A 144,179-nucleotide genomic window follows, 5' to 3' on the forward strand; every position below is an offset into this window, starting at 1 on the left:
ATGTTGGGCTATAAAGGAACTACAGCACGGTCACATGACTTCACGTCACCACCGCTAAGCTAAAGGAGGCTAATGTTGGGCTATAAAGGAACTACAGCACGGTCACATGACTTCACCACCGCTAACCTAAAGGCGGCTAATGCTGGGCTATAAAGGAACTACAGCACGGGCACATGACTTCACGTCACCACCGCTAAGCTAAAGGAGGCTAATGTTGGGCTATAAAGGAACTACAGCACGGTCACATGACTTCACCACCGCTAACCTAAAGGCGGCTAAAGTTGGGCTATAAAGGAACTACAGCACGGTCACATGACTTCACGTCACCACCGCTAAGCTAAAGGAGGCTAATGTTGGGCTATAAAGGAACTACAGCACAGTCACATGACTTCACGTCACCACCGTTAACCTAAAGGCGGCTAATGCTGGGCTATAAAGGAACTACAGCACGGGCACATGACTTCACGTCACCACCGCTAAGCTAAAGGAGGCTAATGTTGGGCTATAAAGGAACTACAGCACGGTCACATGACTTCACGTCACCACCGCTAAGCTAAAGGAGGCTAATGTTGGGCTATAAAGGAACTACAGCACGGTCACATGACTTCACCACCGCTAACCTAAAGGCGGCTAATGCTGGGCTATAAAGGAACTACAGCACGGGCACATGACTTCACGTCACCACCGCTAAGCTAAAGGAGGCTAATGTTGGGCTATAAAGGAACTACAGCACGGTCACATGACTTCACCACCGCTAACCTAAAGGCGGCTAATGCTGGGCTATAAAGGAACTACAGCATGGTCACATGACTTCACGTCACCACCGCTAAGCTAAAGGAGGCTAATGTTGGGCTATAAAGGAACTACAGCACGGTCACATGACTTCACGTCACCACCGCTAAGCTAAAGGCGGCTAAAGTTGGGCTATAAAGGAACTACAGCACGGTCACATGACTTCACGTCACCACCGCTAAGCTAAAGGCGGCTAATGTTGGGCTATAAAGGAACTACAGCACGGTCACATGACTTCACGTCACGTTGGGCTAATGTTGGGTTTGATGACGTTTAGTTGTTAGTAGTAGTTAATTTAGACACTTGTTAGCAACCGCCGCTTTTAAATTCACCAGTGGGGTATTTACTGACGTTCTTTATGTCGTAGAACAAAACTTTAAAATCTCATCCCCTTGTGTTAACCACAGACCTTATTTCAGGATAACAACCAAAAAACTTTGAGAGGAGGGAACCATACATTTTAAATGGCTTACTAACTTCCGGGGCTAAGGACTCATTCCTGCAAAGCCACTCCCTGGAAATCATCAAGAATATAAAAAGGCGAACATGGCTATTATTAGTCCATCTCGATTATAATTTTTTGAGGAGCAGACTGAAGATCATTTACTTGCTCACTTGTTTTAATCTAGTTAATGGCTTCTGTTTTCCGAGTGCTTCTGCCAACTCCTCATAAAGTACTTTCTGTTCTTTAGGAAGTAAATGAGTTTGCAAAGTAATGTGACGAAGCAGAAATGAAGATCTGCCATGCCGCATCGCAAAAATACACGTATTATGTGCTGAGAGCTGAAAACTGTTTTACTGCACCGCCTGCAGTGTGTGTGTGTGTGTGTGTGTGTGTGTGTGTGTGTGTGTGGTGTGTGTGTGTGTGTGTGTGTGTGTGTGTGTGTGTGTGTGTGTGTGTGTCTGTGCTGCTTAGCCCCGATATATTTGATTCCCTGTCTAATGTAATATAATTTGTGGAACCAAATAAAGTATTCAAATGTGTGTGTGTGTGTGTGTGTGTGTGTGTGTGTGTGTGTGTGTGTGTGTGTGTGTGTGTGTGTGTGTGGTGTGTGTGTGTGTGTGTGTGTGTGTGTGTGTGTGTGTGTGTGTGTGTGTGTGTGTGTGTGTGTGTGTGTGTGTGTGTGTGTGTGTGTGTGTCTGATGCCAGTACACTGTGTCCACGTCACCAAAATGTCTGCAGCTGCTGCTTTTGTTTCAATCCAGAGTTTCATCCTCTGTTTGAAACCCAAAATACGTTATCTTAATTTTCAATGTGTGGCAATCAGTTTTTATTCTCCGTCAGCTTCTTCCAGCTTTTATTAAACATTAATTATGTTTTCTCCGGGCGGGAAATACAAACCAAAAGACCTCTGTTTTGAATGGATGAACATATTCATAAGACACCTTGTGCATTAAGCACATTTACCCAAAATTCAACATGACATGATATCTTTGGAAATGTTGGGACCAAAAGGGCTCCATTCAAGTCATGATAGTCCACATTTTCCACATCTCTCACATCATACATTACATTCCAGTTTAGTTGTATGAAAACGTGATTTAGCAAGAGACAGAATTGGCCATTTTGAGAATAAAAACATACTTTTCAGTTCCCATTTGACTCACATCTGTATGGTCTAGGACTAAATCCATTTCTCCCAGGCTGTACACATTTTCTAACATCGCTATCCCTGAAAAACTGTCTATTTGCTGTTTAGTAACTAAAATGTGCCTTCATCTGTTTGCATCTGTGGATAACCAACCACATGCAACAACAACACAGATCTTGCCTTTCTGGATAATCATGTCATCCACTGAGGTTTGTTTTGGACACGTATTGTGGGCGACAGCTTGTCCTTTACAAATCCCTACAAACCTGTCCAGAAGAGAGGCAGTGAGCTCATCTGCTGTCCTGTGTGTTGCAGTAATTACAGCCTGTAACCCTCCATCAGGGTTAGTTTCTGTGAGGAGACTCAGACCGACTGTTTTTGAGGAATGACCAAATCTTCCCTAAAACGCATAAACAGTCTCGCTCTCACACGTTTGAGACTTTCAACGTTGATGATATTTACACATTTTGTTCAGCAGGTTAATCTCCACATATTAACACCACTTTATGAGTTTTTTATTGAAACGTTGGGCTATAAAGGAACTACAGCACGGTCACATGACTTCACGTCTCCACCGCTAAGCTAAAGGAGGCTAATGTTGGACTATAAAGGAACTACAGCACGGTCACATGACTTCACGTCACCACCGCTAAGCTAAAGGAGGCTACAGTTGGGCTATAAAGGAACTACAGCACGGTCACATGACTTCACGTCACCACCGCTAAGCTAAAGGAGGCTAATGATGTGCTATAAAGGAACTACAGCACGGTCACATGACTTCACGTCACCACCGCTAAGCTAAAGGAGGCTAATGTTGGACTATAAAGGAACTACAGCACGGTCACATGACTTCACGTCTCCACCGCTAAGCTAAAGGAGGCTAATGTTGGACTATAAAGGAACTACAGCACGGTCACATGACTTCACGTCTCCACCGCTAAGCTAAAGGAGGCTAATGTTGGACTATAAAGGAACTACAGCACGGTCACATGACTTCACGTCACCACCGCTAAGCTAAAGGAGGCTACAGTTGGGCTATAAAGGAACTACAGCACGGTCACATGACTTCACGTCACCACCGCTAAGCTAAAGGAGGCTAATGATGTGCTATAAAGGAACTACAGCACGGTCACATGACTTCACGTCACCACCGCTAAGCTAAAGGAGGCTAATGATGTGCTATAAAGGAACTACAGCACGGTCACATGACTTCACGTCACCACCGCTAAGCTAAAGGAGGCTAATGTTGGGCTATAAAGGAACTACAGCACGGTCACATGACTTCACATCACCACCGCTAAGCTAAAGGAGGCTAATGTTGGACTATAAAGGAACTACAGCACGGTCACATGACTTCACGTCACCACCGCTAAGCTAAAGGAGGCTACAGTTGGGCTATAAAGGAACTACAGCACGGTCACATGACTTCACGTCACCTCCGCTAAGCTAAAGGAGGCTACAGTTGGGCTATAAAGGAACTAGAGCACGGTCACATGACTTCACGTCACCACCGCTAAGCTAAAGGCGGCTAATGATGTGCTATAAAGGAACTAGAGCACGGTCACATGACTTCACGTCACCACCGCTAAGCTAAAGGAGGCTAATGTTGGGCTCTAAAGGAACTACTTTGAGCGATAGAACTATTAACAGAGCACTTATATACTAATAAAGGACTGGCTTATCTAAAGCCAGTTGAGTAGCACTTTAAATGTTTTAGCTCTATGAAACCTGATGTACTTATATGATTCTGTTTTCTTCAAGTTTGTATTTTATCGGTCCAACGCACTTATTGTAAGTCGCTTTGGATAAAAGCGTCAGCTAAATGCAATGTAATGTAATGTAACTACAGCATGGTCATATGACTTCATGTCACCACCGCTAAGCTAAAGGAGGCTAATGATGTGCTATAAAGGAACTACAGCACGGTCACATGACTTCACGTCACCACCGCTAAGCTAAAGGAGGCTAATGTTGGGCTATAAAGGAACTACAGCACGGTCACATGACTTCACGTCACCACCGCTAAGCTAAAGGAGGCTAATGTTGGACTATAAAGGAACTACAGCACGGTCACATGACTTCACGTCTCCACCGCTAAGCTAAAGGAGGCTAATGTTGGACTATAAAGGAACTACAGCACGGTCACATGACTTCACGTCTCCACCGCTAAGCTAAAGGAGGCTAATGTTGGACTATAAAGGAACTACAGCACGGTCACATGACTTCACGTCACCACCGCTAAGCTAAAGGAGGCTACAGTTGGGCTATAAAGGAACTACAGCACGGTCACATGACTTCACATCACCACCGCTAAGCTAAAGGAGGCTAATGATGTGCTATAAAGGAACTACAGCACGGTCACATGACTTCACGTCACCACCGCTAAGCTAAAGGAGGCTAATGATGTGCTATAAAGGAACTACAGCACGGTCACATGACTTCACGTCACCACCGCTAAGCTAAAGGAGGCTAATGTTGGGCTATAAAGGAACTACAGCACGGTCACATGACTTCACATCACCACCGCTAAGCTAAAGGAGGCTAATGTTGGACTATAAAGGAACTACAGCACGGTCACATGACTTCACGTCACCACCGCTAAGCTAAAGGAGGCTACAGTTGGGCTATAAAGGAACTACAGCACGGTCACATGACTTCACGTCACCTCCGCTAAGCTAAAGGAGGCTACAGTTGGGCTATAAAGGAACTAGAGCACGGTCACATGACTTCACGTCACCACCGCTAAGCTAAAGGCGGCTAATGATGTGCTATAAAGGAACTAGAGCACGGTCACATGACTTCACGTCACCACCGCTAAGCTAAAGGAGGCTAATGTTGGGCTCTAAAGGAACTACTTTGAGCGATAGAACTATTAACAGAGCACTTATATACTAATAAAGGACTGGCTTATCTAAAGCCAGTTGAGTAGCACTTTAAATGTTTTAGCTCTATGAAACCTGATGTACTTATATGATTCTGTTTTCTTCAAGTTTGTATTTTATCGGTCCAACGCACTTATTGTAAGTCGCTTTGGATAAAAGCGTCAGCTAAATGCAATGTAATGTAATGTAACTACAGCATGGTCACATGACTTCACGCCACCACCGCTAAGCTAAAGGAGGCTAATGTTGGGCTATAAAGTAACTACAGCACGGTCACATGACTTCACGTCACCACCGCTAAGCTAAAGGAGGCTAATGTTGGGCTATAAAGGAACTACAGCACGGTCACATGACTTCACGTCACCACCGCTAAGCTAAAGGTGGCTAATGTTGGGCTATAAAGGAACTACAGCACGGTCACATGACTTCACGTCTCCACCGCTAAGCTAAAGGAGGCTAATGTTGGACTATAAAGGAACTACAGCACGGTCACATGACTTCACATCACCACCGCTAAGCTAAAGGAGGCTAATGTTGGGCTATAAAGGAACTACAGCACGGTCACATGACTTCACATCACCACCGCTAAGCTAAAGGAGGCTAATGTTGGGCTATAAAGGAACTACAGCACGGTCACATGACTTCACGTCACCACCGCTAAGCTAAAGGAGGCTAATGATGTGCTATAAAGGAACTAGAGCACGGTCACATGACTTCACGTCACCACCGCTAAGCTAAAGGCGGTTAATGTTGGGCTATAAAGGAACTAGAGCACGGTCACATGACTTCACGTCACCACCGCTAAGCTAAAGGAGGCTAATGTTGGGCTATAAAGGAACTACAGCACGGTCACATGACTTCACGTCACCACCGCTAAGCTAAAGGTGGCTAATGTTGGGCTATAAAGGAACTACAGCACGGTCACATGACTTCACGTCACCACCGCTAAGCTAAAGGAGGCTAATGTTGGGCTATAAAGTAACTACAGCACGGTCACATGACTTCACGTCACCACCGCTAAGCTAAAGGAGGCTAATGTTGGGCTATAAAGGAACTACAGCACGGTCACATGACTTCACGTCACCACCGCTAAGCTAAAGGAGGCTAATGTTGGGCTATAAAGGAACTACAGCACGGTCACATGACTTCACGTCACCACCGCTAAGCTAAAGATGGCTAATGTTGGGCTATAAAGGAACTACAGCACGGTCACATGACTTCACCCCACCACCGCTAAGCTAAAGATGGCTAATGTTGGGCTATAAAGGAACTACAGCACGGTCACATGACTTCACCCCACCACCGCTAAGCTAAAGATGGCTAATGTTGGGCTATAAAGGAACTACAGAATACAGAATTCCCCTTAATTAATGTTTTACTGTATGTGTCTGTTGCTATAGCAGCAAACTGTCTGCAGCTCTGTTTAAAATGTCTGGCTGGATAAACGTCAGCCATTAACATGTTGGCAGATTAGCTCTGCAGTGTTAGCTGAACTAATGAATGTTGGAGACCTGACCTTTGTCTTGCAGGTCAATGCACTCCTTGAAGAATGTCTGGCATTAAATTGAACGTGAAGAAACATAACTGTGTCCAAGAAACTAAATCATGCTACCAATTATGTATTTTATTTGGATCTTATTTAGTTGCACTCTTATGGCCGTTATGAAGTTTTCTATTTCAAATGTAACCATACTTTGTCTGAGAGGCAATGCACAACAAACATGTCATTAAGACCTTGAAAAATGTTCATGTGAACAAAACAAAAAAGCCTGTAAAAGCCCTATAAGGTAAATTGGGTGCGTGTTTATATTTTACGCAGGAGGAGGAGGCCCAGTTTAACTGAAGGCAAAACATCCATCAAAGTGAAAAGCCTCCCTGTCCCTCGGCGTACAGTAGTAATCATTTTAAGAGACGCTGTGACTTTATAGGGGAAATAGCACTTAGAAAAAGAAGCTTTGATGTGTATTATTGGTTACACACATTGGTACACACACACACACACACGCACACACACACACACACACACACACACACACACACACACACACACACACACACACACACACACACACACACACACACACACACACACACACACACAAATGAGTCAGCATTCAACCACTCCCTGTTCCGTTGGCTGGAAGTCAATGATTTTCTGAACGTGTTTTTAGTTGTTAGCCTGAAATATGGTCTTTGGTGAACGCAAGCTGAAGAGATTTTTACGTTTTGTTCTATGAGATAAAACAACTTAGCTTAGCGGTGGGGACGTGAAGTCATGTGACCGTACTGTAGTTCCTTGATAGCCCAACGTTAACTTTTTACTTTAGAAATCATAAAGTGGTGTTAATATGTGGAGATTATCCTGCTGAAAAATTCATTACAAATTAATTATTTGACACCCAAACAATTGAATCCCATTGGATTGGAACTTCTGGGTCGGCCTATAAAAACAGTTTATCACTGCACCTCTGTATACCCAAACCAAGTAATGTTTTTGAGTGTATAACGTGGCACAGAGAAGGACATAAAACCACAATGGTATTCGTATAAAATGATAATGTTCTTCCTTAACTTTAAGTGCACATAAGTGATTAATGGTCATTCAGATCTCAACCAAGCAGCAATTGAGAAGAAAAAAACACAATTGTAGCTCCTTGTGAAACTCAAATATACAGAGAGACTACTGCCACGTTTACAGAGAAAGAGAGAGAGGAGGGGTGAGGGGAAGCAGACAGAAAAGGGTGTGAGAGGAGAGAGGGGGAGAATAAAAGTAAATAAACAGGGAGGAAGAGAGAGGATGTGTTGTGGTGGTGAAGTGATGTGGGAGGAGGGAAATGTCTCACCTCCTATTCTGGTGGGAAGTAGTGGAATACAAATACTTTGTTACTATACTTAAGTACATTTGTCTGGTATCAGTACTTTACTGCGCTACTTATTTTTCTGGCTACTTTTTACTTTGACTTCTTACATGTTGAACACAAATACCTGTACTTTCTATTTCTTACATGTTGAACACAAATACCTGTACTTTCTACTTCTTACATGTTGAACACAAATACCTGTACTTTCTACTTCTTACATGTTGAACACAAATACCTGTACTTTCTACTTCTTACATATTGAACTCAAATACCTGTACTTTCTACTTCTCACATTTTGAACACAAATACCTGAACTTTCTACTTCTTACATGTTGAACTCAAATACCTGTACTTTCTACTTCTCACATGTTGAACACAAATACCTGTACTTTCTACTTCTCTCATTTTCCAAACAGGCTGGTTCCTTTAGTCTGAATGTGTGTTTGGTGGCGTGATCATTATTATTTAGAGTCATTGCGTGCCTATTGATTTGAACACGATCCGTGTATCCATCATTTCCTGGTCTTCTCTAAAGAAGAGGGACCAATGAAAACGTTGTCATGTTGCCGTTGGTCACCATGGAAACATTCATTAGCTAACAATGACATTATTGTTCTATTAATATAAAGGGAGGTCAGGTACTCTTTAAAACAGCTGCTAGTTATGGGTGCTTTTTACTGAAGTACATTTCAAAGCCTCTTTACTTTGACTTGAGTAAAGAAGTTTAGTCAGTACTTATTTTTAAGCACGAGTATCTGTACTTCTACTTGAGTAAAGGATGTGTGTACTGTTGCCATCTTGTTCTTCCTCCTTTTCTCTCCATCATCGGCTGGATTTGCAGACAGAATGGAAAATGCCACGTTGCCACTTATTTTTTTCATTTCTCCCCTCCTTCCCTCCCTCCTCTCATCCAGTTGTTGTTTTCATCAGCTCTGCACTGTGGGAACAGACAGAAGCAATCGAATTGTGCATGAAAGTGCATTAAAAAGAAGAGTGAGTGATGGACCTGGAGCTCGATTGCTTCTGTCTGTCAGCAGGTGTTGAATCTTGACTCCTGGATGTGATGATGAAGATGTTCCACAGGGCAACGATTTGGACTTGATATTGAATATTCCTGTACATTGTGTAATCGAAAAGAATAAACTATTGGCCATTTATTTTATGAATGCTTGTATTGTAGAATATTGTGGTATGATGTAGAATGTTTTATTAGAAGAAAGACTGGACAAAAGGCTCAACTCCAGGATAGAGACATTCTTATGTACTTCAGGGATGATAGTATGGAAGCAGATTTTGTCTTTTTTATGCAGTTAATTTTATTTTTAGGCGAAATGTCATATCCATAGAAAGAAATGGGCTGACTCCAAACCAAACTGTGTACATTTCTATCAAGAATTTAAACAATATATTAGCACTATTAAAAGCATTAGGAACAAGAAGGCCATCGAAACTAATTTGATGTTTAAAAAACATTGAATCTGAATTATCAACATGTATTTTTCTTTCCTTTTTTCTTTATTTACTGTCTTTTTACTTTGTATGTCTGCCCCTGGACTTTGTTGTATGTAGAATGTATGATGTTCATGTCTCTTCTTTAAAGAGTCCTCTCCTGCTGATGTTCAGGTGTATATCAGTATGTAGTGTCTCTACTTTAAAGAGTCCTCTCCTGCTGATGTTCAGGTGTATATCAGTATGTAGTGTCTCTACTTTAAAGAGTCCTCTCCTGCTGATGTTCAGGTGTATATCAGTATGTAGTGACTCTACTTTAAAGAGTTCTCTCCATCTGATGTTCAGGTGTATATCAGTATGTAGTGACTCTACTTTAAAGAGTTCTCTCCATCTGATGTTCAGGTGTATATCAGTATGTAGTGTCTCTACTTTAAAGAGTCCTCTCCTGCTGATGTTCAGGTGTATATCAGTATGTAGTGTCTCTACTTTAAAGAGTCCTCTCCTGCTGATGTTCAGGTGTATATCAGTATGTAGTGTCTCTACTTTAAAGAGTCCTCTCCTGCTGATGTTCAGGTGTATATCAGTATGTAGTGTCTCTACTTTAAAGAGTCCTCTCCTGCTGATGTTCAGGTGTATATCAGTATGTAGTGACTCTACTTTAAAGAGTTCTCTCCTGCTGATGTTCAGGTGTATATCAGTATGTAGTGTCTCTACTTTAAAGAGTCCTCTCCTGCTGATGTTCAGGTGTATATCAGTATGTAGTGTCTCTACTTTAAAGAGTCCTCTCCTGCTGATGTTCAGGTGTATATCAGTATGTAGTGTCTCTACTTTAAAGAGTCCTCTCCTGCTGATGTTCAGGTGTGTATCAGTATGTAGTGTCTCTACTTTAAAGAGTCCTCTCCTGCTGATGTTCAGGTGTATATCAGTATGTAGTGTCTCTACTTTAAAGAGTCCTCTCCTGCTTCATTCCACCGGATGGAGAGTTACTGTGAGCTCCCCTGAGGACTGAAGCTATTCCCTGGGTTCAGTCTTACAGGAACTCAGGCAAATGGATATGAGTGATGGAGTAAAAATGCAAGACTCAGAGTCTAGTCATCATAAGACTTCCACTGACACATACTGAATACATGAAGCCTTTACATTTATTTAATCACATTTTCATTTATTTGTATTTATTTACAATATCTTTATTTATTTTTATTATTTTGTATCCCCCTGCGTTGTCCAACAAGTATCAAGTTAGCTTAACGAAATCGTGGTTTAGGTTAAAATAAAGAAGGAATTTCCTCCAACCACAAAACTGATTCCCCTCCAGCTCCATGACTGCTGTCCGGTCTCAGCTTGACCTCTGACCTTTGACCTCTAAAAGTAGGAATATAGAAGTGAAACAGAGGGTCTCGGGGTCAGAGAGGCGAACATCAAAGACTTTCTCCTTAAATTAGAGACCCAGGAACTGCTCTCTCCTGCAGGGTATGTTTCTTTTCAACGTAAAACCTCTACTTCCTATTCTGGAAGTTGTTTGACGTCTTTAAGGCCGCAATAATGTAAATGTGTGGAAGACAGGTGTTGAAAAGTGTTGCTTCAATACTGCTGTCTGTGATCCAGTCTAATGCCCTAAATCAGTGTGTATGGATTCAGGATTTAACATCCCAAAATACAGTAGACGTGTGTAATTTGGCACGAGTGGTATAGTTATTGTAATAAATATGAAGTCAAACCTAACTTTGTGATTGATAAAAACACCTAAACCCAAAACACAGGACTGAATAAAACAAGAATCAATTAAATACATCAAAATAACAACTTAAATACATTTTTAAATAGGTGAGTCTCTCTGCCACTATATCATACTGTAACGTCATGCACTTTATCTCCCCTTGACACTTTCTGGTTGGATGCAAACTGCAATAATCTCCCAATTTACGATACGATACGATACGATAATACTTTAATGGTCAGATCAAGTCTGAGATGTGACTGCATCACAGCAGCTCCATGTTTAACATCAATAGACAAATATCAAGACACAATACATGAAAAACAAACATTTAACATAACAGCAGGATCACTGAGAGACAACCTGCTCAAAGAGCCTTCAGGGTGCATCTGATCTGGGATTCGAACATTTCGTTGTACTTTAAAGGTCACCTGCACAATCCACTTTAGATTTTGGCGTCAGTGAAGTGTTCCTGATCCACGCAGCTGCTCAGAGAGATGATCTGATCTGTGAGATTTGCCGTTTTCAACACTACACAAAGAAGCTTTAGTGGTTTGCTTACGTGACGGTCTTGTGTAACCATTAGCCAATCAGCAACCAAGGTAACCTCCCCCCCCCCCCCCACCACCCCCCCCCCCCCCCCTTATCACCTGAATCTCCTCCTAGAGCACCATTGAGTTCTTTTTAACCAAATGTCTCTCATGCCCCTTTCACACCAATGCGTTTTCAGCTTTTGGAGCCTGAAAAGTACCGTTCTTTCCTGTTCACACCGCAGCGGTGCCGCCTCTTAGCTCCGGAATCCGGTTCACTTCCAGCTCCAAAACATTGTCGGTTTAGAAGCAAGAGCTTCGGAGCTAAGAGGCGGCGTCGCTTACGTCTCTCTTATGTCGAGGCGTGCAGGAAACTAAACCCACCTCCCCTGAACATGGGTCGACTGAAGAGTCTCGTCATGCCTGCCTACAAGCAGTAGTGCTTATAAACACACTTTATAAAGTCAGACAGTGAATACTTTAGAGCGGCCGCTGCAGTGTGAGCTAACCGGGAGCTAACGGGAGAATAAACTCCAGTGGACGAGCAGCCAGCACTGCAGCGTTTGCCGCTGAAACACATTAATAAACAATGAACCACGGCACTCTGGAGAAAAGCATAAGGTTGGAGAAGTCGTTATTTAATTGAATCTGACTTCGTGTGATTAAAAGCAACACGATCATCGCCCCGACGCAGTCCCCCATTGTTGTTGTTGTGAACGCCGTTGGGGAGCAAATCAGCGATGTAAACGATGACATCATGACGCAGCAGCGGCAGCACCAGTCGGGCTCTGGGCGGTGTGAACAGAGCTGGAGCAGAAAAGGGAAACCGGAGCTGAACCAGAAAAGCTCTAGCTCGGAGCTAGAAAGGGAAAAGCGCTGGTGTGAAAGCCGCATCAGAGGGGCGTGGGGAGGGGCTCCTTATTTTCATCTAAAGTAACAGACAGAGAATCAGCACTTTGGAAACAGGGCTGAAACAGAGGGGATTATGGGTAATGCTGCAATGATCTGTTTGGAGTTTCAGCCAATCAGAGACAGGCTCTGGATATATCTGAAACCTGTGATAAAAACAGTAACAGTATGATAGGGGACCTTTAAACAATAACCATAAAGTTGAATCTGATCTATTTAAAAATCGGCTATAACATGCTTATCTTTTCCTAACACAACGACATGCTGACTGCAGTGGGGTTTGAACCTGATCCTAACACCAACGCTCTATCCACTGCGCCACACGTCTCTTATATCATACAGCCAGTGAAAAAACGTATTGGAAAACTTTCTACTGCAGTTTCCAGTGCATTCTCTGAGACATTAGACCACTCCCACCAGAGTAGAGAGAGAGAGAGAGAGAGAGTGGGAGTAATGGGAGGGGGGGAGTAATGGAGGGGAATGTGTCTGAAACTGGGACGTCCCACTGGTAATGTCTTCTGAGTGAACAGTTGAAGCTTTTAGATCGCCCTGAACTCTGAACACTGCTGACTTCTTCTCTGCAAAGCTAACGGTAAGAGCGCTCACTCTGCAACACATCTACAGACACTTTCATCACACTGTGGAAACACTTTAGAAAGTGCTGTACAGGGAACAAAAACAATATAGAATAATACAATAGGATAACAACAAGATAACAATCACAATAACTACAAACATATAAAAACACAATAACATTACGTAGATAACATATAGAACTGCAAGATTAACCCTGACCCTGACCCTAGGTTTACTTTTTGTGGGATTTCTCTTCTGGAAAACAACCTTTTTTATATATTCTTTTGAGGTATGTGTTGCCCTTAAATTACATTTATTTGTCAGTTGCAATCAAGAAAACAATCACATGTCTTGGTCACTTGCATGAAATCAAGTAAAAGTCTGACCAAAGCAAATCCAATCTCTTCTTGCTGCAAACTCAACGCTGAATGCAACGGATTATCCAGCGTTTCTCTCCGTGGTAATTTCCCAATCGTCCACCTGGTTTAATTTATTCTCAAATGACTGACATCTGGTTTAAGGAGCACCTCAGAGAGCGACCCGCCTCTGTCATTACGGCCAAAACAGCTGCGAGGGAAATCACGCCCTGCAGGTAAACAAGCTGCCATTAGGTATTGTGTGCCACATCGACAAATAGAGGAGGGGGAGGAGGGTGATTTGACATGTTTGAGTTGATCATCAGCTGGGTTTACCTCCATGAGCGAGAAGAATATTAAAGAAAAACAAAAATACAAGTGGAAAGAAGATTGGGTTGATGTGTTGCTGTATTTATTTTTGCTTTGAGTTGATTATCTGCTGTTAAACAATGAAGAAACTGCGGCTGTTTCTCAGTGTTTTTAGCATTTGCCTGTTTTTGTTCACCCTTTCTAGACGGTTAACTTCAATGAAAGTGAAATAACTGAAGAAAAAATAAGAAATAAATACATAAACACAAGTGGAAAGACGATTGGGTTGATGTAGCGCTTTATTTATCTTGCTTTGAGTTGATTATAGCGGTCAAAAAAAGACGGTTTTTGAGCATTTCCTAATTTTTCTAAATGCATTCTGCAGGGTTTTAAAGTAACTGATGGAGACATAGTAAAGAAAGACATACAATAAGAGAGAGAAGAAGATTGCGCGTGCATGGGATTCCAACAACGAGCAATAGGAGGGTTTTTTCTCCCACAAATATCTCCCTCCCGGTGACTCCCCCCTCTCTCTCTGATTACTCCCGTGTTCAGGAATGTGTGTTTCCATGGGAATCGGTTACCAGCTGTTTCACGCTCGCTGCTCGTTAGTTCAGATGCCTTCAAGTGTCGGGACGTCACGTTTAAGCTCAGCCACGGGGGAAAGGGATTTGCTGACAAGAACGAGGAGAACAATTCCTGCTTTGGGGCCTTTTCTCTGAACGCTTGTGCCTTTTAGTTTGAAGAAAAATGTTAATCTGACAGCAGACGAAGTGTCAAGAGTTTGTGTTTGGGCCTTTTTCCTGTTTCAACGTGACAACACCAAGCACGAGCTGCATAGAGCAATGGATGTTACAGTTTCTTTCTAGCTTCAATCCCATCCAGCACTTCTAGGAGCCAGAGCTAATCAGTTTTGCGACCCAAAAGCTCAAATAGTGGCTGAACTTGAGCAAATATCTGCAAATGTGTATTCATAAGTGAATTAAGGGTAGGGTGTGTCAATGAGTAAAAAACACAACTTTCCGAACCTGCTTTGGAAGGTTCTCCACCCCAAAAACCTAATTAATGATAAGTTAAAAGACAAAATGCTAAGTTTTAAGTCCTTATCCTTAAAATCTGATTATATTCAACCTTATTGTAATTGCCCGTCCAACCGGACACTGCAATGAGTCGACATTTGGGTGTTTGAGCTTCTTTGATTTGCAGAATCATGCCGCAAGAAGTCTTTTGTTTTATATTCATCTGCCGAGGGACGTTTCTCTGACCTCCAATTGAAGAGTTTCCACACTTTGTGAAATTAGACCTAGCTTGGAAACAAATCCCAGTTAAAGCGTCCGGAGAAAGGACTTTAAAGTCAAGGGTCCATGTTGGCATCTTTTCCTGAGTTGTTGTGCATTAAGTCTTCTTGTTCCAACCCTTTATTATCAGTGCCATATGATGCTTGAATTGCGTAACATATTTAAATCCGAGACACTTTGTTTACTCAAGTTTGAAAAGATGGAAATACTCGATCTTTGGAAACGGGCGTTTTAAGTAATTATGTCACTGCTAGTAATTAAGTGTCTTGAATCCAAACTGAGGCGCCTCATAAAACTCCTTAGACCTTTTATTTTCCACGCTTCACGCTGAATGATATGTTTGAAAGACTGCTTCAGAAATAAAAGTGGTGTTATCTCCGTCTTTTGATTCTAGATCAGATTGGTTTTTTTGTCCCGCCTTTCAAGGAAGACTGGAGGACAAAACGTGTCTGCTTCGGTTTGATTGAGGTAGAGAAAAGGCTGCCTAATTGTTGAGGTGGCAGGTCTGGACCAAGGAGGAGGAGGAGGAGGAGGGAGGAAGGGGAGGGGGAGCTGAGGATTCTGGGAAATACCGTGCCAGCTTGGCAATCTCCAGAAAAACTCTAATCCCCCGACAGGAAGTTAGGATTGCGCTGCCGTCCGAACTTGATGTGGAGAAGAAGAATGTGGAGTGTGAAGAGAAAGAGGACATGACATTGAAAACACTTTATAACAGAGAGGAAGAGAGGAAGTTGTGAGCCAAAAGTGAAGAAGGTGGAAACACTGACCAAATGAGAGGGAAGCTAAAGGTGACTCAGTCCAGTTCAGTTGGAAAACTCTCAGTGGCTTCAAGGCTTTTCCTTCAGGAACACCTTTGTTTGTGTTAGACATCACAACTTCACAGTTCGTCTATATATTTCGAGCCAGAGCTTTGAAAACACATCACTTCCTGTGTGGAAGTTGGAAGTGAACACAGAGCTAAAGTCAAATCATTCTGAAGTCATGTTATTAGGAAGCAAAAGCTGCATTCATATATCTAGTTTATGGTTGCATTTCTTTACACACTGACTTGCTGCCATACTGACTTCATAAAGATGATGACGTTAAGCCTCTCACTGTTTACATCCAACAAGAAGACAGACACAGGTCGCTGGAGAGGACAAAATAAAGGCAAACCACAGATTTGAGACTCTGAATGATAACATTGAGGCAGAAAAATGCGCGTTGAATCATTTAACCATAGCATAGAGGCAGGGGACGTGTGATAGCAGGAGCATCAAGGTGTACAAATAGTTGTTTCATACTTTTAGCAGTTATAACAACAAGGTTAAGACACGATAAAACTAGAAATACACATGGAGAGCGCCGGCTTACGCCAATGCTGTTTCCATTGGTGGACAACAACGTGATTTTCTGCCTTGCTGTTGGGATCCGCTCCAACATTAAATACTTGGTTTGGGTTGATACACCCTTCCACCAAGTTGAATGTAAATCAGTCAGGACCTAATCCTGCTGACAAACCAACCAAAACAATCAAAACAAACTCCTAAGAAATAGCTGGCTTTTATTTTTAAGCAACAAAACCATATTTCCAACCTTAAGCCCCACTAGAGAACTCAGAGAAAGGATAGAAAAGACTAATATCTTCGAGGTAAACTGGCTCGGAGCGTTTTCCACCCTAAAGTGTGAGATTCTTTGAAAGAAAGCAATGAGAAAGGAAAGGGGGAAGGGAGTCCACTCAGGTTACATATATCCTGACTTCTTGTTCCCTTTAAAACCCTCTTCAACTGTCCTCTTCTGGCTTGGCTCTTTGTGCTCAGTTTCCTACATGATAGGGATGGCCGGTGGTCTCTGAGACTGCCCTTTGTCCAGGAGATGTAAGGGGTTTCCCTCTGAACTCTGCAGGGACAGACTGAACATGGCAGGTGTCTTGTTGCCAGTTGAGGCAGGCTTCATTCATTGTTCATCCGTACGCCTTTGAAAGGTAAATGCATTATTATGTGAGTATAATCCAGACAGGCAGGTGTGCCTCTAAGGAACAGGTGGCCCTCAATTTGAGAAGATACCTGCAAATGTTGGTGTTTGAACTGAATTCAGAAGAGAATTAAGGGTGGGGTGTGTCAATGAGTAAAAAAACATGACTTTCCGAACCTGCTTTGGAAGTTTCTCCACCCCAAAAACTCAATTAATGATAGGTTAAAAAACTAAATGCTCATCCATCAGATTAGATTCAGCTTCGTTGTCATTGCACATACTACGAGGAAATGCAATTTGCATCCAACCAGAAACTGCATATAGATATAACGAGATAAGGAAGTAGAATAAAGAGCAACAAAGTCCATGTAGGAAAACGGTCTGAATAGAGCAAACAAACACAGGACTTTCACCCAGAACACCTCCATTGAACATCGAGTTATTTAGCTATTACGCCATATAAGCAAGTTACGAAACAAACGTACTTCTTTAATCCAAACCAAGATCGTCTCCTGAAGCTAACCAAGAAGTTTTGTAGTCATCTCACGTTCTGAACATTGATGGAAATGTGTAGAAGTACTCAAGAAACACTCCAACATAACTTTCCGTTATATATCGTACAAATTCTGTGAGTGGGCTTTTGAAGGATGCAGCTTGAATTGAAGGATGTTCAAGTAACACAATAGTTGCTGCAGGTTGTTAAAATAATCCTAAAATTAAATTGGGCAATAACTTTTTACTGGTTTACATTTTCTGACCCCATTTTAAGAAAGTCTTTACGGCCAAACTAAGATCTATTGACATTGTTTCTAGCACCTGTTCGGCCTCTTACATTCCTGTTAGGTCCCAAAAAGATCACTCGCCCATTAAAAAAACAAATGGTCTAGAAGAGTTTCCTTTCCCAACTGTTGTTTGGTCAAACCACCGTAATAGACGTGCTTTGACAGAAAGACCTAAAAAAAAAATGGTTTTCTCAAGTTCTTGGAAAATCAACCCAAACACAGTAAAATACTTAAAAACGATTCTCTGATAATAACTTCACATTTTGTGTGAGTTTCAGTCCTTCTTTGGGTTAGAAAAACAGAGGAGTCTATGGTGCCTTAAGAAGGAATTTCATAAGCTACAAGAAAAAACCGTCCGTCTACAGAGCTCAACACAGACAGAGGAAATCACTGTCTCCTCTCAGAGCCTTTACTTATACATTGGCCTCTCCACAGCCCTTAGCATGCCAGTGTTGTTTGTCTGCACTGTTTGCTGGCACACAGACTGCTACAGGTCGTTTTTCCAGGCCTTCATACCCGCCTGTTATGTCACCTAGACGAGGAAGAAAGAATTCCTCTAAATCTGCTGCCTTTAAAGAGCATGAGAAGCAGGGAAAAGAGGTGGAGAAAGTGAGGGAGATATCTGTGTGAGCGGCACTGCAGGTTGCTTTCCTCCGTAGAGAGTTTACGCTTGCTTACCTAAATAATCTAATTAAATATATTTGAGGGAAAAAAGGCCCCCTTTATGAGCCTGAAGTTTCCCTCTTAGCCTCGGACCTGTTGATTATGAGAGCAGCTTTCCAAATCAAATAATTTGTTTTGCTGTTACGTCAGTCCGTCCTTCCTCTTCTTCCTGCATTTCGGACATCAAGTCCCTCTTAGTTTTTTGCAGGTGACCTCCTCTCTTTGCGATCTGCTTTCAGTCAGACACGCTATTTTTTATTTTTGTGTGTCAGAAATCCCTTTAACGAAACTTCCCGTCAGCAGAACGCCTTTTTCTTTTTTAGTACAGAGATGTTTCCTTGTGTGCAGGTTATTTGGAGACGTCACGATGTTCGTCCTCTGCCAGGGTTTCTGTATTTTTCCACGTCTAAACCGTAACCCATGACTTCTAGTCCCTGCAAATCCACGAAACAGTGGTCACCGTTGTCTTACCTTGAATCTGAATTTACAACCGATGGATTTGTAATTTCCTTTGATAGATGCTTCAATAATCGTGTTGGTTTTTATCACCATCTTGCTGAGACCTAAGAAGCAGCTCTTGTTCTGTTTAAGCCACCTTTCTCTCAATGATCTTGGTTTCTTCCAACATCTCAGGCACCAACACCCACACCCACATCTCTACATCAAAACATCAGCGCAGATCCTTGATGAACCGCGGGAATTAAAGAAAAAAGGACATAGAAAAGCAAGACTTCAAAATAAAACCTTAAATCTCCTAGAATCTTCAAGACATTGGTTTTCTAATTGATCCGGACAAAAAATTGTGATTTCTAACAAATCATTTCAGACTCTGATTTTTGGTCTTATCGTCCAACACATGCTTGCTTTACATCAAAACTCAAATTTGACCTTAAGTTAGCAGTACCTTATAAGCCAAAATGTGCATCTGCAGTCGTGTTGTGATGATAACACTTGCACAAACTTGCTCTCAAGAAAGAATGCTACATCTTATATAACTGGAGAACACATCTGAACATGCTCTTTGGCTGTTTTGAAAGTGTCAACATCAGAAAAAAATGTACCTTGAGGCAAATATTTTTCCTCGTTGTCCAAATGATGGAACAATCTTTTGTCACTGCAGGGTTTGTGAAGCGTGTCGACACGTCATGTGCAAACGTTACCCTTTTCACTTACTCTGTCCAAACACGTTGCTCCATTCAGACGTGCGAGGAGGCCCTCAAATGTCACGTTTAGTTTTCCTCAAGGCGATGTCTTAAGAGCGTTGGCATTCACCGTCTGCTGCACATGTTGAAGCAAAAAGAAGACATTTTTTCTAAAGTTTAATGTAACGTGGCCAACAGGTGCAAACGGCACAAAACACTTCCATTAGGAGAAAATGAAATGAATGAAACGCTGCAAGAAGCCACCAGGGGACACTAAAGAGTGACGCACACAGCTGGGAGACCAGTGGACACTAAAGAGTGACGCACACAGCTGGGAGACCAGGGGACACTAAAGAGTGACGCACAAAGCTGGGAGACCAGGGGACACCAAAGAGTGACGCACACAGCTGGGAGACCGGGGGACACTTAAGAGTGACGCACACAGCTGGGAGACCAGGGGACACTAAAGAGTGATGCACACAGCTGGGAGACCAGGGGATACTAAAGAGTGACACACACAGCTGGGAGACTAGGGGACTCTAAAGAGTGACGCACACAGCTGGGAGACCAGGGGACACTATAGAGTGACGCACATAGCTGGGAGACCAGGGGACACTAAAGAGTGACGCACACAGCTGGGAGACCGGGGGACACTTAAGAGTGACACACACAGCTGGGAGACCATGGGACACTAAAGAGTGACGCACACAGCTGGGAGACTAGGGGACTCTAAAGAGTGACGCACACAGCTGGGAGACCAGGGGACACTTAAGAGTGACGCACACAGCTGGGAGACTAGGGGACTCTAAAGAGTGACGCACACAGCTGGGAGACCAGGGGACACTTAAGAGTGACGCACACAGCTGGGAGACTAGGGGACTCTAAAGAGTGTCGCACACAGCTGGGAGACCAGGGGACTCTAAAGAGTGACGCACACAGCTGGGAGACAAGGGGACACTAAAGAGTGACGCACACAGCTGGGAGACCAGGGGACACTAAAGAGTGACACACACAGCTGGGAGACCAGGGGACACTAAAGAGTGACGCACACAGCTGGGAGACCAGGGGACACTAAAGAGTGACGCACACAGCTGGGAGACCAGGGGACACTAAAGAGTGACGCACACAGCTGGTATGGAGCGCTTGGTGACGTTCAGAGTTAGTCGTCTCATAACTGTCAGTGTTTGTCAGTAGATCTGAGATGACTAGGTTAGCTACGTTAGCTAGCTAGCTTACAGCAGATCTGCAGTCACATCAGAAGGAGTCATGTGATCACATTGTTCAAATAAGACCATAAAACATTTCAGGTAAGTTTCCAACAACAGAGACGCATGTTTCCTCAAGTTGGTGAAGATGTTTCTTAATCTGCATGTGTTTTGGCACGTTGGCGTTTTTTCATATTTGCATCGTTTTTGAAAGTACAGTGCGTAGTATTTTTGGCCGTTGAAGCGCATTTACACCTGCTGGCCACCGTACTATTGTTATAAGAGAAATTGAACTGCCATAGTATTGGTTTTTTATCGCTGACTTTGTGTCAAAGCTGCAGGAATTCAAACTATGCTCAGCCTTGTTTTGTAAATCTTATTATCCCAGCTGATCTCCTGCAGTGTGCACACTTTGTCTCCCTTCTTGCCTTGCATGAGGAATTTACTTTGCAACAGAAACAAAAAACAAGAGATAGATAGAGTCTGCTTTTGTGAGCCAGCTCTTTTTTATATCACGGCAAACGATGCAAAAACACGAGTTGAATGAAATCACAGGGAGGACTTTGATCTCTTCAGCTTTGAACTCTCCCCTTCATACCGTACATCCTTTCATGTCAGAGATCGTTTCGGGATGTCTGGGTGGAACAGCTCACTTGAATAGAGGTGGAGAGGAAGATAACTAAAATGGAGAAAGAGAGGGAGGAAGACCAAGCAATGTCAAGCTGCATTACCGAACAAAGAAGCCCTTATTTAGTGCTTCAGACGAGACGTGATAAAGGGTGAGAGGCAGGATGGAGGAAGAGTTTCCAACAGCGGGCGCTCAGACATCAGATGAGATGAGAGGAGGAAAAGATAGGGGGACTCTCACAGGAAACGTTTTTGTATTGGTGACAGTTATTTAACTATAACACCACAAGTTACGCAAACCTACCTATTTAAGGTCAACCTAGATCTTCTTTCAAAGCTAACCAAAGCGTTTTGTACTCTCCAAAGGTTCTGAACATTGATTGCTTGTGTTTTAAAGAGAGGGAGTGTTTGTAACACGTTGGGATTTTAGACTTTGCTGACCATTTACATGCACAGAAACCTATACAGCACCACGAAAAAGCAGAACAGGTCCTCACAACACTGAAGAAGGATTCTTAATCATTCAAAAGAAGATATGGATGTTTACTAGCTTGGTTGTAAGATTGTAATAACAATTTATTTTGGACTTTGACACTTTGAGTTACTGTTATCGTTGGAAGAATATGTTCCACATGCAAATAGCTTTTTTCTTATATTTACTTTGTATTTATTGACTCGTTTCATCCATATGTGTTCTCCAGTTTAAGACTAAAGCAAGGTAGAGGACAAGTAGGAACCGCATATTAAACCAAATAGCACTGTTTCATTGTTTTATTTGATAAAATGGCCCATGGAACTGGAACAAGTGTCCAAAAGATGGACATAAAATCAAAAATATCCGACTTCCCGTTGGGTTTACAATATGCGTCCAAGAGGCTTTTGTGTGCGTCTCACCATGTTACATATGCCCTCCAAATTCCAGACATGTAGGTGAAAGGACAACGAGGGGCTGCTTCTTGACAAATGTGTAAAGCAAGATAGAGGACAAGTAGGAATCATACATTAAACCAAACTGTTTCATTGTGGAAGTAAAAGCATGTGATGGGGAAATCTAGCTTATAGGTGAAGGCTTTTATTCAGTATTGCACAGATGGCCCTCCTGAAATCACACATCAGGGTCAGAGTCTTTCATATCTGTGTCGAATTTACAGAATATGTGTTGACCAAATCTGTATTCGAAGCAATTTCCCCCAAACAGAAGCCCTGTGGAAAAACGACGAGTTAAAGTACACGGCCTCAGGTCATGGAAAAATGTAAATGAACATAAAGACCTGTTTTCCATCCAAATTGCAGAAAAAACAAGTCGACCCTACAGTTTCTGAATCCTAATTTAGTGAGAGATAAAACCCCCGTCAGTGTCAGACTTTTCAACGAACCCACAAACAGCCAGAGGCGATTTCAACACGAGCTGCGAGTAAACAAAGCAAACACTGAGGGGTTTGTTTGGGAATCTGGAGAGCGTCCATTAGTGTGTAACGGAGAGAGTAGTGTGCAGATGCTTTGGTTGTTTCAAACCGTTTAGGGACTACTATTAACCCTGGTTCTTATCAAACCCTGATACAGATTGTTCTCATTTTGTATTTGAGGAAAGAGACTTAAATATAGACAATGTATTCAGTTTACATACTAACTTTTGTTTTAAAGATCAGGTTTTTTGTCATTCTTGTTGGTAAAAGGAGGTGAAATCAGAAACAGTTGAATATTGTCAATGAAATGCTTGATTTAAAAGCATTTGCTGATTCTTGAGCACTGTGGCTAAAAGACCTCAAAACTACTATGTTCTTTTATGCATCATTTTCATTTAGCCGCTTTCACACCAAGTACTTTGCGGCACTTAGTCCCCGGTACTTGTTCCCCCCGAACTCTTTAGTCCCTGGAACTGTCCTAACAATTCGCGTTCACACCGGAATAAGTTCCCGAGGGAGGATTAGGCAAATGGAGCCGCTGACGTCACTTCTTCTTCTTCTGCTTTGGGTTTACTGGCAGGCCGCAAACCACTTCACGGCGTATACTGCCACCCGCTGTACATGAGGCGTCTGTTCATCTTCCTCAGACATGATGGAATCGACTGAAGTTGTGGTTTTTGTGCTCATGTTATACAGCTTGGTCTCATCACTCCACCGCTCCCATGTTTTCTCTTGTGTTGCCATAAGTTAGTCTCTCTCCGTTGGTGCACCAATAAACAAAATGGCGGCTTCGCAAAACTTTTCGGAGTTTTACGGGGCGTGGTTTGCAATTCGCCCGGTCAATCAGAAATTGTTAGCGTGGCCGACGCACCCACGAACCATTTCCTCCTCAGGAAAGTACCACCTCTCTAGCAGGGACGATCTGGGGGCGAACTAGGAACTAGGCACAGATCCTTTTTGGTGTGAAACCAAATCTCCCCCCCCCCCCCTATCGGCCTAGTTCGGGGGGGAAAGTATTCAGATGTGATTGATTCTTATTGGGTGAAAGGTACTTCACCAAAGTGATATTGGATATATATTTGTCTGATCAGTGCAATCAAGAACATTGATAGAAACAATCACACTGTACATTTTACATTTATACCCAATCTAATATTTAATATTCCTTTCCTAACATACTTATAATATCCTGCTTTATATGTTGTTACTATACATTTGTGATTCCACATGTATATTTTCAACTTTTTTTTTAATGCTATTTTACTTCTATTGAGATGTTTACGTTTTGGAATGTTTATTTCTTGCTTTCATTTTTATTGTACAATGCCATGTCGTTTTATGCTGCTGCAACGCAAACATCTCCCAAATTGGGATCAATAAAGTCCTTCTTATCTTATCTTAACACCACACACGTTTATGTGGCTTTGCTTAATAAGGGGTCTTGTTTGTTTGAACTAGACCGTAAACATTTAATAAAAGGAAACCGTCTGTTTGTCTCCACAGACCTTCAAGATGAAGGTGTGGATCTTCTTCCTCCTGTGCCTGGCTGGCCACGCCATGGCTGCTCCTGTGAGTTATACTGTGTGTGTGTGTGTGTGTGTGTGTGTGTGTGTGTGTGTGTGTGTGTGTGTGTGTGTGTGTGTGTGTGTGTGTGTGTGTGTGTGTGTGTGTGTGTGTGTGTGTGTGTGTGTGTGTGTGTGTGTGTGTGTGTGTGTGTGTGTGTGTGTGTGTGTGTGTGTGTGTGTGTGTGTGTGTGTGTGTGTGTGTGTGTGTGTGGTCTGCCTTTGTCTTTACGAGCATGTTCCTTTCTTTGTGTGTTTTCCTGAGCGTGTGTTTATGTTTCCACCTTTTTCTTTCCTGTGTCATTATCTATTCCCTGTGTGTGTGTGTGTGTGTGTGTGTGTGTGTGTGTGTGTGTGTGTGTGTGTGTGTGTGTGTGTGTGTGTGTGTGTGTGTGTGTGTGTGTGTGTGTGTGTGTGTGTGTGTGTGTGTGTGTGTGTGTGTGTGTGTGTGTGTGTGTGTGTGTGTGTGTGTGTGTGTGTGTGTGTGTGTGTGTGTGTGTGTGTGTGTGTGTGTGTGTGTGTGTGTGTGTGTGTGTGTTTTCCTTTCCAACCTCAGTTCCTGTGTATATCCACTGGTGTGTGGGTGTGTTCTTATTATAGTGTGAACATCCAATTGCTCTCCTGTGTGTACGCTGTCCCAAAGTGTGTGTGCATTTGAAGGTGACATCATCGTCTGCTTCTGACTTCTATCTAGGTGTGTGTTCATGTCCAACGCATTAATCTCTATGTGTTTATGTCTGTTTTCCAGACTGAGGAAGCTGTTGTGGAGGAGCTCCTTATTGCCGAGGAGCCAATTGCTGAGGTCAGTCCAGATGTTCATCTGTTTAAGATTAAAGTATATTTTCTTTCCTTAAAAGCTAAGATGATGCAAATTAAGTAGATATGTAGAATTTTTAGGCCAGCACCATGAGGGAGAGTCTGGATGATTACAGTACTCTGATACAATAAGTGTACCTTTCCCAGATGATGCCTTCAATGTAGACTAACGCTTTTAATAACGTTTGATCTTTAAGGGCTTAAGAAGGTACAGACCAAATTCTGAGTCGATCAGATGAAAACCTTAGGAGGAGTTTATTTAAAAATGGCACGTGGAACTGGAAAAAGTGTCAAAAAGTTGCACATTAAATTCATAATGTCCGGCTTCCTGTTGGGTTTACAATATACGTCCAATAGGCTTTTTTTTGCGTCTCACCATGTTACATATGCATGCCAAATTCCAGACTTTTAGGTGAAAGCACAACGAGGGGCTGCTTCTTAACAAATGTGTAAGAGGAGATATAGAGCCATTTCGCTTGCACTGATAACGATACTCTTAAAATATCGACCTCTTCACCAGTCCTGATACAATCGCAAAAAAACCTACATGCCTTTTAGATGCCATTAGGATCTCAGCAGTTTCATTGATGTGTAAAATGTAACCATAATTGATAGAAACGGTGACAAAAAACACAAAAGAAATACCCAATTATGAACTAAAATCATCTTTTCAAACCCTCAAAGCTCTGTCCTGTGTATGCCGTCGTTACACTGATTGTTTTGGGAAAAATAAATACTTTAGCTCTCATTGGATTTAGATTTGGCATCAGTGAAGTGTTCCTGATCCAAGCAGCTGCTCAGAGAGATGATCTGATCTGTGAGAACATGTTTTAAACTCCGCGGCCAAAGAAGCTTTAGTTGTTTGTTTTTCGTGACAGTTAATAAGCTAAGGAAACTCATTAACTTTGACGCAATCCAAACAATCAAACAAATGTCTCTCAGAGGGGCGTGGGGAGGGGCTCCTTATTTTTCATCTAAAGTAACAGACAGAGAATCAGCACTTTGGAAACAGGGCTGAAACAGAGGGGATTATGGGTAATGCTGCAATGATCTGTTTGGTGTTTCAGCCAATCAGAGACAGGCTCTGGATATATCTGAGACCTGTGATATATGGATGAAACAAAGTATAACAGGGGACCTTTAAGAAAACTCCTGACCTCTTAGGAATTCTTTATTTTTAAAAATAGATAAACAACATTGTCTAAAAACAAGACCCTATATCTCACTGGGTAAGATTTAGAGTTTTTGCAGTGTTTAAGGAATGGATTAGCAAATAATGAGGAGTGAACACATGAAATCCTTCCAGCTCTCTGCACAGTTGTTGCCTTATTATGAGAGACTAACTCCCTTCACTTGTGTATAGCCTGTTGTCAACAATCCCAAACTACCCAAATGTGCCCGTATAAAACCGTTGGAGAGAAAATTCATGGGAACGTTTTATTGCTTCCTGCTCCAGAGGTCCGGCGGGACCCAAAATCCCACAGCTGTTAATTTTAGCTGGTCAGGAAGCCATTACGTTATTCATGTCTTCACCACATGTGGACCCAGCTGCTTGTTATTGCTGGATATTATGGTCTGCTTGGACTTCAGGGAGGAACCTTCTTTAGTGGTGACGTTTTTTTAGGAAAACCAGGGATATTTAAGCGGTGTGGTTTAAAGTGGACGTCGTGAAGAAATAGACCTGAAGACTGGAAACCAACTGCAGGAAGAAAATTATAAATGGCAAAAGTCCACACATCCTTTACTCAAGTAGAAGTACAGATATTCGTGTTTAAAAATACTCTGGTGAAAGTAGAAGTACTGACTAAACTTCTTTACTCAAGTCAAAGTAAAGAGGCTTTGAAATGTACTTCAGTAAAAAGTACCCATAACTAGCAGCTGTTTTAAAGAGTACCTGACCTCCCTTTATATTAATAGAACAATAATGTCATTGTTAGCTAATGAATGTTTCCATGCTGAAAAAGAAAAATGTACTTAATACAGTAAAGAGGTATTTGTACTATTTGTAAAGTCTGACCTCTGACCTCTCTTGTTCCCCAGGAGCCTGAGGTCGGGGCCAACCCAGTTCAGGTTGAGATCGAAGAGTTTGATGAGGCCATTGACATTTTTGAGGAGGAACAGGCTTTTGCTGATAGTAAGTTGTCAAAAAACGTTCTTACACACACACACATACACACACACACACACACACACACACACACACACACACACAAACATACACACACACACACACACACACACACACACCATTGCATCGACTTACAATTCCCTGGAGATTTTTTTTTTTGTAATTCAAATATTGTCACATTATACATGGGAATAACATGTTGGTTACAACAACAGTACAGCAATGTAACAATAGGCCAGCAAGGCAATACAAAATAAGAATAAAATAAAAGGCTATAGGGATATGTCCCATAGGGCATGTTATTATATTATTGAAGATATATGTATCTATTAGCTATTGTTCCAGTCAAATGATTTTTGTTATAGAGTCAATTTTTCCCACTTTCTCTTGAGTTGTTTTCTCTTTGATGTCAGTTTTTCCATCAAAAAGATTTCTTCCAGAATTGTTACCCATTGGTTTTTCGTTGGCGGTGCTTCCTTACCCCAATTCCTAGTGATAGATTCCTCGCTGGATATTAGCCTGGAGATTTACCCACATTTACTACATACAAAAATAAAGTCTTTCCCACAAACTTGTTTTGCTTACCTTGTGGGGACCAATAACTGGGTCCCCATGTTATTGGTGGTCCCCACAATGTCTGAAAACAGGTATATTTATATCACACAGCTACAGTAATAATTTATTTTAATGTTTTATGATTCGTTTTAAGTATTTGATTTATATTTTCAGTCTGCTGGACAATAATAATATTCCCATAATAGTTTCAATTTACATGTTTGATTTATTCACCACACAACACACACATTTGTTTAGTTTTTAAACATGTAAAACGTAAGTTAAATTGACATTAAATTGGTCAAAATTCAAGTGAAGTAAGACTTGTCCCAGAGATTAACAACTTCAATAAAAAAGCCACACAAGAGTTTGCATGACATTACATCACTGCATACACACATAAACACACTTCTAACTAAAATAAAACCTCAAATGAAACACAAACTTCCATAAATCCTTTTCTTCTGTGACTGCGGGTATAAAACTGTGTCTGTTTGTTTCTTTACACATCGAGCGTCTCCACACATTTGGATTTAAATCTGTGTGTCTCTCGTCTGTGTTGTCCATATATGGTTACAGTGTTTAAAGAAACCTCAGACTGGCAAATCAAACATCCGTAATAACAGAGTGCCTCTCCTCCCTCTGTAATTACACGTTTCAGCCAAATGACTGAGGAGCAGCCGCAGGAAAACAGTCCAAATGTACAAAATGTACAAAGAGTACAAAATGTTCAGATATGTAGTTCTGTCTGAGCGTGTCGAAGGATTTAGGTTTGTGGAGTAATAGATTACATTTAACAAGATTACATAATCAGGATACAAAAAAGGTATTCATATTTATGCTGCAGCAACACAAACATTCCCAATTTCAATAAAGTACTTCTTATCTTATCTTATATTATCCATTACAGTTACATAACAAGAGATGCAATCAGATCACTAGTGCAGTTCTAAAAAATATTGGGATTACCCGAGGATTACCATGTTACTATACATTATAAAATAAAGATAAATATATTATAGGTAGACGTAATGCCTCTCTTTTCTCTTGGTTTTCATTCGGGTTTTTTTCCTTCTTCGTTATTTTAAATATCTCTGTTTTAAACACAGTAGATGCAATAAACAAAAACTGCATTTTTAAACTCTTAGGTCAAAGTCAAAGTCAACTTTATTGTCAACCTTTCAGTTTGTGTGTACAGGCAGAGAGATCGAAACACCGTTTCCCACAATCCCGAATACAAAAAATACAAATATATATACAAATATTTATATCCTACATTTACACAATCAACAGACACATTTATACATATGCACAAATTAAGACATGAATAAAAGCACAACAATCAATATATTCAAAATAACAGTCACTTCAATATTTCATCTCTCTGTGAATGATTTCATTTGAGTTTTCTCTGCACACGGCACTGCAGGACAGGAAAGTGTCGGTCTGCATTGGGTCACACGGAAACCGTTTCCTGAGAAATAATTTAACTTCTATTTTTTCTCACAGATCCCTGCCTGGATCACCACTGCAAGAAGGGCAAAGTGTGTGAGGTCGATGAGGATAACACCCCCATGTGTGTGTGCCAGGATCCATCTTCCTGCCCCGCCTCCGAGGGAGAGTACGAGCATGTGAGTCCTGAAAAATTATCTTCAACCTATCTTTAACCCTATCATCTGTTTCGCCTGAAAAACCTGTCCCTATCGTTTGTGTCCACTTTCCTTGTCTTCTCCATGATGATATGTTTTTATCGTGTTCTGTTGCTTTTACCTCTTAGAATATTTAACAAATTGCACGGTGTCCTTGGGTGTCATGAAAGCCGCCGTAAATAAAAATGTATTATTATTAATATTATTAAACTCAGGTTTAAACTTGAAATAAATGGTGAAAAAAAGTTGGAAATGGATGGAGCGATTTCTGATATAGTAAGTATTATCCTACAGAACAGCTGACAGAGAAGAGAGAACATCTGATCCTTTACAACAAACACTATCTGCTCTTTTGAGGGTTTTACTAACACTGTAATCCTGCTAGTAATCCACCATTTTTAAATATAACAGTAATCTGATTACGCCTTTTGTTATGTAACTGTAAAGGAATACCGTTTAAATTAATTGTTTCCCGTCCTTCTGAAGGTTTGCGGCACCAACAATGTCACCTACGAATCCTCTTGCCACTTCTCCGCCACCAAATGCGCTCTGGAGGGAACCAAGAAGGGCCACAAGCTGCACCTCGACTACACCGGACCCTGCAAATGTGAGTTTCCTTCCTTCCAGCATTTCAGATTTTCCCCCAAAGTTAAGGTTCCCTCAAAGCCCTGACTCAACACTCAGACATTTGAGATGATATGTGAAAGGTGCAGAACGTATAAAGGCGGCGTTAGAAGCTCTGATTCAGGCGGAGAGTCTCATGAAAGTGCTCATAACCTCTGAATTAGTTATTTTGGTAGAAGATGCATAATTGTTTTCAACATAATTACTTTGAGTTAAACGCAACTCTAAAGGAATCGCCAGTGCCAGGAGTCATAAGATAAAAGTATATTTTCTAAATAAAAGCTTAAAGGTGGGGTAGGTAAGTTTGAGAAACCGGCTCGAGATACACTTTTTGTTATATTCCATGGAATGCTCTTAACATCCCGATGGCAATGAATATCTGAAGTGCTTTGATAAAAAATCCATAACAAAAAATCATCTGTGGAAGCCGTGGCGCTGTAAAAAGCACGACCAATCATCTGAGCCGGCCCGGCTAAAGTAACTGGATGGCCTACCTGCCTGTCAGCCTTCCATCTGTGCACAAACTTATCTCGTGCCCTCATTGGTCATGTACACGTTCGTGTGTGTTGGAGGAGGGGCTCTGTGAGGAAGTAGCAGATTTTTTCCGGCTGTGTATTTTCAAATTCTAGCGCACTCGAGCTGGTTTCTCCAAAATTACCTACCCCACCTTTAACAAAATAAATATATACAGGAACAAGTATTAGAAAAGAAAACAAGAACAGAAATGAATTTTTGGAGACGGAGTACTTGACTAAAGGCAATGCTTTGTGGAGATATTCCACCAAAGCTCTGTTCCCAGTTGTTAAAATTGTAGATTTGGGGGAAAGTTAACCGCTTTAACGTCCGTATTATTTCCAAAAATGTAAATAAAGTGTTGACCCACCAATACGCAAATAAGGTGCATAATCTCAGAGCGATTAAAGAGGCCCTATATCACTTTTCCCTTTCCTGTAGCGTCTCATATGTTTTGGTGCATGTAAATGGTCTGCAAAGGCTAAAATCCCCAAGTTACAGGACTTTTACTTTTAACAAAGTATGTCTGCTTCATTCCCATTTGATAAAACTGCAGATTTTGTGTAAATATAACGTTTTTAGCTGGAATTATTAATCTCTTTATTTTGAGTTGCAATTTCTTGTTTTGTTCAGATTAGATCACGTTCATTCACTGGTGAGGGATACGATCAGTTCCTGTGTATCTAGTTCAAACTTGTGTGTATGCTAAGTTAAGAGTCTGCAGCCTAGCTTCGTGTGTGTGTGGCGTGGGAGTGTGTGTGTGTGTGTGTGTGTGTGTGTGTGTGTGTGTGTGTGTGTGTGTGTGTGTGTGTGTGTGTGTGTGTGTGTGTGTGTGTGTGTGTGTGTGTGTGTGTGTGTGTGTGTGTGTGTGTGTGTGTGTGTGTGTGTGTGTGTGTGTGTGTGTGTGTGTGTGTGTGTGTGTGTGTGTGTGTGTGTGTGTGTGTGTGTGTGTGTGTGTTCAGTGTCTCGACTCTTTGCCTTGCTGTGATTGATGGGCGGATCCTCACACTGTCTGCTGCATCTGTACAGACACGCAGGCTGCATTTCTTTCACTGTTCAAACTGAACACACACACACACACACACACACACACACACACACACACACACACACACACACACACACACACACACACCCAAGACGAGTCAGGGCTGAAGGGCTCAAATGGAGATCAAGGTGGCGTTCAGTACAGCAGAATAAAACAAACAACGCAGATTATTTTTGTGATCTTTTTTTGTTGTGTTATACAAAAATTGTAATCCTACTAATAATCCCCAGTTTGTAGAAATGTAACAGTAATGTGATAACTGCATATTATGTATATGTTCAACTTTTTTAATGCTATTTTATTTCTATTTGAGATGTTTACATTGTGGTTTGTTTATTTCTAGTCTTTTAATTTCTCTAATGTTACAATGCCTTGTCTTTATATGCTGCTGCAACGCAAACACTTCACACATTGGGATCAATAAAGTAATTCTTATCTTATCTTACAACACACACACACACACACACACACACACACACACACACACACACACACACACACACACACACACACACACACACACACACACCCAAGATGAGTCAGGGTTGAAGGGCTCAAATGGAGATCAAGGTGGCGTGCAGTACGGCTGAATAGAACGCCACGCAGATTATTTTTATGATCTTCTTTTGTGTTTTACAAAACAAATTACACTTTCTACATCCTGATTATTCTGTAACATGCACTCCGTTGCTCCCCGAGCCTTGTGAATTATCCCTCATGTATTAAAGGTGTGTGTGTGTGTGTGTCTCCGCAGACATCGACGCCTGCCTGGACTCAGAGCTGAGCGAGTTCCCTCTGAGGATGAGAGACTGGCTGAAGAACGTTCTGGTGACTCTGTACGAGCGCGACGTGGACAACAACCTGCTGACCGAGAAGCAGAAGCTCAGGGTGAGTCTGGGGTCCTGCTGTAAGATGTGAGGGATCTTTAAAGTCACATTGCTTCTAACGAATGTCTAAACATAGTCAAATCCAGAGATGGCAAAAGTACACACTTCCTTTACTCAAGTAGAAGTACAGATACTCGTGTTTAAAAATACTCTGGTAGAATTAGAAGTACTGACTAAACTTCTTTACTCAAGTCAAAGTAAAGAAGTGTGGGCTTTGAAAGGTACTTCAGTAAAAAGTACCCATAACTACCAGCTGTTTTATTGTGTTGCACTGTTGGAGGAGCTTCTTCATTGTCATAACTACACTGTAGCTATGTGCAAATGACAATAAAAGCCGTGAATTGTTTCATATCCTTGAATCTTGAATCTAGGACTCTCTGGTGATTGCTTTATATATTTTGCTAATGTGGCTTGCGTCTGATGTTCCAGGTGAAGAAGATCTTTGAGAACGAGAAGAGGCTTACAGCCGGCGAACACTCTCTGGACCTGCTGGCTCACGACTTCGAGAAGAACTACAACATGTACATCTTCCCCGTGCACTGGCAGTTCGGACAGCTCGACCAGCACCCCGTCGACGGGTACGTTGAAAAATCCCCTTATTATAGAGAGAAATCTCTGTGTCATACACACACGTATGATAATTACACGTCTTGTTCATCAGGATAATCTCCACATATTAACAACACTTTATGGTTTCTGAAGTAAAAACCTAATGTTAGGCTTTGAAGGAACTACAGCACGGTCACATGACTTCACGTCATCTCCGCTAAGCTAAAGGAGGTTAATGTTGGGCTATAAAGGAACTACAGCACGGTCATATGACTTCACGTCACCACCGCTAAGCTAAAGGAGGCTAATGTTGGGCTATAAAGGAACTACAGCACGGTCACATGACTTCACGTCACCACCGCTAAGCTAAAGGTGGCTAATGTTGGGCTATAAAGGAACTACAGCACGGTCACATGACTTCACGTCACCACCGCTAAGCTAAAGGTGGCTAATGTTGGGCTATAAAGGAACTACAGCACGGTCTCATGACTTCACGTCACCACCGCTAAGCTAAAGGTGGCTAATGTTGGGCTATAAAGGAACTACAGCACGGTCTCATGACTTCACGTCACCACCGCTAAGCTAAAGGTGGCTAATGCTGGGCTATAAAGGAACTCCAGCACGGTCACATGACTTCACGTCACCACCGCAAAGCTAAAGGCGGCTAATGTTGGGCTATAAAGGAACTACAGCACGGTCACATGACTTCACGTCACCACCGCTAAGCTAAAGGAGGCTAATGTTGGGCTATAAAGGAACTACAGCACGGTCACATGACTTCATGTCACCACCGCTAAGCTAAAGGAGGCTAATGTTGGGCTATAAAGGAACTACAGCACGGTCACATGACTTCACGTCACCACCGCTAAGCTAAAGGTGGCTAAAATTAGGCGTGATGATGTTTAGTTGTCTCATTTAGACACTTGCTAGCAACCGCTGTTTTCACCAGTGGGGTATTTGACGTATTTTATGTCGTAGAACACAACGTTAAATCTCTTCAGCTTGTGTAAACCGCAGACCTTATTTTAGGATAACTAACAAAAACACATTTTTTATAAACCTCTGACTTCGAGACGAGGGAATCAGAAGTGCTTAATTGCTGACCAACTTACGGGGCTAAGGACTCATTCCTGCAAAGTCACTCCCTGGAAATTATCATCAAGAATATAAAAAAGCGAACATGGCTATTATTAGTCCATCTCGATGATCATTGGTTGAGGAGCAGACTGAAGATCATTTACTTGCTTCACTTGTTTTAATATAATCAAATATAAAGTTAATGGCTTCTGTTTCCTAGTGAGCTTTTGACAACTCCTCAGCTCATAAAGTACTTCTGTTCATTTAATTCACGATCGTCGGCACACTGATCACAATTTATTTTTAATGGCACTTCATATGAAAACGGTTGCCGACCCCTGATCTAAACCCTCAGAGTCCTTTACCTCACTGAGCTGTAGTAATCAGCCTCTCAGTCTGACAGGCAAGATTTCTCCCTCTCCTTGTTGTAGAAACAGCTTCTAATGTCCGTTAGCTCTGAACTAGCACCAGATGCTAACAACAAAAAATGTATTTTATGGCAACATGAAAGGAATACAAAGTTATTGGATAATATTTCAGGATGCATCTCAGCTTACTGTATCTCTGCAGGTAGCTCACCCACTCTGGAAGAAGTGACTTTGTGAGACCAAAATGAAAGGTGTCTTCAGTGTTTCTGACATATTTCATTATATTTCGTGATGCAGGTACCTCACCCACTCTGAGCTCTCCCCCCTGCGCGCCCCTCTCATCCCGATGGAGCATTGCACCACCCGGTTCTTCGAGGAATGCGACGCCGACAACGATAAATACATCGCCCTGGAGGAGTGGTCCAACTGCTTCGGCATCAAAGAGCGTGAGTATCCACCGTGTGCATGGAGAGGATCACCAAACAACAGAAACATCACGTTTAATACAATGCAAAAAGCATAGAAGAAGAAGTACTTTAATACTATTTAAACATATTTGATTTCTTACTTTAATTGGCTACAGTTCCTATAGTACATCAGAGTAAAATACATTCACTGTTAAAGACGATATGAAAAGCAACAATTGGAATATTAGGTATTGTTTGTTCTTTAATGGAAAACAGAAAAATATCGCAAAAAAAAAGTTTAAAAAGTCGTTTTTTTTGGCTTAATTTTCATGCATTGGAAAAACTATGTGTAGATTTGACTTTGTTGAAATGTATTGTTTTTTTATGCGACTACTCCTTAAATAATCAAAACTCTAACAAACTTAAAAATATTTAAAAATAAGTCAATAGTTATGAATTGAATAAAATGTGTAAGATATTAATTTGCACAGATTTCTGCCCATTCTGAAGAAATATGTATGTTCTTTTAACCCTTTAATTAACAAAAAATACTTGTTTAATACATAACATGTGATTATACATAATGATTATTGATGATTAATTAATTTGATTACATTTGTAAGATATTGCATTTGCACTTTTTGGTCGTTTTTGTGCTTTTTTTATGTATTAATAAGTATTTTTAACCACTCCTGTTACGCTTTATGAAAGTCCTTATTGCCCTTTTAACCAGAATGTGAATTTTCTCATGATTTTTTGAAATGTTTTTGTGTTTGCAGAGGATGTGGACAAAGACCTCATCGTCTAAGTTCCTCGCTCTACGAAGACTGCTCGTCGCTACTAACGGGACAAGGTGCTGATCCCTAAGTTAAAAGATAAATCACAGTAACGGTGCTAATTGCAAAATGGTTCATCTTGTTTTTTTTGTTTGAATAACGACCGTTTCGTAACTATACCACTAAAAAAAAAAAATTACAAAACGTGCACAATCTGTACTCATAACCCTCACATGTTCGTAAAACCACGGTGTGTTGAACCCAGTAAAGAAAGACCTCGATGTAAATGTGTTATATATGTTATGGTTCGTTCAGGGCATTTTAATTGGACATTAATTGGATTTGAGGAGACAAAGAATGTAAAGTGGAAAATAAAGTTTTCTAAATGAATGCTTCCTCTGCTTGCTTTCTCCATAACTAATGTTGTTTAGTTCAAATCTTTGTTGTTATTGTTCTTTTACAAGTTGTTTTTTATTTTCTCCCCAGACGAGGACACGCGTGTTTACACTGATATGAGAAAGAGGATATATTGTTTTAACGAGGGGGAAATCTCGCAGGCTGAGAGTCTTTTCTCATAATGAACATGTTTCTACTGAGAGCACAAGCTTCCCATGAATAAAAGACTATGAAACGTTCTGGAAATCTCTGCATGCTTTCATACCTCTTCTGGGAAAAGTCCTCTAGTGTCACGTTTCTGTCTTTAAAGCATTAGAAATGTCGTTATGAGAAGCGTCTGATCCTCACAGGGCACTTGTTGACTCTGAATGCCGCCGTCGTGCAGCTTTTAAAGAAGGTCTATTCTGATTTGTGTGGTGTTCCCTCTCCTGTCGTTTCCTCTGTCGGGTTTAGTGCATGTTAATGGTCTGCAAAGGCTAACATTCTGATGCAAACTGATTTAACAATGCAAATCCAGTTTAACAAGGGGTGGAAGTAGTACTCAGATCCTTTACTTGAGTCAAAATATTAATACCACAAAATACAAATACTCTGCTACAAACAAAAGGACTGCACATGTTCGTATACGGCTGGATTATAAATGGTGATTTATTAAAGTAGGGGTCGGTAAGTTTGGAGAAAGCAGCTCGAGTGCGCTAGAATTTGAAAATGCGCAGCCGGAACAAACCTGCCACTTCCTTACAGAGCCCCTCCTCCAACACACACGAACGCACACATGACCAATGAGGGCACGAGATCAGTTTGTGCACAGATGGAAGGCTGACAGGCAGGTAGGCCATCCAGTTACTTTAGCCGGGCCGGCTCAGATGATTGGTCGTGCTTTTTACAGCGCCACGGCTTCCAGAGATGATATTTTTTAATGGATTCTTTGTCAAAGCACTTCAGATATTCATTGTTATCGGGATGTTAAGAGCATTCCATGGAATATAACAAAAAGTGTTTCTGAAGTGAATTACCTACCCCACCTTTAAGTTGTTTCCGGGAGTACAGATTTTAATAAATGAATATTGACTTACGGGAGGCATGTGGTGCAGTGGTTAGTGCGTTGGTGTTATGATCAGGGGAGCACAGGTTCAAACCCCACTGCAGTCAGCATGTCGTTGTGTCCCTGAGACACTTCACCCCAAACTGCTCCTGTGGGGATTGTCCACAGTATTGAGTATGTAGGCCGCTTTGGATAAAAGCGTCTAACAAATGCTTAAAAAGAAATAATAACGAAAGCGTTTAAACTATAAATATCTTCCATCAAACGTTCATCAGCAGGAGAGGACTCTTTAAAGGAAATTCAAAACTCTGAGGAAATCTGAGAAGGACATGTTGAAACCATGTAAAAAAACAAGTTTAGACAATCATAAAGGTGGTACAATTACCTATTGGTTGGTCTTGGATATAGTATATAACATTATTATAGCCATGGTCCAGCATAGCCTAAACAAAGAGACCTCAAAGCACTCAAAAGTGGATCTTGTTCTAAACACAGTCATTTTAATGGTATAGTTTACAATACATGACTGATTTATGAGTTCCTTTGCTGTTAATGAGTAAAACAAAGTCTTCTGTAAGTGTTTTTTAGAGACTGTTTAACTATAAATAAGCTTGAAGCAGCTCATGGTCCCCTGGGAGACGCTGAGGAGAGACGGAGTTACCATCCTCACCCGATCATCCAGACCCAGAGGCAAGAATGTGAAACAACAGCCGAGGAGTCAGGGAAAAGCTCTGAGAGAGGAGCTGTAACCTAATACTGTTTGCTTTATATAAGTCCTCCCCAGAGGTGGGAAGTAGTGGAGTACAAAGAATTTGTTACTGTACTTAAGTACATTGTTCTGGTATCATTACTTTACTCCACTACTTATTTTGCTGAGGACTTTTTACTTTGACTTCTTACATTTTGAACACAAATACCTGAACTTTCTACTTCTTACATGTTGACACAAATACCTGTACTTTCTACTTCTTACATGTTGAACACAAATACCTGAACTTTCTACTTCTTACATGTTGAACTCAAATACCTGTACTTTCTACTTCTTACATGTTGAACACAAATACCTGTACTTTCTACTTCTTACATGTTGAACACAAATACCTGTACTTTCTACTTCTTACATGTTGAACACAAATACCTGTACTTTCTACTTCTTACATGTTGAACACTAATACCTGAACTTTCTACTTCTTACATGTTGAACTCAAATACCTGTACTTTCTACTTCTTACATGTTGAACACAAATACCTGTACTTTCTACTTCTTACATGTTGAACACAAATACCTGTACTTTCTACTTCTTACATGTTGAACACAAATACCTGTACTTTCTACTTCTCACATGTTGAACTCAAATACCTGTACTTTCTACTTCTTACATGTTGAACACAAATACCTGTACTTTCTACTTCTTACATTTTGAACACAAATACCTGTACTTTCTACTTCTTACATGTTGAACACAAATACCTGTACTTTCTACTTCTTACATGTTGAACTCAAATACCTGAACTTTCTACTTCTTACATGTTGAACTCAAACACCTGTACTTTCTACTTCTTACATGTTGAACACAAATACCTGTACTTTCTACTTCTTACATGTTGAACACAAATACCTGTACTTTCTACTTCTTACATGTTGAACTCAAATACCTGTACTTTCTACTTCTTACATGTTGAACTCAAATACCTGTACTTTCTACTTCTTACATGTTGAACACAAATACCTGTACTTTCTACTTCTTACATGTTGAACACAAATACCTGTACTTTCTACTTCTTACATGTTGAACTCAAATACCTGTACTTTCTACTTCTTAAATTTTGAACACAAATACCTGTACTTTCTACTTCTTACATGTTGAACACAAATACCTGTACTTTCTACTTCTCACATTTTCCAAACAGGCTGGTTCCTTTAGTCTGAATGTGTGTTTGGTGGCGTGATCATTATTATTTAGAGTCATTGCGTGCCTATTGATTTGAACCCGATCCGTGTATCCATCATTTCCTGGTCTTCTCTAAAGAAGAGGGACCAATGAAAACGTTGTCATGTTGCCGTTGTTCAGCATGGAAACATTCATTAGCTAACAATGACATTATTGTTCTATTAATATAAAGGGAGGTCAGGTACTCTTTAAAACAGCTGCTAGTTATGAGTCCTTCCTTACTTAAGTGGGTTTAACCTCATTTTTGCTGCAAGACTTCACTGCAAACTTTCTGAAAATGAAGCTCAAACACACACCAGAAATCCCTGTTCTCTAATACTCATGTGTTTCATTGTTGGTGCTACATTGATTATGGTGCAAACTGCAGGTGGAGGTGGGCTGGTTAAAAACTGTGGGCTGATTGGATAAAGGGAAACAGGTGAGCATGTGAAAAGTTACAGACTGAGGCTATCTAGTGGACGGTAGGAGAAGTGCACGTTTGGAGTGAAATGCATGTGGGAACAAAGTAATGTTTCCAATAAATAGATATATATAGACATTATTGATCATAATTAGATTTAAAAAATATACGAACAGTAGGAGCATATTATCAGTAATTGCAGAATCGTTTTTTAAAAATCCAGAAAGATATAGTTTATTTCGAGTAAAAATATGACCATGCTGTAGTTCCTTTTGTAGTTCGCTTTTTTACGCTAAAAAAATCATAAAGTGGGTTTAATATTATTAACTGCTGAACAAAACCGGTAAGTATCATAAAGGTTTTAAACTAAGTTGTTTTGTGTTTTTTTCAGTATTTTCCATCAACGCATCACAGCTTTATATTGAGTTGAATGTGCACCTCCACTAATGATCATAATATGGAGAGTTGAGATGAAAAATGCATTTCTGTTTCTCGTCTTTCTTGTGTTTTTAACAGTGCTAATAATCATTAGTTATCATTTTTTATATTATTATTGGTTTTCAGCTCTTTGTTTGGCACTACTTCTGATTACCGGCTGCAACCTGATCTCACCAGAATGCGTACAAATGACACGACTTTGCAAAGGCGTGCAATAGATACGCAGAGCTCCGATTTTGCGTGCATATGATACGCTGATATTGCACCTCGAACATTAAAACAAAGAGCTCTGTGGCTTCAGGCCTGATCGCCGTTCCAATGACAGTTTTAATGTTTGCGGTGCAATAAACGATACAGCAGCTTATTGGGTTAGGGTTAAATAAATGGCAAAGATATGTAGAAAATAAACGCATTTAAGATACGTTCACAACAAACATAACGTGGGCGTATCATATGCACGCAAAAACGGACTTCTGCGTATCTATTGCACGACTTTGCAAAGTTGTGTCATTTGTACTCATTCAGGTGAGATCAGGCTGGATTACCTGATATTAAATGTCTCCTATAATGCAAAATTCACTTTTTTATGTGTTTTATACAGATGTGTCCCCGGTGTGTCGGGGAACTCACACAGCGTCAGAAAATAAAACCCTCTCTCTTCTCCTCCGTACCCAAATCTCTAAAAACGGGGGAACAACGGAGCTGATCCAGATTTGCGTCCGATATGACGTAATATCTGAAATGTGGACCCACGGCCCAATCAGAAACGTTGCTATCAGAAACAATGCCCGACTGTTTTGGACGTAATATGGTCGGTGTTTACATTAGCATCGCTAACACTCAGAGCTAACCTGTACTGGAGAGCATGTGTGTGAAGAAGCAGGAAGTAAAAAGGAACTCACCTTGTGGTATAACCGGCAAGAGAGAAAGCCTTTGAGCTCCATAATGTTTCAGAGATAATCCTTGATCATCCATGATATGGCGTTTCATCACGGCAGTATTTAGTTTAGACAGTAGCTGCCGGGTCCCGCATGAGCTCAGACCCCTCCTCTTTTCTTTTGTATCCATTCTTTATTTATTTAAAGCTTTATACCCAAATTAGCACTTTATAAACAGGAAGTGAAATAGAGGGATATGAGGCATGGCTAATGGCTGATCTGTTTGGTATTTGGAGCAAAACACTTCATAGACATGGTTTTTATATATTTGTTATATATCTGAGACCTATGCTATTGCCTAGAAATAGCATGATAGGTGACCTTTAAATTACTCACACAGAAGAGTCAAAGTCACTCGTATATAAATCGGGATTTATTTACAAAATGTACATCTTTCTGTGCTTCCTTACTGAGAGCAGCTTTAAAGAGACAAACTAACCAGAGACACAGGAGGTGAGGAAGAGGAGCAGCCGGAGGAGGAAGATCATCTCATTCCTGTGAGAGGACACTCAGATCAGGTAACACATCAGAACATACAGTCTGTCATCACGACTTATTACTCAGAGTAATCAGAGGGCAGTAATCTTCTGGTGGCGCCAGATATGAATATTATATTTTATTTGAACTGAACCAGGAAATACTTTCCATTTTGCAGAAAGAGCTGCAGTGTTAAATCGAAACGTAATTGCAGTGATGTCAAGCCTGAGTATAAGAAAGATATACTTTATATTAAGGGAAATGATGTTGTTACAGCATCAATGTGTTTAGGCATTAACATCTTTCAATCTTTAAAAAGTGGAAAGAAGTATAAACATAATAAAATAAAAACAATACAAATTAAAAAAAGTAATCGTTGTGCAGAGAATGGCCTTTATATACTGTCTGAAACTGTGCTGTTACCATTCTTGGGCCAGGACTGTCTTGAAAAAGAGATGTTTAATCTCCATGAAATCTATCCTGGTTCAATAAAGGTAAAATAAATAGAAAATATAATGATATTTACATATGTGAAATTTCTATCAAGTAGCATTTTATCATTTTTAAAATTGATGTTTTCAAATGTTTTCATATTCCTCACATTTTCCTCGGCAGTAAAGTTGGATATAATGTTACTGCTTTAGTTGTTTTAAGTCCATTAAACACTGAATGTATCCTTAAAGGGTAACTTTTCATGAGTTTCTCAAAAAAACTGTGTTCAGATTGTGACGAGGCTGATCCAAGAGGCTTTGTAAATACTTTATTGAAGGTTAGCAAAAAGGAGACGTTGTTCAACACAAAATAAATCCCCCTCTAAACAAGACACAACTGCAGTGGAAAAGTGACTAACTCCATGATGCTCTCTCATTCTCTCATCACAAAGCAAGGAGAGAGGATGTCTTCATGTCTTGACACTGAGCAAAGAAACTTCTCTCTGTCTCCTGAAGAGGGGGCATGTTATAATCCTCTTCAAGGTGACACACTTCTCAGTGTCTCCTCACAGGAACTACAGGACTGAGCACAGATTGTTAAACCACATGTTTGAGATTATTCTTTTTAAATTGTATCATTGCAATAGAGCAGCTACTGAGATGACTCAATGCATTTCAGCATCGAACCTGAGTAACTATAGGTGACATATCTCTAGTGTTTATTATGGAGGACAATCAGAATCAGAATCAGAATCAGAATACCTTCATTAGTCCCACAGAGGGGAAATGTGCAGCAGGAAAGAGCCAAAGACAGCTGAGTGTTGAATATCTTACATGCGTCAAAAAAGAACTAAGTTATAATATAATAAACAATATAGGCCTATAATAAAAGAAACTCTACAAATCAAATCCTGTAGCAGTTCTTAGGATTTAGCAGCCCGGTATATATTACAGTTATTAATGTATATAAAGTATATATTGCACATAGTTTGACAGTATTTAACAGCAAGTTACACATTTTACAAAATACAAGATACATACCTTGTAACAGTAACAAGGGTTTAGCAGCCAGGTATAAATTAGTTATTAACGGCATATATTGATTTAGTGGCGAGGTATAAATTACACAGTTATTAATGCCATTAATCTCGGGACGGGTGGCGCAGTGGTCTGTGCGTTTGATCATCAGATCAAGGGGGTGTTGGGGAACTCCAGTTCGAAACCCGCTCCCGCCCCACTGCTTCAGGCCGTTGTGTCCTTGTGCAAGACACTTCACCCGAATTTGCTCCTGTGTACATGAATAATATCAATGTGTACTTGTAAAAGCGCCTCAATGACTTTGAGGTGTGTAGATGGGCGGTGTGGCGCAGTGCATTGATCAAGGGGGTGAAACCCGCCGCCGCTGCGTCTGTAAAGCCGTTGTGTCCTTGGGCCAGACACTTCACCTGAACTTGCTCGTGTGGGTATTGTCCACAGTAGATGACCATTACATGTATGTATGATCTGTATATGTAATGTGTATTTGTAAAAGCGCTTTGAGTCATTGATAAAACGCTATAATAAATATAAGGATTATTATTATTATTATATACATATAGGCCTACTGTATATATTGCACATATTGCACATATTGCACAAAGTTGGTTTGTATTTAGCAACAAGGGGCGTTATAGTCTGTGTTGTGGTGTGTGTGGGAGGGTCTACTAGGGGCAGTGCTGGTTGTAAAGTCTGACAGCTGCAGGAAGGAAGGACCTGCGGTATCTCTCCGTGTGACAGGTGGGGTGCAGCAGCCTGTCGCTGAAGGAGCTGCACAGTGAGGACAGGGTGTCCTGGAGGGGGGGTGGGGGGGGGGGGTTAATGGGAGGATATCTGCAGGACAGTTTCAGCGGTCCAAATGTTAAGCTTCTCTCATTAAATGAATAGTTTTATTATTTTATTATAAAACGGAGCGACTGTTACAAATTCCCTCAGGGGATGGTAACATCTTTCTGACAAGATTCAAGATTTGGGTGTTTGCACTTCATTGGGTCTGCTGCTAAAATGTCACAAGATCATAATACATAAAGAAGAAGTGAAACACATCTGCATCGCAACTTGATTAACTGGAGTTCACTTACATTACGAACAGAACAGGAAGTCGGATTGGAGTTTATTTGTTTCCACTTTACATACAGAGAGAACAATGTGGTCTTGGAATCGGGACATAGTTTCAATAGTTTTACTGAAGCCTGATTTTAGCTTGAAAAAACACAAGTTACAACTTTAAAAGCGCCAAAATGTTTTCTTCTGATACGTTTTCTTAATGCCTGCCACTAAAACACGCTCCACATTCCCAACATTTTCCTCAACATTGCTAAATCAAAGTTTCCCTTATACCCGGCGCTAATACTCGTCTCTGCCCTTGTTTTCCAGCTTTGCAGCTTTGTTAAGAATGAGAGCACACTGTCCCTGGTTATGGAAACATGGATGAGTAAGAGTTCTGTCGTGCTATAAAGTCATTCATCCTCTGTTCTCTGTTTCTCTGGATCGACTTCACATTGTAAATAAAACAATGCGTCAATGTTATGTATGATAATACTAAAAGCGTTTATTTATTGAGCCACTTAAATATATTTAAAACAATATCTTTACTTACACCAACAGTGAAATCCACAAATACAGACATTGACAATAAGTGAATGAGACAGGAACAAAAACACATCAGGTGACAAGACCAGATTACAAACCTAAATAACTGACAAAAATAATAAATAATAAATGAATAAAATACAAATATGAATCAATTAAAATGAATGAATGCACAAAAGGACTAACATAAAGGCACCATTCCCAAGCAGCTATTTACTTTGGCTTTCAAGAACATTTCAATCAGGAGAGAGTTCATTTTGTACAAGAACATTTATTGACACATGTCACGTGATAAATGTTAAATCTTTGGCGATTAGACCCCGATCCTGAAATGGTATATCTAAAGGGAGAAATGCAGCCGTGAGCATATAGGGAACACTCCGGGGTCTAGACACTGGTGATGATGATGATGAAGATCTGGATTTGATGAGGAGATGGGATGAAGAGGGGGTGTGATGAGGTTTTTGGATAACTCTCCTGGCACTGGATGTGATGAAAGGAGGTGGATGGGGAGGAGGCGGGCGGCAGCATGAACACCTGAAATCACAGCTGACTGCAGGAGAGAGGAGAACCATTTTAAAGTTTGGCTGCAGCACGCTGATTGGCTGCTGGAGAATGAGGTGAATGTAATAGGTTAAAGAGAGCGCCCGTGATGAGCTGATTATAAGCAGCTGCGATGAATACCAGTCTTCCTGAAAGAACTAACGCTGAGCTTCATTGAGCCACATATTAACCAAATGTCTTTCTCCTTTCTACTGCAGCTGAAACACGTGTTACTTAAAGATATGTAGATTTGATTATAATTAATCAGCAATATCTATAACTCATGTCGAAAAACTATTATTTTTACCTTTGGAAACCAGAAATCGAGCAACAACGGCCTAATGCATGATGGGAAAAAGTCAGATGCAATCGCATGAGAAACATAATGGCACGTCTTAAGTGCTACCAAAATGGCTTTTACACTTTAAGGGTATTCTACTGGTTGCAACACAACACTTGGAAAAAAAAGCCTTTGACAGTTAACCATGGAAGGAAAACAAGGAGAAATGTTTGCAGGTGGTTCATTAAGATCACACAAGTTGTATAAGATAAGATAGGACTTTATTTCTCCCGAAATAAATTGTTGTGTCAGAGTTACAAAAATACAATAACATATAATACAGGGTAATAATGATGAAACTGTACACTAACAGTGCAGTAAAAAGAGCAATTCATTAAATAATTATAGTATGAAGCTATACGCAGAATATACTTACATGTGGGGTCCATTAAAGTCTCACGGCATTTCGTGTTATAGTCAAAAAATGTATCTATTGATTCGTGTTTGCCAGAACGATTTTAAAAGCAATGTAAATAATAACAAATTAGAAGGAAACACAGATTTAAAAAAAATGTAGATTTCAGAATTCTGACACAGAACGATTTTAGAAGCAATGTGTTTCTATTGGTAGTATGTTTCGTGCCTGCACCAAATAATAACAAATTAGGACAAAAAAAAGATGACAAAAAATACAGATGTCAGTATTCTGAGGCTCTGAGCCATTTATTTTCCTCACGGACGGCAAAAAAAACTCCGACATTATACAATTTAAAATAAAAGGAATAGGGTTAGGCTTAGGGTGAGATATTGAGTAAGAAAATGTTTTTATGAACGACACAGCTTCTGGTCTTCCAAGACCCGACCGGACCAAAAGACGTGGTGCAGGCACGAAACATACTACCAATAGAAAGACATTGCTTTTAAAATCGTCATGTGACACGAGAAAAATGCGAAAATCGTGTTGGTGAACACGAATCAATAGATTAAATTAATTTAGTGACTATAACACGAAATGCCGTGAGACTGGGTTGCATTAAAACACCATCGGAATAAAGTTGACTCACCTGAAGCTCCTCCATCTGTCCTCTCCTTTCTCCCTCTCCCCTTCTTCTTAGCACCTTTGATGACCCCCATGCCAAAGTTCACAACTGTACCTTAGAACATAAACATTTAGTCTTTTATAAGCAAGTAAAAGCTGAATAAATGTGTAAACACAGAGAGCTAGTGTTAGCATTTTGTTAGGTGTGCTATGATTAACACACACACACACACACACACACACACACACACACACACACACACACACACACACACACACACACACACATACACACACACACACACACACACACACACACACACACACACACACACACACACACACACACACACACACACACACACACACACACACACACACACACACACACACACACACACAGCCGGGGGTTTGTGTGTCTACAGAAGGTCCAGTTGTGATAGACACCGTTCGCCACTGTTGGTTAGTCTGTTGACTTCCTCAACAAGAAGCTGAAAAAAAGCATCACAAATGTTTTCAGTTGTGCCGGAGTGTGTCACATTACTTCACTGGCAGGGTACTTGTTTTCCTCAGTACTACATTTACATTTCACACAGGGGAGTGTCCACATGCCGTGTAGTGTTTTGGCTCAAATCCACTGCTCTCAGTTGCATACATGCCAACCTTTCCAAATCCAAAAGAGGTAGGTTTGCGCCCGGCAAATGTGCCCACCCAAACTAGGTAATCAGAATAAATTATTGTTTTTTTTCATATTTTGTGTGTTTCTGGTCCTCTTTCAGTTGAGACAGATGAAGGATGTGTCAGGATGTAGAACTCTTGTGTGAACATTGGATAAAGCCAGGTTCATATTCTTGTTTTATGTTGATGACATATTAGAGTCAAAGGTTTGCACAGAGCGAAATATCTTTGTGTTGCGCCATATCAGAAAAGACTGCATTAAAAAAGTCATTTCCTGCATTTCTCTACTGATAAAGTGTGATATAAATAATGTACAGGCTTTCAGATTGCTGTAGTTCACTAAACAGAGACATTAACGACATGTTTGGTGTTGAAAATATCAGAAAAAGTGAAAGAATGGGAGAAAAATATCCCCAAATCTCAAAATTGTATATATTTTGTGTGTGTGTGTGTTCCTCTTTCAGTTGAGACACTGTAGGTGAAGGATGCTTCAGGAAAAGACCAAACACTGGATGTCTTTCAGTCGCCAACATGTGTTTTCGAGATACTGGTATTAACGGGGAAACCCTGAAGGACTCAAATGCCCCTAAACTCATTTGGGAGTGATGACTGATTATTATCAGTCCCGGGGGACGCAGTGCAGCAGGCTGGCTTGACAGCAGTCCCGGGGGTAACGCCCCCTTCCTCCGCACGTTGTTTCTCTTTCAGAAACACAGAGGACTGTTTGTATGATGGGATCACAGACACGCTGCAATCGGTTGCCACCAAAAGTCGAGTCCAGTGTCTATGGAGTGCCATTTTTATTTGTTATAGTTTGGGAAGATTGAAAATCGGTAGGGAAAGCCAGCTAAGTCGGTAGGTGGTAGAAACATGTCAAAGCGGTAGACTGCCGCCCAAATCGGTAAGGTTGGCAGGTATGCAGTTGTCAGTTAAGACTTTAAATGCAATCAGGACTCAATATGACTTCTCACAGAGTGTAAAATAGATACTGATCTGTCCTCACAAAAGCAGAAGTAAAACCTGAGCATGTGATGAGATCAGCTGTGTGGTTATTAGGGGTGTCCCGAATGGGTAATTCTTGGCCGAAACCTATACCGAAAATAGGAAACAGTCTGCCGAAAACCGAATGCCGAAAGACCGAAAATGATTAATTGAAATATTTATATTTATATAATGTATATATTTTTTACTAATGTTGTTCAGCTACCTGATTATGGAAAAAGACATGATTATGGCAAAACTTAACTTAAATAATAATCACTATTATGGGTCCATAAAACATTTATTCAGCACTTTTGAATGCATACAGTACATTCATTCCAAGTCAAGTGCATTTTCTTTTCTCTGTAGGATAACTAAAACAAAGTGCATTCAGAACAAAGGGCCTTTTTAACCATTTTCGGCCGATAATCTTCGGAAGCCGAATATTCGGTGCATCCCGAGTGGTTATTTACAGTGGTTTCACATGTTGTGCAGCTGCAGAGGTTAAAGAAGTATTCAGATGCTTTACTTGAGAAAACATTACTGTCAAAATACTTAATCACAAGTTAAAGTCCTTCATTCAAAATCGTACCCAAGTAAAAGTACAAAAGTATTATGAGCAATATGTACCTAAAGCAGGGGCGGACTGGAGGGAAAAAGTGGCCCGGGGATTAATTGACAGAGAGGCCAATTTAATGCGTGGCATGTATCGGCCGGCCGGTGACGAAAGTATGTTACTTAACAAAAACGCCTATGCATTTAATGTTATTTTGGACCATTATTCATAAAGTAATCATTACCTGAGCCCTTGAGTTGCCTAGAGCAAAATAGTTACAGCATATATTTAGTGATTTGAATGTTAACAGATCATTGATAACATTTGGACCCAATTTGCCTGACTTGAAACATGGAATAAAACATGGGCGTAGGAAGCATCCTCAATGTGAGTGAGACAATTTAACAGGGGGTGTGGGCAGGTGGTGAACCTCACCTCCTCCAAGGGGGTCCGGGGGCAAGCTCCCCCGGGAAGATTTTTTTTAAATGTTGAAGTTAAATGCATCAATCTGGTGCACTTTGAGAGCAAAATTAGGGACTAAATCTATGGATACATCTCTCAACAACCATATGAAACAGAACTGTAAACAGATTTACTTTTTCTTTCAACATTTATTTGAACAGCAAGTGGAGGCAAAAGTGACTGCACCCAAAACAATAAACCTGCTAGCTAACTAGCCGAAACTCAGTAACAGAATGTGGGCAACACGTTCGTCTCCACAGCCGCGCGACCTCTGAGTCAGACGTCACTTCCCCCATTTCTATCCTACGGGTACAGCCACTCCCCCTGAACCCCGTTTCCCTGCCAACCCCCCCCCCCCCCCCCTATGCAAGCCCATCCCTCTGAACCCAGGGCTCGCTACAATACTGTATACTGTATACACAAACTATACAAAAACGCCTTTACGCTTTGGAGCTTGTTTATCCATCTGTAAGCAACTGCCAGCTAGGTCTCTCAGTCACTCACTCCTGATCGTTCACTGCGCAGTGACAGCTGCTACGGGCCTGATGTGTGAAAGTGAAACTATCTGATAGATATAACATAGCCTATCAAAATGGCCCAGCCCAGTGGGGTGTGGGCCGGAACACTTACCCCCTGATCCCACCGGAAGCGTCTGCGCTGCGCTGCGCTGCGGCTGCGGCGTTTTTAGCGATTGCGGCCACTCTAGTCAATGGGTGCTATTCCACCAGACCCGCTGCGCCGCACTGCGCCGCGGCTCGAAGCGTCCCAGAAGCTCCTCGCCGCAAGGAATTTCTAAAATATAGGATGAATCCTATTTTTGACGCGGCAGGCAGGAAGTGGAACGTTCATCCGAAAATATTGGTGATGTCGTTGACTGTCCAGCCACGAGGTGATGAAAATCACCTTGTTTTCTCCTTTGCTGGTTGAGGGGGTGCACCCAAAACCGGCTCCTTCTCCTCCCCCCACCCCCCCCGTAGTCTTTCAAGTAGGAGAATACATGCCAGCGTTCTCCTCCGGTTTACAGGCACTGTAAATTATATATATATAGAATAATTATGATGATGAATGCATATTTTTTTACCACTAAAATACAGCAACACATCTTTGATTCATGTCGTTTATAACTGGAATATTACAATTATTATTAACTGTGTCTGTAGTCTGCAACACAACAAAATAGGAAATGACAACAATAAACACGATTTAAACAGACACAAACATAAACCATTTAACTACGTAGCCTAACTACTTGTAGAAGTACAAATGTCCAGGAAATATTCCAAAATCAACAACAACTGCGAGGCTGCACACACCCATATGAACACCCATATGAAACAGAACTGTAAACAGATGTTCTTTTTCTTTATGGATATTTTACAAATCACTCCCCTTTCTAACTGTATTCTTGTTTTACTGTCATATAGTATTTCATAACTGTTTTTCATGTATTACTCTTATATTAATATCTGACATCACATACATCGTAGCACTAAAGTTCACAGTTTATTTATAATAAAAAAAATATATATTTATTTATAATTCATTTTTATAAAAAAAATAAAACGTGTTTATTGGGGGAGGGCAGGAATGTCAAACTGGATGGCCTGGCCCTCCCAAGACGCCGGGTCTGGGACGGCCCCGGTGACTCTTGCTGGGGAACCACAGACCAGACGGGAAATTGGAAATCTTGACATTTTATAAAGATCATTCACGGTTTGTGACTCACTGCTGGTGATATGCATGCACCTCGCGGGAGCGCGCACAGTAAAGCGAAAACTCCCAGACATTTCAAAGATTTGTACGGCAAAGTACAGTTTGGAAACGATATCAACTTCCACTCTGTCTAATAAAGTATGTTCTGATAACACCATTTGATTCAGTTTGATTGGAAGTGTCCTTACTCTAGGAAAAAAGTGAACAAAGACCTCTGAAGTGAACTAAACAACCGAACTCTGGTCCTAAAAGAGGTGTTCTCGGACCGCTTGCTATTGAACTCTGAAGCGGCTCATCATGTTGTGAATGCAGTCAGCACCAAACACAGGAAGGGTAGGATTTACGAGTCACAAGAACGCAGAGGTCTTCAAAATCTTTAGCGAAAGAATGAAGCAGAATGAAGTGTTGAACAGTGTCGTGTACAGTAGATATGCTCCAAGCCACCTGTCGTCAGTGAAACCTCCTCCTGACTGCAGGACGTCTCTCATTATAGCCTATGTGTTATTGTTTTTTAACGCACGTTGTCTGAATGATACAATCATATGAGCCATCAACTAAAATCTGTTGATGATATGCTTTCCAGATTAACAGCAGCAATGTAGTGCCGAGAGACGGGAGTCAAGTCGGAGGCGGTGTATCAAAAGTACAAGATAGACTTTATTAAGCATCAGGACAACGCATGTCATCAGCTTCAAGATCGGGAAGAGAAGACCGGAGGGAAAACAGTACGTAAGGTTAACATAAATGTCCGCGCGGAACAATACCCCCAACCCATAGTTCCGTGGGTGAATTATGTTCACCACAGCATGAAAATAACCTGCCGATGCTCCATGGTGGAGGCTGCAGTAGAAATGGCTGGGATTTGCATTTGTACCCCCTTACTCTCTGACCAATCGTTGAACAGCATTTACGAGCACATGACATGTGTTTAAAGTTTATAGTCCGTTTGAGTTTTGCCCATGTGAACGCAACCCGAACCTTCTGAAAAATGAAACTTGGAACAAACTGTCGTCTGGTGCGCACCAGAGAAGCGGACTATTAGGTGTGAATGCGACCTAAACTGTCCACTAATCAGACCGAAAACAGGAGATTTTTTAATAAGGGACTCCAACAGACAGCAGACAGTTCTTACACCAACGACATAACATTACATCTAGTCACTTCAGTAAATGAGACTCCATAGCCTAGATGTAACATCTGTAAAGTGTTATATCTATATTTATTTATGTCAGTCACTGTGAGTTTTATGATCTGGCTGTAAGGTAACTGATTCTTCTTTTTATTCTTTAACTAAGATAGGCCTACGTGTTGAACTTTATTTAAGCCACTGGTTTACAGGGTGTCTGGGAACATTATCTCTCCCCTACAGCCTGAACCGCACCATAATGCAAATTGAATGCAAAACAACTGCTCAGACCACAGAAAACCAACAGCAGAAACATCCCCTTCTCTGATTACGCATGCAGCCTCGTTGAAACACCAACTAGCTTCATCGGACATATTCACCATGATAACAGAGCTGTCAGCACTGAGGTCTCAGTCTCATATTTACAGGTAGGAACCTCTATGGTAAGAACACATGTTTCTACTTTATTAAGGAAATTATGTCTCCAACAGCTGCTTCCTTTTAAGCTCCTGACAGGAACCATATTAAACTAAAATAACAGAACGAGTTGGAAAGATGTTGAGTCAGAAACGTTTTTCAAACACAAACTGTGCCTGATTGCAGTTCCCATGAAGCCCTGTATCACGAATGTCAGCGTGTGAACGTTGTGATCAGCTGTTTTAGCGCAGTGCTGCTGTACAGACTGACGTTAACAGCAGCCCTGTCTGTGCACACGGAAACCGACTCAGTCGTCCGGTGATCTAACCGCCTTCTGGAAAAGCTTCACAATTACGTCGACAACCCCCTTAGCTGTGATATAATGAGCAGAGCATATATCACGGCCTGAAGTGAGCTATTGCTTTTATAAAACGGTTACCAAGTGTGGCAATATGAAAGAAAAATACACACTCTAATTTAAATAGTTATTAGTAAATAATGATGTTCAAAATAAAATAGTCCCTCCGTTGCCTTCTGCACAAAACATAGTGCAAGGTGGTTGCTATGCAACAACACTAACAGCAAATGCGCTTTGTGACACAAGTGACGGTACGCATTTCAGATTGTTGCCGCGCATGCGTACCTGCGTACCACTTATGTGCACCCCTGTATATATGATATGTTTTATAATGATTGATCATGAAAGTGTTCTCAAAGCTGGTAAAGGTGCAGCTAGTTTGAATGACTTTGTATACTGCAGGGTAGCTTGTGGATTTACTCCAGGTGGAACTAAAGTCTGATTTAACACAAGTATTTTATTTTATTATTTTTTTCACTTTTATTGTCATCACATACAGGTACTATGTAACGAAATGGATTCGACCCATCCTAAGAGGTTTCTCAATACTCAAATTTTCCCTCCTCGACTCCTATCCTCGAATCCTCTCTTCGAGACTTGGTGCGGCCCACAGGAGATGCGACCGGAGGACTGAGGAGGGGAACCGAGGAGAGAGGAGGGGAAGCAGCAGGCGGTTAGAGAAATGAGAACTCCTCTCCTCTGAGCGGTCATTTTAAAGAGACGTCCATTAATGATGACAGGAGGCACAGCAGCTCTCTGATGGACAGATGTGTTCATGAAGACTTATATATATTTACTTTTAATTCATTGACAGTGCGGTAGAATTAAGCAATAGCTCACGACAGGCCGTGGTATATGCTCATTATATCACAGCTAATGGGGTTGTCGACCCTCCGCTTCGCGTCGGGCCACGCCCCTATCACGCTGTGATATAATGAGCATATCACGACCTGAAGTGAGCTATTGCTTTTATAAAACGGTTACCAAGTGTGGCAATATGAAAGAAAAATACACACTCTAATTTAGAGAGCGTTGATCCATTATTTGGCTGTTTATTTACATTAATGTGTATGTTGCTGTTTATTGTGCATCCACTGAAAAACTGTCCAGCATCAGTAGCATGGCTTACGTGGTCACTTGTATAGGTTGAGGTTGTTCGAGGCTGTTGCTTGGCGTGGCGAGAATATTGCTCCACTTTCTCCGGTCCCCGAGATTGGGCTTCCAGTAGCTCTGGAGAGAGCTTTCGCACCTGTGGCCACTAACGGTCATAATTTCTCTGCTTTGTTTCAAGACCCGCATCAGAAAGCTTTTGAATGGTGGTACTTTTCCAGTTGGTCTACCTGCTCTTCACGTAGCTCTGCATGTCGTAGTTTAGGTGCTTTTTTTTCTGGAGATTGGCACTGCTCAATCCACTCATCCATACTATAGTAAGACCCCCCCGGAGGTCGAAGTTAATCTTAAATGTTTCCATCTTATGCTTTGTAAGTTTGTTTCGTAACGGAAGAAATTAAAATATATTTATAAAACTGACAAGTCAAATCAAGCAATCTGATTGGTCGATAGCGTTTTTGCGGACCTCTTTGATTACAGATTTGAAAACATTGTTGCTTGCTTTAAAAGTAGCACAATTCATTATGTTAAACCTTCAAAAGTATCTAGATATCCCTGCCCTAATGCCAAAGGAACTGCACACTGAATATGTTTTGCCGTTTGATGTCTATGTCCAGACCGCTGCGTCAAAAAGGAGGGCTTCTGCCCGTTACTTCTCCGCTGCTTTCTTGTTCCAGTATGTTTCAGCCCAACGGTATACTGTTTTTCTCAGACGCGGAGGGATACTGACTTGTTGTGAAAAGTAACTTACAATTCTACCCGCGGTATACGCTCAGTATATCACGGCTAAGAACCAATCAGATTGCTTGATTTGACTTGTCCGTTTTATAATGAGTGATATATATTTTACACACTGCTCTGCTTTCTGCACGGACCTCACAGCTGTTCTCACTGTAAACATCGCGTTGCGATGAAAGCAGAACTAAAATAATATCCAAGGGATGCATACAGAGCTGTCATTGGCTGAGATAAGTCCGGCCGTGCGTCACGCCTCCACCGTTCCCGGAAATGCATCCGTGGAGGAGCCGTGGAGGATGCATCAGTGTCTCCTCGGTTAGAGCTCCTCCAGAGAGCCTTCTCGATGCTCGATGCTCGGTCCTAGAAGTGCATTTAGAGAAATTAGATGTCCTTCAAAATGGCGTGCTGAAATTCATTCCCGGGTCACTACCCGAGGACCGAGGGGTCGAGGAGTCGAGGAGGGGAAATTTGAGTATTGAGAAACCTCCCTAGTGTTAGGAGCAGTGGGCTGCCATTATGAATGGCGCCCGGGGAGCAGTGTAGGGAATGGTGCCTTGCTAAGGGACACCTCGGTAGCACTTGGTGTTGCCGGGACTTCAACTGGTGACCTTCCAGTTGCCAAGCCAAGTCCCCGATGGACTTCACCACCACCGACTTGATTAGATTTCACATCATTCATCCAAATCTGGAAAGCAAATAAAGGTATTAAATATATGCAGTGGAGGAAAAGTACACCATGTACCTCTGAACTGTAGTGGGGTAGAAGTACTAAGTAACAAAACATTGTTGTCGACTAAAACTAGACTAAAACTATGAAGGATAAAAAGGACTTAAATGTGACTAAAACTAATAACCATTTTCGTCTAAAGACTACATCAAAAATAGCTGCCAAAATTAACACTGCTTGAGCACCAATAGCATTTGTGATCAGACTTTACAATATGAGAAGAGGTTTACAAAAAAATACATGCCACTTTTTTGCCACCAGCTTTTTGGGGAGTTTTATAATCTTTCTCTCCCGAGGGATGATGTAACGAATCCACGGTCGACAGATTGGAGATTGGAGTTTCTTTCTTTCTGTATTTCCCTCCACTTTACATGAACAGAGTTATAGAGATTACACTCTTGACTGTGGCAGTGTTTGTATTGGTATCGGGACAGAGTTTCAACCGTTTTACTCAATGCAAATGTTATCTTCAGAAAACACATGTTACTGCAGAAAGTGGAGACACAGCAATATACCAAAACTTAATTATTGAAATGTGCCTGAATGCAAATGCTGTCTCTTTCTCCTCACGAAGCACACATTCACTATTATAATAATAATAATTATTATTTGTATTATTCAGAGAGATTCTGAAACAAGAGGGTGTTGAACTGAAGGCGTTCAGTTGGTCCTCTGTTTCCTGATCTGTCCATGATCTCAAAGCAGAAAGTATTTCATGTTGAAATATGATACCACCTAGTGTCAGACATATGTTACTGTTCCTGGTGTCAGTCCTCTGAAGTATTGTGATGACAAAAGACGGACTATATTTGTTCTAATGTGTGACATTGATGTGTGTGTGTGTGTGTGTGTGTGTGTGTGTGTGTGTGTGTGTGTGTGTGTGTGTGTGTGTGTGTGTGTGTGTGTGTGTCCTCTCACAGGGAGAAGATGATCTTCATCATCCCGCTGCTCCTCTTCCTCACCTCATGTATCTCTGGTTAGTTTTTCTTCGGTAATACCCACTAAGACACAATTGAATATTATTGGAAAACTTGTTTTTAACCTTTTATAAAGAAGTATCTTAGAGCTCTTTGGTATAGAACACTATTTGTGCAAAACTGAGGAAAGAGATTCTTATTTTATTTAGCTTTTTTTTAAATCAAAATGTCAAGAAGTGGAGCTTTCAGTATATTCTCTAACAAAAGTAGTTTGTTACAAGTAATTTATTCTTAAAAGTTCAATGCTTATTCTCAAAAATTAAAATTTAAAAGTGCTTAACTTTTTTTCCAAATGCCTGGAACTTAAATTGAAAGATTTACACGACATGTTGACTTTTTTCTTAACGAGTCCCTCTGTGTCTCCTCTACAGGAACATAGCTGCAGTTTAAAGAGTCCCTCTGTGTCTCCTCCACAGGAGGCAGTTTAAAGAGTCCCTCTGTGTCTCCTCCACAGAAACATAGCTGCAGTTTAAAGAGTCCCTCTGTGTCTCCTCCACAGGAACATAGCTGCAGTTTAAAGAGTCCCTCTGTGTCTCCCCCACAGAAACATAGCTGCAGTTTAAAGAGTCCCTCTGTGTCTCCTCCACAGGAACATAGCTGTAGTTTAAAGAGTCCCTCTGTGTCTCCTCCACAGGAGGCAGTTTAAAGAGTCCCTCTGTGTCTCCTCCACAGGAACATAGCTGCAGTTTAAAGAGTCCCTCTGTGTCTCCTTCATAGAAACATAGCTGCAGTTTAAAGAGTCCCTCTGTGTCTCCTCCACAGAAACATAGCTGCAGTTTAAAGAGTCCCTCTGTGTCTCCTCCACAATCAATCAATCAATGTTTATTTATATAGCCCAATATCACAAATGTTACATTTGTCTCAGTGGACTTCACAGTTTTTGCAGAATATCAGTATGACAATACGACACCCTCTGTCCTTAGACCCTCACATCGTACAAGGAAACCCTTCCAGAAAAACCCCACAGTTTAAAGGGGAACATGGGAGAAACCTCAGGGAGAGCAACAGAGGAGGGATCCCTCTCCCAGGACGGACAGACGTGCAATAGATGCCGTGTGTAAATTGAAAAGATAATACATTTGCAACATAGGTAGTCCAAATGTTTTGAAATGCATGTGTGTATAATAGGAAGATGAATCCAGAAGGATATCCATCCAGGACTTATGATCCAGGACCACAGGCACGACTCAAGATCCAGGACTCGTGATCCATGACACAGGACCGCAGGATCATCCATGACTCCGGATCCCGGCGTATATAGACACCAAAAAGAAAGACATTTGGGGAAGCTGGGTTAATCGGAACATGAGAGTACACAGGTATAGACAGAGAGAAGGAAGAAGTAAGATGTACCCCGACAAACTAAGCCTATATCAGCAAAACTAGGGGCTGAATCTAATCAACCCTAACTATAAGCTTTATCAAAAAGGAAGGTCTTAAGCGCACTCTTAAAAACGGATAGGGTGTCTGCCGCCCGAACACAAACTGGAAGCTGATTCCACAAAAGTGGAGCTTGATAAGAAAAGGCTCTGGCTCCCACTGTACTTTTAGAGACTCTAGGAACAACCAACAACCCTGCATTCTTGGAACGCAATGCCCTAGTAGGACAGTAGGGTATAATGAGTTCTTTAAGGTAAGATGGCGCCTGCCCATTAAGGGCTTTGTAGGCGAGAAGAAGAATTTTAAATTCTATCCTGTGTTCTATAGGGAGCCAGTGTAAGGCAGCCAGAACAGGAGTAATGTGGTCCCTTTTCCTAACTCTGGTTAGTACACGAGCTGCAGCATTTTGAATCAGCTGAAGCGACTTGACTGACTTCTTGGTACACCCTGATAATAAGGAGTTACAATAATCCAGCCTTGAAGTAACAAATGCATGGACTAGTTTCTCTGCATCGTTTTGAGGCAAGATATGCCTGATTTTTGCAATGTTGCGTAGATGGAAGTAGGCGGTCCTTGAAATTGATTTTATGTGGGCGTTAAAGGATAAATCCTGATCAAATATAACACCAAGATTCCTTACAGTCTCACTGGAGGCCAAATTAATGCCATCCATAACTAGTATATCTTTAGATAATTTGTTTCATAGATTCTTCGGGCCAAGTACAATAACTTCAGCTTTGGTCGTTTTTAACATCAAAAAGTTTAAGGTCATCCACGTTTTTAAGTCCTTGAGGCAGTCTTGAATTTTATTGATAAATATAGTTGAGTATCATCCGCATAACACTGAAAATGTACAGAATGATTTCTTATAATATTGCCTAACGGAAGCATATATATAATGTGAACAAAATAGGTCCGAGCACTGAGCCCTGTGGCACTCCATGGCTAACTTTGGTTTGCATGGAAGATTCATCGTTGACACGTACAAACTGAGAGCGTTCAGATAGATAGGACCTAAACCAGCCTAAAGCAGTTCCCTGTATGCCAACTAAGTGCTCAAGTCTTTGCAATAGGATATCATGGTCGATAGTATCAAATGCAGCACTAAGATCGAGCAAGACAAGAATAGAGACAAGTCCCTTGTCTGAGGCTGTTAGAAGTCATTTGTGACTTTAACCAGAGCTGTCTCTGTGCAATGATGTGTTCTAAAGCCAGACTGAAAATCTTCAAATAAATCATAGTTTTTTAAGTAATCACACAGCTGTTTTGCGACTGCTTTCTCAAGAATTTTTGAGAGGAACGGAGGATTAGAAATAGGTCTATAGTTGGCTAAAACCTCTGGATCGAGGTTGTGCTTTTTAAGAAGCGGTTTTATCACTGCTACTTTGAATGATTGTGGAACATAGCCTGATAATAAAGACATATTCATAATATTTAATAAAGAAGTGCTAATTAATGGAAAAACTTCCTTCAACAGCTTAGTTGGAATCGGGTCTAAGATACACGTTGATGGTTTAGAAGAGAGAATCATTGAATTTAATTGTTCAAGGTTTATGGCTGAAAAGCATTCTAGTTTACTATCTAGTGTAATATTAGAACTTACGTTTCCGGGAGCTGTTGATAACACTATACTGGTCAAAGGCAAGAGGTCATTGATTTTGTTTCTAAGAGTAACAATTTTATCGTTAAAAAAGCACATAAAATCATTACTACTGAGTGCTATGGGAATAGAAGGCTCAGTCGAGCTGTGGCTCTCTGTCAGCCTGGCTACAGTGCTGAAAAGACATCTTGCATTATTCTTATTCTCACCTATTAATAAAGAGTAGTAGGCTGCTCTCGCTTTACGCAGTGCTTTTTTATATTCATTGAGAGTAATGTGCCAAATTAAACGAGATGTGGCTCCACAGAAACATAGCTGCAGTTTAAAGAGTCCCTCTGTGTGTCCTCCACAGAAACATAGCTGCAGTTTAAAGAGTCCCTCTGTGTCTCCTCCATAGAAACATAGCTGCAGTTTAAAGAGTCCCTCTGTGTCTCCTCCACAGAAACATGGCTGCAGTTTAAAGAGTCCCATCTGTGTCTCCTCCACAGGAACATTTGTAGTGAATGTGACTCAGACGTCCTATCAGGCAGAGGAGAACCAGAACATCACCCTGGAGTGGACCTTCAGCACCAGAACAGAAACTTCCCTCAGATCCATTTCTACCTTCTGTGAGCTTCATACTGAGACCAGACCCTACGTCCTGTTTCATCTCCATCAAGGAGTTGAATCCCCAGAGTCTCAGGATCCACAGTTTGCAGGACGAGTCCAGTGGGACAAAGACGTCCTCACAGAAGGACGCCTCACACTTCATGTCTCCAGACTCAGGACCAATGACTCTGGGTTTTATGTGTGTGACATACTCGTCAGACCTGATGGGAGTAACTCTAGGAGATGCTGGCTCAACGTCACTGGTGAGTAAACTGTAGAGACAGTAGAAGTCTAGAGGCTCCATAGAGCTAGATACTAATGCATCTACATCCATTATGTTGCTGCTAATATTGGATCATATTCGCCAATAATTGAACAGTTAACAGCTGGAAAAGGAAATAGCAGATACTCAACAAAGTATGAATGAAAGACCAAAAGAGTCCTGCTGCTCAAATCTTAAGAATGGCTTGTTTTAACGGTTTGAAATGTGCACCTCTCAAAATAAAACTCAAAACCAGCCCCACACAGAACTCATTTTAGTGGGAAAGGGGAAACTGAGAAGCTGGAACCACGGGATGTTTTTCAGAAGAACGAAGGTTGCAGATGATCATGTTTTCACTCTAGATTAAACCTGTTATAACAACACTAAAATGGTTCCTCGTGTTATTTTCTGTCCTTTTCCACAGCTGCTGAAGAGCTCGAACCTCAGAGACCAACAGAGAGTCCACAACTAGAGATTCTGATTTGGGTTATCTTTGGACTGTTCCCTCTTGGGGTTGTCTTAAATGTCAGCTATGCCTGCAAAGCTTTAATAATAAATAATAGAAGAACCCACAATGCAGCCATACAGGTGGAGAGTTTATCAAAGAAACAAACCATCAGGACTTACATATCTCCGTCTGAATCTGAGCATAAAGTGAGACTCTACAACATCTGATTCAAGAGTCACAAAAGAGCTCAGTGTAACCTCTGTAAAGTGTATTTGTTAAATGTATTTATTTCAGTCATCATATGAGTTTTATCATTCACCTGTAGGTCACTCTGTTCTCTGCTTACCGATGGATATTGTTACCATGCTGCATTTGGGCTTTTAAATGTTACATATAAGCAATAAATCTCTTTTATTTTGTATTCACTGTTTCACTGCACAGTCGGCATGTGTCACAGGGGTAGATATTTGGAAGTGTTCAATTGGATCGACTTAAAAGTGTAAAAATGTTTTTTTGTTATATATTATAATAAAGTTGTTTATTCTTTTACACTATTGTTCATCCACATGTCTCTCTGCTTCTTGAACATTGTAGCTGCCTTGAATTTCTGCCAAGACTTGAAAGAGAAACTAAAAACACACGGACCAATCAGAAGGCAGTGAAATGAGGGGTTTTCTAATGCGCATGCGCCAGGGAAAGGCAACCAATGGGAACCTTTGCTTTATTAATAAGAGCGGACGGTTGATATTGAACGATTACAATCGTACAAAAAAATGTCAGCTGCTCAGCCAATCAGAGAGAAGGAGATCCACTGCCTGCTTATTGATCTGAAGAGATGTTTTCTAGATGTAACATATGATAGTGCAGTTCAGGGACCAATCATTGAGGGATGCATTGACTGGACTCAATAGAGTGGCAGATAATTATATTAATAATAGTGGAAATAAATAAATAATTCTAAAAATATAATATATCAAAAACAATAATAGTACAAAAATATATTATAAATATGATAATTTAGTAAATAATAATAATTGTAATATTAATAATAATAATAATAATAAATTAGGGAGGAGAAATTGTATATAATAATGATTAAAAAATGAAATACAAAATAATAAATACAAATAAATTATAAAGATAATAATAGTCCAATAATAATAATAAATATTAAAAGAGATTATAATAACAACAACAACAGTAAAAGACAGACTGCTGAAAAAGTGTTCCCAAAAGTGGAAAAAACAGAGAAGTAAAATAAAACACAATTAGATAACAGGGCATGCACAAAAAAAAATATCAGTAGGTAGTGTCTCTACTTTAAAGAGTTCCCTCCTGCTGATGTTCAGGTGTATATCAGTATGTAGTGTCTCTACTTTAAAGAGTCCTCTCCTGCTGATGTTCAGGTGTATATCAGTATGTAATGTCTCTACTTTAAAGAGTCCTCTCCTGCTAATGTTCAGGTGTATGTCAGTATGTAGTGTCTCTACTTTAAAGAGTCCTCTCCTGCTGATGTTCAGGTGTATATCAGTATGTAGTGTCTCTACTTTAAAAAGTCCTCTCCTGCTGATGTTCAGGTGTATATCAGTATGTAGTGTCTCTACTTTAAAGAGTCCTCTCCTGCTGATGTTCAGGTGTATATCAGTATGTAGTGTCTCTACTTTAAAGAGTCCTCTCCTGTTGATGTTCAGGTGTATATCAGTATGTAGTGTCTCTACTTTAAAGAGTCCTCTCCTATTGATGTTCAGGTGTATATCAGTATGTAATATATATATACATGTGAAAATACAAATGTTTTATTTGATTTGATTTAAGTATTATATCTTGCAATGACAACCCAATCAATCTGGGCATCTCTTTTTACCATGTCAAAGATGGATTACCAGGCAATAGTAGCAGGCAGTCCAATGGTTTAAGGTAATTTATTTCAAATATGTGTGAAAATAGACTATCAACCATAGACAACTGGAACAATATAAGGCAGACCAAAGGCTGCAAAGCTATGGCACCTGAAAACTAGACAGCTTTGCAAATGGTAAATGAACAATATATTGGAGAAAGGGAACAGGTGATCACGTGATCAGGTGATGGGAATGGCGGGAAAGTGATTCCTGCACAACAGGAAGGAGTGGCTGGATGTTTACTTACTGTAGGCTCTGTGTCATAGAAAACAGAGAGAGAACATTGATTAAAAAAGAAAAGAAAAAGGAGTGTTAATGGTTGGGATTCGGCTGAAGTCGTGACCAAATAGGAGCTTAAATTAGATCAAATGAAAGAAAAACAAGCCGGCATACGTTGATGAGTCATTGTCTGTGATTAAATCAGTTCAAACCGCAAGTTGAGTTGTGTCGCCCCCTAGTGGCGAAAAGGCTCCGGTGCACCACTTCAAAGAGAATAAACAGCAAATTGTATAATTTATATATTGTCTCTGTGCCTTTAGTATAAATCTATATTTCCGGTGCTGTAACAACATAATTTCCCAATTTGGGATCAATGCAAATCTATCTCTCTATCTCTCTATCTATCTTTCTATCTATCTATCTATCTATGTATCTATCTATCTATCTCTCTCTATCTATCTATCTATCTATCTATCTATCTATCTATCTATCTATCTATCAATCTATCATGGAAGAACGAACTAAACTTTTTTCTCATTATTTGACTTATGTATGTTACTTGTATAGAGCCTTACTTTGTTGTCAATGATTATTAGTCTTTGTGTTTGTCAATTTTTAAGGTTTATTTTTATTTTATCTAAACTGTATTTGCACCATTCAATGGTATTGGCTGAAAATAAGTGCCTCAAACGTTTGTAAATGACTCTTGGTTAATAAAGTATATTAAAAAAACCGTAAGAATAACCGGTGTACGCTAGCCTGTGGAACAATCGCACCTTCAGCCATTAGTGTAACGTGATTGGCCTTATTGAGAAAACCAGGTAGATACAAAACGCCTCAGTATTGGCTAGAATTCAGAATCACTTCCCTATGTCGCTTCTGATTGGTCCATGACTTACTGGACTTTGATTTGATTGGTTGGCTGTATCGCAGAAGGGGCGGGTTGTCAGGTTTGGTTGCGGAGCTGAAACCGGTAACTGAGCACTCCACAGCACGTTGTGAAGCCGCTACTGGTGATTCAAAGAAATCACTTGTTTCTAAATCCTCCACGTTTTTGAAAATTAACCCACTGGTAAGTCTTGCTTTTGGCTAAACTGTCATTCATTTTCGTTTAAAATTAGCGTGTGGTTTTCCTTGTATTCGGTGGATTAGCCGGGTTCGTGGCTCCGTCTACATCCTGGGGAGGACATGATTAGCAGGGCTATGGTTGATAAATTAAACCCTCGTATGGTGTTAATTTCTTTAAAATAACCAACTGGTGATGCAGTAGTCGTGAATATGTTGCACTATCAGGTTATAGTCATCGCCATTATTGCAAAGTTTCACTTTGGTGGGCCAGGAAATACCCACCGCCCTTTTACTACATTAGCTTAATTCTAGCTCTCATTCAGTCGTGACTCCCCTCCCTCCTTTCATGCCTTTTTTTTTTTTTTAACCTTCTTGCCCTTCGACTTTTCCCTCCATGATAGATAAGATACGATTATACTTCCCTGCACAATTCCCCCCTTGTCTGTTAAATGTGTCCCCTTCTACCTGGTTAATCTAGCTTTGCAGGAATGGAAAGTGGGGCAGATTCCCGGCCAGGACACGTGTTGGGGCTCCAGATCGTAGCCGGTTGCTGCTCTACTTTTCGGCTCTATTCTCACCCAGCTGTCCCGGTTTTAGCTCGGTTGTGAGCCAGCCATGGTGCAATTTTAGCCCAGGTTTATATCTGGACATGTTCCACTAAAAGAAGGACCACATGCCCGGTGCTGAGGGTGCTTTCAGGCCGGTGAAAAGCACCGTTTCTGCGGGCACGGCGTGGCCTTTGTCTGCATGCCATGCTTTACACTTTTTTTTTAAACACAAGCTGCTTTCTGAAATGACTGCTGCTTTATGCCCTTATAAGCACTTAATATCTCCAAATTCCCTTGGATCCATTCTAGCTAAAGCAGGTGGTGTTGAGTAACTAAGTACATTTACTCAAGTACTATACTTAAGTAACATTTTATGGTACTTTGTACTTCTACTCTACTGCAATTCAGTAGTAAAAATGCAACTTTTACTCCAGCAAATGTGCAGATATAGCTAAATACTTTACTACAATTAGGTCATTCTAACTATAGCTGCACCTTTACCACTTTGAGAACACTTTAATGATCAATCATTATAAAACATATATATATTATTCTTAAATGGACCAATCTGCACAATCACTACTTTTACTGTCGCTACTTTCACTATATTTTGATGAGAATACTTTTACTTGAGGAACATTTTGAATGCAGGAAAGTACAAGATCTGAGTACTTCTATTTTTACTCAAGTACAAGATCTGAGTACTTCTACTTTAACTCAAGTACAAGATCTGAGTACTTCTACTTTTACTCAAGTAGAAGATCTGAGTACTTTTTTATCAAGAGTACTACCTCTATCTAAACCCCCCTCCCTGATGTTAGCAGCTAACATTAGACATGAGGCTCCTTCAGGTCGCCTCCCTAAACAGTGATTGGCTTATCCTGATGGATCACTTGATGTATTCTGCTGTGTGTGTGCCAGCACAACAGATGGTCCTGTGTGTGTGGACAGGTGTGGCACATAGTCCATTAATGAAGATCATGCTAGTGTGTTAGCATGTTTAAGCTTCTCTACAGCTGATAATGTAAATGCTACAGAGTTTAACATTTGATGCTAGTTTTACTCTAGACATCTATTAGTGTCCTATCATCAAAAATCAAAGGTTATTTATGCAGCTCAATAGCCCAAATTGTACATATGTCACGGGGGGCTTCACAGTTTATACAGAATACAGACACGACACCCTGATGTTAATGGTATCGTTGGGTCTGCACTGAACAAAGCCATTATAGGACATTTTGTTTGATTCCTATATGATCTGTCTTATTGTTGGAAATGCTCACTAGATCTCACTCTAAATTATTCACAATGAAGTTTTGAGTAACGTTATAGAATAAATTATAGCGGTCTAATGATGGGCAATCAACCAAAATAGATGCTTTAATTTTGAAATGGGCACCTTGAGTTCAATAATATCTCCGTCCATACATTATCCAAATCATAATTGAATTGCCTTTGTGTGAACGTAGCTGATTGTGTTAAAACAACCTATGAAATCGTCTTAAATGGATCAGGCTCCTGCGATGAGTCGTAGTGTTTGTGATATCTGCCAATAATCTGTCATGTAATACATTTCACGGTAGAAACGTGTGACCCAACCCCGTAGGATCTATGTTGCCCAACAGTTACAATGCATCCAGAAAGTGAGTCAGTAACCAAAGCATAGAATATTACCTGCATTTAAGACTCAAAACAGGCTGAATATTATGTATTAAATCTTAAAAGCATGTCTCAATATTCAAACATATTCTCCACATGTAGAACAAATGTGTGAAATCAGTGTAAACGACTCTGATCTGTCATCACTGATTAATCAGCGCAGTGTAAACATAGAGGAGAAATCAGAGAAGGGAACAAAATGTCCTGTGTGTCGAGTTCAGGCCGGGAAACTGAGTCTGGTTTCTCTCATCGTTTATCTGCCTTTGTACCATTCAGTATCATCAATTAAACTAACCTCATATGGCCATTTAGGACCGGGCGATGATTTAAATCTGACGTAGACTTTCAATGGAATCATGCCATGTATCTTGTTGCACATTAACATCGCCTATGTTCATAATAAGCTCACATTTCTCAACAAAATCCAATTAAAAGTTCAATTGGATCCTAAAACACTATCAGTCTAAAAACTCATGTATTTGTTCTATTTGTCCACTGGCATGTTCATTTTGCACTAATTAAACAAGACAGTACTCATTATTTCATTCACAAAGTAGTATACAAATATAGGCGTAACCATAGTAGTCGTGTTATATTGACTATTTCTTTCTGGAATTACCATAAAACCTGCGTAATCTGGCTATATATTAAGATTGGAAGTTACCTGTATTGGTAGATTTTGGCCATATTGCTCCGCCTTAAAAATGGAAATCCAATAACATAGGTTTTAATTTGTTTTTTTAAGGGTAATAACACCAAAATAAAACAATATCCACCTTATTGCAGTAGATATTATAGGCCTAAAAGTCTAACCTCTTCAAAAAGCATACATTTATGATGTTATATGCTTTCATAAAGAGCATTAGGTTAATTGTAAAGTAAAAGACGGTGTAGGAAGTGCAATGACTGCAATTCCAGATTTCTATCCGCTCCGTATGAAAACAAACGGATAAGATCTGGGTTTGTTTTCCAGGCCGAGGGCGCTCTGTTTTCATGTGGGTGAATCCAGATGGGACAGTAAATGCACGTCAGTTTTTGTATTTATTTATTTTTACTTCTCATGCCTCAGGCCTTTCAACGCGGTCCTAAAAAATATGAATTCAAAATTAGAGTTGTGTATTGTAGGCTTTGGATCAGCGGTCTAAACCCAGCTTCACACTTCTAACCGTGCGTGTGATTGGCTGTGACTTCTGTCCAATCAAACGGGTGATTCACAATCGGATGATTTCACATTTTCAGAAGTCTTAATGGCTACTGGGAAATGCAGACTGGTGCATATGGGATGTAGTGTGGTGAGGGAATGAGTCCTTAAACTGGGAGATTCGATGCTTTTGAACACTTCCTGACCCCTAGTCTGGAAGTCAATTGTTTTCTGAATGTTTTTGGTTGTTGGCATGAAATAAGCTCTGTGGTTAACACAAGCTGAATATATTTTAATGTTTGGTTTCCAACAAGTGTCTAAATGAGACGTCTAAATGTCATCACACCCAGCATTAGCCGCCTTTAGCTTAGCGGTGGTGAAGTCATGTGACCGTGCTGTAGTTCCTTTGTAGCGCAACATTAGCCACCTTTAGCTTAGCGGTGGTGACGTGAAGTCATGTGACCGTGCTGTAGTTCCTTTATAGCCCAACATTAGCCACCTTTAGCTTAGCGGTGGTGAAGTCATGTGACCGTGCTGTAGTTCCTTTATAGCCCAACATTAGCTTCCTTTAGCTTAGCGGTGGTGACTTGAAGTCATGTGACCGTGCTGTAGTTCCTTTGTAGCCCAACATTAGCCTCCTTTAGCTTAGCGGTGGTGACGTGAAGTGATGTGACCGTGCTGTAGTTCATTTATAGCTATTTTCTTCACAAATCATTAAGTGTTAACTGTTTCAGCACTAGATGTACACAAAAGGCAGTTATCTGATTCTCTCTTGGGCTCATTATCTTCCTCTAACCCTCCTCTTCCTCCTTGCAGAGATTTCCAGTTGACCAAAGAAATGGTGATGGAGAAGCCAAGTGCCCAGCTGGTCGGGCGAGAGTTTGTCCGACAGTATTACACACTCCTGAACCAGGCGCCCGACTACCTGCACAGGTGAGAACACACATCTTTAGTTGCAGCATCCATTTTACGTTATACTAATACACATATGAGCTATACAGAGTACACATACAGGTGCTATATACAACAATTAAATAAAAAGATGACAAAACAATAATGATAATACCATAAAAAGACTGTTACAGTGATAGCAATGAAAATATATACAATGACATGACAGAAACCCCCTAAGACCACCCTGTATCGAAAGTGATCATGGCGTCCTCGTCGTCAGGTCATTGATAGTACAGGAAGATGAATCTGGAAGCCTTTCCCGTGTTTGAAGGATTCTCCGTTCCTATCAGACCCTGGCGCTCCCAAACATTTAGAATAACAGATTAAACAAAGTGACTTTTTTTTAGACTTAAATACAATGTTTGTTGTTCATGTGGACGTAAGAGTTAAATGCAAGTAACGCGTTTTTACAATTGAGTTTTGGTTCTCACGGACATGGACTTTGGCGAGGGACGTCCGTGTTTGGTTTTTGGTCGCTTCTGTGTTTTTAATCAGAATGCCTTTCATGTAAATGTTCCCTCTGTGGGACTAATGGCTCTTTACCACTGCAGGGCCTCGCACGGCTTAGTACGGTATTGGTAGGCCAGGCTCACTTTATGCTGCGTTTCCATTACAGTTTAGTAGCTGGGGCAGTAACTATAGTAACGCAGTGTAGGCGGAGCCGTGACGTCATCTTCAATGAGAACCACAAAACCAACAGCAGCCGTTAGCTGTTAGCACTCAGAGCTCACAGCTCCTCATATCTGTTCAGAAACTAGACACAAGTTAAACGAGTACAAACCACAGGCTGTCTGTGTCATGGAGAATACAGTCGCTGGTTTATTTATGTCTGTATAGGCCGTTGTTGTGAGAGTGGACGGTCGGAGCATATACTGCGTTAGCTTAGCCAAACTCCATTCAGAAAACACGCATTTAAAAGGTTTTTCCCCTGCCGTCTGTCTTCAGACTTGTCAAAGCATTAATTTATGGTTTTTACTATCCGGTATCAGTATGTTGTTACTTCAGCATCATTTTGAAACGTGTATTAAAATTAAATCACAGTAAAATATGTTCCTTTTGTTGTAGTTGTAGCCCCCTAGCCAGCGATTCTCTCTGAGCAATCAGCAGTCGAGAGTGTTTACGTCACTAGTTTAGCATATTCAGCCCGGCTGTTGGCCCGGCAAGAACCTCGATTTTGCAGGGCCAGAAAAAAGGTGAAAAAGAAGCCCTGAGCCGGGTTTGGCACGGCACGCTTCAACCGTGCTAGGCCCTTCAGTGGAAAAGCGCCATAACGGGTGTTCTGATTTAAAAACATGGAGGTGATTCGGGGCCGCACATGGATGTCCGTCGCTGGGCTCTATGTTTGTGAGAATTAAACTTGAATGTAATGTTTATATTCTGGTGTGTTGTCAATGCTCAGTTACGTGTTATTTGACACTATGAAGACGTTGTAAACATATCTGAAATGATTGTAAGTGACGTTCCTCGTGGTCTAAACACGACGGTTCGAAGTGTTTTGGAAAGAAAGATTGATTTGTTTCCTGCTTTCAGATGGGGGTTTCCTTTTTTTACTAACTTCTTCTAAGACCAGTCATTCAAGTACTTATCTTAAATTCTCCTGAAACTAATGAACCTTTGTGTGTTTCTGCTCAGGTTTTATGGAAAGAATTCGTCCTACGTTCACGGCGGTTTGGACAACAACGGCAAACCAGCTGAGGCTGTTTATGGACAATCTGTAAGTGGATTTATCAACAGTTTTTATACCGAGAGACTCTCTGCACTTCACTCCCACACACCAGCTAAGAGAAAACACACAGAGCGGTTTCCTGGAGCCTCCTTTGTCTGAAAAAGACATGTCGTCAGTCTCCTCTTCTTTCTGTTATAACAGCCATTTAAAAACACTCACAGTGAGTTTCGTAGACATTTGAAAACACGGTTATTTTGACTTGACATGTGTCCTTAACCTGTTGAGGGGGCTGCGTTTTTTTTCTTCACGAAACTGTCTCAGGGCTCAACATTTAACAACCTATTAATGTGCCATACCCAGCTAACTGACGATACGAACCATTTTTACCGAAACAAAACACAAGTCTCTCAAGAAGTGTCTAAATGAGCCCTGAGCGAAAAAAATGCTACGCACTTGGCACAGAACTCACGGTAAAAATACCCTTATTACTTATCGTGACTGCACAGACAAGATATCAGCTAGCGAGCTGCAGATTCCAGAAATATAAGTATCATCACTGAGCGATCAGAAGACGCGACAGGGGAAGTGAAAACAGACATCACAACACGTAGCATTACGGAGTTTTCACGGGACATCGTCTTACCTTAGGCGTTGTTCTGGTCAAAAGTTGTGTTCAATGGCATTAAAACGATAAAAATGCGGCTGAAGGTTAATCCAATGTGTCTGTCACTTTGAAATGATTACTGATAATCCATAATTCCATTTTTATGTCAATAACGGAGTTTTCATATTAGCTGCTAATGATAGCTACCAGTGTATCGCAGCTTCCTGTTCGGGGACATTCTGGCTGCGCATCACTCATTCACCAATGGGTAATGTTTAGATGGATTTTTAGGAACTTCCCCTCGATTCTATTGGTCAAATGTCATTTATTTTGCATCAATTTTGATACAGGGTACTTTTTATATGTTGTAGTTTGGATTCCTAAAGCTTTTACTCTACTATCCCATCATTCAAGGGAGGTTTTCACTATAAGCCATGTCTTTTTTTTTGGACGGACACTATAATTTACTTTTTTTTTTACTATGTTCAATCTGAATTTACTTTAAAATAAAAAAAATCTATATTGATTCTGATTTCTACAACCAACTCACCGGTTATCATTGCTTTGAGAAAAAGATTATTAATTTACATTGAACAATAATGATGCTACCATGAAAAGACTGTTACAGTAATAGCAATGAAAACATATCTACAATGACATGACAGAAACCCCCTAAGACCACCCTGTATCGAAAGTGATCATGGCGTCCTCGTCGTCAGGTCATTGATAGTACAGGAAGATGAAGCTGGAAGCCTTTCCCGTGTTTGAAGGATTCTCCGTTCCTATCAGACCCTGGCGCTCCCAAACATTTAGAATAACAGATTAAACAAAGTGACTTTTTTTTAGACGTAAATACAGTGTTTGTTGTTCGTGTGGACGTAAGAGTTAAATGCAAGTAACGCTTTTTTTACAATTGAGTTTTGGTTCTCACGGACATGGACTTTGGCGAGGGACGTCCGTGTTTGGTTTTTGGTCGCTTCTGTGTTCTTTATCAGAATGCCTTGAATGTAATGTTTATATTCTGGTGTGTTGTCAATGCTCAGGTACGTGTTATTCGACACTATGGTGTTTGGTTTTTGGTACATCCAACTCAAAGGTTTATCATTGCTTTGAGAAGGGAATGTCATTTCGAACCTGAAAACCAGGCTCGGGGCTTAACAGGTTAAAGTAGGTAGTTTCCTTTGCCTGTATCTCTTGTTAAATAAGTTATCAAATGAGGAGTAAGGGAACAAATATAACCATACAGTTGTTATATTGACTATTTCTTTCTGGACTGACCATAAAACAGGCTAACTTTTGCTATATATCAAGATTTGAAGTTGCCTGTATTGCTCCGCCTTAATGGAAATCTAATAAAATAGGTTTCTAGCTGGATTTTAATTTTAAACGCCACCAAAATAAAACAATATCCAGCTCTTTTCAGTCGATGTAATGGACCATACCCAACCTCTACCAAAATCATCAATTTAAAAACGCTCATAGTGAGTTTCGTAGACACTTGAAAACACGGTTATTTTTACTTATCAAGTAGGAAGTTATCTTTATCTCTTCTTAAATGAGGAAAGAGTGTGAACTGAAGCAATATTAGCGGCAGAGATGGTGTGCCATGACATGTAGTATCTTGTATGATGTGTCATGACATTATAAAACAAGTTTATCCATTAAAAACTGTCTCAATGCCGGAGAAACCCATCGTCAGCACTACGACAGCAGCAGAAATAAAGAAACTCATTATTTTGCAAAGATATCAATATTTGAAGGCAATATCACCAGCGTCTTAAATATCCAGGAGTGCAGAGTAAAGGGAAGTCTGCACTGCTGCTGCATTTTGAAGCGGTATATAAATGTCTAATACTTGGAAAAAGCCAGAGCAGCAAATCTTCTTGTCGGGCGTTATTAGATTTCTCTGAATGTGTTGAATGTGCACTTTTTAAAAACACGGGTTACAATAAAAGCATCTAAAATGAAACTCTTCTGTCCTGGTTGTTGATGTTGTTGTTGGGAAATGTACTCTTCGAATCTCAGAGTAACATGATAACAAAGGTATCCCAACTGTAGCTGTGAACATGACAGGATGTGTGATTACCTAGAAGAGCATCAGGACTGTTTGAGGCATATGATAGCTATGTGATTAACATGATGATTCAGCCTCTATGGAGAGAGACATGTGACAAGCATGCTCATTTCTGACGTGGAGCTAATCTGAAGTAAACATTGAATACTGCTTTCTATTCCTCCATCTTGTGACTGTGGAACTCCCTCTCTTGGATATCAGCATGTGAAGGACACTGTTCAGGAACTAGCTGATGTCTGAACTTGAGATTTTGAGAAAAAGTCAGAATTTGAGAAAAGATCAGCATTTTTTAGATTTTGAGAGAAGGTCAGCATTTTGAGATTTTAAGAAAAACTCAGAATTTGAGAGTCAGCATTTTTTGGATTTTGAGAAAAAGTCAGAATTGTGGGTTTTTCAGAAAAGTCAGAATTTGAGAAAAGATCAGCATTTTTGAGATTTTAAGAAAAAGTCCGAATTTGAGAAAAGGTCAGCATTTTTGAGATTTTAAGAAAAAGTCAGAATTTGAGAAAAGGACATCATTTTTGAGATTTTGAGAAAAAGTCTGCATTTTTGAGATTTTGAGAAAAAGTCAGAATTGTGGGTTTTTCAGAAAAGTCAGAATTGAGAAAAGGTCTGGATTTGGAAAAAAGTCAGAATTTGGGGATTTTCAGAATTTTCAGAAAAAAAGTCAGAATTGAGGGATTTTCAGAAAAAAAGGTCAGAATTTCGAGATTTTCAGGAAAAACATCAGATTTTGGAGAAAAAGTCAGAATTTGAGATTTTGAGAAAACATCAGATTTTTGAGAAGTATTTTGTTCACAATGTATGCTTACCTACAATGACTGGTGTTCCTCCATCTTGTGACTAACTCCCTCTCTTGTATATCGGTTGTATATACTTTCCATTGACTCCCTCTCTTTCCCTCAGGAGATCCATAAGAGGGTAATGGCTCTGAGTTTCCGCGACTGTCACACTAAGATCCGACACGTTGATGCTCACGCGACGCTGAACGAGGGCGTGGTGGTGCAGGTGATGGGAGAGCTGTCCAACAACATGCAGCCCATGAGGAAGTTCATGCAGACCTTCGTTCTGGCACCAGAGGTCGGTTTAACACTTCTAATCCTAATCCAAAGGTTTGGTAACACTTTATTTTAAGGTTCACTTATTCTCCGTCCACTAGTTGTTCATTAACATATTAGAGTCAAACTACTAGCTTATTGGTTATGAACAAGACTTCACTTTAAAATAGGGAACATATTCTGAGTTGGAAACGCCTAATTGAGTTATTTTGACACAATTAACACTCGTAGTTTCATGTCTTGTTACCTAATGGCTTATTACTTGTAGAATAGGGCATTAATAAGTGTTTTATAATGACTAATAAAGAGCCAATATACTGCTAATATACATGTTAATTAACAACTAGTTGATGGTGAATGTGTGTACCTTAATATAAAGTGTTACCATAGGTTTTAATGTCTTACAAAACTTGTTTTAATAATCACTTTATTTTTGCTGTATTTTGGTTTTGGAATCTGTTTTATGTGTGAATCCTGTTTTTCATTTTGACAATGTTGCTGCTATGAACGCCTGAGTTTCCCCACGGGGATACATCAAGTTTCATCTGAACTCATCTCATATGCACCAAGCTGCAGTGGAGAAATGGCAATGAAACTCTTCTGGCCTGAGCTCCTCCAACAATGCAACATATATAATAAAATACAAATAAGAAATAGTGCAAGAAGTCTATACACATGTAGAATATGATATCTACAAGAACAGAATGTGAAATAATGAACATTAAGACTAAATTAAATATGGTGTATTTAATAAACCAAAATATACAATGACATGACAGAAACCCCCTAAGACCACCCTGTATCGAAAGTGATCATGGCGTCCTCGTCGTCAGGTCATTGATAGTACAGGAAGATGAAGCTGGAAGCCTTTCCCGTGTTTGAAGGATTCTCCGTTCCTATCAGACCCTGGCGCTCCCAAACATTTAGAATAACAGATTAAACAAAGTGGCTTTTTTTAGACGTAAATACAATGTTTGTTGTTCATGTGGACGTAGGAGACTTCACTTTAAAATAAGGAACATATTCTGAGTTAGAAATACGTTATTTTGAGTTATTTTGACACAATTAAACACTTTTAGTTTCATGTCTTGTTACCTAAGAATAGATCATATTTATTCGGTGTTATTATGGGAGATTATTAGGCCCATATTGAGCAGAGCATATTAAGACCCAAACTCATGTAAAAACAACTTCCTTACTTGCATTAAATCAGCACTAATCAGATGGTTATTGAGGAAAAACTCGTAACTAACGGCTTATTACTTGTAGAATATGGTCATGTGGAATAAGGCATTAAGAAGTTTTTTATAATGACTAATAAAGAGCTAATATACATGTTAATGAACAACTAGTTGATGGTGAATGTGTGTACCTTTTTAATAAAAAGTGTTGCCGTAGGTTTTAATGTCTTACAAAATGTTTTAATAATCACTTTATTTTTGCTGTATTTTATTCTATGTGTGAATCCTGTTTTGCTGCTATGAACGCCTGAGTTTCCCCACGGGGATACATCAAGTTTCATCTTAACTTATCTTATATGCTCACGGTTTATTGAGGTGATAACTATTTATAAGTAAGTAGATTGCAAGATGACACACAGATGAATGTTTACCGGGTCTTACAGACGTCTAGACCCTTTACAGTCAGGGTTTGGCATCCTTGTGTATTTTTGGGTGTTTTCTTGCAGGAAAAGTTGATGTAGTGTTTAACGGTATTTGTTCGTCCTGCAGGGAACTGTTGCGAACAAATTCTACGTTCACAACGACGTGTTTCGTTACCAAGACGAGGTGTTCGGAGACTCCGATTCAGAGCCTCCAGAAGGTGAGAGAACGCCCATCTTTTAAAATGATTGAGGTTATAATTGTTGATGCTTCACCAGGTTTCTCTTTCCTGTTGCCTTGTAGTCTTCTCCTTTTTAGATATGATCCTTTACCTTGCATTATTTGGCTAAAGATGGTTAATTCAGAGTTGTTTTATTTAGAAATGTCACAACGCGTATAAACACCGTAGCATCTTAGATTTGATTGGTCTTCGTACCTCTCAAAGAACCTCTCAATGTTTGGGGACATTAGGTGAAAGGTACATGAAGCAACAAAACCAACGTGAGGTCCAAATAGGTCCACGGTCCCTGCAGCTTATTAAGCCGACCAGTTATGCTGTCAGTGCGTTTCTGGTGTGCAAAGGCTGCACACAGTGAATCTTTGGTTTGTGTAAGAACTCAGCTGGGAGGTGCTGAGTGCTTTAAGGGACCACTGAGACAAAAGAAAAATCCATCTATCTCTCCATCTCTCCATCTGTGTATCTATCTATATCTCTCCATCCATCTCTCCATCTATCTATCTATCTATCTCTCCATCTATCTATCTCTCCATCTATAATAATAATAATACATTAGATTTATAAAGCGCTTTTCCTGGTGCTCAAAGCGCTTACAAGCAAGTAAAACAAAATAACGACAAAAGTAGAAAGTGCTAAGGTAGGAGGAATAAGGGCAAGGGGTTAGTTGATTAGGAGTTGAAGGCAGGAGTGAAAAGGTGAGTTTTGAGGGATTGTTTGAATGATGTGAGAGTGTTGGTGGATCTGACGTGGCTGGGGAGGGGGTTCCAGAGTGTGGGGGAGGCTGCTGCGAAGGCCCTGTCACCCCAGGTCCGGAGCTTTGTCCTGATGGGCTGCAGACAATAGGTTAGCTTCAGCAGACCTGAGGCGATGGGTGGGGGTGTGTCGTTGGATGAGGTCACAGAGGTAGGGGGGGGCAAGGTTGTTGAGGGCTTTGAAAGTGAAAAGTAATATTTCAAAGTCAATGCGGTGTTTGATGGGGAGCCAGTGGAGGTCGTGGAGGATAGGGGTGATGTGGTCGGAGCGTCGGGTGGAGGTGAGCAAGCGGGCAGCTGAGTTTTGGACATATTGAAGTTTTTTTTGTGTGAATGCAAGTGATCCAAAAAGTATGCTGTTGCAGTAATCCAGTCGGGATGTTATAAAGGCATGGATCAGAGTTTCAGCAGCGGTCGATGAGAGGGAGGGTCTAATGCGGGCGATGTTCTTTAAATATTAGAATGCGTTTTTTGTGACCTGGTTGACGTGAGGGAAGAAAGTGAGGGTGGGGTCGAGGATGATGCCAAGGTTACGGATGTGAGTGGAGGGGTTGACAATGGAGCCATTGATAGTAAGAGAAAAATCTTGGGTTGAGCGGGTAAGTGAGTTTGGGCCAATGATTATAAGTTCCGATTTGTCACAGTTAAGTTTTAGAAAATAGTTTTGCATCCAAATTGTAATGTCAGTGAGGCAGCTGCTGAGCTGGGAGTGTGTGGTTGGAGAAATTGATTTTTTTGAGAGGTAGAGCTGTGTGTCATCAGCATAACAGTGGAACTGGAGTTGGTGTTGACGGAGGATTTGTCCAATTGGGAGGATGTAGATGATGAACAGAAGGGGACCACGTACAGAACCCTGAGGGACGCCATGATTGAAGGGGGCTGTGGGGGATTTTGAGTCGTTAATGGAGATGAATTGATGTCTGTCAGAGATAGGATTTAAAACGGGAGAGGGCAGTACCGGTAATGCCAATGGAAGACTGGAGGCGGTTGATGAGGATGGAATGGTTGATCGTGTCAAATGCGGCTGTTAGGTGAAGGAGAATGAGAATTGAGAGGGAACCAGAGTCAGCAGAGAGGAGAGTGTCGTTGGTCACCTTGAGTAGGGCAGATTCTGTGCTGTGGCGAGTACGGAAACCAGATTGAAAAGGTTCATGAAGGTTATTGCAGTCCAGATGGGATTTTAGTTGGGAGGCAACAGTTCGCTCCAGAATCTTTGACAGGAATGGGAGGTTAGAGATGGGCCGGTAGTTATTGAGGGAATCAGGGTTGAGACCAGGTTTTTTGAGTATGGGAGTGACAGCAGCGAGTTTCAGATCAGGGGGGACGAGTCCAGTGGACAGAGAGGAGTTAATGACTGTGGTGATAAGAGGAGTGAGTTGTGGGAGGCAGGCCTTGACAAGGGTATCTATCTATCTCTCCATCTATCTATCTATCTCTCCATCTATCCATCTCTCCATCTATCTATCCATCTATCTATCTCTCCATCTATTTATCTCTCTATCTATCTATCTATATAAAACAATGTATTATATTACATTATTGCATCTGCATTGGATTATTATCAGATGGGGAAATAACTTCCTAAATAACTCTGTCTGAAAGCAGAAGTCTAGGGAAAATAATTGCAAGTCTCTTCAGTGCGCATGTCACAAAATGAGATGCATTGTGGGACATGTAGTTTATGGACGCCGTGCTTCTGTAACCGTATAATAAACTCATTATATTCTTTGCAAGCAACATAAAATGAAGTCACGGGCCAGACTTAAGTTTGACACCCCTGCTATAAAGCGTCATGAAGTGTTGCATTGTGGGTTTGTAGTTTTCAGAGTTCAATAGAAAAGGGGTTCTTATTGTTTTCCTGATCATGTTTTTGTTTGTTTCCAGAGTCTGAGGATGAGGTGGAGGAGATCGAGGAGAGGATCCCCTCCCCCGACATCGCTCAGGAGGACTCGGCTCCTTTCTACGACCCCACACCCTGGTGAGGATCTTTTACTTCCTGTTAGGGCTTTATCTGAGATTGTGGAGAACAATTGTCCCCCCCAAAAAAATCAGTAGAATCAGCAGATATTTTCCTTCCAGTTCAGAACCGACGGCCCCCGGAGACGATGAAGAAGTAGCAGCGAGTCCAGAACCAGAACCTGAGGAGGAAAAGGAGGTCGAGGTCGTGGAGCTGAAGTCTGAAATGCCGCTGGAGACGCAAACGGAAACAAACACATCGGACGAGCAGACGGAGAAAAGCCCGGCCGCCGCCCCCCCCACAGCTGAACCCATCGCCGCCGAACCAACACCTGCTGCTCCAGAAGAAAACAGGGTACGTCTGAACATTGGGGAGAAATAGTTGTGCACAGAGTAGGGGTGGGCGATATTGAAAAATATAATATCACGATATTTTTCAAGCAGTATCACGATAGACTATATTTATCACGATATTTTTTCATTTCGGTTATTATGGTTATTTTTCAAGTTACTTAACAGTACAACCACCAACAAGGAAACAAAAATAAAAAGGACTAACAGACCAAAATACCATTTCAAGCTGGTTTTAATTCTGCAATGAATCCCTGAATAAACAATTCAACATTTTGATATGACTTCCTCAGTGTTCAAGTAGGTAGGCCTACACCCTACAACAAACGTTAACACTGGTTTCTTCACCAAGTAAAGTGCACTCTCTTGCTAAATAAAATAAAATATTCAAGGCACAGTTTCTCAGTATAAAAATTTACTTTCTGTTTTAGGTAGCACTAGCAGTGATTTAACATCAATACAAAAGGAGAGTAAAACATCAAAGAGGAAAAGTCAGTGCCAAACCATTCAAATGTAAACTTTAGACTTGAAGTGCAATCAAAGACTTTAACATAACTGAACATCTGTTTCAAAAGGGAAAAACAATATAAATACCTTATTGATAAAATAAAATATAAGCCAACCGAATCAACCAAGACAATAAATGAAGTGCAATACTGTCTGAATCCAGACTAGACAGCTTGGTTTTTATTAACCGTTATCAGTATGTAGTTACTTCGGCATCATTTTGAAATGTGTATTACAATTAAATTACGGTAAAATAGGTTAATTTTGTCGTAGTTGGTTTCCGCCACAGTATTTACATGGATATAAGCCCCGCCCCCTCTCCAGCACATCCTGTTTGAATGACGGGATTAAACACAGCTGACAGCCACGGTGAAACTCCAGCGGTTAGGTTGAGAATATTCGCATCGCGTCCGTTGTGAACACAGCATAACGCAGTTCAGAAACCACTGTTCTGATGCTTTTAAAGCAACTTCAAGATCTTAACAGTATCAGGGGCACGCAGGCCATAGTGGCCGTAGGACGTAGAAAAAAAAATTGGGGCTACAAAGCCAGACCAGCCGTCATGGCCGGCGTAAAAATCCTTCCCTGGTGCACTATCACGATAGATATGATATCTCTGAAAAGGACGATATATATCGTCATATCGCCCACCCCTAGCACAAAGGATGTATTTGTGTAGTCCGACCCAGAAGGAAACATCTCCCTGGTTCCCTCCACAAAGAAATCTTATTTCTCCACTTGATTTTGGATGGCTGCAGAAAATGACAAACGTTTATGATCCTTACAAGTTGAGTTCATCAGGATAATCTCCACACATTAACACCACTTTATGATTCCCGAAATAAAAAGCTAATGTTGGGCTATAAAGGAACTACAGCACGGTCACATGACTTCACGTCACCACCGCTAAGCTAAAGGAGGCTAATGTTGGGCTATAAAGGAACTACAGCAAGGTCACTTGACTTCACGTCACCACCGCTAAGCTAAAGGAGGCTAATGTTGGGCTATAAAGGAACTACAGCACGGTCACATGACTTCACGTCACCACCGCTAAGCTAAAGGAGGCTAATGTTGGGCTATAAAGGAACTACAGCAAGGTCACTTGACTTCACGTCACCACCGCTAAGCTAAAGGAGGCTAATGTTAAGGTCACATGACTTCACGTCACCACCGCTAAGCTAAAGGCGGCTAATGTTAAGGTCACATGACTTCACGTCACCACCGCTAAGCTAAAGGCGGCTAATGTTAAGGTCACATGACTTCACGTCACCACCGCTAAGCTAAAGGCGGCTAATGTTAAGGTCACATGACTAAATGTCTCTCTCTCTAATTTGTCTCCCTGCAGCAGTTCTCCTGGGCGTCCGTCACCAGTAAGAATCTTCCTCCCAGTGGAGCCGTTCCAGTTTCAGGGGTCCCTCACGTCGTCAAAGCCCCCACAGCACCGGTACGTCTCCTAAGATATCTATAGGATGTGATCATCTATCTGACAGCAGTCTGTATTCTTTCTGTATGATTTCATTCTCTGAAGAACCTGTTGACGCAACTATGATTTCTAGTTTTTGCTACTCGATGTAACATTTACAAAGATAAAGAAGATGTTATTTTCAAACTCAGGCCGGGTTACACTTCCAAAATGTTGTTTGATATCTTTGAGTAGATATGAAGCCAGCAGGTCACACACTTCCCTCACTGGCTGCACCCTTTTAGGATGTTTATCAAAGTTATATCCCTCCCGTCTCCCCGCAGAGAAGCTGCTCCGTTTCTGTTTCTAACAAAGTGTGTGTGTTTCTGTTTTTAACAAAGTGTGTGTGTTTGTTTCTAACAAAGTGTGTGTGTTTCTGTTTTTAACAAAGTGTGTGTGTTTCTGTTTTTAACAAAGTGTGTGTTGTTGTTTCAGCCGAGAGCCGAGGTGAAGTCAGAGACTCAAACAGCAGCAACGAGACCACAGAGAGACCAGAGACCGAATAGAGAACAGAGACCAGGAGGACCTCCACCAGTACACAGAGGACCCAGACCAGGTACACACACTTCCTAAACACACACCAGTGTTTCCCCTAGGAGTCATAGCAGCGGTGCTAAGGCACGCGGGCCCAGCAAAATGTGACCGTGGAGTGTGTGTGGAATTTTTCTTTAATGCGTGTGAAGTGCGCCCCGCCAATATGTTTCTGTGTCTGCCAGCACAAGAAAGGCTCTTGAGGCCGAGTGCATGAAGTGGCAATGTCTCAAGATTTATCAAAATACACCTTTTTATTGAACATACAGTAACACAAATACACATAACAAACAATCAAAAAGAGCGCTAGGGGGCGCCACTTATTATTATTTAAATAAAAAATTCTTTTTTTATTTGTATATAGGGGAAACACTGCACACACACTTCATAAACACACACACAGGTTAAACTGCCTCTAATTAAGGCGTGATGTGCATATATACACCTTTGTTCTTGTATCCTGATTACGTCATCTCGTTTCATGTACTGTATGTATTCTATATTTTCTCACGGTATTTGTCCCTCTCTCTCGTATTGTTTCAGTGCGGGAAGGAGAGCAAGGAGAGACGGAGAGTCGCCGCGTGGTTCGATACCCTGACGCCCAGCAGCTGTTTGTGGGGAACGTTCCTCACGATGTGGACAAGACGGAGCTCAAGGAGTTCTTTGAGCGTAAGTCTCACACATTACGCTTTAACAAAACACTTCCCATTTAAGATTAAGGACCTCTCTAAACATCTCCCCCCCCCCCCCCCCCTCTTCTACAGAATATGGTACAGTCCTGGAGCTGAGGATCAACAGCGGAGGGAAACTTCCAAACTTTGGTTTCGTGGTGTTCGACGACTCTGAACCCGTTCAGAAGATCCTGAGCAACCGGGTGAGACGAATACTCTGAATACTTATTTCATCTTTCACTGGAGGCTGCATCATTTATTTGTTTAGAAACCACTTTGTGAAACACCCAGAGCTCCTTGCTGTTCAGTCTGCTCTGTGATGGTTGCTATTTTATTGGAGTTATATATTGAGTTTAAAGCTAACTTTACCATTGTAACTTAATTGCAACAACTTTTTTTATATCAATTGTTGTTTTGCACCTGTATTGTGCAAGAAATGATACCATCTAAGCATTTGGTTAATAACATAAGCAGGTGCTGATTAATACAGGTGAAAAGTGCAGATGGAAATACATAACACACAGATGGCAGGAAATAAAACGGATAAAAGATTGACTTTCTGCCCGTTAAGTTATCCAATCAGAATCGTTTGTTCAACCAACGGATTTAAATAACATCAATCAGCTGTGTTTAGATCGGGGTGACTTTGGCGTACATGTAATTGAGTTTTTTGAATATTTTATTTATTTTATAGAAAAAAGACTCTGCAATAAGATTTTTTTTTTTTTAAATCCTGAAATCAGGTTGTTTTCTGAAAAAAAAAAACGTTTATTCTAGTTTCAAATAAATAATGACCAGGTTTTTTGTTATTAAAGTTTTTATTTATGAACATACATGCTATATAGCTCACATGGTACAGCATACAGAAAGAGTGACGTGTTCCTGGTTAAAAGAAAACAGAAAAATACAAAGGTGTGAGATGACCAATCAGAAACGACAGCGATCATAAATCAATAACAAATTATGCTTAGAATCAAAGAGCAGTTTTTAATCTTTAACCCTTATTTTGTGTGTCCTCCCCCCCCCCCCCCCCCCCCCCAGCCCATAATGTTCCGAGGCAGCGTGCGTCTGAACGTTGAGGAGAAAAAGACCCGTTCGGCTCGGGAAGGCGACCGACGGGACGTCAGGCCTCGAGGTCCTGGGGGTCCTGGAGGTCCTAGAGAGAGGATCGGAGGTGGAGGAGGAGGAGGAAGAGGAGGAGGAGGAGGAGGAGGAGGCCCCCCCACCCGAGGAGGCATGGCACAGAAACCCAGCTTCGGCTCTGGACGAGGAGCGGGGCCCAGCGAGAGTCGCTACCCCAACCCGCGCCAATAAAAGGCTCTTTCAGCGGCCCCCCCCCCAAAACACCCAAAACCCCTCCAACCTGAGTTAGATTTACTCTCTGGATTCAACTGCAGCAGGAAGCAATCGGACAACAAGCTAAACGTATTACTTTACATCGTAGTGGTATAAAAACATGAGTCCAGTCATTTCAGGGTACACACACACACACACACATATACACACACACACACACACACACACACACACACACACACACGCATATACACACAGGCATATACACACACACACACACACACACACACACACACTGGATTCAACTGTTTCAACTGCAGCAGGAAGCAACCGGACAACAAGCTAAAATATTTCTGTACATCGTAGTGGTATAAAAACATGATTCCAGTCATTTTAGGGTACACACACACACACACACACACACACACACACACACACACAGGCATACACGCACACACTGGTTCTTCCACCTGAGTAACTTATCAGGTTTGGTTGAGAGCTCTCCACATCCCCCCTGAAGATGGCTTCTTCCTCTTACTCACCCTCCTCTTCCTCCTCTCTCCCCCCTGCTGCTCTTTGTTTCCCGCTGAGGAATCCAGAATGTCACTCCTCCTCTTCCTCCTCCTCTCTTTTTGTTTACCCCTCTCTCCTCCACCAACACATGTATTATCTGGACTTTTTTTTTGTCTTTATTTTTTTTTGTTTTTTCCATTGCTGAACTTGAATTCATTAAGAAACAAACACGCTAACACACGAGAAAAAGGGTAAATACTACTTGAATTGGGGATTAAAAAACCCAGAGGTTAGGTTTTTTCGCGTTCTCTCTCCCTGTTTCTTAAAGGAACGTGTACTTTACTGCTTGGGCAATCCTGTGTATTGCTGCCACCGTTGTACCTGGCGATGGATCTGTCTTATCTTTTTATTCTATCAGGTCAAGAGCTGAACTGTCGTGGTTTTTATTTGAGTAATGTTGGCTTGTTAAACATGTGACAGACGGACATCCGAGCGGAGCGTGTTTCAGATCATGTATCAACAATCCTGTCAGGCTTCTTTACCGATGCACTTCATTTGTCATCACGTTTAAACGAGCTCACCTGCCGATGAGAGAACTAAATTAAAAGTGATTTACTGTTTTAAAACCTGTCGTCTGTTTCGTGGTGTGTTCACTTTCTTCTCTGGTACCGGGAAAAATTGGACTTTTAAGCGGAATCGGAATCAGGTTCATCACCAGGTAGGTTGACTAGTACGAGGAATTGACTTGGTTTCGTGGTGCGTACATAAAAGTAAAACGAATTAAAAACAGCACTATAAAAATATATAACAGTATTTACATATAAATTGAATAAAAATCGGCAGTAATACAAAAATAAAAATATATTTTGTGCATTAATGTATATTAAAAACACTCAGGGATGTGAACGGGAGAACTTGTCCTGTCTTAAACCTTTACTTCGAATATTTTATGAATTGTAAGGTGTCCTTGGGTGCCTCTAAATAGAAATAGTTATTATTAATCATGTTTCAGACTAACAATGTTTAATGAACATATAGGTGTAATTTGCATGATTTGAAATGTCCCAATCACTTTTTGAACGTATAACTAGAATCAACTAGAACACTTGTTTAGTGTCGAGATCTGCAATTTGGACATGTCAGTAAACCTTTAATATAAAATGTGCTGCAGCAGGGGGCGGGCACTTTAAAAAAGTAAACTATATATAATTCCTCATTACTCCACTGACGCTAAAATGACTAAAAATGAAATGCTTGCCGCAATGATGTTCGGCCTGTCAGCCTGAAGTAAACGTTGTCTTTTTGCTTTATTTTCTTGTCAGAGTACCAGAATGCGTAGTTTACATGTTTACACTTTTTGAAATGACCAATTATTTAAAAGTATATGGGATTAGTTTTGTATCATAAAGATAAAGCAACACTTTCTCAGAATAAAGCAAAACTGAGTTTAAAAGAAAAAAAACTCGGTCAAGTAAAATAAATTTCAAAAATAAAACTAAGTTGCAAAGAAAAACTGAGTAGCCAATGGGGACGCACCCCTGAAAGTCCCGCCCACCTGGGATGTTTGTGTCAAAATCTCAAACAAAAAAATGGAGTGCAAACGAGAAGAGCTGCAGCGAGAGCAAAAGTCTGATCATTAAGAAACAAGAACTGCAAACAAAGACCTATGTTAAAACAAAGAAAAAAGACTTATAGTTTACATGATTACATAAATGATTCTTTTGCAACTTAGTTTTATTTTAGAAATTTATTTTATTTTGCTTGACTTAGTTTTTGTTTCTTTTAAACTCATAGTTTTGCTTTATTCTGAGAAAGTGTTGCTATATCTTTATGATACAAAACTAATCCCATAAAAGTACTACTTACAGATGTTCTGAAAAATAGCGCGTGAACAGAACTGTTGGTACTACTTTGCAATGAGACTACCCTTATAAAGAGTTTATAAATAGGTTATTAATTTAGGTTGTAAACACTTTGTTAATCATTAAGAACCATTTATAAACCAGTTCTAACATAGTTTTCATACATGGCTCACTATTTGGCAAGAGGACTAAGCCTTATATTGGCTACTTAGCGAGAATCAACTCGGTGAACAACAGATGGATGCTGGCTGATGAAGAAGACGAAGTAAGCTAGGTAGCCAATATAAGACTTAGCAGTACAGATAAATATGGGCTCACTATTTGGCAAGCAGCCGGTCACAGTTGCCCTGTTTATCTCATAACAGCTTATTAATGATTTATAAAGTGTTCACAACCTAATTAATAAATGAATTACAAACTATTCGTAAACACTGTCTTATTGTAAAGTGGTACCGAAATGTTATAAACAAGAACCCTGGTTTAGTTTCAAGATCTGCTATTTGGACATGCTAGTAAACTCTTAATATAAAATGTAAAAACTTGAAAATTAATTTGGATATAAGAGACATCGTAGCTAGCAAGATAAGTTTAGCATTTATGAATAACTTGGGACGTGTTGGAGTTTTACTTGTGGTGCTAGCATGAAATAAAGACCACACAGAATTTGGATTAACAAAGAAATGCAAATCAAAAGTTGCAAGAATTTCATTCGAAGCTACTCTACTTAAAAGTAAACTCAAATAAACACTCGGAAATTATGTTTGGTCTGTCAGCCTGAAGTAAATGTTGTCTTGTTGCTTGATTTTCTTTTCAAAGAACCAGAATGCTTAGCTTGCATGTTACAAATAAAACATATCTATGTTGGGGGTTTCGTGTTTAAGACTCTTAAAAAACGACTGCCATCAATGGCTTCTTCAATAATTGTCCCCTGGTGGCCACACAAAGGGCAAAAAGTGAGGTCTTTTGTGTGGACAAAAAAAAATAGGTGGCAGTTTTACTTCCAGGGGTTAAATTGGGATTTGATATGTGGGTGGTGCTCTGTTTCGAGGTGCGAGGGGGGTGTCTAGTTATTTTCCCTTAAAGGTGGGGTAGGTTAGTAGGTAATTCACTTCAGAAACACTTTTTGTTATATTCCATGGGATGCTCTGAACATCTAGATAGCAATGAATACATTAAATGCTTTGACAATAAATACATTTAAAAATGTAATATGTGTAATCCGTAGTACTTTAAAAAGCAAGACCAATCACCTGAGCCGGCCCGGCTAAAATAACTGGATGGCCTACCTGCCTGTCAGCCTTCCATCTGTGCACAAACTTATCTCGTGCCCTCATTGGTCATGTGCGTGTGCGTGTTGGAGGAGGGGCTCTGTGAGGAAGTCTGAAGGAAGGGGCAGATTTTTTTCGGCTGCATACATTCAAATTCTAGCGCACTCGAGTTGGTTTCTCCATTCTTACCTACCCTACCTTTAAGGGCTATAGGCCTACTGTATATGTGGCCCTAAATAATCTGCTCCATTATCTGTATCAAATGCACATTGATGCCACCAAATGACACAATACAAATAGAAAGTACTACAAATAAATAAATGTACATCTTAATAGTGTAGGACCATACCTATATAAGGCATATTTATACTTTTTATTTTTCAAAATACCAAACAGATCATGCATTTTAGCCATTCCTCATTTCGCTTTCACCCGGTCCACCGAGACGTGCTCGGCCTTGCCACCCAGGTCGACCACTAAGTGCTCGTCCCCGTGTTCCAAGACCCAGAAAGGCCCATTGTAAGGTGGCTGCAGGGGGCCTCTGTGCGTGTCATGCCGGATGAACACGTGCCCAGCCGAGCGGAGCTCAACGGGAACCCGGGGCACCTGAGTTCCTTGGTCAGCAGTGGGGATCGGAGCAAAGGCGTCAGCGACGTCCTGCAGGAAAGCTCGCTGGGCCGTCGCCGCCCAGGGAGCCAATGCGTTGGGGAGGAAATCCCCTGGAACCCTCAGCGGCTGACCGTAGACCATCTCAGCCGTGGAGCACTGCAGATCCTCCTTAAGCGCGGTCCTCAGGCCCAGCATCACCCAAGGCAGCTTGTCGACCCAATTACCGTCCATCAGGCCGGCCCTGAGGGTTGCCTTCATGGAGCGATGGAAACGCTCACAGAGACCGTTAGCCTGAGGGTGATAAGCGGTTATCCTGTGAAGCTTAACCCCCAAACCCCTTGCCACGGCGTTCCAGAGCTTGGACGTGAACTGCGAACCACGGTCTGAGGAAATGTCTGAAGGGGTGCCAAAACGACACACCCATGTCATAATGAAGGCCCGGGCTATGTCAGCCGCCGTTGTCGACGCGAGAGGAACCGCCTCCGGCCAACGGGTCGTCCTGTCCACCATAGTAAGGAGGTAGGAAAAGCCCTGAGAGGAGGGTAATGGACCAACCAGATCGATGTTGACGTGGTCGAACCTCCTCTCGGGCACCAGGAAACGCTCCAGGGGGCCTTCGTGTGGCGGTGCACCTTAGCACGCTGGCAAGCCACGCACTTGCCGGCCCAAGCCCTCACGTCCTTTTTGAGCCCCCGCCACACGAACTTCGCGGCCACTATCCGCACCAAAGGCTTTCCGCTGGGGTGCGACAGGTCGTGCACCGCCTCGAACACGGAGCGCCTCCAACTGGTGGGAACGACCGGACGCGGCTTGCCCGTAGAGACGTCACACAGCAGAGTAATGCCCGCGTCGCTGAAAACCACATCCTCCAGGCGCAGCCCCACATCATCCCCCTTCAGGGCCTGGACGCTGGGGTCTCTGACCTGGTCCGCCGCCATGCGGGTATAGTCGAGGCCCAACTGGACAGCCCCGATGACGACCCTGGAGAGGCAATCTGCGACCAGGTTTGACTTGCTAGCCACGTGCTGGATGTTTGTGGTGAACTTTGAGATGTAGGAAAGCTGTCGTTGCTGACGAGCAGACCAAGGCTCCGCCACCTTGGACATGGCGAGCGGCTTGTGGTCAAGGAACGACGTAAAACGGAAGTGCCGCACGGCCAGCCAGAGTCCAAGGAGCTCCCGGTCAAAAGCGCTGTACCAGTGTTCCCCGGGCGTCAGCTGGCGGCTGAAAAAGGCGAGTGGTTGCCAGGCGCCCTCCACCCACTGCTCATGCACCGCACCAACGGCGTAGTCCGATGCGTCTGTGGTAATGAATATGGGGGCCGTGGATGACGGATGCGCCAACAGGGCCGCCTGAGCCAGCGCGTTCTTGACCTTCTTAAAGGTAACCTCAGCCTCAGCCTCCGCCGTCCAGTCGATCTCCTGGATGGCCTGTCATCAGATTGTATTTGTTGTTGCTGCTGTAGCGGAAGTTTAGTACAATTATTTTTGATGAAATACTCCAAATCTCCACCCTCCATAATTGCACTTGCTTCAGTTGCTTGCTACTTTTTAAGGGCGGTGATGACATTTACAGTACGAACTGAAGTTGATGCGATTTGATTGGATTGTGAGGCATGACGTGAGCCTCATCTGATTGGTCAATCCCTCCATTTTTTTTCACCAAGGGAAGCCAATTTCAGCTAACCTCCTCTCGCAACAGAGAGTGCAATCTACTGTTTCACCATAACATCTAGAGGGGCGCTGTTTCACTTTTTGTAAAATACTCAATGAGAATGGGGGAGAGATGGGCCGGCAGAATAATTACCGAAACTAAACGAAGTATTTTTTATTTATTTATTAAAATTATAACTACAATCCAAAAAAATAGTGGAAGCCTGGCTTCCCTTGGCCTCCATGAGAAACGCCACTGAGTTCAAGGGATAATTCTCGCCCACCTCTTGCTCTTGCCCTGTACGTGTGCCAGTTGAGCTGGTTCTTCCAGCAGCTCAACTCTCTGTCCCTCATCATGAACGCAGGAGGCTGGCTGTATATCTGAACTTGCGTCCTCATCATTCTCTTCATCATCTTGCACTTGTTCTAAGCTGCTGCTGATAGTGCTTGTAGCAACGCTGCTGCCAAAAAGGTCTGTCAATTTGCGACATGTATATGCTTCACCTGCGAGTGACTTCACCTTTTTTTCTCTTGCCTTCTCGGTCCCACCTTTTTCTTTTCGTTTTCTTTGATTTTTATCCATGTTTTTTCATTCTCCCTGTCTGCCGCTGCGTCTAATCCCTTCTCTTCGTGTGGCCGGTCTTTTTTCTTCTTCGTGTGTGATTATTTGACAGATAAGAACCACACAACTGCATTAGCGGCCCCTGTCGCCCTCTGTCGGCCGTCAGCGCAACTTAAATGATGACGTTAAACCATTTTTTTTAAAGGGCTGGCCGTCAACGGCCCTTGACGACCGGCCGCTCTGTGGTTCTCCAGATTCTACAGATGGCCAGTCCGCCCCACACACACCGCTGCAGACTCTCTGCACGTAGGAGCAGCGGGTTCCGGGCGATGCTGCTCCTCCAAGGAAGAGACACACGTTCACTAAGCCCAAAAAACTATATCCGGTCACAGAGATCTGCTATTTAAAAGTAAAGTCAACACATAGCGACCCTAAATAGTCCATATTAAGAACAAGGCCATTTTTAACATATATATCGTTTTTTGTAAACATATGACAAATGTGCGAGGGTGATGACGTCAGAGCATCGTCCTATGAGCCCCAGACAGCCCCGGCCCAATGTAACCCCTCGACACCACTTATGAACCTGAAAATGGGCAAAATATGTCCTCTTTAGTACAAGTCTAGGAAAACAATCCTTACACACTGACAACAAATACGGAAGAATGCAGCTTAGCCATTAAAGATGTTACTTTTGAAATCATAATAAGCTATATTCAAGGACAACATGGAAGTTGTTGCAGTGGTTACAAGGTTGTGATTGGCCCCGGTACAAATATTGTTTTGGGCCCCCCCATCGCCCCAAACATAAGCACACGCTGATGCGCTCACACACGCACGGACATACACAACCACTCAGAAGCGCCACATGTATAGGCTATCAACAACAGCCTGCCCTGGCCTCAGAGCACCACAGCCTGACAACGACACAGCAAACTAAGAAGAGGATTAAACCTGTTTCCTTGATGTTTGTCTCTGGGGAATGGGCCGGTAGGCCTACATAGACCGGTTGCTATAATATAGCTTTTGATCTTGGCGTCAGGGGTCTCAATAGCGCCATAGAGTCCCCTATCGGTCGGGGCCCTTGGGGGAACTGTTGGACCACCGCCGGGCACAGCCAAATCCAGCCTCTCCTCCTGGCTGGCTGGAGAAGAAGGTTGCACAGCCACGGCTACGGATACAGCTTCACTTGTGGAGCTAGATGGCAATGATGGTGGTGAGGCAGGTGAGCTATCGTTAGCCTCCGGCTCCGGCTGCCGCTGCACGTCAACATTGCTAACGTTAGCACTCGATTTCGAGGACAATGTAAGACAAAAAAAACCTCCGCACCAGTTATGTGCAGCCCTGATTATAAATGCAATTGCTGCTATTACATTTTTTTATAATGCTACCGAACTTGCTGCTGCAGAGTACAGTACAGGTTAATTTAACGGTTCACTCGTCACGCAAGGTATCACATGACATGAAAGGGAGCAAGGTCATTGGACAGACAAATTACAAATTAATTTAGGTTGCTTGGTTACTTTGAAGACTGCGTGAACCGGTCAATGCCATTGGGGCCCCCAAAAAAGATATTAAAAAAGATATTTTAATTCTTTTTTTTCTTTTTTTGCATGGGCCCCTTGCCGGCTCTGGGCCCCGGCTGCACCGTCGACAGTTACGTCACTGAGTTGTTGTTTCCTTTCAAATCAGGTTAATGTCCAAGGACGTTTGGATTTTTTTCACATTTGTTATCAAAGACATCTGCTGGATTGTCACGTGCCTCGTCAGGGACCTGTTTAACTTGGATATAAAGAGAGAGACGTGTCTCACTTCTCTGTCTGAACAGCGATATTTTAGAATGAGGAGAGCTGCAGTTTTTCCGGCGTTGCTGCTCTGTCTGCTCTGGACGGGGGCTCAGGGTGAGGATCAGAGCAGCAGTCAGACCCAGGTGAGCACTGATGTCTGGACTGAGCTGAAGGAGCTCAGAGACATGGCCATCGAACACAGGATCAAGATCCACAGGCTGGAGCAAGACAGCAAAGGTGACACAGCTGACATCAAACACACTGATAGCCCGGCACACTGCACTGATACATGCAACCATCATCACTGACACTCTTCACTTTAAGGACTCATTTGTTGTTTCTAACCAAGCCACACAGGTCAGAGTGACAGCCAGCGAGAGCAAGAATGCAGGTAAATATTTACATATGCTGACTTATATGTTGATGTACAATAATGTTTGTGACAGACCTCCACAGTGACATCTACAATAATAGTATTTATCAAAATAAAGTGTCCACACCACTTTTGAAAACAAAGTGACGCTTGTGCCAATGAGTATGTGTTTTAATGCTAATTAAAAACCTAAAATGTGTTCAGTTCTAGAGTCAAGGGTGAGCTTCATTGAAAAGTATGTGGAGGAGTTCAAGAGAGCAAACGGAGGTAAGCTATCAGAGTTAAAGTGAACTCTTTAGTGTGGTAGAAAACGTGTGTCAAACTTTCTAATATGTAGAAGTGACGGAAACTGAAATAAACTGAGGATGAAAACTATATTTTACTATAAAAATGTTAAACTTGTTCAGTTCTAGATAACAGGATAAGCTCCAGAGAGAAGGAGGTGGAGGGGCTCCACAGAGAGAATGCAGGTAAGAAACTATTATTAAAAAATAAAGATTGGCTGCTTTATGTAAAAAAAACGATGGTGAATTTAAAAGTAAGAAACGAGAAGTAAATGATATGTTTAACAAAAATACTAATAACATATTGATGAGATATTTTGTGTTTGTTTATCAGCTGTTAACCTGCTCTTTCTCTGTATTGCAGATCCCATAGCTCCAGTCACAGCGAGTGAGAATAAGAGCACAGGTAGGAGTACAAAGTCATCAAATAATAAGAGGAGAATTACTAATATAATTATATATTTTTTTAAAACGTTGGATTTGTTTGCCGTTTTAAAAGGCAACAAAATATTGCAGTGAATTTGAAAAGTGAATATATAGTATGGTAGAACATTATATTCACATAAGATCTGCAATAGCGAAATTGTAAATAAGAGACTATAACTTTATTTGACTAAAACAATGTTAAACTTGTTCAGCTTTAGAGTCCAGGATGAGCTCCAGTGAAAAGGAGGTGGAGGAGCTCCAGAGAGAGAAACAGAAACTATAGAGTGGTGCAGGAATGAGTCCTAAAACCAGGAAGTGAGTCAGCATTTCACCACTTCCTGTTCCCTCGTCTCAGAGCCAATGGGATTTCTCCATAGGATTTAGGAAAATATCTGGAACTAAGGTCTGTGGTTGAGACACATTGAAGAGATGGATCACTTTTTGTTCTAGGACATTAAATCCATCAGCAGTGACCCCACTGGTGACTTCTGAAGAGTTGACGTGTCTGAAAAACGATGGTTGTTACCAAGTGGCTGAATAGGACTACAGAAGTTGTGGAGGCCGTTGTACGTCATTGCGCCGAACACGTAAACACTCCTCTGAGTTTGTTTGCCCTGTTCTGCTTGAAAGCAAGTACCTGCCTCCTGCAGACTGTTCAAACAAACGCTTTAACTTGTACCATCTAGAATCTGTGTGTTTGAATATGGATCTTAAAGGTGACCTATCATGCAAAATGCACTTTTGTACGTCTTTTATACTTACATGAATATGTGTCCCCGACATACTTGTCAACCCTCCTGATTTTCGCGGGAGACTCCCGATTTCATTGCCCTCTCCCGGTTTCATCCCGGGGTCATATTTCTCCCGCATTTCTCCCGATTTCTGACAAAATCAGATTTACACACGACTGTTTCCACTCGGACTTTAATACAGCTACACCATTGTTTGGTTTCCATGGTAACACGTCTCTTTAGTAGCGCGCGCAACTCAAAGTCTGAGAGGGTGAGGCAGATATTCACAGAAAACAGAACAAGAATCGACAACTACTCTACCCTCTGCTCACTCCTTTCCTGTAAAATACAGGTCCAGCCCACACATATGCTCCATCAAGGATGGTGCTACAGGCCGTGCACTTACAACTACAATAAGCATGTTATTCTAAAAAATCTCAAATCTCAAAAAAAAAGGGGCTGCAACGGATCTGATACAGATTGACCCAGATTTGAATCATTTTCTACGTCACAGAAGTGGTGCTCCGCTTAGTGGTCAACTCTCCACCTATCAGGGGAATGAGAGGTTGGGCCACAGGCGGCCATTGCCGCTCGAAAGCGCTGGAGACGCTGTAGTACATATGCCAGGCCTGTAAGTGGCGCTGTAGTCTGCCACAAAAGCAGCGAAGAAGACTTCCCTTGCATGGTTGCCATGGTTGCCTTTCTGTTTATTCTCCGCTGTGGCTCTTTTTCTCCCTCCCCGAAGCAAGCGTTTGCGCCTCCTTTTAAAACAAATGAATAATGACTCTGATATGTAAGGGATCATGTGCAGCGACGCAGTCATTATGGGGAAAAGAACACCTACAGGCCGATCAGGAGCAGACGCGAAGCGGAGGGATCTAGATCGGCATGAAGGTGTTCTTTTCCCCATAATGACGAAGTCGCTGCACATTATCCCGCTTATTACATGGCCACATTCTCAACAAAGTAACGATATGACTCCCAATATGAATTGAAATGCTTTTATGGATTTAGAAAATGATTTTATTGATTTAAAAATAGTTGTATGTATTGATTTAAATTGACATGCATCCGCTAAGAAAAACAGCCGTTGTTACTGTTTGAACTAACGTAGCAATGGCAGGAACTGCTTTGATAGTGTTTTTGCGGACCTCTTTGATTACAGATTTGAAAAAATCGTTGCTTGCTTTAAAAGTAGCACAATTCATTATGTCAAACCTTCAAAAGTATCTAGATATCCCTGCCCTAATGCCAAAGGAACTGCACACTGAATATGTGTCGCCGTTTGATGTCTATGTCTGGACCGCTGTGTAAAAAGGAGGGTTTCTGCCCCATTACTTCTCTTCTTACTTCTATAAGAATAAAACACGGAGCAGGGAGATCTCTTTTTCTCCCCCTCTTCTGACAGCCCAGCAGCTGATCTCAGAGCACGCTCCCCTCTCCTGCAGGGGGGCGTGGTCAGCTGCAGCTCACAGAATCAGCCCCCTGCAAAAAGAGCAAATAGAGCGAAATGAGGCATGGCTAAAATGCAGGATCTGTTTGGTATTTTGAAAAGAAAAAAAAGGTATTTATATACTTAGGTATGGCAGTTCAAATATAGCATGATATGTCCCCTTTAAGTTGGCGTGATGTTGAAGTCGTGCTGCTGGACTGGGCTGTAGTTCCTAAAGTTTATAGCATCACGTTAGCATTTTGCTTCTGGCCATTAGATTTATGATTGGAAAATTATAAAAGTAGGCTATAGACAAAACGTGCATTTATCAAACAGGCTCGTTTCCCACAGACCTTATTTCGAGCTATTTTCCTAAATCCTATGGAGAAATCCCGTTGCTTTTTTGTCGAGGGAACCAGCAGCTTCCTTCCGGGTAAATACGTCATCCCTGCACCGCTCTATTCTTAAGAGTCAAAATGTTGTTTAATGAATAGAACTGGTATTCTGAGGAAAATATTGAATATCAATCTCTGCTGACTATCAGAATCCAAACCACTGACTTAGTTTAATAGACAGTTTGTGAATGAGTTCTCATCTCTCTGTGTGCTTCCTCCTCTTTCTCACAGACCATCCTCAGGTGGCGTTCTCAGCCGGTCTCAATGATTCAGGAGCAATCGGACCCTTCAAGGCTGCAACCACACTGAAGTACAGTAAAGTCTTCACCAATATCGGCCAGGCCTACAACCCAACTACAGGTACCACACACACACACACGCACGCACGCACGCACGCACGCACGCACGCACGCAAGCACGCACGCACACACACACACACACACACACACACACACACACACACACACACACACACACACACACACACACACACACACACACACACACACGTGTGCATTTTCTTAAGAGTTTCTTAATGACACCATTAAAACACCTGTTAGTGTTCCTACAGTTGATCATGGTAGAAAGTAGAACCAAGTCAAGAGCTCCTACTTGTTCCTTATTTAAAAAACCCATCCTTAACGGCCCGTCCACACTATAGCTTCAAAAAAAGCTTGGAGCTGGGCGTGTCTGAAGCTTGGGGATTTTATTCGAGCACCGCGACCAACAACCAATCACATGAATGTCCCGCCCCCGGCATACAAAGCAAAAAAAACCGGGGATTTTATGCGAGCAATATATATATAAACTCCCCAAACTGGCGAAAACCTACCAGTTTCACCCACTGTCTCTGCCACCTCCCTCCATGCCTGGTTCCTCCGGTTTGTGTCCCAGTAAATAGTTCTGGTCGACAAGAACCGGGTGATTTTCTACCGTAATTTGAACTGCGGTCTGGCTCTCCCAGCTTGCACGCGGTTTGATTGGCTAGCGCTTGAACTGTCAGATTTGCATAAACGGGATTTGATTGGCTGACGCTGGCTACTCAGGCGTCTCCGGCTTCAGAAGTTGAACATTGTTCAACTTTTGCAGCCTGAAACGCCAGGAAAGCTTCGCTCTGCTACCCACAATTTAGTTCGGCGAAAAGCGAGGCAACGTGACGTCACCCCATTAAAAGCGAATGGGCAGACGCGTCGGAAACCGTTTTTGAAGCTGTCGAAGCTGTAGTGTGGACGGGCCGTACTCTGATGGCTTTTCAAGATTCAAAGGTTGTATCATCATATGCTCTTAAGTCCTGCTGAAGCTCCAGAAACAATCTCCCCTCACTGACCTTCCCCTCTGATGCAGGTATCTTCACTGCCCCCGTAAGAGGAGTCTACTACTTCAGATTCAACACGTGGGAGAGCCGCAGTTCAGTTCACACCTCTGTTGAACTTCATCTCAATGACAAGATGAAAATGAGGCTTTTTGATTACAATGATAGCGTTGGCTATCTCTCTGCTTCTAACTCAATGGTTCTTCAGGTGGAGAAGGGAGATGTTGTCAACATCGTTCTCTCCACCGGCTACGGCGTTTATGATGATTCTTATAATCGCATGATTTTCAGTGGATTTCTGCTCTTCCCTCAGTGAAGCCCACTGTAAAACCACTACATTAAGTTTCAACATTACATATTAATAAAGAAGTGTGTTGACTCAATTTATATAATTGTTTGTGTTTGTTTTTGCTTGGTTACATGAACAAGAGGAATTCCACCATAACAACGTTTTCTACGTACAATATCAGACAAACACTTTAGCAGTGCTGTTGTCCAAACCCTCTAAACTGAGACCAAGTCAAGACCAAAGAGCCCTCTACAGTCTGTGCCCTGACGACAGAAGTGAGACCCACACTGCATGACACAGATATGAAACATATATAACAGAAAAAATAGAGACACTGATCTGTCATGTCCACAATCCCAAAAAAACTCAAATGTCTTCATTCACCTGGTTGCTTGTCATATATACTTACAGTATATGTTTGTGTATGAATGTTATATGAGAAATCTAAAGCAGAGTTGACTTTTATGTCCGGGAATCTTCCTTTATTTGATTACCTCTTTGTCAGAGACAGAAACTCATCAAATGAGGTGGATTCTGAGATCAGACCTTCAAAAAGGGTTTGTGTGACCAAGACCAACTCAAGTCCCAAAAACTCTGCATTAAAGTGTTAATAAATACAAAAAGGACGTCATATTTTATTTTACACAGCATGACTATATTACTTGAATCCGTCTAATCTAAAATCAAGTCTGTTAACATGTTAAATGTGTACAGAAGTGTTCTCACATCAGTAGTGTACTTAATTAGCTTTAATAGGGATAGCTTGGTTTAATACAAGTTTGAGAAAAATTAAACACACTGAGAAAAAATATGAACTGATTGAAATAAAACGTTAAAGTAAGATCTTTTTGATGTTGTTAAAGGACCAATAACTAAATCAGAGGGTAGTTTTTTTTACAATGATACATTTGCATGTAACAGTCACCTCAATATCATCACAAATATGTGTAAAATGTTGACATTTTTTTATTTTTTATACTACTAAAACAGCCTGGGGTCAAATTGACCCAAGGGAACACCGATGCGTACAAAGTGCGTACAGGTCATTTAAAAAAGATCTTCATGTTTATTTTATATTTACCCATTAGTCCTCACTAATAAGGAAAAGTCATGAAATACTAAGCAAAACAAATAATGTGAGCCATTTCTTTTAGATATGTTAAAACTTGAATGTGGTCAAACTGACCCCAAGGATAACAGGAGGGTTAACGAGACGTGTCTCACTTCTCTGTCTCAACAGCGATATTTTAGAATGAGGAGAGCCGCAGTTTTTCCGGCGTTGCTGCTCTGTCTGCTCTGGACGGGGGCTCAGGGTGAGGATCAGAGCAGCAGTGAGACCCGGATGAGCACTGACGTCTGGGCTGAGCTGAAGGAGCTCAGAGACATGGCCATCGAACACAGGATCAATATCCAGAGGCTGGAGCAAGGCAACACAGGTGAGGTGACCCAGCTTACATCAAACACACTGAGAGCCATGTCACGCTGCACTGATAGCCATGTCACGCTGCACTGATAGCCATGTCACGCTGCACTGAGAGCCATGTCACGCTGCACTGATACATGCAACCATCATCACTGACACTCTTCACTTTAAGGACTCATTTGTTGTTTTAACCAAGCCACAGGTCAGACTGACAGCCAGTGAGAGCAATAGTGCAGGTAAATATGTTGATGTACAATAATGTTTGTGACAGAGCTCTACAGTGACATCTACAATCATACTATTTATCAGAATAAAGTGTCCCCACCACTTTTGAAAGTGACGCCTGCCAATGAGTAGGCCTATGTGTTTTTAATCCATCAATCCATTTATTCCCAGTTCAATATATGAACTATTATGAAGGTATGCACATTGCTCCATCTGTTATTGTCTCGGTGAACAATAAACACATGTCATTCTCTGATAAAAACACGTTCACACACACCTCTGATCACCTGGTGGTTAACTGTCTGCTCTCTCAAATGAATGCGCCATCCTGTGGTCAAAGTCAGAACTGCATGGTACTTTCACCTTAAATAAAACACAAAATACATTATACAAGTAGAATTACCCTGATCTTGTACTTGAGTAAAAGTAGAAGTACTCAGATCTTGTACTTGAGTAAAAGTAGAAGTACTCAGATCTTGTACTTGAGTAAAAGTAGAAGTACTCAGATCTTGATTTGAGGTGGGCTTTCCGAGCTCTCTCATATAAAAAGTGATTTGATTCAGTGTCAATATAGAAGAACAAAATATGGATTTCTTGTGATTGAAGCGACCTGGCTTTTTCATTTCTCTTATTAGCTGAACTCCAAGTTAATTAAAAGTTTGTACTGATGTGTGATATCAGCTCTAACATCTAGCAGGTGTGTGTGTGTGTGTGTGTGTGTGTGTGTGTGTGTGTGTGTGTATGTGTGTGTGCATGTGTGTGTGTGTGTGAGTATCAGCGTCTCACATACATACTCTTAGGATTTAATTTCTTCCCCTCCGCTGACTTCACTCGAATTCATGATGAACTCGTGTGTGTGTGTGTGTGTGTGTGTGTGTGTGTGTGTGTGTGTGTGTGTGTGTGTGTGTGTGTGTGTGTGTGTGTGTGTGTGTGTGTGTGTGTGTGTGTGTGTGTGTGTGTGTGTGTGTGTGTGTGTGTGTGTGTGTGTGTGTGTGTGTGTAGGAGCCCGGGGCTTTCTGAATGTGTTTGTTTGTGTAGTACACTTCATTTGAAAAACACACAAACATACTGTATCTGATAATAATCATACAACAGTATTTGAGTGTTAAAGAAACACAGCTCATTAACAAACAATGATCCAGATGATTACAGATGTCTTTAAGGTGAAGGTGTGTGTTCTTGCCTTTTATTTAATTTGAACGTTGACAGGTTTACAGAGCATTACATGTAACTTTTTAAACGCTTTTACCCAAAGCAACTTCAGAATCAGAATCAAGTTTATTGCTAGGTACGTTTACACATACAAGGAATTTGCTTTGGTGTCTGGTGGTGCGAACATCAACGATCTAAAATAATAAGTTGCAATAGTTAGGTTAACAAAGAAATATATAAGGATAATACAAAAATAAGTATTTGTAAGAAACATTAAAAAAGGACCTTAAAAGCAAAAAAACAAGAACACTTAGGACAATGAAAAAATGACAATATATGGCAAACTATAAGTGTATTATATTTTAAAGTGGAAGTCTGCCTCAACCCCCACAGGAGGGATTTGTGGTGAAGTGTCTGATCCGAATATCAACGCACTATCCCACTGAGCCACAGCCTGCCAATGACCAAAAATATATTAAAAGAACAATAATAAATACAGTAATAAAAACATTTATTGTCTCCTTGCGAGACCACAGAGCATCGGCGTCGCGAGACCCTTTTCACGGGGGCACGTGCCCCCCTGTAGATCTGAGGTGCCCCGGTATGCCTGGGTCACTGATTTTTTTATTAATTTATGAATTTATTCAGGGTTCGAAATGGCGACACGCCCGCACGCCCGGGTCTAGTAACTTTCCTATCGGACTAGTAACTCTATGCACTTGCCTGCCCGTGTGTCTGGTAACTTTATAACCCCTTTGCACGGAGCGTCTTTTACAAGCATTGTGGCCGTCAATGCTGTTAAATATGTTCTTTATTCTCGCGTCCAGGAGAGAAGCTTTAAAATGAGACTAAATGGAGTCTCTGAAAAGATTCAAATGGGATACTTTAATTAAAAAAGGCGCGGTAGTGTTACAGACAGAATATTGTTCCGGCAGAAAACAGCTGTGATCTGGTTCTCCTGAGCAAGAAGAAGACAGCGGATCTCTCCTCCGGCGCTGCTATATATATCCTCTGCTGGCTCCTCCCCGCCAGCCGGCTCACCTCGTCTCCAATGTCCGTTATTGCATTTAAACAGAGGATAGGTTCTTTTCACATTCAATATATGCTTAACACGCCGTTTCTCCTCATATTCTCTTTCATCACTTTTCATTTAACACATTCTAAACGCTGTAATCAATACTCTAAACAATACTTCTCGGCTCGTTTGGTTTCCGGTCATTCCGGATGTTGCCACATGCTACTCTCGTCTGTAAACAATAATGTATTCAAATAAACTGTACTTTCATTTAATATTCAACATGGTAGTATCTCGACATCTATAGTTGTAGTGTTAAATCAGTAGGTTTCGGTTTTCACCACACCAAGTCATTTCGCTTCTCAATTCATCTCTAGGAAATCGTATATTAGCCACATGCTACATGCTAACCGTAGATGAAGGATTTTCAGAATAAAAGCTTAACTGCTTGTGCACAAGAATTTCTGGTTTTTCAGTATAAAAGAGCGTTTAAACTGACGGTATGTTTAAGCTACATTATACCATCAAAACATTGATTTTAATTTCTAACAATGCGAACTCAATTTTGCTACTGTAAACCTCTCTTGCACAGCATAAGACTAGTCCTATTCAGCACACGCTGCTTTCATTTGTTTATTCGAATGTTTTTTGTCCCTTCTGATAACCCGTAGTGTTGATGCGTGTTTTGCCTTGGTAGTTCAGGATACCATGAAATAAAGCTTGCGGTCAATCTGGTAAGCAACGTAATTTTACGATGAACATAATCTTAGTTTTAGAAGTGAAGGTCACACAGGAGTAGGCTATATATTTTAATGAGTTTGCCTGGAAGCTAATCGTATAGGCTACACTGTTAAATGTTATGTGATTTGTATAAATAGCACTTTTTAATAATTTATAAAACATAATAGACTAGGCTAAATGGATGGAGATGTGAATAGCAGTGACATGCGCTGAGGTTCGTGGCTGGTTAGGCACTGACAGTTTCAGTGTCAGATTTAGAAATATATAAACCCAAGTATCTTAAATCACGAAATCTATTATTGAGGTGAAACATTTTCAAAGAAATGTGGCTTTGAACGTGAGTAGTCGATGGAGTTATCCTAACCGTCTTTTGAAACATACCTTTTAGCTCCGGCGTTGGTTTCCCATTATTTATCACTTCACGATTTGATTGATTTGATAGTATTCTGTATTTTAGTATTTAGTATCTTGTAAATGGACATCAGAAAGTTATTCGCTCGGAGCAGGGATAAAGCAGCAAGGAGAAATGAGAGAGGTAAGCTAGGTAACAAGGCAACCCAAACCACTTTTAGGTAACAACCCACAAGTTGAGTTCACCACTGGTCACTAGCCTAACAGTTACATATCTGTCCAGACAAAGAGGAGCAGCAGAGTGTCGGAGGAGGTGAAGGAGAGAGGGATGTTGATGAGCACGAGCAGAGGTGATATGGCTATTAATTTAATATTAATTAGGAATAACTGCAAACAGGTTATCCACAAGTAACCTTACATCTGCATATGTAAAAATGTAGATTATGAAAATGCAGACATTAGACTGTAATATGTTCATGTTGTTTCAAGACTCAGTGCAGCAGAGTGCAGAGGAGGAGAGGAGGAGATTGAAGGGACACAGGAAGGGATGACACTGAGAGATGACACTGACAGGTGAGAGTGAGACTCAGCTGACAATGTAGTTAGCTACTGTAAATGTCCCTACTTATAGATGTGATGAATGTTATTTGAACTTTTAATGGTTATCTGAGGTAACTATTGAGCATATGATTTTTTTGTACGTTGCACCAGACAGGAGAGTCAGAGGGCAGAAGAGATTGAGCTGGTTGAGGCAGGGGAAAGGCAGAGAGAGAAGGAAGGACAACAAGAGACAGACAGGCCGGAGAGATCACACCCCAGAGATGAGACTGAGAAAACAGTTGCCACAGTGGCAGAGAACATTAGACTGGGGGCAAGAGAAAAAAGCAGTGTCCACAATCTTGAGGGACATACAAGTGATCTTGGGGGAAAGGAGTCTGGCCCAAACCAAGTTAAGTTGTCAAAATATCCCCAGCACAACTTTGGTGCAAAGAATCGATCATTTAACGCCAACTGGTTTGAAAGCTTTACATGGCTGGAATATTCCAAGGCTAAAGATGCAGCGCTTTGTTTTCCCTGTAGAATATTTGGGAAACATTTGAAGAATGACACCTTTGTAAACACTGGCTTTCAAAATTGGAAAAAAGCTCTGGATGTCTATAGAGAGCATGAGAAATCACCAGCACATAAGGCAAGCATGCAGTCTTGGTGTAGTTATAAAGCCAGTGAGGCTCATGGCAGTGTTGTCGACCATTTGGATTCTGCCAGTGAGCATGAAATAAAAGAGAGACGGGAGTACCTCAGCCGGGTTGTGGCTGTTACCAAGTTTTTGGGAAAACAAAATATCCCATTCCGTGGCCATGATGAGGGCATGTCCAGCGACAACCAGGGGAACTTTCTGGAATGCATGAACCTCTTGAAAGAGTTCGACCCTTTCCTTCAGACATATTCAGCACCATCACACACTACATACTTGTCACCTTCATCACAAAATGAAGTAATTCAGTGCTGTGCCCAGGAGATAACAAAAGCTATCAGTAAAGACATTAAGGAGGCTGGAATGTTTTCAGTGATGGCTGACGAAGCAAGAGATGGCAGCACTGAGCAGCTAGCTGTGTGTGTCCGATATGTTGCTGGGGGGAGTGTGCAAGAACATTTACTAGCTATGGTAGATTTGAAGGGTTTTGACGCGGAGTCCATTACAACTGCCATTGAACAACAGCTAAGGTTGAATGGCATAGACCATGTGAAGGTGGTTGCACAGGCTTATGATGGCGCCTCAGTCATGAGTGGGGCTGTTGGAGGGGTCCAAGCAAAGTTCCGAGAGAACCATCCCATGGCCATTTATGTGCACTGCTATGCACATCAATTGAATTTAGTGCTCTGTTCCACATGTCTGGCCATACCAGAGGCCAGGAAGTTATTTGACCTCCTGCAGAATGTCTATACATTCTTTTCTGGCTCCCTTGTGAACCATGACAAGTTTAAGGAGACTCAGAAACAGCTTGGCTTACAAGCTTCTGAGCTTGTACAGCTGTCCAAGACCCGATGGTCTTGCCAGCTGAGGTCTATCAACGCTATGATAGAGAATTTCCCAGCAGTTCTCACGTGCCTGTCCAATATCAGCAACCCTACGGCTGTGGGTCTGCATGCCAACCTTGCAAGGTTCTCCACAGTTTATCTATTGATGATGTTCAAGACTTTTTTGTCTGTGACAGAAAGTCTACACAAATACCTACAAAGTGAAACTGTGGACCTGGCAAAAGCTGAGGAGTTCAAATGCGCTGTGTGCGCCACTCTACAAGAAATGCGCACTGATGACAAAGCAGCTGAGGTTTATGACCGCGCAAAGGCCTTGTGCGAAACACACCAAATCCCTGAGTCATGTGCTGTACCAAGACAAAGGCAGAAGCAGAGACGCATGGAGGAGTATGTAGTCGAGTCTAGTTGTGGGGCAGCGAGTGACCTAGGGAATGCCGAGAAGTTGAGAACCGCAGTGTATCTACCTTGCCTTGACAGGATGGTTGCTGAGATGGAGCAGCGTTTTTCATCTCTCAACAGCACAGTTCTAAAAGGTGTTCAGGCCTGTAATCCAGGATCTAGCAACTTTCTCTGTGAGGAGGACCTCAGAGGTCTGGCAGATCATTATAATGTGGATCTAAAGCAAGAGGAAGTGCTGGTGGCTAAAAACTATCTGGCCAGAAAGCAGGAAAGCCTTCCAATCACTGACATGCAATGTCTTTTCAGTTTGCTGGATCATGTCATGTTCCCAACATTGACACAGGTCATTCAGATATCTCTGACCATTCCAGTGTCCAGCTGCACTTGTGAACGTACATTCAGCGTGCTGAGACGCCTCCACACGTGGTTAAGAAGCACAATGGGGCAAGACAGACTCCACCATCTTGCCATCATGTCTGTTGAGAGAGGAGCACTCTCCAAGTTAAGCCACTGTCAATTGATTGATAGCTTTGCAAAACTGAAACCGAGACGTTACAGTTTACTTTTAAAAAAATGAACATAGACCTCTCCCATCTCTCTGACCATGTACACACCTCATAGGATAGTCACCATCACACCATCATAGGATGGGGGGTTCTCTTTCAGTTTTCAGTTTTCAAGTCCATGTTTGCTGACAGATATTTCATGAAGATTCATTGTGCCTCTTTTGCCTTCATCAGTTAGTGATTTAGAGATACTGTATACAGTTAAGTTCACAAGTAGGCCAATTCAATTCAGTTTGGTTCAGGTAGGCTAGATATTTAATGATGCAGAAAATAACAATCTGATTGTACTATTTATTTATGACACTTTATTATAATAAATAAGTGCAAAAAAATGTTTGCTCGCGTGCTTGCATTAATTATCTGTGCCCATGCTTTTTTCAAAGAAATAACTGCAAAACATTTTTTTTTTCTGTGCCCCTGTTGTGCCCCTGTATAGTATTGGGTCAGCTGACGCCCCTGCCACAGAGCCCGGCTGGTATTACTTGTGTGAGGGATGATGTGCAGCGAGGCGGTCATTCTGGGTAAAAGAACCCCCGACTGGCAGATCAGGAGCCCGACGCGAAGCATGCAGTTTGCTTTTCGGCCAAACTGTATACAGTTCAATCGAACGGACTTCTTTGTGCAGATGTGAGCGTCCTTAACAACGGTCAAACAGTGGCTATTCAACCCATGAGGATATATCTCTGGATCTAAGTGCATGTGGCCCTAAGGGTCTATGTCCACATAGCGCCCTAAGGGTCTATGTCCACATAGCGCCCTAAGGGTCTATGTCCACATAACGCCCTAAGGGTCTATGTCCACATAGCGCCCTAAGGGTCTATGTCCACATAGCGCCCTAAGGGTCTATGTCCACATAACGCCCTAAGGGTCTATGTCCACATAGCGCCCTAAGGGTCTTTGTCCACATAACGCCCTAAGGGTCTATGTCCACATAGCGCCCTAAGGGTCTTTGTCCACATAGCGCCCTAAGGGTCTATGTCCACATAGCGCCCTAAGGGTCTATGTCCACATAGCGCCCTAAGGGTCTTTGTCCACATAGCGCCCTAAGGGTCTATGTCCACATAGCGCCCTAAGGGTCTATGTCCACATAGCGCCCTAAGGGTCTAGATCCACATAGCGCCCTCAGGGTCTATGTCCACATAGCGCCCTCAGGGTCTATGTCCACATAGCGCCCTAAGGGTCTATGTCCACATAGCGCCCTAAGGGTCTATGTCCACATAACGCCCTACGGGTCTATGTCCGCCTTTTTCTGAGCGCCAGCACCTTTTTATTTTGGTATTGATACCGATGAGAAGCTATTGCCTGCTGTCCCATGTGAGCTCCTTGAGAAAAAGCACCCAGCGTTGTCTCTGAATGCTCCACCTTTTTTCTGCGGCCGCTCCAAATCATCTTAGTCGATAACATTTGCACATTTTTCATAAAAGCTCCGGTGGGTGACGTCACTGTATACATTGGCAGAAGTGCTCGTTTTTGACCGTGAAACTTTCATCACATCGACCGAAACAAGTCTGTTTCTTTGAGCAGATCAGCCGGACTGTCACGGTTTTAACTTTGTGTGTCTGGTCGTGGGTGTTTGTCCGTTCTCCTTGTCATGTTTTCCTCCCTGCATATTGTCTGGTCCTTCTCCCTGTGTTTTCCTGTCTGTCGTTAGTTTCCCTGGTTTGTCTAATTTCCTGATTGTTTTCACCTGTCAGTCCTTGTGTGTCTCCTGTGCTCATCAGTGTCAGCCCCGCCCCTGATTGTTTCCCACCTGTGTCTTGTTACCCTGTGTTTAAATTCTCCTGTCTCCCAGTGTTCAGTGTCAGTTCGTCTTGTCTAATGTCATGGTAAGGGCTATGCTCTTGGTACTCTTGAAAGGTTTCTGATTCCTCACTGCGTGAGCGCTTTCGTTTTTTGTTCTCTATTCTTTGTCATCTCGACTGGAGTTTTGGTCGTTACCTTTTTGTTCATTTTTGCTGTTCATGGAAAAATAAAGTATTTTAAAATACTTTACCTCTGTCTCCCGGGTCGTGCAATTGTATCCTACCCCCTAAGTGTCTGAGTTGTAACACGGACGGACACTGGAAGCTGAGTGACTTTTATCTAAATGTTATCTTTATTTGTACTTTGTGTGAATCCTGTTTTTCACTCTGACACTGTTGCTGCTATAAACGCCTGCATTTCCACAAAGGGGAAAAATAAAGTTCCATCTTATCTCGTCATACACTGTTCGTCCTCCTCGCTCTTTGGCTGCCAGACTGAGCGCTGAAGCTCAATCAGACAAAGTGTGAAAGGAAGCGTCTTCTGGTTCACGGTGAAAAAACCATGTCAAACAAATATATAATAGCATAGATGAGAAAATAAAGTCATACAACAGTGACAAGATATCGTTGTCATAGAAACAACAAAATGCTATGGGAGTGTTTTCTGATGAAACTCTGGGAGAAGCAGCTTAATGCCATAAAAGTCTCTTACTGGTCTCATTAATGCATTTGGGGTTTGACCTTTTGACCTCTGAGTCTCAGCAGCCGGTCCCCGTGCTGTGTGATGGATCAGTATGCAGTGTGAGGGCCTCCTGCTGTTATACACACACACTATCAGTGTTTGTGGATTCCAGCATGTTCTGGTCCAGCTGGCAGCAAGACCCCGAGCACACACACACACACACACACACACACACACACACACACACACACACACACACACACACACACACACTTGTGTACTTACCTTTGCCCTGCAGGCTTGGGGAGTAATGGATTACATGTCATGGGTTTACGTAATCAGGGTAAAAAAAAGAAGGTATCTGTAAATGCTTAAAGTGACATACAGAAGACGAGATCAGATTACTGTTATATCTAAAAACTGTGGATTTCTAGCAGGATTACAGTGTTGGTAAAACCTTTATAGAGCATATAGTGCTCTCTTTTCGGCACCAGTGGAGATACACTTCTGAACAAAGACTTTCTAGAGCAGGGGTGTCAAACTCAAGGCCCGGGGGCCAAATCCGGCCCGCGACTTCATTTTATGTGGCCCACAAGAGCTTGCAAAGAATATAATATGTTTGTTATACGGTTACATGGCGATTTACAGAAGCACATTGCCCATAAACTACATGTCCCACAATGCATCTCAAATTACAATTTTTTTCTCAGATTTGATTTTTTTTTCAAAATGTCACTTTTTATTTAGCTTTTCTTTTAAAAATCATTTTGTGACGTTCTCACTGAAGAGACTTGCAATTATTTGCCCTAGACTTCTGCTTTCAGACCGAGTTAATTATGAAGTGATTACCCTATCCGATAATAATCCAATGCAGAGGCAATAATGTAATATCATACATTATTTTATATATATTAAATATGTACATTTATATAGTCTTAAAGTTACAACCGGCCCTTTGACTGCAACCATAATGCGAATGTGGCCCGAGATGAAAATGAGTTCGACACCCCTGTTCTAGAGTATAGGGAAATCATTCAGGCAAAATATACATGCATGTCTCCAATATCTTTTCAGAAACCCCCCCCCCCAAAATCCAACCAATCAGGATGGCACAGCTGTTGAGAAATGTTGCTGAAACTCAGAGGGATGTCAGTGAATAACGACGCCCCCAACAAAGGATTTATTTGCAATTTTTAATACTTTTTCTTTAATGATTACACAGATCCTTGAGTCGAGTAACAGAAAGCAGAAGATCCAACTCCTCCAACAACCTTGACAATTTTCAAAAAACAGGTAAAGAGATTTTGTTCAGAAAACCTTTAATCGTTAATAGAATTAGTAGTATGACATATTTCAATAAATATTTAGATATATACAGATACAGCAGAAACGGTACATTCTTTTTTTCTCTTCAAATTGCTTCACATTTTTTTGTACAAGCCAAAATATCTGCCATTGTATTTATAGTCATGCAAAATATTGTTTTTCTCAGATTAATGAAAAATAAAAAGGATTTGCTGAACTTTTCTTATATATTTTTTTTATATCATCCTGCTTCGATGTGCACTTTTTCGGATTATAAGCATCGTAATGAGCATTTCTGCTAAAAATCAAACGGGTGCACTTTGTGCCAATACACAATAGAAGCAAGTAAAAGCAAAAAATTAAGGCCATTCCAACTTGTGCAAAGAAAAATAAATAAATAAATATATTAATCATAATAATGTTTCCTTTAAGTTCACAGCAGCTTCACTGTATTTGTCCCGTCTCCCTTTCGGATTGTACAATACATACAATAAAATACAAGAGAAACCCAAACCCCCGGAAACCGATAAGAGTCATTAATCGCCGACAAATCAAACCATGCTACTTTAAAATCCAGTTCAGAACCTCAGGATTTTTTTATAAACGTCCGAAAAAAACACATCTCCCATTGTTCAGTCCGAATGCATCACATCTCAACGTAATGCAATATAAACCCAGTTTCTATCTCATGTTATGAACCCTCCCCTCCCCCCAACCCACACAGTATAACAATGATTAATACAATGATGTGAGGCCTATGACAAAGCTCTAACATGACTATGGTATACACAACACCCACGCCTGAGGAAAAAAGGGTATGCATCATGTAAACATGGTAGTTGAATGAATGCATGATATGCTTTATAGGTCCTCCTTGTTTCTCAGTTGCATATTCAACCCCCATATGGCACGAGAAGATATGTAAGCTCTAGAAAAATGGACGACTGCTGTTGGCAACATGAGGACAGGACAGTGCTTCTCACTTATTCCAGATGCAGTGTCTATGGCACAGAAGAAACATACATACAAATAATAAGGATCTTAATGAGGCCGAGCTTTCCCAGGCCGTGATCAGAGAGGAGGCGAGAAACAGGGAACAAAAGGGGTTGTTTTCGGACTATCTTTGACGTACAGTCACTCTGAAGGGACTCCGAGTGATGCTCCAGATCCAAAATCAACAAAATCTATATTTACTTCTCCATTTATTATTCCAATGAAAACGTAAAAGGCCGCCTCAATCACAAAATATTTAGCATCCTCTTATTGCAGTTTTTTTACTTTTTGTTTTACGGAGTTCTCTAGTCTCAAATGATGCACCTTTTTTAATCTATATGACATACAATCACTCTGAAGGGACTCAAACTGATGCTAGATAATATTTGAGTCAACAAAATCTATATTTATTTCTTTACTTCCAACCATTTAGTTGGGAATTTCCAATGAAAACGTAAAAGGCCGCCTCTATCATGAACTCTTTAGCATCCTCTTATTGCTTTTTTTTTTTTTTTTTAACTGTTGTTGGTTTTTAGGGAGCTCAAAGTCAACAAAATATATATTTATTCCTTGATTAGCAATAATTTATTTTGGCGTTTCCAATTAAACTCCTTGGCATCCTCTTGTTTTTACTTTTGCTGGTTTGTTACGAAGCTGCTAGACTCTCAAAAGATACATATTTTTAAATCTTACTTTCTTAAAATTCACTCATTTGTATGAAGAACACGTTTTGTGTACTTGTAAGGATGTGCTACATATCGTCAATAGCTTGCGCTGCCTTCAACAAAAATCTGTAATTCGTTAAAATAGTTACTAAATTCCCTTTACCTGATTAAAGTCCATGCCTGTTCCTCTTATATATTGCTATGTTGCGTGTACGTACTTTAGCATAAGAGTTGAGGTAGCTAGCAGGACACGTTTAGAAAATATTCTGAAAAACATTGGCCTTTTTTTGTTTGAGTTTTACCATGAAATAAAGTAATGCTATCAAAAAAGTTGAACACACATCACTCACAGCTAGATTAATAGCATGTATGCTAGCTAGCTTCTCTGACTGGTCCTCTTAGTTTTTGTTGGAGTGCTAACTGTGATGCTAACATGAAATAAAGACCAAAATAAAAGGGTGACATTTGGACAAACAAAGAAATGCTTTCTAAACGTTGCACGAATGTCCTATCAAGCTAGCTAAAGTACTCTGTGCCTACTCTCTCTACGTCTTGCTACGTTTCTCTCTACAGATGTAAGCCAAATAGTTGATTTCTGGCAGTTTTAGCTAGAGAAACTGTAATGTTTTTTATTTGGGCATAAGAGACGACGTAGTAGCAAGTTGCTAGCGAAATAACATTTATGAAAAACGTGGGACTTGTTGTTGTTGGAGTGCTAGCACGTAAAAATACCACAATGTAATTTGAATTAACAAATAAATTCAATCTAAAAGTTGCACAAATTTCATTCACAGCTAGCTAAGTATCATGTATGCTAGCTAGCTTTGCTGACTAGCTAGATACTCCCGCTACGTCGTGCCGCATTTCCTTGCAAAATAGTTGATATCGGGAGGTTTTAGGTAAAGAAATTGTAATGTTTTTATTATTTGGACTTCATAAAGCTACATGTAGAGTTGCTTTGCTAAAAGGACGGATGCTATTAAGCTAATACTGTTCGCCATGAAGCTAAAAGACAAAACGTTAATACTTCTAATTTCATCTTTGTCTAAATCTGATGGTTTACAACCTAAATGCAAGCATTAAAAAGAGTGAAGAATAAAGCATCCTAGGTGATCATGGCCCTAAAAAGATTGACTGGGAATGAGTTACTGAATTAAATGCATAGTTTTTGCAAATGATGCTATGGCACTTCCACTTTAAAATCATGACATTTTGGACTCAGAACAGAAGGATGTATGTGCGTGGCATAGCCCTTCGGATCAGTTTTACACACTTTGATAATAATAATGAATTAAAAGTCATAGTAGTAAATTTAGACTCTCTTTTACACACTGTAAGAATTTGGAAAGAGATGGGGATTAATGGATAGTGGGTGGTGTTTAAAAAATAAGGGAATACAAGATTGTTGAGGGAAAATACATACATGTTTCATATCAAAATATGCCTTTATATATATTATATCATTTCATTTAAATATCTGAAGTTAATCTGGCAATACTGCATCTGGCAATCATATTGAAAACACAAAATGAATATGATTTCACATCCTGCAGCGACGTCTTGAACCACTTGCCCCGCGACAGCAGCAGCAAAAGGCAATGACAACGACACGAGAAATGTATTTAAAAAATCATCTTTGGTTTTGCGTCAAAACCAAGTTGGACCGGGGCTTAAACATTTTGACACGAGACGCTTTAATGGAGATTTTAACTGGAACTAAACCATGTTTTCCTGTATGTGAGGTCTTTTCTTTCTAAATTAAATCTGGTTAACTTTATCTCCTTTTAGAGCCCCGCCCCTTTTTGGGAGTCATTTGACTGGCGGTAAAAACAGATTTTGAGGTTTTCGCCTATCACATTTATATTATTACCTAAGAACCCAATCCCGATGCTCAGTCAGGCAAACAATTAAGCAACGTGATTGGATATTGAAGAACGGCGTTGATTTCTTGTTCAATTAGAAGCTACAAAGGATCTATTTCCTGTCGTTCTGCTGGTGGACGAGTGGTTAACACTTAAACTGGGATTTCCTCGGATTCTCTGAGTTACTACAGTCACTGCTTTGACTTTTAACACAACAAATGTTTACTTTGCATAAACAAAATACATCTCCACGTCGTTATCATTTGTTCATTTTGAGTTTTGTCTTAGAAAACTGGAAACCGGCTCGCGCAGAAAAATACTTTTATCCACTTTTGTGATCCAATTTTTAAAACTCAGTCTGTTTGCTGCTGATTTCTTCATGCCTGAGGTGAAAGTCCCTCCTGAATTTGGCAATTATTGACTTTGTTTTATTGCTCTATGTTCCCGCATTACCTCAATATTTATCGGTAAGATTGACCGTTTGTTTAGGGATGAATGAGGCAGCAGCAACTCACGAACGTTTTGAGATGGAGTCGCTGAAAGGAAGGCAAAATCATAATTGCATATACTGATCATTGCATAGAGAAGCCTGGCGCAAATCAAAAAAGATGAAATCAAAACCTGCAGAATGATCGAATCCCGTCCAACGTGGCAAAAAGAAATCCAGTTTTGAATTCTCCATGAAGCTTTTTCACTAATGAAGACGCTCGCAGCTACAGTGAATGAGATGGAAATACAGTTAATTAAGGTATAACAGGTGCTATAATCTGTTTCAATTGACTACAATATGTCCTCTCAGCTGGGGGAAGGGTGTCACATTAAGGCGGGGTCAAAGCAAGGAAGCACTAATAAGGATGTAAACATATCTGTGGTTCCGTCCCCCATAAACACAACGAGGAAAATCCAGGGATTTAAACAAGAAAGAAAAACCCGGAAGAAGCTTCGTGAGGGAACGCCGATCAATTCGACGTCCAACAATCCGCCTTCCTCTTGAGCAAAAAAGCTGCACAGCGACATGTTTACTTGGCACATAAATGAAGAAACAGATATGAAATAAATGAAGGACAAGTCGAGGAACACCACAGATACGTTTGATATTTTGTCTCAAAATCAGCACTGCCCGTTTCAGTGTTTCACGATATTTTTTCCGTTTGTCCAGTCGTACGTTTGACAGCGGCAGCGGAGAACACCTCTCGTTCAGTCGGAGGCTCGTTGGCGGGGAGGAAAAAGCGTTGAGGAGTGCTTGCAATACACATTTTGAAGCAAATCTAGATCTATAGAACGCGTGATCCTTGCATCGATTTATTTAATGGAAGCACCAATCTGCCTTCTTCCCTTTTTTTTGGTGGGGTTGTGAAAAAATCCCTCATTTTCCAGATGCCCGCCTTTGCAAATCAAGTTCTTTTTTTCTCCGTTTTATGATAGATATATGAGTATATTACACTGCTTCTCGTACGTCCCCCACCCCCGTCCCGACATCTCTTTTTCATATAGAATTATATATCTGTCTCCGTCCAATCCCACACAGTTTGTTGGGCTCCAAGAGTCTGTTTGCTTTGTCATCTTTTTCATTAATATATTGCCACATTCATATATCATGCATTTTACTGCATTGCTATTGCACTGGTTCCGGATTATTCAGGAGATGGAAAGAGCCGGAATGAGTTGGGATTCTGGGAGGGGAATAAAGGGGAAAGAAAGCAATAAATAATGTCTATTAGGAGGGGCTGAGGGAGGCGAACAAGCAACTTATCCTGGAGGAAGTCAAGGAAAGGAGGCGCGGAAATCAGGGCGGCAATGAATGATCTCTCCCTTTGAAGTCATCTCTCTCCGTGTCCCTTTCCTTTTTTTTGTGTCTCGTCTTCTTCGCTCTGTTTTCCTCCTCCTCCTCCGCCCTCTCGACTAAGTCATGTTGTGGATGTCCTCGCTGCGGATGATCTTGTAAGTGATCCAGTAGAAAGTGTTAAAAATGAGGAAGACGAGGGGGAAGGCCACGCGGGAAACGGTGTCGATGCGTTTGGCCCGGCCGATGAACAGCTTCTTCATCTCGTCGATGGTCTTCTCCCCCGGGTTGGTGGTGGGCGGGGCGTTGTTGTTGTTCCCTTTGATGGCCATGCCGTCTTTGTTCTGGAGGCACGCGGGACCCATGCCGTAACCCGGGAAACTGAAGCGGCCCTCGCCTGTCTCGTCCTCCTGAAACACAGAGAAACACGTTACTGTTGGAGCTGTGTGTGTGTGTGTGTGTGTGTGTGTGTGTGTGTGTGTGTGTGTGTGTGTGTGTGTGTGTGTGTGTGTGTGTGTGTGTGTGTGTGTGTGTGTGTGTGTGTGTGTGTGTGTGTGTGTGTGTGTGTGTGTGTGTGTGTGTGTGTGTGCATGCAGCTGTGCAAAGTGCTTATCAGTCAAGGTCACTTCAATTCAGACATGAAAACCAACAATTCCAGACAAGAAAATGTAAAAGTTGTGTGTGATTGTGGACTAGAATGTGTGTGGATGTGTGTGTGTGTGTGTGGATGAGAGTGAGTGAGTGTGTGTGTGTGTGTGTGTTTGCATGCATCTGTGCAATGTGTCTGTGTGTATATCAAAGGTCAGTTTAGTTGGTTCACACATGAAAACCATATATTCCATATAACATATCTGTTATAATATCATAACATGAGGTGAAAATAAACGCCAAACATCAATGATAGGGTTGTGTGCATGTAAATGGTTAAAAGGCTAAAATCCCTGTGTTTCCTCCAGAGGACATTTCTTTCCAAGAGACCTTTTTGAACATTAAAGCATGGAAACATGTCAGAGTATAATATGAACCTAAACATGAGCAGGAGAGGACTCTTTAAAGTAGAGACACTACATACTGATATACACCTGAACATCAGCAGGAGAGGACTCTTTAAAGTAGAGACACTACATACTGATATACACCTGAACATCAGGAGGAGAGGACTCTTTAAAGTAGAGACACTAGATACGGATATACACCTGAACATCAGCAGGAGAGGACTCTTTAAAGTAGAAACACTACATACTGATATACACCTGAACATGAGCAGGAGAGGACTCTTTAAAGTAGAGACACTACATACTGATATACACCTGAACATGAGCAGGAGAGGACTCTTTAAAGTAGAGACACTACATACTGATATACACCTGAACATCAGCAGGAGAGGACTCTTTAAAGTAGAGACACTACATACTGATATACACCTGAACATCAGGAGGAGAGGACTCTTTAAAGTAGAGACACTAGATACGGATATACACCTGAACATCAGCAGGAGAGGACTCTTTAAAGTAGAGACACTACATACTGATATACACCTGAACATCAGCAGGAGAGGACTCTTTAAAGTAGAGACACTACATACTGATATACACCTGAACATCAGCAGGAGAGGACTCTTTAAAGTAGAGACACTACATACTGATATACACCTGAACATCAGGAGGAGAGGACTCTTTAAAGTAGAGACACTAGATACGGATATACACCTGAACATCAGCAGGAGAGGACTCTTTAAAGTAGAGACACTACATACTGATATACACCTGAACATCAGCAGGAGAGGACTCTTTAAAGTAGAGACACTACATACTGATATACACCTGAACATCAGCAGGAGAGGACTCTTTAAAGTAGAGACACTACATACTGATATACACCTGAACATCAGCAGGAGAGGACTCTTTAAAGTAGAGACACTACATACTGATATACACCTGAACATCAGCAGGAGAGGACTCTTTAAAGTAGAGACACTACATACTGATATACACCTGAACATCAGCAGGAGAGGACTCTTTAAAGTAGAGACACTACATACTGATATACACCTGAACATCAGCAGGAGAGGACTCTTTAAAGTAGAGACACTACATACTGATATACACCTGAACATCAGCAGGAGAGGACTCTTTAAAGTAGAGACACTACATACTGATATACACCTGAACATCAGCAGGAGAGGACTCTTTAAAGTAGAGACACTACATACTGATATACACCTGAACATCAGCAGGAGAGGACTCTTTAAAGTAGAGACACTACATACTGATATACACCTGAACATCAGGAGGAGAGGACTCTTTAAAGTAGAGACACTAGATACGGATATACACCTGAACATCAGCAGGAGAGGACTCTTTAAAGTAGAGACACTACATACTGATCTACACCTGAACATCAGCAGGCGAGAACTCTTTAAAGTAGAGACACTACATACTGATATACACCTGAACATCAGCAGGAGAGGACTCTTTAAAGTAGAGACACTACATACTGATATACACCTGAACATCAGCAGGAGAGGACTCTTTAAAGTAGAGACACTACATACTCATATACACCTGAACATCAGCAGGAGAGGACTCTTTAAAGTAGAGACACTACATACTGATATACACCTGAACATCAGCAGGAGAGGACTCTTTAAAGTAGAGACACTACATACTGATATACACCTGAACATCAGGAGGAGAGGACTCTTTAAAGTAGAGACACTAGATACGGATATACACCTGAACATCAGCAGGAGAGGACTCTTTAAAGTAGAGACACTACATACTGATATACACCTGAACATCAGCAGGAGAGGACTCTTTAAAGTAGAGACACTACATACTGATATACACCTGAACATCAGCAGGAGAGGACTCTTTAAAGTAGAGACACTACATACTGATATACACCTGAACATCAGCAGGAGAGGACTCTTTAAAGTAGAGACACTACATACTGATATACACCTGAACATCAGGAGGAGAGGACTCTTTAAAGTAGAGACACTAGATACGGATATACACCTGAACATCAGCAGGAGAGGACTCTTTAAAGTAGAGACACTACATACTGATATACACCTGAACATCAGCAGGAGAGGACTCTTTAAAGTAGAGACACTACATACTGATATACACCTGAACATCAGCAGGAGAGGACTCTTTAAAGTAGAGACACTACATACTGATATACACCTGAACATCAGCAGGAGAGGACTCTTTAAAGTAGAGACACTACATACTGATATACACCTGAACATCAGCAGGAGAGGACTCTTTAAAGTAGAGACACTACATACTGATATACACCTGAACATCAGCAGGAGAGGACTCTTTAAAGTAGAGACACTACATACTGATATACACCTGAACATCAGCAGGAGAGGACTCTTTAAAGTAGAGACACTACATACTGATATACACCTGAACATCAGCAGGAGAGGACTCTTTAAAGTAGAGACACTACATACTGATATACACCTGAACATCAGCAGGAGAGGACTCTTTAAAGTAGAGACACTAGATACGGATATACACCTGAACATCAGCAGGAGAGGACTCTTTAAAGTAGAGACACTACATACTGATCTACACCTGAACATCAGCAGGCGAGAACTCTTTAAAGTAGAGACACTACATACTGATATACACCTGAACATCAGCAGGAGAGGACTCTTTAAAGTAGAGACACTACATACTGATCTACACCTGAACATCAGCAGGAGAGGACTCTTTAAAGTAGAGACACTACATACTGATATACACCTGAACATCAGCAGGAGAGGACTCTTTAAATGAGATACACTACATACTGATATACACCTGAACATCAGCAGGAGAGGACTCTTTAAAGTAGAGACACTACATACTGATATATACCTGAACATCAGCAGGAGAGGACTCTTTAAAGTAGATACACTACATACTGATATACACCTGAACATCAGCAGGAGAGGACTCTTTAAAGTAGAGACACTACATACTGATATACACCTGAACATCAGCAGGAGAGGACTCTTTAACCTGGTTTCACTGGAGCTATATGATTCAGAAGAAAAATGTAAAACATATTCCATCAATCCTTCTCTTCTTCACCCACTAATCATGTTTTCAGCGCCAGATAACTTAGACACAAAAAGCTCCAAAACGGTGGATTCATAAATCATGATCTGGACATCGATCACTTCGCTCGCGTCTCACTTTTTTTCTTTCAGTAAAAGTCATCAATACGAGATGAAGCCGAACACAGAGCGCGTTCATCACGGAGAGATGGAGGGGGTGAGGGTGAATGGATTGGATTGATTGACATGCGCTTGTACTCAAGGTTATGGCGAGCGTGCACGTGATTTATTCCGAGGACGGTGAGCGTGCACGTGTTTTATCGAAATAAAAGAGATATTGAAAATCCTATCTGCACCGTCACCCTGCCTTTCATTACCGGAGACACAATGACGTCCTTATCTGGTTCAGAGTAGACTCCGACACAAACACTACAAGGTGTGTGTGTGTGTGTGTGTGTGTGTGTGTGTGTGTGTGTGTGTGTGTGTGTGTGTGTGTGTGTGTGTGTGTGTGTGTGTGTGTGTGTGTGTGTGTGTGTGTGTGTGTGTGTGTGTGTGTGTGTGTGTGTGTGTGTGTGTGTGTGTGTGTGGGAAATAGAAAGCATTTCAAAGTGCCCTTCAAAGTTTAAAACAGCCCCCATGAAATTAGAAATCAGCAAACAAAAAGCCCTCTTGATGATTAAGAGTCATGTTGTTTTTATGTCAAAATATTCATGCATGGATACGACTTGAGTCCCCCGTGGAAAAGATAATCAGCGGGGAATCTTTCCAGTGCATTGTGGGTAGAAAAAAAAGGATCATTTTGTGATCTGAAAACACCCGGAGGAAGTGTTGGCAGCAGGACGATTTAACGACTGACGCAAAACCTCTGCAGCAACTACAAATCAAGCAGCCCGTAAAAAAGGGGACTCAACTCTCGTCCGTTGCACCGGCTGCCAGCAGAGGGACGGGGACACAAAGCATGTTCAATAAACCAATAAATGCAAATATCGGTTAACATTTAAATGGTTTCTGCATGCTGGGGGATACACTCATATGATAGGATGTGTCCATGTGTAAAATGGGTGTAGTAAGGGTCTGATAACAGTGTAATGGGATGTTATAACACTGTACCATGGGTATAATAACAGCTTATATGAGTAACAGTGTAACATGGGTATATTAAGGGTGTAACATGGGTGTAATGCAATTTTAATAACAGTGTAATATTGGTGTTAGATGGCTGTAATACAGGTCTAATACTAGTGTAATATGGTCTTAATAACAGTGTAAAATGGGTAAAACATGGGTATAATAAGGGTATTAAAGGGGTGTAATAACAGAGTAATGATACAGGTGTAATAATGATTGGATAGGGGGTGTATAAATGTGTAAAATGTGTGTCATATTGGGCGTAATAACAGAGCAATATTAGTGTTTAATAATGGTGTATGGGTGTATAAATGTGTAATATTGGTGTCATGAGGGTGTAATAACAGTCTTATATGGGATGTAATAACAGTCTTATATGGGATGTAATAACAGTGTAATAACAGTCTTATATGGGATGTAATAACAGTGTAATAACAGTCTTATATGGGATGTAATAACAGTGTAACATGGCTATAGTACAGGTGTAATAATGGTATAAGAGGGGTGTAATAACGGAGTAAAATGTGTGTGGTATGGGGGTAATAACAGTGCGATATGGGGGTTATATACCAAATAGCAATCAATAAATGTTCCAAAACATTTATGCCCATCCAAGGATTAATGAAAGGACAGAAAAGCGGTATAAAAAAGCTGCTTAAAACACACAAAAATGACAAAAAATGCCATAAGTTTGCGTGTGTGCATGCATGTATGTCAACGTGTGTATCCATAGCCATGTGAATGTGTGTGTGTGTGTGTGTGTGTGTGTGTGTGTGTGTGTGTGTGTTAGACCACCAGGTAGCGATCCATTTTTAGCGACCCCATGTCCCCGTTCTGTCCTTGTATTCACAACAAGCCATCTATTACTGTTAACACACACACACACACACACACACACACACACACACACACACACACACACACACACACACACACACACACACACACACACACACACACACACACACACACACACACACACACACACACACACACATTAGCCGCGATGCTATTCGACCTCTGCTCGTCCTTCAGTGCCGGCTCTAAACTATTACAGATGCTCTGCTTTATTCTCCCTGCCATGTGATTAATGTAGAGCGAGGAGGAGGAGGAGGAGGAGGAGGAGGAGGAGGAGGAGGAGGAGGAGGAGGAGACTGACTTCTCTGTGAGCATCCACCTGTGTGGAAAGGTACAGAAGGACCAGTGTAATGAGAGTGGTTTTGTATTCCCGACATCATCAACAAATATTTTTTAATAAATAAGTCAAACATTTGAACAACGTTTCATAAGAGCCAAATCCTTGCAGAATACAGAGCACTCTTAGTCAAACATGATTCCTTTAGTTAGTGCTTTTTTAATGCCACATTTCTTAATTCCAAATATTGCTTTTAAACACATCATTTAAAATGTTACTTTTGCATGATTCTTCGTGGGGAAACTCAGTGTCAGAGATCTGCTAAATCCACTAAGGCCTTCTTTTAATCGTGTCTCAACCGGTCTCAACGCTAAAAGACATAACAAATAATTGAAAGTTTTAAGAGATGTGTCATGTGACTTGAGAGGGATCTGTTGGGTTGATGGAGTGTCACATGACCTCAGTGTCTCCAGCCTTGTGACGTTGGGTCAGGGCTGATCTCAGATCTCAGTGTCACACATTATTCATCCTCTGCAGTAATGGAAACACAGCGGCTCTCCTCTGATGCAGGGCTTCTACTTTTATAATTCACGACCTCGTCCTTTTGTCGTGTGAACGTGTCTCTAAATAACTGCAGGAGATTTAAATAAGGAACATAGTTACACTGGAACCATTTTAGCAGCGTCATTTAGATTTAGATCGATTTTTTTGCAGCATTAAAAGTAAAAAATAGAATAAAACAAATAAAAAAAGGTTAAATTAAAATTATATAAATTAAATAAAACAAAAATGTATAATAAAATAAAATAGAATATAATAATCTGTAAATATATACATACAAACACTAGACAACTATATCTAAAGGGTATCTAAAGAAAACCCATGTTACAGAATAATTCAGAATTCTCATTAATAGAACAATTTACTACGAAGACAAAATATATAAACGTAGGATATGATATGCACGATACAAGTGTGAAAGGAGTTGCATTCAAATAATAAGTAATTTAAATCTATTGCGGTAGTGTGAGTACAATATTTGCAAATTGTTTAGGGTTATTAAAAGGTATATTTCTGCATTTTTCCAGAGTGCTTTATGTAAGTGGCCTTTAGATAAAGGTACTGGAGTGGTTGGGGGAAAGGAGGAGGAACAATAACAAGAGGAGGAGAAGAGAGGGAAAACAATTGATACGAAGGTACAAGGACTAAAGAGAAAGCAAGAAGACGAGATAAGAGAATGAAACAATACAGAAAAAAGGAACTGCGAACAAAAAAATATCGAATAAAATAATCTGTAAATATATACATATGGAGAGTATACAAATATATCTATAGGGTATCTAAAGAAAATACATTGTTGTGGATGAGAGCGTGTGTGTGTGTGTGTGTGTGTGTGTGTGTGTGTGTGTGTGTGTGTGTGTGTGTGTGTATGTGTGTGTATGTGTATGTGTATGTGTATGTGTATGTGTGTGTGTGTGTGTGTGTGTGTGTGGATGAGAGTTTGTGTGTGTGTGTGTGTGTGTGTGTGTGTGTGTGTGTGTGTGTGTGTGTGTGTGTGTGTGTGTGTGTGGATGAGAGCGTAGTTGGGGGAAAAGGAGGAGGAGATATGGACTGGAAAAGAGGGAAACATAATTGATACAAAGGTACCAGGACTAAAGAGAAAGCAAGAAGACGAGATAAAGGAATAAACGAGGAACTGAGAGAAACAACAACATTTGGATCCTCTGTAAAAAGGAGGCAAAGGGACAGAGGGAGGGAAAGAGATGGGAGTGAGAGAAAGAGATGGGAGTGAGAGAAAGAGATGGGAGGGAGAGAAGACAAGGGAAAGGGCAGCAGAAAGAGAGCAGGAGCATCCATCATGCCTTCCTCTCAGAGTGAAGCGTTTATCTCTCTGCCTCGGCTGATGTGATTAATCGAGCAGATTAACAGGAAGCAGGAAGCAAACCATCTCCTCTGCAAATATCACCGTGGATACGTGTTTCAGAGACCCTCATTTACATAAGACACGATCCGAGAGGTTAGCGTCCTCGGCTTGTGTTACGCTGAATGATTTCCCCCGAGAAGCAATTCCCCGCCGAAAGAAAATATATATTATACGATTTGCCTTCGCTGATCCCTTTTCTGCTGGAATCATTTCAAACCGTCCTCCACCCTTTTACCCCCGTCCTTATCGCTGCTCCATTATAGAAATGTGAAGCTTTTTTTGCGACGTTTCAGTTTCAATATGTCAGCGTTGAGTGGATTCTGAGGAGATGTGAGTCAAGGTGTTACTGGTAAAGATGTTTAAGGACATATGCCAATAGAACCGCTGTACAAGAGAGCTATCAAGGTGTTTGACAGGAAGCCAAATGCATACCACCACTGTACCATCCTAGATAAACACAACTTCTTGAGTTTTAACCATTTAAAAAAAAATCTTGTGTAACCATTAGCCAATCAGCAACCAAGGTAACCCCCCCCCCCCCGCCTTATCACCTGAATCTCCTCCCAGAGCTCCATTGAGTTCTTTGTAACCAAATGTCTCTCAGAGGGGCGTGGGGAGGGGCTCCTTATTTTCATCTAAAGTAACAGTCAGAGAATCAGCACTTTGGAAAAAGGGCTGAAACAGAGGGGATTATGGGTAATGCTGCGATGATCTGTTTGGTGTTTCAGCCAATCAGAGACAGGCTCTGTATATATCTGAGACCTGTGATATATTGATGAGAAACAGTATGATACGGAACCTTTAAATAAAAACGAATAAAAAAAGGACCACATCCTAAACAGTGTCTTTGCAGAGACTTCCAGCAGCAATTGTGTAAATATTCTACAGAAACAACAACAGGTCTAAGACCATTTTTGGTAATCTGTTGATCATTTTTTGACTACATTTTTAATTTCCCATCCCACGATCCACCCCTGCTTTTCTCTCTCTCTCCTGCTTTATTTTCCACTGGGGTCCCCGGTTGCACTAAAGCACGGTTCGTTAATGTGTCTCGCTCATCAAGCCGCTGACCTGGAATGATTATCCACATGATCTGCTCCTTCCTCTCCTCCTCCCTTTCCTCTCTCACTCATTTGATCTGAACAACATTTCAGGGAAACCACAGCTCCTTTTTACTTTGTGCACTCAGTCTGATGCTAAAAACGTCAATTAGGGTTCACTTGAGCAGCATAGAAGGTTACATATAGCCTTGTTATGTCAGATGGGTGTAAAGGAAACAGTGTTTTATAGTGACTCCATGAAAACACCGAACCACAACCATGGCTTTTGTAATATGGCGTTGATTACCATATTCAATTCAGGTTATTACATGTTTATCAATGCATGCTATGAGACCACATAGGTAATAGCTTTTGGTCTTTCCATTGACATACATGTCATCTCACAAATACAAAGATTCATTTATACCAAAGACTCAATCATTCCCTGTAGTTTTTCTCAAACAAATAGGAAAGAAATAAGGCATTTGTTGGTGAATATTCTCACGAGGAGATTCATTTGAACACATATTATGCTCTACTGTGTCTTTGCTAATGCCGGTGCAAGTGTTTGTTAATGTCGAAGAGGCAACATCAAGGTTTAAGTGCAAAGAAATGCCTTAAACTGCATTATATGTAATATCCAGCAGGGGGCGACATATTGTACAGAAGCCTATGAGATTATGATAAAACGTACTTACTTCTCCCTTGATTTATTACCCCAGTGAACATTTTCCAAACAAGCTTATGGTCTCAATCTTTAGCTTCAAGTCTTTTCCAACTCACCTTGATGTTTATTTTTATTACAGTCTAATTTAGAGTAAATAGACAATTAAGCAGTGTATGATCATCGTGTGATTGTTGCTACCATAACAGTTCATGACAGTCTAAAAATGTCTCGTAAAAATGTCTTGATAAGAGTTTGGTTTTCCTTCGTACCACCATGTGTCAATACTGGTGGCAAAAAAGCAAAACTGCGACTACCAAAATGCCAAATCAGGGCTTTAAAAATGTAGTTAATTGATAAATGCAGTCAATAGTCTATGCATCCTTTACACACAGATGTTGCAGGTCTAAGATTGAGTGGGGAAAAAAATGAATTCCCAGTCCTCTAAGTCCAAAAGGTCATATTTGTGTGAGAACATATCTGATGGGAATTCATGTTTTAACTAATCCTGTGGCTTTTAAGACCAATATAAGGCCAAGACGTCAAGCATTGCAATATAAATATGGATATTAACACACGGTTCTGCCTCACTGTACATTCAAGAGATAAGCGTCATCTGTACAAATACAGAACACATGCAACAATTAGGTTTCCACTCTGTCAATTAATGCCATAAACTGCATTACTTCTAATATCCAGCAGGGGGCGACATATTGTATAGAAGTCTATGAGAACATTAGCCAATTCTCCCTTGATTTATTACCTCAGAGAACATTTTCCTAACAAGTTTATGGTCTGAATCTTTTGTTTGAACTCTTCTTCAATACAGTACGATGATTATTTTGGAAATTAAGGTCTAATCTAGAGTTAAATAGACGTATGGTATGGTAACTGTGTGATTAGTTCCACCACAACAGTTCAGTTTAACTCTTCTTCAATACAGAATGATGATTATTTTTAAAATCACGGTCCAATTTGGAGTAAATATACGATAAAGCAGGGTATGCTTTAGGATGGGGTTACCGTGTGATTACTTCTACAACAGGTCTACTAAGTGCAAACAAAAGCATTCTTTCTAATATCCAGCAGGGGGCGACATATTATATATAAGTCTATGAGAAAATTAGCCTACTTTCATCTTGATTTATTAACTCAGAGATTATTTTCCTAACAACTTTATGGTCTAAATATTTTAGTTTTAACTCTTCTTCAATACAGTATGATGATTATTTTGGAAATGAAGGTCTGCTTTAGAGTAAATAGACATTTAGGCAGTCAATTAAGCGCTTCCTCTCCTGAAACAGTGAGTGTGTTCACAGCCTGTCAGTTAGGAGGTGGAGTTCACTGATCGCTCCTTAATCCCTGTGCTCTCTTATCTATGTTCCCAGAACTGCAGAACAGCCTGTGAGATCAAAGCTTTTAGAGGAAAAACCAGAATGTACAGCTTCCCTCCCGCCGAAAAACGTCTAATCACGGCTAACGAGCTGATTATAGCCGATCAATCAGGAAGTCAGGTCGGGCTGAAAAGGCACTGTCATTGTCAGACAGTGGGATAGCGTGGGTTGTTAGAGTGGTAACTTCCCCTTAGGACACTTCTGTGCCAAAAACAGAAAGGACCGCAGGGGAGGAAACGTGTCGAGGATCTACGGGCGCTTTTTACTTTTCTCCTCGACGCGTTTAAAACGGTGTTAAATGTTTGTCAAGTTTCAGTTTTAGTCACGTTCATGTTTTATGTTTAGTTTAGTTCCAGGGATTTATTTTGATAGTCTGTCGCTGTTTTCGTAAATCATCGCCCAGTTATAGTAATAGTCATAGTAGACGTTCATAGTTATAGAAAGGTAAGATCAGGTTGTAGGTAGGTAGATAGATAGATAGATAGATAGATAGATAGATAGATAGATAGATAGATAGATAGATAGATAGATAGATAGATAGATAGAGAGATAAGTAGATAGATAGATAGACAGACGGATGAATAGATGGATAGATAGATAGACAGATAGATAGATAGATAGATGGATAGATAGATGGATAGACAGATCGATAGATAGATGGATGGATAGATAGATGGACAGATATATGCATAGATAGATAGATAGATAGATAGATAGATGGATAGATAGATGGATAGACAGATCGATAGATAGATGGATGGATAGATGGATAGATAGATGGATGGATAGATATATGGATAGATAGATAGATAGATGGATAGATAGATAGATGGATGGATATATAGATAGAGAGATAAGTAGATAGATAGATAGATAGATAGATGGATAGACAGACATATAGATAGATAGATAGATAGATAGATAGATAGATAGATAGATAGATAGATAGATAGATAGATAGATAGATACTGTAGATAGATAGAGAGATAAGTAAATGGACACAACTCAAGTAAAGACTCTTTGTGCTTTAATCCTGTGTCTGCATCCGTGCTTTCTTACTTCTCTCCTAAACGCGTTGTTGACGTGAAGGTCGTCTGGATTTAGATGCGTCCCAGCTCCGGGCTAAACGGTTTTAATGATTCAGGATGTGAGTTCTCATGCAGGAAAGTTATTCTAACATCTACATCCAATAATGTATTATAATGAAAGCCTCCCCTTGATTAAAACATTTGCATTTAGCGCCCTGGACTTCACAGACGCTGAAGGCAGTAATGCTTGATTTCACATTGATTTCTATAGAGGCTCTAATCGCCACTTAGGTCTTTTCATTGACATACATTTCACAAATAACAAAGGCTTAATCATTTCTATAGTTTTTCTCAAACAAATAGGGAACAATATGACATTTGTTGGGGAATATCCTCACAAGGGGGATTCATTTCAACACATTTTATGCTCTAGTTTGTCTTTGCTAATGCCAATGCAAGTGTTTTTTCTGTTTAGAAGCAAAATCCAGGTCTAGAAAGTGCAAAATAAATGCCTTAAACTGCAATATATCTAATATCAAGAAGGGGGCAACATATTTTATAGAAGTCTATGAGAAAATGTACCTTCTTCTCCCTTAATTTATTACCTAAGTGAACATTTTCCTGCCAGGTTTATGGTCCCAATCTTTAGTTTTGAATCTACTTCAATTCCGTACGGTGATTATTTTGTAAATTAAGGTAGAATTGAAAGTAAAATAGACAGCGTATGGTCACCGTGATTGTTTCTACCACAGGGTGTTTTCCGTGTTTTTGTCTTACAACTTTTAAATTTGTTAACATTAACATGTCTTATTACATAGCTTAGTTGAATACTTGATTCAGATTGGTCAATTCAGAACACGTGACACGTTGTTAATCCAGTAGTACAGACCGCTGTCATGGATTTATTGACCGTTGTTAAGGACGCTCACATCTGCAGAAAGAAGTCCGGTCGATTTAACTGTATACAGTTTGGCCGAAAAGCAAGCTGTTTACTTGTCTTTAGTTTTCCTTTGTCTACCATCTGAGAGCAACATGGAGGATTTTAATATTAATGTTAATATATTTGGAGAGCACAGGATGAATGGTTAGAGGCTGATGAGTCCCCAAGAAAACAGTGGAGAAGTAAGAGAGGCGAAAAGACAGACCACATTATGGGCTATGGAACTATTTAAAGACTAGTGATCATACTGGGCAGAAATCCTCAACACGGAGCTGCGGTCCTTTTTACGCAAAGGTCCGGACATCAAACGGCAAAACATATTCAGTTGCCGGCTACTTTGGAATTAGGGCAGGGATATCTATACTTTCCAAGGTTCGAAATAATGAATGGTATACTTTTAAAGCAACCAACAATGTTTTCAAATCCGTAATAAAAAAACTCCACAAAAGCGCTATCGAAGTAGTTCCTGCCGTTGCTACGTAGTTCAAACGGTAACAACGGACTATTTTTCTTAGCGGATGCATGTGATTTTAAATCAATGAAACTATTTTTAAATCAATAAAAACATTTTCTAAATCAATAAAAGCATTTCAATTAATATTGGGAGTCATGTCGTTACTTTGTTGAGAATGTTGCCATGTAATAAGCGGGATAATGTCAAGGTCCCGCTTCGCGTCGGGCTCCTGATCAGCCTGTCGGGTGTTCTTTTACCCATAATGACCGCCTCGCTGCACATTATCCCTTACTTAATAAGTGTTTGGTTTTCCTTAATACCACTCTGTTGTTTCACTGCTTTGTGCAAAAAAACTAAATGTCTACGGCCAGACTAGCAAAGACAGATTGTTAGGTTTGCATTTTAATTCCTTGATAAACCCTTTGACCAACTGTTTTCCAGATATAACAACATCCCCTTGAGAAGTTGCATTTGTAATGAATGCACAGGTATTAAAGGTGTTATTGCTGTTATCAAATGCATTCCTAATACACTTACGTGCACTTATAAATTCAACAGAGGTACAAAGTTATGCAAATTGGTTTTTTTACGTTATGCAGGAGGCATTGAGCTTTGATTAAAAACACTTGTCACTAATGATAGCAGCAAGATGTTGTCCCTAACGATTTTAAACAAAGGTTGATTGTCAACATTGAAAATTAAAGGAATAATTAAGAGTTGAATCTGAATTAATGCTCCTGCAACCCAGCACAAATTCTCCCTCATGTTATAGCTAACAGACCAATGGACCCCTAGAAACTTGCCTTAGTTACTCAAGCTGCCATGGTTTCATGTTGAAGGTGTTTGGTTTTTATGAAACATACAAAGTCTTTCATCATACAACTCTCGTGTTTTCACATCATGAGGGTGAATTGTTACATTTAGTCCCTTAAAAACATCTTAATAAATAGTATTGTCCGTAGTACCTCCCTGTATCACAGCTGGTTGCAGGAAAGCCAAACTGTCAAGGCGGTCCTGATTGAAACAGAGGCGAGAGGCAGTAATGTTCGACTTCCCTTTGATTTCTAAAGAGTCTCTCTCTCTTCTTCCTCAGTCTGGAGAGTCTGTGTTAAACAAGCGAGCTGCTGCCAGGCGGCTATCCTTCAAGGATGAGTGACGCTATTGATCTGATCCCAGAGCAGTGGTTTAACTCCCCAGCAGGGGGCGACGTCTCTCCATCTGGAAGCTCAGTGAGAAGCCAGCTCTCACAGGCTGCAGTATCCGTCTATTTCAGTGTTTCTCAAAAAAACACACACAGACCACCAAAACAATAGGCCTGCTTACAGAGGTGTGAAGTATTGGAGTACAAATACTTCGTTACTGTACTTAAGTACATTTTTCTGGTACTTTACTCCACTACTTATTTTTTTCTAAGGACTTTTTACTTTGACGTCTTACATTTTGAACACAAATACCTGTACTTTCTACTTCTCACATGTTGAACACAAATACCTGTACTTTCTACTTCTCACATGTTGAACACAAATACCTGTACTTTCTACTTCTTACAAGTTGAACTCAAATACCTGTACTTTCTACTTCTTACATGTTGAACACAAATACCTGTACTTTCTACTTCTCACATGTTGAACACAAATACCTGTACTTTCTACTTCTCACATGTTGAACACAAATACCTGTACTTTCTACTTCTTACAAGTTGAACTCAAATACCTGTACTTTCTACTTCTTACAAGTTGAACTCAAATACCTGTACTTTCTACTTCTTACATGTTGAACACAAATACCTGTACTTTCTACTTCTTACATGTTGAACACAAATACCTGTACTTTCTACTTCTTACATGTTGAACACAAATACCTGTACTTTCTACTTCTCACATGTTGAACACAAATACCTGTACTTTCTACTTCTCACATGTTGAACACAAATACCTGTACTTTCTACTTCTTACATGTTGAACACAAATACCTGTACTTTCTACTTCTTACATGTTGAACACAAATACCTGTACTTTCTACTTCTTACATGTTGAACCCAAATACCTGTACTTTCTACTTCTTACATGTTGAACACAAATACCTGTACTTTCTACTTCTTACATGTTGAACCCAAATACCTGTACTTTCTACTTCTCACATGTTGAACACTAATACCTGTACTTTCTACTTCTCTCATTTTCCAAACAGGCTGGTTCCTTTAGTCTGAATGTGTGTTTGGTGGCGTGATCATTATTATTTAGAGTCATTGCGTGCCTATTGATTTGAACACGATCCGTGTATCCATCATTTCCTGGTCTTCTCTAAAGAAGAGGGACCAATGAAAACGTTGTCATGTTGCCGTTGTTCAGCATGGAAACATTCATTAGCTAACAATGACATTATTGTTCTATTCATATAAAGGGAGGTCAGGTACTCTTTAAAACAGCTGCTAGTTATGGGTACTTTTTACTGAAGTACATTTCAAAGTTCTTTACTTTCACTTGAGTAAAGAAGTTTAGTCAGTACTTCTACTTTCACCAGAGTATTTTTAAACACGAGTATCTGTACTTCTACTTGAGTAAAGGATGTGTGTCCTTTTGCCATCTCTGCCTGCTTATCACTCCAACAGTTTAGAACAAATAACAGCCTAATTATATTAAGACAGCTTAACTTCTATATATCGCCTCGGTCACACATTAAATCAACAATACAAATACAACAACAGATTCTACAAGCATTTCATTCAAATGCGATTTAAAATGCTCATAGGTTTTAAACCTCATATGAAATGTAGACTATATTACGGGGGTATGTTTTTAATGCTATTTTATTGCTATTGAGATGTTTACATTTTGGAATGTTTATTTCTAATCTTTTAATTTGTATTGTACAATGCCATGTGTTTTTATGCTGCTGCAATGCCAACAATTCCCAAATTGGGATAAATAAAGAACTTCTTATTTTATCTTAGGCTGCAGTATCCGTGTATTTGATGCCCTCTCACTCCGTCTTTCTAATTAGACAGCAGCCTCGGTCCGATTGCTCCCGCTCTTTCTCCCTTTGTCCTCCCCCCCCGGACTATCAGTGTCACTAACAAATCAATAAAGTATCAGGGTAGAAACCACAGAAATCAGCACAACTGAGAGTACCTGCACTACAGCTTCAGCTCTAACACTGAGAAACGATCCGGAGTGCAGCGCTGTGTTAACGGAGGTACAACTTCAATTCTGAATTACATATCAGCAGATTTCCGTCATGCAATGTGATCTACCACCAGAGATGGCAAAAGTACACATATCCTTTACTCAAGTAGAAGTACAGATACTCGTGTTTAAAAATACTCTGGTGAAAGTAGAAGTACTGACTAAACTTCTTTACTCAAGCAGAAGTAAAGAGGCTTTGAAATGTACTTCAGTAAAAAGTACCCATAACTAGCAGCTGTTTTAAAGAGTACCTGACCTCCCTTTATATTAATAGAACAATAATGTCATTGTTAGCTAATGAATGTTTCCATGGTGACCAACGGCAACATGACAACGTTTAAAGTTTAAATATATTAAATGTCTATCTTGTTGTGCAGTTTATCAGTTGATGTTTGCAGGAACTATTTGTATGTATGTGAATGTCTATGTGCTCCTGGGCTTCAAAGAGCACTTTAAAAGCAGCACACATGCATCTAAGAGTTGCGTAAAAGCCATGAAACCCTCGAGGATATTCTTCACTCAGATTATAGAGACTTCAAACTGTACTCAGCTGCACCTCATAGCTTTTCTTCACTGCTGTGGCCAGAAACAAATCCCTCCGGAGAAATATCGCTCTAATCCAATACATCCTTCCATCCTAACACAATTAGCATACAGGATTGAAGACGTGTGCTAACCATGCTTCAAATTCCCGTACAACATGACAGCCTGTGCTTTACAGTACGTCCTTGATAATGCAAAGACAGATTGGTATGTTTGCATTTTAATTCCTTGATAAACCCTTTGACCAACTGTTTTGCAGATATAACAACATGCCCTTGAGAGGTTGCATTTGTAATGAATGCACAGGTATTAAAGGTGTTATTGCTGATATGAAATGCATTCCTAATACACTTACGTGCACTTATATATTCATCAGAGGTACAAAGTTATGCAAATTGATTTATTTACGTTATGCAGGAGGCATTGAGCTTTGATTAAAAACACTTTTCACTAATGCTACCAGCAAGATGTTGTTCTTAATAATTTTAAAGAAAGATTAACAGTCAAAATTGAAAGTTAAATTAATAATTAATAGTTAAATCTGAATTAATTCTCCTGCAACCCTGCAAAAAATGTTCCTCATGTTATAGCTAACAGACTAATGGACCCCTGGAAACGTGCCTTAATTACACAAGCTGCCATGCTTTCATGTTGAAGGTGTTTAGTGGAAATAACACGTACAAAGTCTTTGTGACATTAGAATAAACTATTATTTATGTTGGTGTGTTTGGTCACTGTTGTTCTAGAAATTCAATATTTGTTTTAACAACTCTATTGCCAGAAAATAACCTATATTTGGAAATTCTGCAAAAGATAACGCCTTTAGCTTAGCGGTGGCGACGTGAAGTCATGTGACCGTGCTGTAGTTCCTTTATAGCCCAACATTAGCCACCTTTAGCTTAGCGGTGGTGAAGTCATGTGACCGTGCTGTAGTTCCTTTATAGCCTAACATTAGCCACCTTTAGCTTAGCGGTGGTGACGTGAAGTCATGTGACCGTGCCGTAGTTCCTTTATAGCCCAACATTAGCCTCCTTTAGCTTAGCGGTGGTTACGTGAAGTCATGTGACCGTGCTGTAGTTCCTTTATAGCCCAACATTAGCCACCTTTAGCTTAGCGGTGGTGACCTCAAGTCATGTGACCGTGCTGTAGTTCCTTTATAGCCCAACATTAGCCACCTTTAGCTTACTGGTGGTTACGTGAAGTCATGTGACCGTGCTGTAGTTCCTTTATAGCCCAACATTAGCCACCTTTAGCTTAGCGGTGGTGACGTGAAGTCATGTGACCGTGCTGTAGTTCCTCTATAGCCCAACATTAGCCACCTTTAGCTTACTGGTGGTTACATGAAGTGATGTGACCGTGCTGTAGTTCCTTTATAGCCCAACATTAGCCGCCTTTAGCTTAGCGGTGGTGACGTGAAGTCATGTGACCGTGCTGTAGTTCCTTTATAGCCCAACATTAGCCGCCTTTAGCTTAGCGGTGGTGACGTGAAGTCATGTGACCGTGCTGTAGTTCCTTTATAGCCCAACATTAGCCTCCTTTAGCTTAGCGGTGGTGACGTGAAGTCATGTGACTGTGCTGTAATTCCTTTATAGCCCAACATTAGCTTTTTACTTCAGAAATCATAAAGTAGTGGTGTTAATATGTGGAGATTATCCTGATGAACAAAACGTGTAAGTATTACAAATGTTTTTTTTGCCTCCGAGATTATTTTCTTGACATAATCCAAAATCACACGGAAAAACCCCATTGGAGTTCTTGCGATGCTAACATCTGAGTCAACCTACAAAAACACATCATCCCTGCACCACTCTTATTTCCTCTGCTCCTTTCCTCTCCACTTGTTCATTGTTTCCGGACAAAAAGAGCTGTCTCTGTAGAGCTGAATCCTGACTGATCGCCCTCTCAGAGACATAATGGAGGTCCGAGGATCACATTAGACTCACATTAGAGGGACTGGCCAGCGAAGGTTAATTAAGACGGTGAGACGCCCAAGGACTGCCTCCCTTTTCCTCTCACTTCGTGTCACCACTGCTGTATAATGGTGATGATCGTATTGACGGTGCACATTTACATTTGTAATTTAACATGCATATTTTCTAGAACGAATTGTCTTCTTGCTATTGAGATGTTGACATTTTTAAATGTTTATTTCTTGTCTTTTAATTGTATTGCACAATCCCATTTATTGTTATGCTGCTGCAACACAAACATTTCCCAACTTTGGATCACTAAAGTACTTCTTATCTTAAATTCTTTGAAATTCATTCAGCAGTTCTTTGTCTCACAGTGCTCGAAGTGAAAACACCAGAGGAGCTGAATTAAAAAACACTTTAGAATGATTTCTAGAGTTTGACCGCATTATGAAACGCTCTCGGCGAAATCCTGTTTCAAATGCAAATTCCTCTCGGTGTTTTCTTTCGTATGTCCTTAGAAGTCCTTTCAGTTTCTAGTGGAAAAATGCTTCCTTACGTTTTGCATATTTCAAGGTGATGATACAAACGGTGGATAGCAATTATATTTGGAGGTACATTTGACTAAATTCCCTCCGTTTCATGCCACTTTTATTTATTTTTTTCAGATTTTAAGACAAATATATGATGCAGATTTATAGAATATTGTGTATTATTATGGTATACATTACACAAAGGTCTTAAAAGCAATTATAAATCATCTCCAACACACTGTAGGATTACAAACTGCTGACATGCTACCAACAACATTTCATTGAAATTGAGCAATGTTCCTTGTTAATAACTTACTTGAACTAAGAATCTTGAATATGAATCCATAGTATTAACCCTGTATAGGTTATTCTTTTGTATCTTTATCCTCTTGCTTGAACTATGAAGCAATTAAAATTAACTTAAGTTTATCTTTTTGCATTTAAAGCAGCAGTCCTGTCTTTGTGTTGAACTAAGATAAGAGTTATTAGAATGGCGTTGATCTTTCAAATCTAACTCTCTGCAGAAATAATTGCTAATAAGTACACTTTCTAGAATTTCATTATTCCTTGAATGCCTTCCTTTCCAAATATAATAAAGGTTTAATAGGCAGAACTTTATGAAATGTAATTGTCTGACACATTTGAATTTGGTTTTCATCTAATTTGGAAAAAAAACAGGCGTGGAGGTAGATTGAAGCTTCCTGTCCTGCAGGTACAGCTTTATTAAAATTAATAATAGTCCCGAGGAGATTTATTAAAAATGTGTCACAAGTTTTGATCGTTTTGCTGCATTTGTCCTGTTTTTATCTTATTTTCAAGGTGTGGAGCTCATTCTGTTTTCATTACATTTCCATTCAATATTAATTTCCACTTTCAGTAACATCTCTGTCATTGGGTCGATGCTTTCATTAAATTGCCTTACCGTGCTTAGAGTACATTTATCTTTCATCATGTGTGAAAAGGCTGTGTGAAAAGGCAGAAGTAACTGTTTAAGTGTAGATTCACATACAATCATCTCCTGCTAAATGTTCAGGGTGGAAAATCCCTAATAAATAAATCACACAGTGTGACAAATAGACTGTAGAGTTACCTAAATTCACCTCGAGATAGGAATAGCTCATCAGTCACGTCTAAATGAACACAAATAAACATGTTCAGCTTTTGTCCTAACTTCACCTTCAGCAACACAACATGAGAACGGACCGTGTTATGTAAGAACCACCTGAAGTCACCTATTATGTCAAAAAGATTGTTTGTTATTGGGATTCCTTTTATAAAGGAACAAGAGACAGAAAGGGGTTAAAAGAGAGTGCCTGAGGTCAGAGAAATCACCAGAAGAAGACTCGTAAACACTAAAGGGAACAGCAGAAGAAGACAGACAGGAAGTAAACACTAAAGGGAGCAGTAGAAGAAGAGAGACAGGAAGTAAACACTAAAGGGGACAGCAGAAGAAGAAGAAGACCGCAATGAAGTAAACACTAAAGGGAACAGCAGAAGAAGACAGACAGGAAGTAAACACTAAAGGGAACAGCAGAAGAAGACAGGAAGTAAACACTAAAGGGAACAGCAGAAGAAGACAGAAAGTAAACACTAAAGGGAACAGCAGAAGAAGACAGGAAGTAAACACTAAAGGGAACAGCAGAAGAAGACAGGAAGTAAACATTAAAGGGCATAGCAGAAGAAGACAGGCAGGAAGTAAACACTAAAGGGAACAGCAGAAGAAGACAGGAAGTAAACACTAAAGGGAACAGCAGAAGAAGAAGACCGCAATTAAGTAAACACTAAAGGGGACAGCAGAAGAAGACAGACAGGAAGTAAACACTAAAGGGAACAGCAGAAGAAGACAGACATGAAGTAAACACTAAAGGGAACAGCAGAAGAAGACAGGAAATAAATCAGGGAATCATTTTTAAATTAATAAAATAATTTAAAAAATCAATATTGTGAGTCAAGTCGTTGTTTTATTTAGTTTGTAGCTGTGTACTAACCTCACATAATAACCTTATTGGCATTAAACCTGCTTCTGAAATAAGATGTTGACGTTAAATGAGCTCTTTCATTAACCCAACGCCACAGTCGGATAACCGGAATTCACCTCCAGCTTTCATCATCTGTACAAAAATAACTCGACATAAAAAAAGGTTTGTTGTGACCAGATGTGGGTCAGATGAGCCCACGGTGCTCCTGCTACTTGTGGTGAGAAACGTTAACGTTAGCGTCTGATTCGCCTGAAAGTGCAGCGGCAGCCGGACCGCTAATCTTCCTCTTCTTCACCCAACATCACAGCTCAGGGGATTGGGGATTACAACAATAGGATTTAGGATTTATGTATTTTTTTATATCTATTTTTAACCCCCTCACCTCCTTGACTCCTTCTCCCTCTAGGATTGTATTAACCTGGGAGCTAAGAGAGCAAGGTGTGATCTGGTGGTATAAACTGCATTTTTATACTTTAATTTGCATTTGAAAACAATATAACGTGGTGGCATCAGGAATACTGTAAGTAAGTCGAAGTGTAATCAGTTGATTTATGTAAAGTTGTTCCCAATCTGGGGGTCTGGATCCAAAAAATTTAAATGTTCACTGATTGCAAAATGTAGTATTTTTAAAACATTTGTTACCACTTTATAAGTGTTTAATTTGGCAATATTTATATTTCAATTATTTTTGTTTGTATACTATACTCTATGAGTTTATATATTTATATGTTATTATATTTTATTACATTAATTATCTAAATATATATTTTAAACATTCTATCTATTTATTGCAATTTTTTTACTTTAATTTATTGTTTTTATAAATAAAATTATCCTACTTTATTTAATTTCAATTTTGTGTTGCACCTTTACTTTAACTTATTTTGTTTGTAAAATAGTCTGATTCCATTTTTTTAATTTCATATTTTGTTTAAATCTTAAATATATATAATTATTCTACTTGAGTCTATGTTTACAGTACTTTTAGTAGTCGGGTGGCCTATCACAGTGTATTCTAACTTACTCTGTATATTTAATACTGGGTATTCTATAAATAATATACTGTCTAGTGTTATATCTAATCTAATCTTTTTATTTAATTTCATTGTCAAAGTGTAACTCAACTTAGATCAAGTATTTTGATTCTGGTTGTTTTGTCAGAAATACATGGTCTGTATCGTGGCTTTTATTCACATAACATGATCAACAGAGAAACCTTTGTTTAGTTTCAGCTTCTTAGATATTTTTCTGTGTTATGGAGTATTGAATATCTTTAGGCATAGTGTCCTCACTTCGCAGGACCTCGCTTTACTGGCCTTAAGGGTACACTCGGTCCTCATAAATATAGAAACACGGGAACATGCTCACACACACTAACATGTGTCAAACTCGATCAGGCAGCTCCAGTCATGGCAGGCACGAACACATGCCCTACAACTCCGAAATGCACGACAAGCACTCGTGAATTTACTCATGCATGTTCACCGGCTGTATAGATACAATCCCTCTCTCACACACACACACACACACACACACACACACACACACACACACACACACACACACACACACACACACACACACACACACACACACACACACACACACACACACACACACACACACACACACACACACACACACACACACACACACACACACACACACACACACACACACACACACACACACACACACACACACACACACACACACACACACACACAGAAATCCAGGGCTGTACAGATTGTTTTACTGCAGGTTCATTGTTGCATTTCTTGTGGGCGTTAGTGTTTTTTTGCTCTCCGCCTACACATACCACCAGTTTCACAATCAACCAGCGTTTCAATATTCCCCGCAGGCGCGACAGCTTTACTCCTTATTCAATACAGCCGCCCCGGGCTGATAAATCCAACCAGACACACACAACTGATTGATTAAATGGTTCAAAGACAAAAGCAATGAGAGAAAGTAGCAGAAGGAAAAAAACAACAGTCCTCCAGGGAACATTTGACATTGCGCTCTGTCATATTTACTCAACATATCCAAAGCAGTTTTGAGGAATTAAATGAACTGATATATTCTCACTTTATCTTCATTTGATCAAACGCTTTGGTTTGGAGACAGTTATTTAAAAAAGTGAGGTGTTTCTGAGGCTGATATACTGTATGTGTTTTTGTCACAACAATGAAAGGGTTTTGATGCCATTATCAAGCTGCTGCTTTCCATCAATCGGAGTTATAGCATCTTTTTTTTATATAAAACACACAAAAACATCGATGCATCAAACCCGCCTCCGACAAAAATACATTTCCTGACATCTGCATTCCCAATTATGTTTAAAGGATATCAGTCGGCGTTTTAAAAAAAAACGACTCGGTTGTTTTGTTTAAGACGTTTTGGTTAGGTTATTTAAAACACTCGCGTTATATCTTAAAATATGTTTGTTAGGTTATTCAATTGAGATAGATAGATAGATATATATTGACATTGTATCTGAGATTATTGGAGTTCACATACCCTGTCTCCCAAATATTGTATTGTTGAATGATGATTCTTCACTTGACCTACAGAAACATCAGAAAAGGGTGCTTTTCGCTGGTCTAACAGCAGACAAAAAAATAATAGTAATACGATGGAAACCCCAACATACTTTATTTATCAAGCAATGGATATCATCCTTCCATCACCTACTAATCTCAGAGCTGTCAATCACTTCTGCTAATAAGGCTAAGGGGGAAACATTAGAGGCTATTCAAAGAGCTGCTGATCGGGTAATATCATTCATGTAAATGATGATTGTACATATACGCACACCTTGGTGCAATTGTAGATTATTAGGAGTTAATCGCAATTCAGCTTAAACAGATGAAATGTTATGTGGAGAAAAAAAAGGTATGAATGTATTTTATGTGGATAAATTGTTATGCTATAATATATATAATATATAGATGAACTCAGACGATTGCTAAAAAACATCAGGTAGGATTTTCTGTGAAATGGCAAGATGGGTGGGAAGAGGGGGGGGTGGTGGGGTGGGAAAGGGATTCCATATGTTTTCTTTCTTCCTTTGTCTTTTATTTTTCTTTTTGTATTGTCTATATTGTCTATATAATTTGTATCTGTATAAGTCCCTTTTGTGAGGGCAAAAAAAAAAAAAAAAAAAAAAAAAGTTGGTCACAAAAAAAAAAAAATATATTTATAGACTGATGACATTTCCCTGTGTTTGATTGTATATTTGTAATTTATTGTCTTCTGTTTGCGATTGTAGTGATATGTTATTTATTATTTGCATGTACAGCACTTTGGCTCGACCAACAATCTTTTTAAAATGTGCTATATAAATAAAACCTGATTTGATTTGATAGATAGATACTTTATTAATCCTAATTTGGGAAATTCTTTCGTCACAGAAGCAGAAATATGTTCAGACTTTATAATACAATACTTTAAATACTTAAAAAAGTGGAAAATGAAATAACAATTAAAAATAAAATGAAAAATATTTTAGCAAATATAAACAATATAAACAAAACAATATCAAATACTCTGGTTAATTAAAATCAAAAGTCAAAAATACTACAGGCTCCACAATAGGACAGGTCTTTTATAGCGATCTATATTAGAATATGTGAGCTTTTAGTTTCACGTTGAACAGAAGCAGCGACCTCCTGGGTGACGCAGCCTTGAAATGTAATAGGCGGTATTTCTTTGCATGTGAACGTGATATTCAGAAGGCCAGGCCGCGTGCATACAGATGATCCTCCACAATAACCCTTTCTGTTTGACAGAGCGGTAAATTAACTGCACTTATAACGCGCTTCATCCAATATTTACGACTCCCCATTCATACATGCCACCTGCTCAACATTCACACTTTAGGGGTTTAAGTATCTTTCCCAAGGACACATCGACATGGGATCGAACCAACAACCTTTCGATGGCTGCACTACCTCGTGTCAGATCTGTGTTTTTGCCAACCTTTAGACCTCAGAAATCGGGAGCATTTCAAAATGCAAAATTGGGGGGGGGGGGGGGGGGGGTGCTAGTGGATCGCCGGAGCTGTTAGATTAACATTAACATGCTTATTGTAGTTGTAAGTGCACTGACTTGCGGCCTTCTGTTTTCTGTGAGTATCTGCCTCACCCTCTCAGAATTTGAGTTGCGCGCGCAAAGAGACGTGTTACCATGGAAACCAAACAATGGTATAGCTGTATTAAAGTCCGAGTGGAAACAGTCGTGTGTAAATCTGATTTTGTCAGAAATGCGGGAGAAATATGACCCCGGGAGGAAACCGGGAGAGGGCAATGAAATCGGGAGTCTCCCGCGAAAATCGGGAGGGTTGACGAGTATGGTAAGTGGTGGTTTAACCCGACCGTTTACACCTGATCTGTTGTGTTTCTGCAGAGTCAGGAAGTCACATTTTCAAACCTAATTTCCGCTGCAATTTCCGTCAAAATCTGCTGTTTTTTTAACCGTTTCTGTAGTAAATACAATTATTTAGTGGACTGGTATAGTTAGTGCACGTCAAAGTGCTTCTTCCTGTGTCTGTTGACAAGGACAGGAATCAACCTATCATCACAGTGTTTTAAAAAACATAACATTTGAACGTCTGTAGTTTAATGTTCATTGTGCAAACTCCACTTACTGCTGAGGACCATGTGGTACAATTGAAAGCTCGAAATATAGTTTTTTGTTGTTATTTTGAAGTATTATCAAATCAAATGAAAGGCACGGTACACTTTGACTAACTCAGACATTCACATTCACAATGAGACAGAAGTAGCCTCTTATCGCTGTTTCTTGTAAATCATGCATTTCTACAAACAAAGTTTCAGAGCCGAGGGGGAAACTTTCCTTGTGTTTTTCCTGCTCTCCTACATTGTGAATCCATTACGAGCCTCGTCTCTGTTTGCTCCGCGGCTCAGCTTTTAATCATGCTCGATGCTCCTCCGATGAAACATTGATGGTCCGTGTTTCTGCCCGGTGATGAGCCGCTCACAAAGCTAATATCAAACATGCAGTGAATTCTTTACAAGTCCCGAGGACAGAGGTGAGCAGGGACTTTATCCAAACTGCATACTCGATGACGGGAGGGTTTGCACAGCACCGAGAGCACTTTTCATTCCAGAAAAACAACAGATTTATGGTTTAAAAGTATTTGCTTCTGGTCTGTCGGGGCTCATGTGTGGACAAAACAACTATTGGACGGTTTAGCTATTGGAAAACATCTTGTCTTGCTCTTAAAGAATATCTCCCACATCATTTTGTCCTTCTTTGTAATGCTTTTTTAAACAAGGACACAATGTAAAAGGCAGATATGAAAGTTTGTGCATCAGGAGATTCAGATATCAGGACTCACGTTTCATTCATGAATCCAACTTCCATCCGTCTTCCGTTTTATGTCATGTGCTATTCATTCTAACAGCACCAAAGATCTGATTTGATTCAGTTTGATCAGACGTTTCTATACTCAGAATCACCTTTGTCACATGGGTAACAAATCACTCTCGAAAACTACTTTTCAATTCAGCTATTGAACACCTTGAAAATGACACAGCTGATGCTCATGTGTGGACAAAACTACGTTTGACCATTGGAAAACAACTCTTCTTATTCTTCCAGACGTTACAGATCGTTCATCACACACTTCCTTGCATTTATGTCCTTTTAAACTTGCTGAAGGACACGCATATAAAGTATGGATATATATATATATGGATATGGTATATCAAATATGGGCGATTCAGGAATCATCATCTACCTCTAGCATCCAACTTCCATCTAACGGTATTCATATTCGTCAAATCTATATGTCATGTATTATTCATTTACCAACACCGAGAGCTGCTTTTATTTAGTTTCTACGTTTCTTTACTCAGAATCACCTTCGTCTCATGGATAACAAATCACTCTTGAATACAACACTCCAGCCGATATCTCTGCTGAACCAGAACTGATGGAGATAGAAATAAAACGTGTGTGTGTGTGTGTGTGTGTGTGTGTGTGTGTGTGTGTGTCTGTGTGTCTGTGTGTCTGTGTGTCTGTCTGTCTGTCTGTCTGTCTGTCTGTCTGTCTGTCTGTCTGTCTGTCTGTCTGTGTGTGTGTGTGTGTGTGTGTGTGTGTGTGTGTTGAACAGATGTGACGGTGTGTGTATTCACCTTTGTGTGTCGTCGCTTCCGTCTGAAGCGCAGCAGCTCCTTGTGTTGGCGGGCGATGAAGTTGACGGCGGCGTATTCCAGCAGCGCCGAGAACACGAACAGCAGACACACCGCCATCCAGATATCGATGGCTTTGACGTAGGACACCTGAAGGGAGGGGAGGAAGGGTTAGAGGCGTCTACGTTCAATTAGATAGAAGTTATTCCATTGGATTTGCTGTTGAACAAACCGGCGTAAACAATACTTTAGGGACGGGGTAATGATGCTTTGTGTGGACTCAGAAGGGTTAGTTCTCCACGTAGTCAAACCTAAAAATGTTTAATCATGTCCTCTATTTCTTTCTTACTGCCTATAATATCTACTCGCTGTATTAAGGAGAGTCAATTGATTGTGTTTAAAATAATTCATAAAGATAACACAATTTTATCAATTAATCAGCAAGAAACAACTTTCTCTATCGATAATCAAAATACTTTTTTCATTCAATCATGGGCCACAGTGACAATGCTAAAAAATAGATATTTGAGTCTTTCAAAAACTTAAAGATGGAAACATTAACTGTATATTGTGAGTGTGCACATTAGGCTTTGCGATGCATTATAACATGAATACATGATATGTAACCTTTGCAGTGCTCCACAATCTAATGCCCAGCATGAAGTCTTTTTTTAACCACCTTCATTTTTCTCTGTGGGTTTTAATCAAACCTTAATCTCTAATAAATAACTCCACATTGTTATTAGTTATACCACGCTAAACTACAATTAACTACCAACAGAATAACACATATCAAAGTATTAACATTTGATTGAGAATCAAACAAATATTTTGCATTTCAGTTTTAGTTTCCTAATTCACATCGTATTGCTCTTTAAGGACAAGTTAGTGAAGCATAGTCTGGTATGTTTAATGGAGAATTAACTTTGTGCAAAATACGTAGCACGATAGAAAGACACCCACTGAAGTGTGTTAAAATCAAAATATGATTCCATGTAGTATAAAACTTGCAGATGCTTTGAGGCAGATGAATATTGTTAGATGTTATTGGCATTTGAAAATGAAAGCAATTTGGCTTTTAATTATGATTTGATAATTGATCGTCTCAAATGCCATTACATCCTGCATTGCTAGTGACTTGGGGTTAATCCACGTCTGAAGTGAGACACTGAGAGGAAGAATAAATGAAAACACTCTCAGGTAATTGAAACTCTTCTGCTGAAGTGTTCCTGAACGTAGCACTCAGGGGGTCAGACATTAAACCTCTGTTAGAGTGGGCAACCTCCTGCTTTTCAATGACTTACTTCCTGGACATATAAAGGTAACTGCATAAAGTTTAGATAATAATTGTGAGGTGCATTTTATGTTATTACGATACGACGATTGTCAGATCAAGTGTCCATGTGCAACGCCAACAAGGACGAATGTAAGGCAAGAGACAAGGAAACAGACATTTAACACGTCACTGAGGACTTTGTCTTCACGGCCCTTTAACGTACATCTCGTCTGGATTTAAAGTTAACATGACGTGCAGAAAAGAGCGCTTTAGTCCCACTCTGTGGACTACAAGAGAACAGTAATATATCACACAAAACCAGTCGAATGCAACAGGTTCTAACTGCAGGAAGATGGACAGGGGGAGGACTGAATTACACCCAGAAATCAAACAATGATTAGTTTAAAGGGACACAAAGTATTGGCATCACAAACGGGTTTTAAGGGACAACAATTCCCGCTCTCAAACTGAAGTCTTTTAACAATTAATGTTTTGGCTTAACCAGTGACTGCTTCAGTATTTTATTCTGGAGCTTTTTGGATAGTGGGTCTGGGTAAAGGTTGGGGTTAGGGTGTCAATGTATTGGGATCAAAGGGAGATTTGGAAAACCAGCAAAAGTCAAGCACTGCATTTCCATGAAGCCATTTTAAATATGTGAAATAACGTCAAAGGAACAAAACGAAATACCACCTTCTCTACATTTGATCTGGGATTAAACTTTAGGATTGATTGGAGCAGAAAAGAGTTCTTAAGTCTTACCAGAAAACAAGACAATGAACAAACACAAACCCAGTCCAATGCACACTCAGTTACATCCAGAAGTCATACAACTCTTAGTTTTAAGGGACACAGGGTATTCTCGTTTTTAGTGGACAACAATTCCAATAACAATTAATATTTAGATTTGGCTTAACCAGTTTCTGCTTCAGTATTTCATTTTGGGTCTTTTTGGATATTGGGTTATGGTTAGGGTGTAAATGTATTAGGATCAAAGGCAGATTTGGTCAAGCACTGCATTTGAAGCCATTTTAAATCTGTGAAATAGCCTCAATGTTTTGGCAAGGAACAAAACGAAATAACGCCTTCTCTACATTTGATCTGGGATTAACTTTAGGATTGACTGGAGCGGAAAAGAGTGCTCCAATGCAACCGATTCGACATGCAAAGAGAGCGCGGTGAAGGAAGATGGACAGGCTGAGGATTGTCTCCATCTCCACACTTAATTACATCCATAAATCATAAAACGATTAGTTTTAAGGGACACAAAGTATTGCCGTGACAAACAGGTTTTAGGGGACAACAATTCCCGCTTTCAGACTTTGGTTTTTAATCAATTCATATTTAGTTTAGTTCCTTTGACGTTATTTTGCATACAGTATTTAAAATGGCTTCATGGAAATGCAGTGCTTGACTTTTGCTGGTCTTCCAAATCTGCCTTT

General features: G+C 40.6%; 5 protein-coding genes across 19 annotated transcripts in view; 4 read left to right on the forward strand and 1 right to left on the reverse strand.

Annotated features, from left to right (window-relative positions):
* The first annotated feature begins 13,232 nt into the window (after positions 1–13,232).
* sparc (secreted protein, acidic, cysteine-rich (osteonectin)) lies at positions 13,233–36,643 on the forward strand. Of its 2 annotated transcripts, XM_079671591.1 has the most exons (11): positions 13,233–13,324; positions 24,553–24,618; positions 25,360–25,413; positions 27,468–27,561; positions 29,620–29,741; positions 30,246–30,366; positions 32,699–32,832; positions 33,261–33,409; positions 35,123–35,271; positions 36,012–36,085; positions 36,495–36,643. In XM_079671591.1, exons 2-10 carry the CDS (start codon positions 24,562–24,564, stop codon positions 36,038–36,040), a joined length of 909 nt encoding a protein of 302 aa, XP_079527717.1. In that variant the 5' UTR covers positions 13,233–13,324; positions 24,553–24,561; the 3' UTR covers positions 36,041–36,085; positions 36,495–36,643. The 2 variants fall into 2 exon arrangements, with proteins under 2 accessions (XP_079527717.1, XP_079527716.1); XM_079671590.1 differs by lacking the exon at positions 36,495–36,643 and having other exon boundaries at positions 36,012–36,398.
* Positions 36,644–52,334: 15,691 nt separating this feature from the next.
* On the forward strand, positions 52,335–61,245 carry LOC307032237 (uncharacterized protein). 9 transcript variants are annotated; one of them, XR_013806186.1, is made up of 5 exons: positions 52,335–52,519; positions 56,362–56,417; positions 56,790–57,475; positions 59,887–60,249; positions 60,673–61,245. XR_013806186.1 is itself a non-coding variant. In XM_079670081.1 (5 exons), exons 3-5 carry the CDS (start codon positions 57,399–57,401, stop codon positions 60,921–60,923), a joined length of 687 nt encoding a protein of 228 aa, XP_079526207.1. In that variant the 5' UTR covers positions 52,371–52,519; positions 56,362–56,417; positions 56,790–57,398; the 3' UTR covers positions 60,924–61,245. The 9 variants fall into 9 exon arrangements, 5 of the variants coding, with proteins under 5 accessions (XP_079526207.1, XP_079526206.1, XP_079526208.1 ...); XM_079670081.1 differs by having other exon boundaries at positions 52,371–52,519; positions 56,790–57,471; XM_079670082.1 differs by having other exon boundaries at positions 52,421–52,534; positions 56,790–57,471.
* Positions 61,246–63,731: 2,486 nt separating this feature from the next.
* Positions 63,732–84,092, forward strand: g3bp1 (GTPase activating protein (SH3 domain) binding protein 1). The gene is made up of 12 exons (XM_079673166.1): positions 63,732–63,888; positions 68,049–68,165; positions 69,819–69,900; positions 73,437–73,610; positions 75,319–75,409; positions 78,064–78,157; positions 78,259–78,490; positions 80,339–80,437; positions 80,891–81,011; positions 81,530–81,655; positions 81,751–81,860; positions 82,699–84,092. Exons 2-12 carry the CDS (start codon positions 68,071–68,073, stop codon positions 82,969–82,971), a joined length of 1,497 nt encoding a protein of 498 aa, XP_079529292.1. The 5' UTR covers positions 63,732–63,888; positions 68,049–68,070; the 3' UTR covers positions 82,972–84,092.
* A 7,053-nt stretch (positions 84,093–91,145) lies between these two features.
* On the forward strand, positions 91,146–96,551 carry LOC307032383 (complement C1q-like protein 2). Its single transcript, XM_079670309.1, has 7 exons — positions 91,146–91,443; positions 91,556–91,597; positions 91,784–91,846; positions 91,987–92,049; positions 92,228–92,269; positions 95,079–95,207; positions 96,192–96,551. The coding sequence occupies exons 1-7, from the start codon at positions 91,260–91,262 to the stop codon at positions 96,473–96,475; spliced, it is 807 nt and encodes a 268-aa protein (XP_079526435.1). The 5' UTR covers positions 91,146–91,259; the 3' UTR covers positions 96,476–96,551.
* Positions 96,552–108,086: 11,535 nt separating this feature from the next.
* Positions 108,087–144,179, reverse strand: part of glra1 (glycine receptor, alpha 1) — a 171,473-nt gene continuing 135,380 nt past the window's right edge. For all 6 annotated transcript variants that reach the window (XM_079670304.1, XM_079670308.1, XM_079670303.1 and 3 more), the window contains 2 exons: positions 141,468–141,614; positions 108,087–113,802 (listed from right to left, as the gene is read on the reverse strand). In XM_079670304.1, the coding sequence (XP_079526430.1) occupies positions 113,512–113,802; positions 141,468–141,614 (438 nt within the window). In that variant the 3' untranslated portion in view covers positions 108,087–113,511. The remainder of the gene's footprint in view (positions 113,803–141,467; positions 141,615–144,179) is intronic.

This window comes from Notothenia rossii, assembly GCF_949606895.1.
Source record: "Notothenia rossii genome assembly, chromosome: 3".
NCBI classification, from domain to species: domain Eukaryota; kingdom Metazoa; phylum Chordata; class Actinopteri; order Perciformes; family Nototheniidae; genus Notothenia; species Notothenia rossii.

Excerpts from the sequence above, each read along its gene's own strand:
- LOC307032237 (XM_079670080.1), top strand. The coding sequence starts at position 52,473 with ATGATAACAGAGCTGTCAGCACTGAGGTCTCAGTCTCATATTTACAG. Across the intron at positions 52,520-56,361 it reads TCTCAGTCTCATATTTACAG|GGAGAAGATGATCTTCATCA; the intron begins GTAGGAACCTCT and ends GTCCTCTCACAG. Across the intron at positions 60,250-60,672 it reads ATGCTGGCTCAACGTCACTG|CTGCTGAAGAGCTCGAACCT; the intron begins GTGAGTAAACTG and ends CCTTTTCCACAG.
- sparc (XM_079671591.1), top strand. The coding sequence starts at position 24,562 with ATGAAGGTGTGGATCTTCTTCCTCCTGTGCCTGGCTGGCCACGCCATG. Across the intron at positions 27,562-29,619 it reads GGAACAGGCTTTTGCTGATA|ATCCCTGCCTGGATCACCAC; the intron begins GTAAGTTGTCAA and ends TTTTTCTCACAG. Across the intron at positions 32,833-33,260 it reads CCGAGAAGCAGAAGCTCAGG|GTGAAGAAGATCTTTGAGAA; the intron begins GTGAGTCTGGGG and ends CTGATGTTCCAG.
- g3bp1 (XM_079673166.1), top strand. The coding sequence starts at position 68,071 with ATGGTGATGGAGAAGCCAAGTGCCCAGCTGGTCGGGCGAGAGTTTGTC. Across the intron at positions 75,410-78,063 it reads CGATTCAGAGCCTCCAGAAG|AGTCTGAGGATGAGGTGGAG; the intron begins GTGAGAGAACGC and ends GTTTGTTTCCAG. Across the intron at positions 78,491-80,338 it reads CTGCTCCAGAAGAAAACAGG|CAGTTCTCCTGGGCGTCCGT; the intron begins GTACGTCTGAAC and ends GTCTCCCTGCAG.
- LOC307032383 (XM_079670309.1), top strand. The coding sequence starts at position 91,260 with ATGAGGAGAGCTGCAGTTTTTCCGGCGTTGCTGCTCTGTCTGCTCTGG. Across the intron at positions 91,444-91,555 it reads GCTGGAGCAAGACAGCAAAG|CCACACAGGTCAGAGTGACA; the intron begins GTGACACAGCTG and ends TTTCTAACCAAG. Across the intron at positions 91,847-91,986 it reads GTTCAAGAGAGCAAACGGAG|TTCTAGATAACAGGATAAGC; the intron begins GTAAGCTATCAG and ends AAACTTGTTCAG.